This window comes from Hypomesus transpacificus, chromosome 14, assembly GCF_021917145.1.
Source record: "Hypomesus transpacificus isolate Combined female chromosome 14, fHypTra1, whole genome shotgun sequence".
NCBI lineage: Eukaryota > Metazoa > Chordata > Actinopteri > Osmeriformes > Osmeridae > Hypomesus > Hypomesus transpacificus.
In genome coordinates, this window is record NC_061073.1 from 12,180,154 (window position 1) to 12,281,980 (window position 101,827).

A 101,827-nucleotide genomic window follows, 5' to 3' on the forward strand; every position below is an offset into this window, starting at 1 on the left:
ATGCAGGACCACCAATCACCAGGAGAACCAAAACATTAAAAAATAGGTAGAAAGATTTAGGTTTTGTTGTTGTCTCATCTTAAAGGGGTCATTGATTGCAGAACCGAATTTACCTTGTCACAGTTGAATAACGACAGTTCAGTGGGTAAAATGGACAACAGTCACCTCAAAGTTAATTGACACATCTTTGCTATACAAATCTCACAAAAAATTTTTTTGCTGTAAAACGGTAGGTTTTGAAAAAGCCACCAAACTGACGTCAGTTTGGTGGCTCCACCTTTTTTGGCTCTGGTCTGTTCCTTGGCCACGCCCCCAAATTTCCTGCGCGTTGCTCTGTGTACTTCACAGAATTACAAAGAAGAGCATATGGAAAATGGACTATGGTGGTAAATGCAGTGTTCCAGGCTGTGCAGGGAATGCTGACACTTTTCAGAGTTTTCCTAAGGAATCAAACACTCGACGGGCTGTCATGTGTGTCAATGAGAAGATCCCTGTGCAGTTCGACCCTCAATTACACATTTGCTCAAATCATTTCACCGAGGACAGTTAAGAAAACCTGGGACAATGAAAAGCAGGATTTGCTATGAAGCTGTTGCTGAAAGAGGTGTTGTTCCGACCTTATGTTCATCACAACCACAAGCTGTAGTATGATGTTGTCGTTAACAGTTATTAGCAATGCTAACGTATCCTGCCTGTATCTAGCATCGGTAGAATGTGTGATGATTGAGTTAATTGGCAATGGGGCTAACGTTATTTCATGTTCCTGATGGTGTTTCATTCAAATAAACAACCCGTGTTGTCATGTGAATCCACAATTCAAGATGCATGTTTGTCCAGATCTATTTTTTAGCAAGATAGCTAAAGCTAACTGAAGCTGAGTTGAATCACGATAGTTTTTTTGCTAAGCTGTAGTGCTAACGTTACCCACCTAAATCGATCCTGTTTGCTTCGACAACAGAAGTGGAAACAACTAACGTAATAATTTCAAATGTTATCTAGTCAATCTGTTGAAAACAGTGTTGTATAGGCACAATAGATTTATTAGTACGTTTTTATTTCAAGTCTCCATCTTATTGTTTCAGTGCTGTTGGCCGTGTTGCGTCTTTGCTCCGCAGCTTCACTCGTTGTAAACCAACAAATCAGCGCGCAGTTCATCTATATATTCATGAGCATACCATAAAAGGAGAAAACACAGCCTTTTTTCCCGGGACAAATTCACCGGAAGCATTAGCGGGCATAGAACATCACCCGGGCCATTTTCAGCCCAACCAATGTTACATACCCTATTCAGAGACCTTAAGGAACAGTGTGAAATACCCCAAAAAACCCAGTCAATCACCCCTTTAATGGGTTTAATTGGTCATAAACTCGTATGGAGGAGTCCAAACGTAATAAATAACACTCCAGTTAGCAATATTTCTTTTTAATCAATGTAACAACACCTCAAAAAGAAGCACTGCAACCTTCATGTTTTTTGTACAGTGATGCATTGTGCATCATCTGTTGTTACAATGCATTGCCTTGTTCAGTGTAGCAGAAGTAACAAGAGATCAAGGTTAAGTCCAATGTCAATTTTTGTCGTTGCACGAAAACAAGCAAAAGTGGCCGTTCAGCCTTGCCACCGCACAGCCCCTTCTCCTCCTCCATATTGTCCGTTTCCATTTACATGCATTCTGCTTCTCTTTCTCACCGTGTTGCAACTGCTCGTATTTGAGACATTCTTTTGTGAAGTCAATTCCAACAATGTGCGGATGCCTGTCGGTCTGAACCAAGGTATGTGTGTGTGCCTCTGTGCCTTTGTGTGTGAGACAGAGAGATAGAGGTGGGTTGTGAGGCATGTGGTACGGAGGCCCTTTTAATGGTGTTTATGGGAACAGCGTTCTGAAAAGACGTGGTTGAAAAGGCTGATGAGAGAGGCTCTCAAGGACAGACAGAACTGTGGTACATAAATATTACTTTTTAAGTTCTGCTTTACAGCATGAATGCAGTTACTATTTTTTTCTACACACATTTAACTATCACACACAACACACAACTGTAATCTCGGCCGTACTTCATCTATTGGTCATACTCCTTGTTGTCCCTGTTCTTCATGGGGCGTTCACCTTTGAGTCAGAAGATTATGGCACAACAAAGGAAAGGTGAACAAAGTTCTTCGTTAATGGTTCTAGTCCAAACCATCAGCATGTTTTGCAATCAGGAAAACATTCACTGAAAGGGTTTTCATCGAATGTGCTATTTGCCTATTTGCTCATTTTATGAAGTTTGAAATGAAGTCAGTTGATGATACTATATATCAAAGCTGAAACATGACAGAGGCAGAGACGTCCAAACAGTCATACTGTCAGTGTCAAGAAGATATCGAAATTTTCGCAGTAACGATTCATTTACACCTGAAACTACATAGGCGTAAACATAATACACATGGTTTGTATTGGGCAATTGCTTGAACTTCCTTTGAACTTATTAAAATCGAAATGATGGTCTCAGATTAATCTTCATCACACAACAAACTGTAATAGCTTATTATGGCGTTGACAGTTTTGTATAACATCACCTTGGAAACGTAATTGCTAAATAACGTGCATAGTGAATAAGCATACAAATAGGTCTTGGTCGACACATTTGTGAGGTAGCTTTGATGCTCCCCACATCCCCCGCTGTTTGCGTCTTACCCTTTTGTGCTCTCAAGGTCTTCCTTTTTATCTTCGTCATCGCACATTTGGTGTGATGTCTGTTGATTGCTTTTTTTTATTATGGCTTTGACTTAGACAGGCGATGCTCTTTGCCTTTTCACAATCCTCTTCATTCGATCTCACCGCTCTCGCCCTCCTCTCTCAGTCATTTATCACATCCTCCTCCGGCTTTTCGCATGCTGCATTATGTTATGAGATTATGAAAACATGAAATGATGGTTATGGCTAAGATTCTTTTTTTTGTGCGTGTGTGCCTTTTTCTTTTGTGCCATTCATGGCTTATATATTTTTTTTTTTCTTTACTATTTTCTTTCTTTTATACTCCTCATTTTTCCTCTCCTTAATGCCGTTCTTTTTGTAACCTTTTATCAATCTGTTGTCAGGCGTTCTCGTGGTGGCCGGAGATGATGGCGGAACATGCGGAGACCTTCTTGTCCCTCTACACCGTGGACATGGACGGTGCCCTGCAGGTCCAGCCCGTTGACTCATGGGATAGCTTCCCCCTGTTCCAGCTACTTAACAACTTCCTGCGAACCGACCGTAAGTGCTTCAATTCACAATGTTCATCCCAAAGGTTATTCAGTGTTCAGGTACACTACGTGTGCACAGTTTCAGAGGAAGTAAAAATGACGGTAGCACAATAGAGTACACCTGATAGCAGCGATGAAAGCACTTTACTCTGAATTCCTTTCCTAATCCTGGCCATCTACCGAATCAGTGTAACTTCCATGTGTCTTACACGCAATCTATTCTCAGTCCAAGCAAACCTCTAGGCCTGTATATACTGTAGAGCAGAGGGGTCTCCAACCCTGTTCTTGGAGACCTACCTTCCTGTAGGCTTTCCCTCCAACAATAATGTAGCACACCTGATACTAATATTGAGCTGGTTGATCAGGTAGCTCATGTTGAATCAGGCCAAATAAATGTGGTTGGAGCTGATACCAACAGGCAGATAGCTCTCCAGGAACTGTTGGAGACCCTTGCTCTAATCTTACAAGGTTTGGACTCAGTTGGCTACTGCAATACTGAGATTCAGACTTTCTGGAACTAGAGGAAGATGCCACTGAATGGATATAATATGAAACTCAAAATGTTAAAATTGACATTTGATCTATGGTGTCAACAATCATAAAAACATGCTTTCACGCCATGCTTTTCCGGTGTCTTGAATCCGATAAAACTACTACATCATCGCCCCCTAGTCATATGTCTATGTATGGGTCGTCAGCTTCCTCTAAAACTCAGTTAAGGAAAGTAAGTGTGATGTGACCAAACCTTGGTGTTTTACCCAGATCTACCTCCCACTGCCTGCTTTGTTAAATCCCCCATTTGTCCATCCTTGACCCTCCGGTTTGCCCGTCCCTATTTAAAGCACAGGCCACACCACCTCCCAGCCCCAATCTGTCCGCAGAAAAACACCTCTCACATTTCCCAGCGAATGTTCACGCCATTTAGAGCACTAATTAACACCAACGATGTCATAGAAACGAGAGGAGGTTAATGATGGCTCGTTTAGGCGACAGCCACACCTTAACTAACATGTGCCAGGAGAGGGAAGCCAGGGGGCTGGTGACCGCGGCATGTTTACCTGTCAGAGGGACCATTGCAAGGCACCTTCATCCAGCTAACTCGTCCACCTGTCATCATGGCTAATGTGAGAAGCCATCTCATCCAGATGGGAGGACATAAGCATGGTTTAAGATGCCTGTCTCAATGAGTTTTCTCTTATTTTGTTCAAACCGTAATTAATTTCGCACAACCGTCTTTCTTTTTCATTTTTCTTTCTCATTAATTTAATTTTTTACCTAAAATATTGTTTTGAGATGGGAAATGTGAAGTCAGTAAGCCCGCTTACAAAAAAAACAGGAAATGTGGCTATAATCCAGAACTGTAATGACCAAAAGATATTCAGTGTAAACCACAACTGAATATCTTGCTTAATTTAGCATGCAACAGGCTCTAATGGTCACATTTACAACGGTTTGTCTTTTTAAGGGTCATCAAACTAAACTCATTTTTTTTTATCTCTCTACCCTAAATTGTATTTATTCTAACCTCTTAATTGTGGGGCTTTGTCCTCTAACAGCTGTGAGGGGGCTAAATCAGAAGTTTCCACCACATTGTGCAAATGAGTCCTCCATCGCCCCTACAAACAGATCTCAAGACACACAGTCAATAATGTATAATTGTCAAACACAAAAAATATTAAGTGATTATGTGTGTGATTACCATTGGGAAATATATTTTTCTGTACTCAGTGTTTTTTCATAATTATGTAATTATTCCAACTGTCAAATCAGTGTAAGGAGGTGTCAGACACAAATTATCCTTTTTATAAATAGTTCAAATAAGGTCTCTTCTTCTGATAAAAAGACACTTTAGACAAAAAAAAATTATCACTGAAACCCCAATGATGTAATTAAGTTGTACAAAATATTTTCATCATAGTTAAACTTAAATTGATGAGTAACTCATATTATACTCAGGAAACAACACTACTGAAGTAAACACAATTCAAGCATATCAATACAAAATAAAACAAAATTACAAAATATGGTATTGAAGTTTCTGTTTAAATTCTCAATCATTAAGCCTGGATTTCTTTTTTTGTAATGCCATGTTTGTTTTCTAACGTATTTTATTTAAATCACACCAGGTTTTATTAGCCTGGTGTAGTCAGGATTATTTAAATGCTCACTTCAACGCCTGCATACGTTGTGTGAACGGAGTTGGTTTTGAGGGAAGGTCTCTTGAGAGGATGAAAAGGCTAGTGTTAATCATGAAGGAGCGAAGGAGAATTGCAGCTAATGAAGCCCTGAGAGACTCACCAGGGCATTGTCTTTCTTTCTCTTTCTTCTGTCTCCCTCGCTCTCCTACTTCCTCAGTATGTCTACATCACTGCTGTACGGTATCTGCAAATGTCATTCCATCCATCATTTGCCCATCGGGTGTGTGTTTTCTCCCTGTTCTCTCCGCCTCCCTCTCTGTCCTCCGTTCCTAGATGTCTTCAACCAAACTGAAATGCCCTCACATCAGCTTCCTTTTCAGGAATCAATAGGGTCCACACAGACAAGAGAATCACAACGGTAGCTCATTCTCAAAAGAGCCTTTTTTTTTGTCTTCCACACCCCATCTGGTGAATCCCTCTGATGCTCTGATCCCTCCACCTGCTCACCTGTTCAACACGACTCCCTCACACCTGTGGCCGTCCATCCCCCTTTTTTTCCTTCTTTAAACACAGCGGGTTGGGCATCGATCTCATTGATTTGTAGAGTATGAATACGGTACATGCAGTAGGGAAAGCGCATATGTTACTGCTGCGGATGAAAAGTGACTTGGGGAGACACTTGTCATTTTGATGACAGCTTAAGTCTTTTCTGTTCTTGGCAGAAGGTTTGCGGCTAGATAAATGTAACATATGGTATGTGGTGACAATACCTTTGATGCACCTTATCTATCTAGGTTCTGTTTCAGCTAACTAAAGTAGATCGGAAAAACAACTGGAACCAAATATGACAGAGTTTCTCCCGTTTCATAAACATTTAGCAGTTTGTGACGTGTCCTTTTCAATGGTGTATTTCTCTGAGTGCCTTGACACCAACTAAAACGTATACAGTACGACTTACTGAACGACCATGTCGAGGAAGCGTGCAAACCTCAAATGTTTAATCCTTGAACACCAATGTCTTGGTGCCTCCCTCCATCGCTGTCCCTAGCTTACCTGTGCGACGGGGCGTTCCACAAGCACCTGCAGGAACTGTTCACGCCCCTGGTGGTGCGCTACATTGACCTGATGGAGTCCTCCATCGCCCAGTCCATCCACCGAGGCTTTGAGCAGGAAACCTGGCAGTCTGTCAAGTAAGGCTGCCCTCTCTTTTGTCTCTTTCACGCTCTTATTTTTCTTTCTCTTTCTTCTTTCTTTCTCTCTCTTTCTCACTCTTTCTCTCTTTTTTTTTTCTCTCACTTCAAGTGTGAAAACTAAAGACTGACATTGTATGATTGTTTGAAAAAATACCAACATCATGACCAGTCGTGGATATGCATAGTCTCTGGTATGCATACTGGAGGTTCTGTCGAGTAGATGCATTTAATTATTGTTCACTTTCACTGAAAGTCATGAAATGTGACAAATCCAAAAGTGAGAATAGGACAACGGAATCGTTTTTCTCACCCCCCCCCCCCCCAACACATGGACATTTTGGTCTAAACTTCTCCCTGACAGGACGATTACCAACAACCTACCAAGCGTGCCTCTGCCCAAAGTCCCCAACCTTCCCCTCAACCTGCCGCCAATGCCCAGCTTCTCTGCGCCAGCCTGGATGGGTCCGCTGTGCGACAGCACGTGTGTATGGGTGGGCGCACGCTCGGGGTCTGACTGTGGCATGAAACGTCTCGTAGTTGTTGTGTGTGTGTGTGGTGTTTGCATGTGTGGTTCCTCCTCGCCTAACGCTGCCAGTGTGGCACACACTGCTCTGTACGGAGAGTTTTAGGTATTAGGGGTGCAAAGACCTTAGACCGCTGACTAGTTTCTATTCAATGTCCCTCAAGCACAATATCATTTCAAGGAAGCGTTGAGGTTTTTCCTGAAGTGGATCTCAAACGTCAAATTTGGTTTCCTGCCACTGTCGTCTAAATGGTCACTCTGTCCTTCAGAGTTTCCAGATCATTGTGTGAAATCATTATCACATTATATTAGTATTTTACATGTACAAAATACATGTATCGATGTATACATGTCTAGTCACTGTGAATGCTTTCAACCATTTTTTGAACATTTTAAGTTTTCAAAACCTGTCCTGTAAAAAGATTCTTCTTTTTCTTTGATATCTCCTCAGTTAGACTGCTCAGGGAAGACAGACATGGATGTATAGGTGTGTGTGTGTTGGAGAAGTGAGGGCAGGCTTTTAATACGTGCTTGTGGTCATGTTTTAACTGTACATTTCTCCTACTGCTTCCTGTTCGTGACTGTTTGTCTTAAGCAGGAGCTACATGCTGGTAACAACATCCACTTGCATGGATAGCTAAGTCACATGCTTTTACTTAACATGCTATGCTATGTGTTTTCACACCTGACAGCTCCTGAATCAAAGCCAATTTAGGAAAGATCCTGGCTGTACGATGCACAGACAATGCACCTAAGTTGTTTCAGAGCCAAGTGTGGTTTATTGGACTTTAAATAAGCAACATGACAAATTACAGTTTGCTTTACCAGCTTTTTGTGCTACAGTTAAGCATGTGAGGTCTGTGTGTTGTTTACTTGGCATGGTTGTGAATGTTGTAATCAAACTGTGGAGTATCTTTTGTTGTATAATCTGCACATCAATATACATTTATCAAGTTATAGAGATGCTACACACAATATGAGATACATTCCAGTTATACCACGTGATAGATTGAATGCATGACATGTTTAATTTATTTATCTATTGATGAGATTGGATTTAGAACTAAATATTAGAATTGTACAGTATCTTTCTTTATTTGATTTCAGCTTGCAAGGAATTAATTTACCCAATTTTTTGTGAGTAGGCAAAAGTGTTTTACTATTGCTTGTAAACAGACTCAGTAGTGTTTTTGTCTTTATTAATCTACTGAAGTTGCTTTCAACAATCAGTTACTCTCTTCAACTCAAACAAATTGAGCAACACGTTCACCCGCCTGCTAACATAACAATTGGTTGTCAAGTCAAGTTCCTTTATTTTTGTTTGTAGATATGTGTTGTCAAGATGTAAATGTTGATCGAGAACTAAACCGTCACACGATCGTTGCACATTTTGAAAGCACAACCAATTTATTAGTCATCCCCCAACTAATACTTTTGGGAAATAGGACTTGAAAATGTCACCATGTGTGCCTCTGAGGTGAGGTCACGGGCGAAACTGTAGCAGTCGTGGAGACCGTTCTCAGGGGCATGTTGGGAAGGGGTGGCAAGGGGGAGAGAGGGGGGCGTTGGTGTGGGTGGCTGATTCTGTTCTGAGAAAGCCTCTCACCGCTCCACACCCACACCCCTCCCCTCCTTCCCCCCTCCCTTAGGATGCATATTCCTTAGGTTGTCTCGCTCGCTCACTTGCTTGTGAAGAAAAAAAGAGAAAGAAATTGGCACATTGTTAACGAGCACAGACGGGCGTGTGGGATCGTCCCATTCCCCCGGGGGAGGCAGGCTCATAGAGGAGCGCTCCTAATTAGACATGAGGGGGAGGGGGGGAGGGAGGTGGGGGGAGAGGAGGGGGGTTCTCTGCCAGGCGCTTAATTGCACCACAGACTCTGCCCAAATGATTTACTCACGTGCTCCACTTGTGAAGGTAACAGTCTTTTAAAGGCGAAGTGAGGGAGCGAGTGTGCTTTTTTTACCTCCACCTCCCACCTCCTCTCTTCTCACTCTGGTTGCTGTACACTTGATGCTAGTGATAGCGCTGGTTGCCATGTGTTGCTATGTAACCTGGGTGAGACGTCGGGGAGACGGCGACCATGAAGTTCCATCTGTCTGGACTGGATGCTCTGAGTCTGCTGCGACTGCTGGGAAAGGAACTGGACTGTATTCTCTCTGCCCAGACTGATGGGGTGTACTGTCTGGAACTGTAGAACGTGACACTGTCTGGCACTGAGCAGTGTGTCGCTGCAGCTGTCCCGCTCATGTCTCGGTAATGCCACACTGAGACCCCACTATACCACAAGTGTTACGGGTTCGCTTTACATCCGTGTAAAGTGTGCAACATCAGTCTATTTCAGGAAGCTGTGAATTAGTTTGAGCAGAGGAAAGTGTGTGTGTGTGTGTGTGTGTGGGGGGGGGGGGGGGTAGATGAAGAACCTCAATATCAGAAGCGGTATACTGTACACGGGGTGACCATGACAGACGTCAAGAAAAACAATAAGAAATGCCATTCTGAAGAACCCTAGTGATGCATGTCCACAGTGTGCTCAATCCTTTTAATTGAATGCCACACTAGATGTTGGTGTCAGAAAAAATGAAAGCCATGCATCCGAGACATGAACGTGTTTGGCTCAGTATCTGATCAAAGATATTCCTGTTTTCTTCAAATAAAATGAATTGCCTTTTTTATTTTCTCTCTCAGCATATCCTCACAAAAACGCATGACGTGGACATTCACCTGTGTGCTTTTACTCATGGAGTGTTTTCACCTCTTTAGCAATGGCTCGGCCACTTCAGAAGACTTGTTCTGGAAGCTGGACGCCCTTCAGATGTTTGTCGTGGACCTGCACTGGCCCGAGCTCGAGTTTGCCAAACACCTGGAGCAGAGACTGAAGCTCATGGCCAGCGACATGATGGAGGCATGCGTCAAAAGGTGAGTAAGATCGCGACCCAGGGTGCATGTTGCTTCACTCCAGGGCTCTCCACTCAACAGGCTTTGAACCTTGTGTGAGGGTGTTCTTTTTTCGCTACACCTTTGTTTCTAGATTTTCTGACGACTGCGTGTCTTTACACACCACTCCATTAAAGATGGAGTTGTTTGCTGCTCGTCTTTAGAGCGCACTCTTGACCTTGCGTAGGTTTTTGTTGTTTGATGTGTGAGCTGCAGTCTGGAGCGGCTCATAGCAAGTGACATGAAGGTCAAAAATGTGAATGTTGCTTATTTTATTTTTGTATTATCCTTAGAACAAAAGCTGCTTTTGACTCCAGGATGCAGAAGGCCAGTAAATCAACTGACTTCCGGGTCTCCCTCTCTGTGTGCACCATGTTCAATGTGCTCATGGACGCCAAGAAGCAGTGCTCTAAGCTCTGTGTGCTGGACTCAAGTCAAGAGGTAGGACCCGTGGTCAACCACCTCTTCATGTTGTGTGAAGAGAACTCAAAATTTGGGAGATGTTTTGGGGAAATCAAGTCAGTCACCTCAGTGTTAAAAACTCAGTCACTTTTCATCAAACCCAAACAATTGTTTTCCTCAGTAAATGTCGGAATGTCTGGACTGCTGGCAACAAAACATTGTCTCTTCTCCATGCCGTTCTCCTTTATACAAATTATATTTCTATTCTATTTTAAATGCAATTTACCACTTATTGTGCCACAAGCTACCTTACAATCTAAATGAGTTGTTCCATATCTCTCATAAACAAACAGTATTGGTGGAAAAGGAGGCTGCAGTGGCCTGCATGAATAGACGGCCGTGGAATGCCTTTCTCCAGTGTGCCAAAAGCAAGCCCTTCACCACCCAACATCTATTTATACAGAATGTCATACAGAGTGCTAAGCTCACTGTCTTCTTGACCTTCAGCTCAACTCTCCATCCGTCTCCAAGGAGCGGTGACTCATAATTTCACACAAGGAACACACACACAGACCACACACACACATAGTACATGCATAGTCATACAGTCACATACACCCACACATACCTAAATAAATGCTAACATACTTAAACACATGCTGGACATAAACTTTAGGGAGGGGCCCCATCATGTATCATTGTTTCTTGTGACTGGGTTTCACCTCTTCTAAATATTCTTGCTTGAATGCAATATCGTCATCCAACAGATTATGTATTTTAAATCATATTTGAATATAAACACTGATGATAACATTATAAATTATACTCCTTAGCAAATCAACAATAACAAATAAGATATTCTAGTAAGTCTACAAATTTGCAGAAAGAAAGAAAGAAAGAAAATAATGTATCTAAATTGCCACATTGCCATTAATGAGGTCACATTAAGCATGAACATTTTGTCGTTTTTCTTGTATATATTTATTTTAAGCTTATGGAAAACAATGATCATGCTACATTTTTCCCACTTGCAAGATTTTGATTCATTGCAAGTTGAAATCACATCCCCATTTTCCAGTGCATGAGAAATGTTAAGGAATGGTCTACACAGTGTGCATCTTGTGTCAAATAGGTTGAAGTGCTGAGATAAATCTGTAAGTGATGTTGCACATGTTTCAAACGTACCCTTATTGCATGAATGCAATTAAATGTAAGATGTTGATTTTGCCTGTTTTTTTTCACCTAATTCTTTTTGCCTCATTTCCATGTTTACTCCTTCATTGTTTGAATCCAAGAGTGATAAACAATGGGTAAGTGCCTCTATTTCCTCCTCTCCCACAACATTTGTATATCCTTGCTCTTTTATTCATAATGATGTGTTTGTCTTTGCCTGCTAGCACGTTATTATCAAAATTATATACGTTTACAAAGTCAATTATTTTAAATATGAGAAAAGTATTATATATAGTTTACCCTCATTTATAAATCACCAGCTTTCTAACCTTGAAAGTGATATTGTAATGGTTTCACCGAGAAATGTAATTCCCACCTTGAATCTTCTCTATATTAATAGTAAATTAAAATGAAAAAAAAAATGATTATCTGAGACAAAATCAACATATTATATTCACAACTTTTTGGACAACCCCATTCTCACACACTATAGAATGGATGGATGAACTATCTGAGATTCCTTCTGGTTCTGGTTTGGTTCAGTCCTGGGGGTTCAGAAGCTATAGCAATGAGACGTAGGGAGTCGTTCAGTCGTGGCCTGTTCAGTGATTTAGCGGTTAGATTTGCCCTCGAGTCTTCTATGTGTATGCTAATGAAATTCTAAGATAAGTTTTTTAAATGGTAGTTTGTTGTTTTTTGATGTCATCAGTGGCAGTATAAAAGCTGGGGGGAGTGAGGGTGTGGGTTGAATTTCACAACATGAGTGAGGGCCTTTGGCTGGGTGGTGTGTGGGGGGGGGGGGGGGGTACTAAAGTGGATTTTAATGGCTACCAACCAAATGAATATTTTTTAAGAGATGAATTGTTCTTTTGAGTTTTGGCAAAGACCACATAATTTAATCTCCTGTAGGTGTGGATGAAACTTCTCAATTTTTCCTCTTTCCAAAAAAAACTGCAAAAGGTCATTTTAATTGAAGTAAAAAAAGAAAAAAAAGCCCTTAAGATTTAGTTTAAAATTTCAGTTAGTGGAACTGCCATTTTTGCGGAACAGGAGAGAGAGGAAGGAGAAAAAAAAATAGGACTGGCAACGGTGACCTCCCTAGACCCTTAATTTGTCACCGATCTGCAGGCTTTGTTGATTGAAATTTTTAATTTGGCTGTTCTTTAGACACGTCGTGAAAGGGCATTGTCACCCAGAGATGAACTCCCCTGCTGCTGTGCAAGCGTTAAAGACTGCCTTTCAGCACAGCGAATAGAAGCTCCCTCTACCTCTTCCACACTCACTCAGTCTCTCCCTCTCTCTCTCACTCACACTCTCTCTATCTCTCCTTTCATACACCTCTCTCCTTTTCGCCTGTGCTGTGTTTTTTCAAGGAAAAAAGTGCCATGAATATTAGGGGTGAGACATGAAATGGCGGATTAATTGAATCTAGTGTGAGCCTTTGGTGCTCGCAGCTGGGCCGGTGCTTTGCAGAAAGCACAAGGCTGCTCTGATTGTGGGCAAGCACAAAAAGTATCCTTCAAATTCCATCGCCGTCCGACGCAATCGGGAATGCAATTCAGCCACATAATGGACCTATTAGCTGCTTAACTCAGCCTTACATGGGAAGATTTTTTTTAAATCTCCTAAGCGTTTTTGGAAGGGGAGGATAACTCCATTGAGAGTTTGTCTGTGTGTGTTGGGAAGGGTTATTGTCGGGGGGGGGGGGCTTAATGTTCAGACTGGGTGTGTAGATTTGGCCTTGCCTTGGCCTCAAAGAGGAGTGTGTGTGTGAGTGTAATTCATGTTACAGTGAACTCCCTTTCCCCCCTCTTCCCGTAAGTTTCTAAAATGCTTGTCCTCTTCTCCTCATCCCCGTCCTCAGCAACAGTACCACTCCAAAGTAGATGTTCTGATCGATGATGCTTTTAAAGAAATGATTTCCTCTCTCGTATCAAAGGTGAGTCGTACTCAATCTAGTCAAGGCCAGTGAAACATTCAGGTGGAATGTTTCTCACAGGGGCACCTCGAACAGCAAACTGAGATGCCAATTTAGCTGTGTTTCTCTGTTTGTGTGGTTGTTGTTTTATTAGATTTTTATTGTTAGATTGCAACGTTGCTATCATAAAATATTATTTATTTCTGATCGACGAGCCTTCCCAGTCACACCTGTCTTTATTTATTTATTTGTTTATTTTTAGGTTTGCTTTTGCTTTGATGCAGCAAGCATTGGAGCACACAGACAATGGCCCTTTTGAATGTTTTTTGATTGAAACAATAAAATAAAATACTAATATAGAACATGACCAAAACATTGAAAAGGGCTACACAAAGGCTCTCAGACATGAAGCCCATCCTCTTTTACAAATGGAATACTAACTATTCTGACTTTCTGTTCCTTTGGCAGTTTGCCGCGGTTTTGGATGGCGTTCTCGCCAAGCTCTCGAGATACGACGAAGGAACATTCTTTTCTTCAATCCTCTCTTTCACGGTAAGTAGCCTTGTTTTTTTGTTGCTGACAGGAGAAGGCTGAGACAGTCCATTCACAGATGATAAAAGCAATGTGGCATTTTGTTGAAACCAGATCTGCATAGTTGAACTGTTGCTTGCTTCTTCTGTTTTTTTTTCCCCGCACTCGAAGGTGAAAGCGGCTGCCAAATATGTGGATGTCCCTGTGAGTATGAGTGCGTTTTTCCACTTCTGAAAGAAGCATACATATAAAAATACAAATAAATCCTGAGCTTGTTTATATTCAAGTAACCTATTCATTTGCCGTAGAGTTGCTGTCAATCTAGGTCGCTGTTGTCTGGCTCGTTATCGGATGTCAATGTTAAATGTGGGTGAAAGATTGAAGAAATATCCCATTTGGATACAAAGCTACCCCGGTATCAAGTGCAGTGTGTCAAGAACGCAGAGGCCAATTACTTGAACTTGTTTTCAGATTCACAGAGGTGTGGGTAGGCAGTAGGCTGCCGTTCATCAGCTCACAGAGAGCCTAATGAGAGAAATGCACATGACAGTGGCCAGAGACTCTACTTTGACTATTAAAAAAAATCATGAAATCACCGGAAAGAAACACAGTTAATTGCTCAAGATGATCGGCAACATAGTGCTTTTCCATCTCAGTATATAGACCTTATGTAGGTAGTGTTCAGACTCTCTGGCATGACTGAAGTAGTCGTGTATTGATGAGGAGGAGGATCAGAAGCCCAGGGTAACAATCACATACAAGCACCTTTTTTTATCCTTCTGCCTACTGGCCCCAACCTAGGCATGGAGGCCAGATATTGAAATGGCCGGGATTACTTGTTACTTAAGGGAATGGGATAGGTACTTCATTTTAAGATAAGAGTGTTGGACATAGCAGCTACACCCTGAAACCACCCAACCCCTCACACCTCAAACCTTGTTTGTCCTCGTCTCACCTTCCCATCCTTCCAGTCTCTCATTCACCAGACGCTGGCCTGAATATCAGAGTACTGCTCCTCCACCCCTCCCCCAGCCACCTACTCCTCCACCCCCCCCCCCCCCCCCCCTTTCCCGCCCTCCCCTCTTCTTCACCTGAAATTATAATGTAACCTCCACCTTGTGCTTTTGTGCGACGGGAACCGAAATCTTCTAAGCCCCTCTTACAGGTGGGATAAAGACGTGGGGGGAGTGAGCTGGTCTGTGTAGCTGTGGCCTTTAGCAGGAAGCTCTTCAAAGACCTTGTCACGAAAGTTGAGGATCTCTCCCTCCCTTCTTTGTGAGGGCTGCCGTTCAAGAGCCTGGGTGTTGGCAGGGTGCCCCTATGGTTCTCACACACTCGAAGCAACACGACACACACACACATCCCAGACACACACACACACGTGCTAGAAACACGCACACAGAAACCAGAAACACACACACCAGACAAATACACACACGCGCCAGGATCAGACACACTAGAAACATACTCACACAGATCAGAAAGACACCTCTCATAGCACACACACATTCACACGCCCGAGACACACACAGCCAGACATATGCACACTAACTGAGACGGACTGGCAGACTGACTAAAAAAGACTGGAGGCATAGCAGAGTCACGTATGCCTACTGTGAATATCCACGCACAAAAACATGTACAACCTGTACACGTGAACATGTGTATACTGTAAACAATTTACACACGCAGTGTAGAGGAAAAGTGTGCTAGATGCACCAACAACACACATGCACGCGCGCACACACACACACACCTACCAAACTGCACCTGGGGGAAACGGATCCGGGGCAGGAAATGAGGGCCAGCACTGCTGTGTAATTATCAAGCATTTGTCCCTTGGTTTTCCTTTTTCGAGCTTCCCCTCCTCCCAGCACTTATCCCCTTCAGGTTAAGCAGTCATTAACACTGGGCATCCCCCCCTACTGTACGCCTCGCATTCAGCCAGCACCTTGGCCCTCGCCCTCTTAGGTCTCTTCCCACACCCTGTGTCTGTGCCGTGCCCCTACACTCCCACTTGTAAACACAGTTGTAATCTGTCACGCTCACGGCGCTGTTTGCTGTGGACAGACGGTCCGACGTTAGCCCACACAGGGTTCGGGGGGAGGGGGGTCGGGAAATGTAATGGGAGGGAAATTAATCATTTCAACCGTTTGAAAAGAAAGGAGCGTGACTAGACCGTTTACCGTGCGAAGTAGCAATCTGGCACGCTGCGCCGGAGCCCTGCCCACGACGACCATCCCAAGTATGTCGCTGCGCTTGTCTGTCACGCTGCCTTTGTCACCTTGTCCCTGGAGGAGGAGGAGGAGGAGGGTGGTAACAAGGGAGGGATGAGGGAGGAGGTAGAGAGAGAGGTGAGTGAAAGCCCTGTGTCCCGGGGTAAAGGGAGGAATGGACGCCTTGGGACACAATGGGGAGAGTGATATCCCGACATTCACTCACTGTCACGCTCACACACACACACACAGAGCCCCTTTCCCGTCAGATCCACAACTGCCACTCAGCACTGACGCAGGAAGTGTTAGATTTCCCGTCGGCTTCCATTGGAATGGGCCATCCTGACAGTGCTGTCAATGATCAGACCCTATCCCTTCTGACACCACATCTTAACCTCCTTAACCCCCCACGTCACGACTACCTCCTCAGATACAAGCACACATCTACACTAGGCCCCGTACGGACCCATACACTTATATGTACAACCTACACCTAACTCTCCCAAGATACAAACACGCATACAACATTCCCCCCACCACCACCACCACCAGTTTCAACTTGGATTGTGTAGAAAACCATATGCTCTACAAAATGTATTGTAGATCCAGATACAATTCCATTTGCTTTGATTGCAACCTTATTCACTTATTTGAATCTAAACTTGATCTAAAGTCACTGAAGTTAAATTTGAACTTAATTTTTCACACCTTATCAGAAGGGAATCAGAGTGTGCACAGAAATTGCATTGAGATGGGGTTGTGTTTACGCTTCTGTTGAAGTGTAAATACCACCACTATTTATCTGGGACTAAGATATTTATTTTTTTATTATATAAAGCTTTATATGGACTTTTAAGATGTCAGCTATGCTAATAGCTGTTAACTAAATTTAGCATACAAATATGATCAGTACATTACTGAGGTCATTCTTAAGAACAGTACTTAATCAAAAAACGGTTTCCCTTTCATTTCCATTCATTCAGAATGAAATTAAAGAATTCCTTGATTTAAGCAAATGACTTCAACTTTTCAACCTTATTGTTGAAATCTTTGTGTATTTGCAGTTAATCTTGACAATGTAAAAAAATAAAAAAAAGTCCCTTCAAGGTCAACCGTCTTACCTTCACCAAAGTTTCCAGTTGGTAAAATGCAACCGAGCAAGAGATGCATCATTTCTAATTAAGCATGCATCCTTCAAGTGAATTTTCGACCTTTTGACAGACATTGTCCTGTACACACATAGAAGCTGTTAGATTAAGATGCCTCTCACCTCCCTTCTTGATCCCCGGTTCACCTCCCTCACCTACCCCCCAGGACCCAGTCACCCTCCCCACACCTGAGGCAGCTTCACAACGGCACCAACCAGGAAGAAGGAGCGACATGTTTACATGCTCTCACCTGACCATGACCACACCAGGCCCATCAGCCCGGTGGAAGGGGGGGGGGGGGGGTCTGTGGGGGAGGTGGGGTCTGTGGGGGAGGTGGGGTCTGTGGGGGAGGTCAGCTTCCCACCTGCCGCTTGTGGTTGTCACACTGACAATTTAGCAATCGCAGTCATCTCCACCGTGCCTGGATAAACAGGGCTGAGGGTCCCTCGGCACAGGTTCCCCCCCCCCCCCCCCATCCACGCGTGCGTCTCTCCTCCACAGGGAATGTGTGTGGTGGGCTCCGCAGCGCTGTACCGACAACAAGCCCCGGAGGCGATCTGGGCCACAGAGACGCGGGTGTGAAAGATGTCAAAGCAATTACAATAAGCATTACAGTAGTAATCTCCTCCTAACATGGGGGGGTGTGAATGGGAGAGGAGCTAACCCTCTTCTCTGCCCCTGGCCTCTTTCCCCCCCAGAAAAGTGATTGCTTTGACATGCTCTAAACGTTCTGCTGGTAGCAGCTCTATAGCTTGTTATTCCGATGGGGAGAAAAAGGGACAAGATTTATTTTCCTTTTTTTTCTGTTACTAGCTGAAGATTCAAGAGAATGAGCTTGTTAGCATACTGGCTTTGGAATCTGCTGTTTGAATGGACCTCTTATTCAAGTACCTTTGAATTCCTTGGAGCCTGGTGTTTTGAATAGATGGTAGGAGTTGACGGTTTGAATTAGGAGAACCAAAGGAACAGTATAGATTAGTGGCCTTGCACTCGGACAAGAAATAGTCCTTATCCAGACTGCCATTTCACTGGCACTGACTTTGTATACGTTACACAGATGCCTAATCTAAGGCCAGTTTACTACATGAATGTTACACAACGTTTTAAATACATGATTCTGATTGGTTAGTTACGAAATGTCTACGGTCTGTTTTATCTGAATAGCATATCGCTGCTATGAATGATATACTTTAATAATAGCTGTTGCTATGGACGCAGTTCTGTATCTAATGGACAATTATTTTGGCGGAAGCAAACAATATTTTGTATCAAATTATTGTTTTTGTTTTTTTTGTAGCCATGTACCAAGCAGGATTATGCAAAACAAGCCTATCATTATTGTTGCATCTAATCTGAGACAGATTACAGAGTTGTCCTTCAGCATCTCAATGTTCTTCCATCCTGCCCCTGCAGAAGCCAGGGATGGACCTGGCCGATACCTACATCACCTTCGTGCGTCAGAACCAGGACATCCTTCGAGACCGTGTCAACGAGGAGATGTACACAGAGAAAGTGTTTGACGTGAGTTCCCTTTGACCCCCACTCTGTGTGCACGCGTATGCTGAAGGGCCGTACACGGGTGCATGCATAGGCGTCGTGTGTTTTGTGGGTAGACTTCAATGGCGTTCTCGGCGCCAATGTTGTCCATTGTTTGTTTCGATTCGATCAAACCTGAAAGTTTGGGCAGAAATGTTGACGCACTACTAGTAGTTCTCCTCACACCTCTCTCTTTTATCTCACTATCTGCTCCAAGTCTCCCATGGTTTTTTTTCATTTTACCCCCATGTGCATTTTCTGTCTTGTTTTCCTCTCTCGTGCTCTTCTCTCTGGGTATTCGAGTGCTTTTCCCTCTGATCTAATATATTCTCTCTCCTTCTTCCCTCTCTCTCTTTCCTCCCTCCACCCAGCCTCTCTTTCTGTCAAAGATGACCCCCTTCCTCGTTCCATCTCATTTTCCCTTCTTCCATACATGACAAGCTCGCTCCGTCTCAATTCTCTCAATCTGTCTTTCTTCTTCCCCTCCCTGTCCCTTCTTATTTAATCCCACCACGCTGCACCCCGCAAACTGTGATGGGGGACTTGGGTGAACGAGCCAGGGAGTGACAAGCTCTCTCGCGCTGCCAAAGAACCCCTTCTTGAACCCATTGTGATTAGTTTCACCCCCTAGAGTGTCAGTAGACCAGTTTACCAGTTTACCACGCAGACTGGTGCCGTGGCTCTCCATGAGGTCTGCGCTCCTCCGCTCCCTCCCCCAGCGCCCGACCCCTCCATCCTGAGCCCACCTCTCCCCCCTCCCCCCGTACGCAAGCCTGCAAAGGCATTACGGGAGAGATGCAAACTCCCAGCGAGAGACATTTTAAACCAAATAACACCGCCACCTGAGTGAGTCCATACACACACAACACGCACACAATGCACATAAATAGACTCCCATCATCCCAACCAGCCCATTGTTTGTTCCTCGCGGTATCAGGTTGCTAAACAGGAGGTGAAAGAGTAGATTGGAGTGATGCTGTGTTGTCAGCCCTCAGTCCAGGTTGGTGCGGGGGGGGGGGGGGCGTTGGGGTGTGGCAAGGCTTTGTCCTAATGGTCCTCACACACAAACAGTCATGCGCCAAGAGGGAGAGATAGCAGTGAGGTCTCTTCATGTCACCACACACACTAACACACACAGTGGTGTGTGTTATTGACTGAGATCCTCAGTGCATGTGCATTAACTCGTCTGCACTAGCTAAGAGAGGTGGGGGTGTATGTTTGATTATGAACTGAAGTATTGTTATAGCATCTTCATATATTGATCTGTTGATACAGCTTACCACATGATAGTTTAGTGTAGTGTTATGTGTGTGTTTGTATGTGCATGCTTGTCAATTGAAGTCAATACAAATGTACAGTATGCGTCTTTCTCTCTCTGTGGTTATAAACATAAACTTGAAACATAAACATAAGTGTGTTCTAGTTAGCAGATACATGCTCTCATGCACATGTGGAGATGGATGTGCATGTGTGCGCTACGGGGACAACAACCTGGTAGACAAGACACAGTAATCGAGAGGGTTAGCCCAAACTCCTCGGGTCCCACCTTCCTCACATTAGAGGCCAAATTGCCCTAATTAAGGCCAGTGATGGAGCCTTTACGTGGGTGGGGGCCTTGGACCAGGATAACCGAGCTAACCAAGTCAGCCCTATGACACTTAAGGGTGTCATTACCACCACGTCGTCAAAAAAACTGCCTTAAATATGCGGCTCCACTCGGTCGCCACGTAAACAATATTCCTGGATGACTAATGACAACAAACACTTCAACCTTCCGCCCCCACCCGGCGACTCCCCGTCTTCACTTGTCTATTTAACGCCCCCCACTTTCCCGGCGTGCACACACACACACACACACACACACCTACACACACTTTCCCTTTTCCTTCCATCTGTTTTCCCTCCTCGTTCTCTAATTGGCTCAATTAGAGAGCTTCTCCATTTTCAATTTCCACGCTCGCCTCGTTAAGTTTGCCGTTGAGCTTATTATCACAAAAATATGCTCCTGTAGTCCGGTATTAATGTTTATATTTGTGGAACCAGAAGCCAGATATGTACTAAGTGAAATGAGTTGGAATCTCTTGAACAGGGAGCTGAAATTATCCTCCCAGACAGGTTGTCTGATGCAGTACCACTCACTTAGGACTGGTCATGGGTTGTCAGTTGAGTAGAGTGACAGGTGTCCTCACTTGAGAGGAGATTGATGGAAACAGGGACATTGGAGTTCTTCAATATCCGGCCCACTGAGTCCTTCAGTGTTGTCTGAACAGTAAAGGATGTTGTGTAAAGCACAGTACTTAATGTAATTAAACAAATTCACAAGTTAAACATGGATCAGACATGCAAACGCTATTTTTTTTCAATCAATACTTAATGACAGTATGTGCTTTGAGTCCATCCATGTGTTATTTTCAACTTGTGCATTTTCCAATTTTATGAAGAGATATCAAATGGTATTTGGTTTTGATTTAGTATTTAGTGGATTTTTTCAAAACATTCAGTAACACTTCCATGTTCCTTTCAACAATTAAATCATACAAACACATCAAACAGAAGTTTGTACACCACACCTGCCATATATATTCCTATATCACCATACCATTTGATGCTGCATAATTCTCCTCTGTTAAAATAACATCAGTTCATTAAAGGTTAAGACTATATATTCCACTCCATATGTCAGTCATAAAAGCCTTGTTAATTGTGAATAATCATGGTGTATTCATTACAAATTAGCCATCTCTGCCGTCAATCATTTAAAATGTAGTTTTTTTAAGATAATATATATTGAAGACAAACAACAAATCCTTCTGACTTGCTGGTGCTATGACCAATGCAGATTGGAGAAAGCTTTTATAAAGTGGCAAAGATATTTCACACACAATGAATTGAAAGAAAAAAAGCTTTCCAGCTTTCAGTGGATTGTAATTAGCTTATTTTAGTTTCTAATGGCTTTACATGAATCCTGCATGGTTGAAACCACATTTTAACCTTGTGCAGTGTGTTGTGTTTTGAGAGGGTGTTGTAGAACCTAGCAATTGGAAAAGTTCCTTCTTCCTTACACAAAGGTAACTGTCCCTGAAAATTAAAGAAAAGTCATAAAAGTATGCATGAAAGAAACTAATAAAATACACTTTTTATTGAAGCATTTCACCACCAAAGTATCCGATTCTGATAGTCAAGTCTTGGAACAAAACATTTTGAGTGTTATGTCAATTATATTTATATACTTACCATATACTTCAAGTAATTCATTTAAAGTTTCAGGGCATTGAAAATGTTTTCATATCTGACACGTCGCTGATTGAAACGTGTTACATTACATTTACATTTACATTTATTCATTTAGCAGACGCTTTTGTCCAAAGCGACTTCCAAGAGAGAGCTTCACAAAGTGCATAGGTCACTGATAATAACAACAAGATAGCCCCACAGCATTGCGGGTAGTCAAAGACAAGAAGTACATATTGTGAACAACCAAAAAATAGTGCTAAAGGGAAGAGACCATAAGAGCATGTAGTTAAACAAGTTAAAATTACACAACATTGATCTCTAAGTGCAGGTGTACCTGTAGGAAAGCAATAAAAATAGGATTAACTAAAAAAGAAGAATACAACAGTTTTAACAGTTTGTTAATTTGTGTGAGTGTGTGCGCGCGTGTGTGTGTGGGGGGGGGGGGTCATGGCATGGCAGTTTTCATTGAATGTGCCCATTGTCATTCAATATTTTTATTAACATTGTAGGTGTTAAAATGTGGTCACTATCAACCCAACAAATGTGTATGTTTAGATTGTATAAGTCTGTCAACATTAAACCCTTCCTGTATTTGTGAAGTAGCTGTGTGCTCAACCAGGCAATCTGTACTGTGTTGTGTACAAATGCAAACCAGTCCTTTAATTCAATTATAGACACAAATTTGTTATTTTAATTGTAACTCGAGTTTCAGTGTGATGGAAACCTGCTGTTTGACTGGTCATTCTGTCTGTTGTCCATGTGTGTTCACAGCAATGGTACACAAGCTCCATGAAGGCTGTCTGTGTGTGGCTTACAGACAGACTAGACCTGCAGCTCCACATGTACCAGTTGAAAACACTCATCAAGATCGTCAAGGTAACACAGGCTTTGACAGGTGGTTGGAGAAGTGTGAACGTGCAGCCAAGGTGGACCACATGGTCTGGAAATTGAGCTTAGAAGTTAAGTGGTCTTGTCTGAGAATTTATTGTGGACAAGGACTCTGGTCAACAAGCTTGACTGCCTATTTGTAGTGACTGATATGAACATTTTGTTTTTTGGGTCAGCTGCACATAATGTATGATACTTGGCGTGTCAAATACTTTTGATTTAAAAACAAATATTGAATGCTTCTTTCTAAAGATAATTATTACAAATCATAAATTAATTCCAGTGAACAGAGAATACTATCATTCGAAATGGCAGCCATGTCTTTCACAAACTGGCAGTGGCTCTAATGCAGGTCAAAGTCTCTAGTGAAGATAGGTGTTTCATAAAAAAATATTGCAGACTTTGTAAATAATAAGTAGATTCCATGTATTATATAAATGTAGCGTACGTCACAAAAAATTTAGGTCAGAAAAAAATGGTTGTGGACTGTTTTCAGTTTTTAATAAAAACCAGCCCCAAAAAATGCCCAAACCTCAGAAATTCCAAGATCTTCTCAGTCACACCGAGCTGACTAACCGCAGCTCGCACCGCAGTTTTAGCTGCCCAATCACAGCGCAGCTTGATGGCCTTGAGCCTCCGTCCCTTGCCTTTGTGTGGACCATGAAAGGGGACGGCTCTTCTCCCATCACCCCTCCATTCACGCACGGTCCTATTCCCTGTGTGTTAATCCACTGCCTTTGTCTCCTGCTTTGTCCCGACAGAAGACATACCGGGACTTCCGTCTCCAAGGGGTTCTGGACGGCACGCTCAACAACAAGAGCTACGAGAACGTGTACAGCCGCCTGACGGTGGAGGAGGCCACGGTGGTGGTGAAGGCTGGAGACGGCCTCCAGGGCATCACCATGAGGGACAGCGACGAGGAAGAGGGCTGAGGGCTCTTCATCATACCGCACCCACTCTCGCACCTCCAGATAGAAAGGATGGCAGGCCTGGGCTCTTTTTGTGTTCTTTGACTTGGAAGGGATGGGAAATGCTTGTGTGTGTTGGAAGGGATGGAGACCGTGTGTGTGCGTGTGTCCACACGGATACACACACTTGTGTTCACACGCACTAACATTTGTGTTTAAGCTGCATTTGTGTAGATGTTTGTGTGCGTAACAGACGGATAGAAAATGTGGGCAGGAGGAGTAGAGAACATGCACACACACACACACTAACGATGAGGAACATTCACATTATTGTCATCCTTTCCTCTGAGTCATCAGCCACCCCTGTGGGTACACCTTCCCAGCCATGCTGACATAATATCACTTTGTACAGTGTAGCTCAGTGGTCGTCTATAATCGCCTTCTACTGTACCCAAGGGTCATCCACATTGTTTATTAGATTGTATTTTATTTCAATGGTGATGTAGACCAAGAAAATAAATATGACAAATCTTCATATGGGTACATTCATAAATTTGGGAGTCATAACAGAGAAATCAATTTATTACAGGTAAAAATGTAATGGGATTGTCCTTCATAATCTCTGAAAGATTGCTTCAATTCACAAATCCTGGCTTGATGTACTGAGAACAAACAATGATGTCCTTGTGAGGATGCATATAGGCTCAAAGTTCTATATTGTAGTTTAATTGTAGTGTATGTATGCTTGAGTTTGTTACTGTTCACAAGAATTCCCAGTAATTCAAAGTTGTGTTCAATAGGCTACTAAGCCCCTGTGCATCATATTTATAATCTGAGTTGGCGTTTTAAATATGGTATACTTCAATTAATTTGTGTCAGTGAAGTTTAAAGGCAAAAACTAATTGGTTAAAATATAACATATGAGATATATTTATATTGTCTTTCCGTGCACCTGTTTTTGTTCAGGTGTGTCTTAATTGTGAAAATTAAAGTGTTTTTAAAGCATTTTGATTCAAGTTGTTTCTTGTTTAAAAACCCTACATTCCATGGTGTCCTCACAAACATGTATGTCATTATAGCCTAACATTTGATTTTTTTATAGTAGCCTTGTTGCATTTGGTTGGTCAATTATTTTATTTTAAATTATTTATCACAGTGTAGTAATCTTGTAGCGTTTGATACATTAAATAGTCCGTGAAATTGTATATCATTTAAATATGTTTTGCGACTGGAATGGAAATATATTATTGTAGGCCACACATTCCAATGCTGAGGCAGCGTGGCCGTGCCCTGTGCGAGTCGTGAGGTAGGCCAAGCCTTAATGGCGCATTCACATGCATATAAAATAATTAAGGATTTATTGAGACTCAAACTAGAGGACTAAGCAGTGTCTTCTAAAAGAAATACATAAAACACTAAGAATTGAACATCAGGCATCTCTTAGTCCTGTGAATCTGTGTCACGTAGGCTTTTGTTTCCCGTTTAATTATCCACCCAGATTATCTTCAATTGAGCACACCGGAAAATGTCTGACCGTAACAAGAATCATATTTAAAGCCCTAGAACCAAAATTGAGCCTTGTAGTAGGCCTATAGCCTATTTTTTATCAAATGTATTTCATCTTCATTTTATCAATGTATGACAGGGCATTGGGCAGTAGACCAATGCAAGGCTTGTCCTTTAGCGTAAATAAAAAAGCTTCTCAAGCATCGTTTTTAACATGCTGTTATGAGACCTATTTGATTGCCAAGAATATGAATGGTGTGAAATTAGGACATTCAAGACAGGCTATATTTCAATATATATATATATATATATATATATATATATATATATATATATATATATATATATATATATATATATAATAGCCAAATGTATTGGCCCATTATTATTATTATTTGTATTAGGCTATTATTATCAGGGCTACTATTGTAGCTCGTGTGGTTAACAGGAATATAACAATTTAACCTATAGGCTTACTAGCAGAAGGCTATAGCGCTGACGACTATTAGAACATTGTGTGCTCTAATAATTAAACCATTTCATTTCTCATGTCATAAAGCCCATGTGTAAACAAAATGTGTCTCTCTAAGATCAAAGTGACCAAAGCATGCTGTCCTTAACCCATTATATGTTTTATTATAATATTACATTATTCACAAACCTTGCCGCCTGTGAGAGAACCGAGAAATTCTAAAGTCCCAGAAATGAAGATCAGCCGTCTGGTGGAAAGAAAACATAAGGGATTACTGCCGTGCATCCCGATTTGTGCCAGATTTAATCGTCACTCAAATGATTTAGAATTATTTGAAAGATGATTAGGTTTAAGACCGTATGAATGCATTGTTGGCCAAGCAAGCCATATGTACCCTATGATTTTCCTTTAGGTCCACAACATGTTTAACTGAATGAAATTTGAGCAGCGCATTAAGGCACCCCACTGGTTTCCGCTAAAAAAGCTTCAGATAATAGGCTATTTGACACCGATTTGAGGTCTAACGACCAATTTGAGTCAATTTACTGTAACGACCAAGAAACTATAAAATATCAGCAATAATAGTGAACAAAATAATAAAGGTTTATTGAGAATTATTATTATTGTTGTTTCTAAAAATAAATAAAGTGTTATGCTGTCATTATCATAACCGCTGTTTGAAGTTGGCTTATTATTACGACTACATGATAGGCCCTTCTAGCCAATTGATTTTGTAATCCGTATTTATTTTACGAACACCAGTCAGGGACAACTCTGCTACAACATATTTAGGTCTATAGCTTAAGGATTCCAAATCATATTATAGCCTACATCCACTTAAAATTCAAGACGAATCGTCCAAATTGAAGGGATGTTATTTTCGATGCAGAAAGTGCAACCAATTGTTCATTTACGTGTATATTTGGCCTACCGTGGTAATCGTCATGGTTTCCTTCTTGATTGGTCCAGCTGAGAAATTCTGTCGAACGGTCGTTGTCCGGCCTACTTTGAATTGAGGAGCAATGGCAGCGAGGAGCAGTAGTATTTGCTAGAAACGCTGTTGCTTGGATGCAAGTCCTTCGCCTAAGAACGCTTACTGAAATTGACAGCACTTTTGGAGCTCTCCAGCGGTCACTAGTGTGGCTCCAATCCCGTGGGTTTGTTCTTGGTGATGACATCAAAATTCGTTGTAGGCAAGTGTCTTTCGAGTACATGTCGTTCCACACTGCACTTTGGCTCAAATTGTGTATTTCACAGGCCGTTAATCTTATAACGACAACATTGCATTTCAAAGACGTATACGTTTAGATTAAAACATTTCTAAAAGTAATGACATATAGTCAATCATTGTCTAAAATAACAATCAAATATGCCATAGCCTAATATGTTAATCTATTGTAGCCTATTGTAATTCTTGAACCCAACAAGCCATGATTCGGATACATTTGACAGTAATTGCGCAAAAGTGTGTAAAACGGCATTTTATTGCTCACACAGAACAGTTAAAAGATGAGTGGACTGCGTTTCACTAAACCTGTAGGCTACATTGCATAGATTTTAAGGCCATTCGTAAAATGATCGTAAAGATAAATGAAACTCTGACATCCACTGACCCGACGGAGAGTCTGTCATCTTGAGCGAATCAAAATGATGTCACGGAAAGCCACAAGGGGACCTCGGAGTTGCCAAATGCTTTGCAGTTGATCAAGACTCTTGCCACTAAAGAACACCCCGTTCGTAACGCAGACAGGACACACGCACCCATAGCAGTGTTGGACGTTGACAAATGGAGAACTGATGGAGGAGAATTGAGCAATTATCTACTTAGTTTATTCTTGTTGGACAGTAACGATTGGCGAGGTCTTCGCCGAGTTATTGACTCAACACGACTTATTGTGCAGTCCTGCTACACGTAAGTGCTGATTGCCGACCATCAAAGCAAGCGGTAACAGTGAGGGGCTCGCTTCAACCCAGAGTGCGCCGAATGATGTCCTTTCTGGCGGACCAGTGAGAAGGAATCAAAGGTATCTACAAAAGGAGCACCTGTACGCTGGCTCTGAAAAAGGAGCTGCTTTGAAAGTCATGGATAGTACACTCTATCACTCAGCGGGTGTATTCGGCTCCCCCTCAGCTTCTGAAAACTTGACTGCTGGCGGCAACATGATCACCACCACCAAGCCTCTCGCTTTTTCGATCGAACGGATTATGGCCAGGACGCCTGAACCAAAGTCGATACCTATACCTAACTTGTTTCACCATGCTCCCGTGGTTAAAGCGGACCCAAAGCAGACGCCCAACATGAGCCCATCGTCACTACATTGCATGATACCCTTTGTGCCACTGGCATACGAGCCGGGTCACAAACTCAATATAAACGGATTAGACACAAATCATTTTGACGCTTCCACATATAACTCAAATGAGTTGATGGGCATTGGATTGAATTATAAAAATGAACATCAAGACGTGAGCCCGTCAGTTGGACAATACAAACTCTTTCGACCTCGGGTGGTAAACCAGTCCTCCTTTCACACCATGGGGGCTGTCTGCTACCTGAATTGCGGCGAGAGTGCGTGCCCACCACCGGCCAGCATCGTAAACATCCACCCCATGGCCTCATACTTTCTTAACTCTCCGCTTCAGCACGCGCGCCAGAAAGCGTTTCTTGCTGAGAAAAATAAAGTGGGTAACTGCGTGGAGAGATACCCCAGCGGACTTGCTTTCAAAGACCTTTCTCACACTCAGCTCCAACATTACATGAAAGAGAGTGCCCAGATTCTGTCTGACAAACTCTTTAAAGGCTCCTCCAAATTGAGCAGTACATGTCCAAATGGGAAACCTAAAGTATTTACCTGCGAAGTTTGCGGAAAGGTACGCCATTGACATGCCGTGTATGTAATGTATGTATGTAATTACCTATGTATCATGATGATCGACAGGCTATTCATTTTAGAATTGGTTCCCTATCAATCGTTTAATAACTTATTCATGTTCTCTTCACAGGTTTTCAATGCCCACTACAATTTAACGCGCCATATGCCTGTGCACACAGGCGCGAGACCATTCATCTGCAAAGTGTGTGGTAAAGGATTTCGCCAGGCCAGCACCCTTTGTCGTCATAAAATCATTCATACTCAGGTAAATACAATAAATACAACATAATAGGCTAAATTGTCGATATATAGCTAGGCCTGTCTGCAAAATAACTGTAGGCAAAATTGTATTCATATTACCATAGCCTAACATATTTTATTAACCTAGTTTTTATTTTACATTATCTAACAGATGTTAATATGATAAACTATTATTAGAACATGTATTCAAATGTTTATGTATGTATTTCACATTCAAAGGAAAAACCTCACAAGTGTAATCAGTGTGGAAAAGCGTTTAATAGAAGTTCGACTCTCAATACGCACACGAGAATTCATGCCGGTTACAAACCCTTCGTGTGCGAGTTCTGTGGCAAAGGATTTCATCAAAAGGGTGAGTTTTAAAAGTATGTTGGCAAGGAGACATTCCCATTGTATTTTGTTGTTTTTCACCAAAAAGTGTATGTTAATTATTGTATCATATTTGACAGTTTGGGGATTCGCGTTATTGTGCTAGCGTGGCCCTATATAATTGGTCTTAAGTAAAGAGCTACTTATCGGAAAAAGTATATAGGCCTATGAAAATGATGGTACACCTGACATAGGTTATTGCTTTTTAAGTAATGGAATTGAATTGCTAAAATCGGCCTGTTTTGTCCCCTAAAGAGGGCGAGTGCATTAATGTGTATTCATCCTCTTTTTTTCTATTGTCAAGGTAACTACAAGAACCACAAACTGACACACAGCGGCGAGAAACAGTTTAAGTGCAACATATGCAACAAGGCCTTCCACCAAGTATACAACCTGACGTTCCACATGCACACGCACAATGACAAGAAGCCCTTCACGTGCCCAACTTGCGGCAAAGGATTCTGCCGGAACTTTGACTTGAAGAAGCACATCCGAAAACTGCATGATCCTTCGGGATCACAGTCCCCAGTGAGTCTTGGCTCAAGAGAATCTCACTAGAGTTCTGGCGCAAAGATAACGACAAATAACCTACATGTTACCCATTGATGACGAACAAAGCGTATAGGCCTACAGCAAGTCATTGTGGATCAGTAGCCTACGCATTTTCATCGAACTTGACATGTCACTTTTTGCTGTTTTGTTTCCTTTAATTATCTCAGGATTACTGTAAATGTTTTATGATATTTATTTGAAAATTGCAACACTGTCTGGAAAAATTAATTATACTATATAAAAATGTAATTGTGATGATGCCTGTGGTAAACCCGTCCCAATTTTAAATGATGCCAATCCTTGATGACACAACTTAATTTGCCAATTATTGTGAATATGCAAAGATTTGCAGACTTGCTATCTTGTCTAGACACGTGCTTTATGGAAAATAATATCAATAGGGTATCAGAAAATAAACAATGGAATGTAAATCTGTGTTTTATTATGGTTTCTGTTGATGTTATTGGGCATATCATATTTTGTCATTAGTAGCCTATTGGCCTAGGCTACACTAGCATAACCCTAACCCTGCAATTATTCTCTTATCGTAATTAGCCTAGCCTACTTTTAGTCTACTATTGCGCTGCTTCTGTCTTTTTAGGACGTTTAGTTTCGTCAATTAACCAAACTGATCAGATGGCCTTGATTCATTACAAAAATGCCCCTGACCACTAAGTGTTTAATAGTTCACTGATTCGTGTTAGCTGGTCATTAGCATACATAGTATTTTAAACACCGCAAAAATGTCCATTAAAAGCTAATTGTACACTCTTTGAAAGTGTATAAACTTGTCACCTTTTTATCCTATTTAAAAAAAATAATGTTTAAAATTGCCCCCTCTTGTGGAGTTACTAACAAAAAAGACAAACCTAACGAAACGTAGGTGTAGCCTAAGCAAATAGACGGGACATGTTTGCTACAGAGATGAATATGGCATTTCACTTTTTACTGTGCCTTCTCCGTAGGCTTATGTCCGAACAATAAATTAACGTGGCTAAATGCATGTTTTGAAGCTACGTGGCCAGCCTTCGGTTAAATGTCGAGAAATTGTCAATGTTGTCCATGTATGGTGGAGCTATATTGTCTATTCTGAGCGACTATGCGTTTCCTGACCTTTTCAAAGATAAATTAATTGATCAAGTCATTTCTGGGCTCCTACGATAAACGTGCATGCAGACTCGGCTCCAGAACGAATTAAATGGGGGGGGGGGGGCATTTTTTCACAAGGGGGGCATGCATTTTCAAAGCATGTATGAGTCCAAATAAGAGCATATTCCTGCATATTCTGCAGGAAAGTGTAACCATCTTGATATTTAATTTATTGCCAATGCCAGTATTTCTTATACTTTCACAAAATTATTTGTTGAAGTGACACAGCATCCCCCCCCCCCCCCCCCCCCCCTGCGTGCATGTAGGATATCAAAATGAATGTGTAGGCAAACCTTCCAAAACACTCCTGAATGAGTATTGAGTCATTTGAAAGTATTTACACCTAGTCCTGCAATTCATGACGTGTTTTGTTTTGGTTGGGAAGTTTGTTAAATTTGGGAGCAGACTCCTTGGCCGATCCGCGTTTGTGTGTACTGTCTGTCTCGTTTGTAGTCATAACACTGCGACGGCAACGTCAAGGACAAGGAAAGAAGGCCGATCCTTCGCTCTGAAATGGGATTGGTTGAAGCAGTCTGCTGGACTCAAATTACCCCTTGCTAAATGTAAATCCTTTCGCGACTCATAGGACTGAGCAAATTCACTAACTGGTAAGCTAAATAACTCACTAAGTGGCTACAAAGGCCATTATAAGTGATGCGTTATATGTTTTAAGATCCTAAACACAGTTTACTGCGTTCTCCCACGTATTCAAATTAGGCTAATTCTCCCTGAACGCCAATCCACCTTGGTGCTTAACGTTAGCTTACCTTTAGAAGGAACGACGCCACACTGTGCTTTGGAATTCGTTCTGAATTTGTCTTTTTGGTAGCCTACATAAGGTGGGTGAAGATGTCACTTGAAATGTACCATGTTCGCAAGAGTTTGATGCTCGAGCCAGGCAATGCTAAAGTTATCGCTTCATTCCTACAAGTTGCTTTTTCTTAAGTTTAGCTTGGCACTGTTTAAAGCTACCAGTATGCAACCTGCGTTACGTTCGCTATCCAGGCACATTTCACATAAAATGTGCCGACGTGTGTGTGTGTGTGTTTGATATACAATTGTGGTGGACTGGGCTGTAGAAGTGATTTAATGCTTGGTTTTCTGTTTAGAGGACGGCTATTCACTCATCCATGAGTAGACTACTTGGGGAAACTTGAAATTATAGCTTAAAAGCTAACCATACCTAACCATAAATGGCTAGGGAACCATACTCAGGCGAATGTGTTCATGGTTTGCCCTGCAATTTGAAATGTGTATTGTTCATGACGCTGGATTAAATTAAGAATTTATTTGTATTTATGATTAGGGGGTTAGGGTCCATGTCTATGTAAATGGCCCCATACCAACCTAATGAACTCTCAATATTGCGTTATGGGTAAGATAGGTATTATTTAAAGTTAATTTGCGGTTGCAGAAGTCAAATCTGTGTGCACCACAGACTGAGGTGTTCATGTCAAATCTGTTTTTGCACTTAATTACGTTAAAATCATTCTTATGGTGTCTTATCGATGACACATCAATTGTGATTGACATTAACTTTTGAGGTAGGCCTTGCATGGTGTGGGTCCCATATTGTTGCACAATTCTCCCCAGGCAAACTAAACCTGCTGCCAAAACCAGCCTCTCAGGATTTCCTGTTATTTATTGATCAATGTGTTTCAAAACGAGTTTCACATTTGTAAGAGAGAATATTGGCACAGACTCACAATAACGAACATCTTTCAGTTATCCACAAAACAGAAGTTCTGTAGTCGTTCGTCACTCACACTTTTGTCCAAAAGCAGGGAGGGGGAAGCCATGTTCCGACTCCTCAGACACCTGCAGGGTAGGGGCACGCCGAGCTGCCTGTGTGGCCAGAGACGCTATGAGCACCACAAGAGTGTCATGGCTATCAGGCGGGAGGACATTAACGTTTGGGAGAGACGGGCACCCCTCGCGCCGCGACACATCAGAGAGATTACTGCCGCTGGACACAAGGTCCTGGTCCAGCCATCCAACAGAAGAGCTATACACGAGAAGGTGAGCTAGGAGCATTATTTGATATGGAATATCACTTCATATTAACATTATAACTGTTTTTGAAATGCAGAATGGACAAAGTGTCCTGGACATGTCATGTTTATCATTTCAGTATTATGAGAAAGTAGGTGCCATCATTGAGGAGGATATTTCTGAGGCCTCGCTCGTCATTGGTGTCAAGAGGCCTCCTGAATCCAAGATCTTTCCCAGGAAAACCTATGCTTTCTTCTCTCACACTATAAAAGCACAAGAGGCTAATATGGGGCTGCTTGATGACATGCTCAAAAAGGTATGCAGCTTGCAAAAGATCTTTGTTGTTACCACTGTCAACTAAAGCAAACTGATATTTTGGTTCTCTATGGTCCGACACATATTGCAATTTCAAACTCCAACCAGCATTATTTATCACTTCATCAGCTATTATGAGAGAAAATACGGAATTATCAGACTTTCTTGCTGTAGAGGATTTCCTGGATTGTACCCTTGCAATGAGTAAACCAGGCTTGTTTTAGTAAGTTTACAGGTACTTACTGTACTTTTATCATGGTCATTATACTTTTTTCTAGGAAGCGCGGCTTATCGACTACGAGAAGATGGTGGATGCAAATGGGTTTCGCATAGTGGCGTTTGGCCAGTGGGCTGGTGTGGCAGGTAAACTAGAACCTAGAGAACCACAATAAAAGTAGTTGGAGTACATATGTTTTTAGGTGTTATGCTTTAAATATTCAGATCTATTAAAATTTAAAACCACATTTGTATTGTTTCACTCTGCAGGAATGATTAATATTTTGCATGGCTTGGGGCTACGTTATCTGGCACTTGGTCACCACACCCCGTTCATGGTGAGAGTTTCAAATGCACATTAAAACTGTTTACAAACAAGCCCTTCTTTTTTTTATTTTTTTTATTTTTTAACATCATTTCCTGTTTTGGGATATCCACAGCACATCGGCATGGCCCACAACTATAGGAATGTGAGCCAGGCCATCCAAGCAGTGAGGGATTGTGGGTATGAGATCTCTATGGGCCTCATGCCCAAGTCGATTGGCCCGGTGACATTTGTGTTCACCGGCACAGGCAACGTCTCTAAGGTAAATTGGCCCGCGCTGTGCCAAATGATGTGCAACCAATCATCAGAATTGATTAAAATTACCTCTTTTGAATTTGATGTTTTTCTTTGTTGCAGGGAGCACAGGATATCATTAATGAGCTACCCTGTGAATTTGTGGAGCCCCACGAGCTACAAGAAGTCTCTCAAAATGGAGGTACTCAGTTCGCTTCTACAAAGTTTGCCTGTCAACGTATCTCGTGTTGAGTTTGCGCCACTGGTCCTTTTGATGAGTGTGTGATTTAGCTAACCGCGTCTCCGCGTGTCGCTGCAGACATGAGCCGAGTGTACGCCACGGTCCTGAGTCGACACCACCACCTGATGAGGAAAAGCGATGGGGTCTACGACCCTCTGGAGTACGAGGCCCACCCGGAACTCTATACCTCTCATTTCAGGACCAGCGTGAGTGTGTGCCCACGGCCCTTCTTGCCCCATCCATACCAGCACACAGGTCACCTGTTCCTGCTGCTCAGGTCTAAACTTGTGTCTGAGGCCTGTGCCGAGCAACCCCCCCCCCCCCCCCCTTCCCTTCTCGGCAGGGGTGGGGGTCTGATGAGGCCACACTGTTCTCCTGTTTCAAAAACAGTTTCTGACTGTTCCTAATTGTGCGAACATCGGATGCTTGTGTGGCTTCAGTCTTTCTTATGTGATACGGAGACATACACGCACAGCGGTGGAAGCCGATGTCCAATGATTGCATTTGAATGGGTATTGGGGATATGTTTATTTGCTGCATGCTTGTTTGTGGCAGCCAACACTCATGGAAGAATATCGGCAAAAACAACAGTGGTAAAAATTATTGTGTCGGGAATGGAAAGGGCTCAGTAGTGAAGGAGGAGAGATAATGGTTTAAAGAGTTAGACATTGATAAAACGACCTTGGACATTCAAATGTTGGAGCTAGTTCTGGCAAGGCAATCGGGCAGCGCATCAATTCTTCTGCTGATGTCACTCACGCAATCAACTACAGGTGTGCTAATTGAAGGTCCAGCCCTCCCCCTTCAGAGGACTTGAACACTGCATGCATTCACAGAGCCGGACCCACATGCTCATACATCATATGTTTGCCAAGGTACCTGCATATTGTGCCACTGCTGCTACCCACCGCAATACCCAGCTTCTCCATACTATGTTTTGTGTTGTCAATACAATATGTTGGTAATGCTGTGTAAAGCTTTTTGACTTGTTAAAAAGTTTACTTACGTTTGAAAGGATTCCTGTCTACCGGGGAATCTTATATCCTATGCTCCCTGCCTGTTATTGTGCTATGCTCCAAGGAAGGGAGTTCCCCCTTAGATATAACCACACCACCAAAGAAAGCCCATTTCAATTAATGGTAAAATCAATACCTGAGTGTGTTGACAGAACTTATGAGCAATTATACTTGAATTTTTCCTTTTGATGGTTGTGGTTGTATTGAGGTGACATTATCTTCTACAGAAAACATGATCTGCTGAGTTCAAAAATAGGTGACCTGGAATGCAACCTTGGGTGCCACAATGCCGGCCGTCATAGAGGCCTTTGTTTCCACACTTTCTAGTGGACAACAATTTAAGAGTTCTTGCCAACAGTGTTTCTGTACCTGAAAATGTGAAACATTTGTCCCGTAGTGCTCTTCCCGAGAGTAAAACCAGCCGTTTAGCCAAATGCTCTACAGGCTTTCAGTCCACAGAATTGACAAGCGTGCAGTGTGAGTTGGTAGGCTGTCAGCTTGTCTTTTACTTTGAGAGCTCATATAGTCTGTGTGTCCTCCTGACCCCAGGTGGCTCCCTACACCACATGCCTCATCAACGGGATCTACTGGGACCCTCAAACTCCCAGACTCCTGCGGAGGTTGGACGCCCAGAAGCTGCTGAGGCCCATTAAACCCTCAGCTGCTGCTACTGAAGGATGGCCTGAGCTTCCCCACAAGTGAGTCTCACACACCTGCACCTGCACGCACACGCACACGCAGGCCAACGGTCCAAATGTGTCATTTCCGGTCAAAAACACAGAACACGTTATTCAGAAAGTCTTATAATAGTCTTTAATAATTAGCAGATTTTTTTTGTCTTTCCTTTACCCGAGTGTTTGGAGTTTTTTTATATTTTCTTGTTCAAAATCTGCTTTTTCAGAAGCTGTTTGCAGTGCTATACATGATATTGAACATAACTTACTGCGAGATTGTGGTTCAGACGTTTCCTTGCTCCAACACACCTGATTCAAATGAATGGGTCGTTATCCAGCTCTGCAGAAGCCTGTTAACGACCATTCATTTGAATCAGGTGTGTTGGAGCAGGGAATCATGCAGGACAGGGGGTCCCGAGGACCAGGGTTGGGAAGCACTGAGTTAGAAGTAGGCAACAAGGATTGCGGTTCAGTTATCAGTAAAGTGAGGTCAAGTGTCAAAGCTTATCTTGAACAATGTTTACGTTACACGGTAGCTGCTCAGAGTTGTGATAACCGATCCTGACCTTAAACAGGAAAACTGTTATTGCCTCTAAGTCCCTTTTTTCAATATCCACCCCCCCACCCCATCTCTTATTCTTATTAATTGTTTTTGGTGACCTTTTTTGAGTTTTTGTTGTGTTCTCCTCAGACTCCTGGCTATCTGTGACATATCTGCCGACGCAGGGGGCTCTATACAGTTCATGACTGAGTGCACCTCCATCGATAAGCCTTTCTGTATGTATGATGCCGACCAGCACATTGATCATGACAGGTACGAACGCACAACTGCCTCTTGTAAAGACCTCCGCTCCTGACTAACCACTCTGTTCAGAAAAGTACCGTTGTTGTGCATCTTCATTGTGATGTGTGTGCCCATGGGTTCCTGTCATCTGTTTCCTGTTACCTTTTCAATTGTGTTATTGTTGGCTCCTCGTCCTGAGTCTTGTTCTATGTCATTTCAAAATGTGACATTTTGAAAATGTTATTGTCCTGATGCATTCCTGTCTGAAAGTCTCTGTGTGTGTGTCTGGCCTTGTGTTTCTTTCTCGTTTCTCCTTGCAGTTTTAAATTTGAGTTGGAAACGTATTTATTATTATTACTATTATTTAACTTATTGTGTTTCCTCCTAGTGTGGAGGGCAATGGGATCCTCATGTGTTCCATTGATAATCTGCCTGCCCAGCTCCCTATTGAGGCTACAGAGTATTTCGGAGACCGCCTCTTCCCTTACATTTGGGAGATGGTAAGGTTTGGCGTGCAGGGGTAAGGTGCACAGAATGACCCCTGTTCACCATCTCCTGGTCCTTTGTGCTCGTAGAGGTTCACAGGGTTCTTGGTTTAGTTTGCTTTTGGGGGAGTGTGGGATGTGGGAACCCCACCATTGCAAGCACATAGACGTTCCTCAGGGCTCTGTTTGGCCACTCAGACTTGCCCTAGATGGAGGCGACTTAAAGAAGGGGTCTTCAGTTTCCATAGTCAATTCTTTATTTATTTTTGACTTCAGCTCCCGTCAGACGCTACCAGGCCACTAGAGGAGGAGGACTTCTCTCCTCAAGTCAGAGACGTAGGTGTCACACTCAACTTCACGCTTTCTTTTTGCTAAGTGTTTTGTTATGGATAGATCATGGTGATGATGATGATGATAGGAGTTGAGCATCTGGTAGATTAAGATTATTTTCTAGATATCCATGTATATTTTTCTCAATAATGATTAATGATCAAAATATACAAAATACAACATTTTTGTTCATTAACGCCACATTAGAATATTGTTATGGTTTGAATAATAAATGAATATGATAATGATTCTTTGGCAGTTTGGTTAATGGGATTGCTTGACAACAATAAACACTAATAAGATGTTCTTTTTTATGAAGGCTGTCATTATTTCGAATGGGAAACTTACCCCAAAGTTTGAATACATTGAAAAACTTCGGGAAAGAAGGTAAGATGTAATGGCTCTACTTCACGCAATATGAGAATGGCTTTCTTGTTATAAGTACCAATACTGCTTTGAAGGTGTCATGTATGCTTTATTAATGCAAATATAACAGTTGTCATTATTTTACAATGTGTTGTATTTAACATTGTTGTGTTACATGTTGGGGTGGGGGCTGTTTAAGGCCATACTGTAGGTAGTTTAGATTATTCCCAGTCTTGTTAATGAAAAAATAAATGTCCTGTAATTCCCTTGGATAAAATGTTTGTCGCATCATTGAGGAGATGCATCCATTCTAAGGAAGATTCTTTTAAAGATCACGTGAAAGGTAAAACTCTGCATTCATCTAGAACACTTGTGTATTTGGGCTACTCGCAAACCTGCAATACTATATGGGGTGAATAGCTTGTGAATGCCACAAACGGCAGTTAGTATCTAGAATGCATTGTAGAGTGCTCTCCGACATCTAGTGTGCATAGCTTTAGCAAAATGTGCTGTAATGTAATTATTTCATTACCTACTTGGGACTCACCTTTATATACAGTCAAGTGTAGGCAGTTTTTTAGGCTTTTCAACTAAACTATGTTTAGTTTCATCCAACCAGCAGGGGAGCACTCTTTGGCTATACACTAAGAGGCAGTTCACAACAGTTCATTGGGTGCCTGCTGGGGAGAGCGCTGACTAACCCTGGTGTTGTTCCGTCCCCTGGACAGTGCATTGGCGGTGTGCTGGTGTGTGCCACTCTACCCCTGCCTTAACACCTTGCATGGCTAGCGTGTCACCGCTGCTGTCACCACTACTGAGACTCCGGAGGTTCCCCTCGCGGTGGGGGGCTCCGTCGTGGGTAGAAGTCTTTCCTCACTCTTAAAAACATGGCAACCGTTTCCATCTTTCCCTGTCTGTTCCCTTTGCCCATTTGTTCTATCGAATAGGGATGTCGTCGCCGTTCTCTTTTACCTCATTAAGAAATGCATCTCAAACATCTTTTAAATTTCAAATCCATACTTTTGTAATATTTTTCTCTTCATTATTCATTTCTTTCTTATTTGTTTTTTGAATGAGACACCACTCTTCTATTTGTTTAATAACCCAAAAAATCGCTGAGAATGTTGAGATTTCTTCTTTAAAGTATTTTTGGGGAGTTGTGTTGTAGCAGTGATAGTATTGCTGTGGTCAGTTAGACATGTTAGTTTGTGTCAATTGACAATGGGATATATTCCGCCCCATCAACTTAATCTGTACGGAACGGTTTCTGCCCCAATGATACATAGCCTGTTGAAGCCCTTTAAAAAAATGGGATCAGTCATAAAGTGTGGAGCTGTAGATGGTTTAGAATCAGTCATTGTTACTCAGACCAAGCACCTGTAACCCTGCTTGGGCGTGCTTTGTGTCCGACTTTGTTTTCTAATCAACCACCAGATCTAGTTAACCACCAGATCCTGCTCTCCACACTTTCTGAGATGGGCATCACTGGCACTGCACTCCAGTGGATCTCATCCTACCTGTCGGGAAGATCCTACCAGGTCTCCTGGGGAGGCAAACTGTCAGGCCCACGCCAGCTCTCCACTGGTGTCCCACAGGGCTCCGTCCTTGGTCCCCTCCTCTTCTCTCTGTACACCACCTCACTTGGACCAATCATCACCTCCCATGGCTTCTCCTACCACTGCTACGCTGACGACACGCAGCTGTACCTGTCATTCCCTCCGACCGATCCGGGGATCTCAGCTAGGATTGAGGCCTGCCTCGCAGACATCTCCGCCTGGATGACTGAGCACCATCTCCAGCTGAACCTTGCCAAAACAGAACTTCTCATCATCCCGGCCAAACCCTCCATCTCCCATGACTTCTCAATCACCCTGGGATCTGCGACGGTGACCCCCTCATCCTCTGCCAGGAACCTTGGGGTGACCATGGACGACGAGCTCTCCCTCACGGCCCACATTGCTGCGGTCTCCCGGTCGTGTAGATTCACCCTCTACAACATCCGGAAGATCAGGAGATACCTGTCTGAGCACTCCACCCAGCTGCTTGTCCAAGCACTTGTCCTCTCCAAGTTGGACTACTGCAACTCGCTGCTCGCCGGTCTCCCATCATGCGCAACCCGCCCTCTTCAGAGAATTCAGAACGCAGCGGCCCGTCTGGTCTACAATCTACCCAGACGCTCCCACGTTACCCCGCTCCTCATCTCCCTCCACTGGCTACCCATAACGGCCCGCATCAGATTCAAGACCCTGGTACTGACCTTCCGAGCAGTGAATGGAACTGCGCCCGACTACATCAAGTCTCTCCTGCAGCCTTACACCCCCACCCGCCACCTACGGTCTTCTTCAGACAACCGCCTGGTGGTCCCACCTCTCAAGACTGCCCGGTCCCAGCACAAGCTCTTCTCCTGCCTGGCACCCCAGTGGTGGAATCAACTCCCCACCTCCATCAGAGACACGGACTGTCTCTCCACCTTCAAGAGAAGGCTCAAGACGCACTTGTTCCGGGAGTACAATGGTACTTAGGAATGGTTTGCTGAATCCAACGCTAGTTTCCTCAAGGTTCACAATGACTCTTGCTTAGACTGTTGCTCTTGTTGGTTAGTGGTAGCTGATTTAAACTGTTGTATTCTTCTTTTTTAGTTAATCCTATTTTTATTGCTTTCCTACAGGTACACCTGCACTTAGAGATCAATGTTGTGTAATTTTAACTTGTTTAACTACATGCTCTTATGGTCTCTTCCCTTTAGCACTATTTTTTGGTTGTTCACAATATGTACTTCTTGTCTTTGACTACCCGCAATGCTGTGGGGCTATCTTGTTGTTATTATCAGTGACCTATGCACTTTGTGAAGCTCTCTCTTGGAAGTCGCTTTGGACAAAAGCGTCTGCTAAATGAATAAATGTAAATGTAAATGTAATCAAGCTTCCAGCTTCACCTCTCGAGACAAGCTTGTGTCTGTGTCGTCAAATCCCCGTGATTGGGTGTGTGAGCTGTTTATTTAGGATCTGTAAACTTGGGGGGGTAAGTGTCTTTTCTGAGGGGAGTATTACTTCCCCTCGTCATTGTTTTTCAATTAAGTGGACAGCCCTTTTCTTTTGTGAGTGGACTGCCGGCTGGAAGTCACGCAGGTCCGAGTACGCTTGTGCTCGTGTACAATGTCATAACCAATCATGCTCTGGCTAGAACGATTGGGTGCCTCTAACTCTCAGGGGATTTGGAGGGGGGATCAGGATATTGCTGAGCACATTGGGGGATAGGGGAAGAGAACATGAATACATAAAGTAGCAGACTAAAAGGGGGGGGGGGAAATGGGGGATTTTTAACGATTTGTATATTGTGTTAATATTGCAAACGGCATGACAGCAACTGTCATAAAATAAGTCATAAAAACAGCTTTTACCAGCTACCTTGAGAGAGGCCTATCACATTAACGGTTATAATTTAGAGACAGTTTAACCTAAAATATCTCATAATGTGACTAGGGGTGGGATTCTTTTGATACCTCACGATTAGATTCAAATCGATTATTGGTCACGATTCAATTAAAAATCGATTCACGATTCATAAATATTTGATTCAATATATGCTTACATTATATAAAAAATGTAGAATCGCTAAAAGAATTAATCGAGCAACTTATTGAAGGGTGATGGGGATACCACCCCCCCCCCCCAATAACGCTGTTACACTGCGATGAGTTGCCATGGTTTCCTTGCCATGGGGATGGTAGAAAGATCTCGGATGGCTGTGGGGTGGGCTGTTTTCACGCACGCTGCTGGTCGTCCTGAATCCTCAGTAGGTCCAGGCCAAAACATAGTCTTAACCACTGACACAACGCTTACAAAACGAATCACTACAACCCTGTTATACCATCTCTGGTTGGGTGTGGTCAGGTTTGTCACCCAAAACGCACACATACCTTCTTACAGCAACATTTTTGCTCTTCGACTTATAAATAAAACTCGACTTATAAATAAACCTGATAAAAGGTCAATTTATTTTTAGACTCTTGGTTGAGCTTTTCCTGGTGGGACAGTTGGGTACCTTGAAAGACAGTTGGGAGAGGGGATCTGGACAGTTTGGGAGTGCGCTGCGGTTACAGGGATCTGGGCCCACGGATGTGTGTGGCACTAAGCTTTCATATGTGAATCGATTTTTTTCCCCCACCCCTACTGTCTACTTGCTCATGTTTATGGCAGGGGCCTAACACTGGCACAATTTGGTGGTGTTGTAAATGCCTTAAACTGATATCACACTGACCTTTAATCAGGCTTTCATTTAGGCATACCTCTGTCTAACCCTGTTTCCATCAGCCGTTTTGTCCAATATTCTGACTAATACTGCATAAATGCTGCAATTAAATGTAGACACATTATTTGATTGTTTGTGCACATTACTATTTGTTGCTTTACAGTATTATTGGCCTTTAGAACTTAAAACACAAAGCAGCAAAGACTAACTAAAGACCTGGCACACTAGTCTCACACTGCCCAGTGTTAGATCACCTTCATTCTGAAGTCTCATCCTGGGATTCAGGTTTATATCCCAACACTTTGGAAGCTAAACGCTTGGCCAAATCATTGACAGATGTTGACCAATTGTTGTATGTCACTGTGGCTTGCACTGTTTTAATGGAGCAATTTCTGTTTGCAATTATTGGACTCTGGGTTGAAGGGTACACAACTAAAAAATCTGGAATGTGAATATCATTAGCCGTCTAAACATAATACCTATTTTTATTTGATGTGCCTTCCAATCATGAAATATTCAATGTTTTTCTTCAAGTGTATTGCTTGAAAAGACGGTGCTTTTCTTTGAGATTTTTTAATAAAATTACAAAGATCATTAAAATCAGAATGATTTGCAGGGTCATGTGGAAATCAAGAATCCAGGGTTTTGGCTGTGTTGTACATTTGTGGTGTACACTGGTTAATGTGGAAAAAAAAGCTGTACATTGTCTAATTTCAAGTTGAATAATTTTCACCATCAAATCACACTCTGCTTCACTGATTTTGTTTGGTTGCAGCTTTCTAACTGTACTTTATGGCTGTATATTACATGTTGGAAAATGTTTATTTACTGTTGTCATTATAATGATTTGTGTGTTGTTGTGTCATCAGGGAACAAGCCCAGATCATGAAGAAGACTGGAATGAAGCGTGTGCTGCTGCTTGGCTCAGGCTATGTGTCAGGCCCGGTCATTGAGTACCTGACCCGTGACCCCGGAACACAAGTGACTGTTGGTATGGAAATATGGACAACAAACTGTTAAAGCTTTCAAGTCTTGTAGGGATATATTTGTCAGGACATTCTTTTGTTATTTTTATGAAACTTTTAAACTGGGCACTGAGGATTTATTTCCCCTCAGCCTTCAGATGAGATGGTACCATTTTAGTTGTAACTGTCCCTTATGGTGACCTAACCTTAGCAATACAATGTATTTCTCTCCTTTACATTTGTTTTAGCATCTGTGTTGCTGCATCAAGCGGAAGAGCTGGCAGGCAAATATCCTAACACCATTCCCGTCATGCTGGATGTTACCAGTCAAGAGGGACATCTGGCGTCTCTTATCAAGGAGCATGACTTGGTCATCAGGTACTGCACAACGTTGTCTCCACATCCTTTCTCACATTGCCTGGTTCATATTTTTGTCCTGTTTAATTATTATCATTGTTGTGCCTCAGCTTGCTACCTTATGGGTACCACCCAGTGGTAGCCAAGCAGTGCATCAAGACCAAAGTCAACATGGTGACAGCCAGCTACCTCAGTCCTGCCATGAAGGACCTTCAGCAGAGGTAAGAAGGGCAGATAGGAGGACAAAAACCAGCATACAATGATTCAAACAAGATGTGCGTTGGCATCTGAAGAATCGTAAAATATGAGGAAGACATTGTTGAATATGGAACAAGGACACATTCTTTTTGTCATTTTTATGTGGATATACAAGATCCTTTTCCCCTGCACGAGCTTACGGATCATCGGGTCACATATGAGTGTGTTTGGTTGCCTCAGTGTGTGGATCTCTTTCCAGTGCGGAGGAAGCGGGCATCACCATTGTGAATGAGATGGGTCTGGACCCTGGCATTGACCACATGTTGGCCATGGAGTGTATCGACCAAGCCAAGGCTGACGGCTGCACTGTGAGTGAGCTGTGTGTGTGTGTGTTTGCGTGAGATCAATAGCGTGTGTGTGTTTGCGTTCGTAATGATTGTTTGAACGTATGTCAGCAGGATGAGTGGTGGTCTGTCTGTTTCCTTGGCAGCAGGAAAGATTGAGGGCCCAACAGATTGACACACCATGTGTGTCCAATTTGTCCTTTTCTTCCCATCCGTTCGGAGAAAACGGATGACATCAGTAGCATGCCGCAGAATTAACACGCAATCTAAAAACACCCTTCAAGCTTTGCATTGGTGTGTGTTCATTAGTCATTTCAAATTCTCACATAAGCGTGTCTGTTCAGGTGGAATCCTACAGTTCTTTCTGTGGTGGGTTGCCAGCCCCAGAGTGCTCAGACAACCCCCTGCGCTACAAGTTCAGCTGGAGCCCTTATGGAGTCCTCCTCAACACCATCAGCCCAGCCATCTTTCTGAAGGACAACGAGGTACCGTCCCCTGCATTGCCCACCCGTCGTGTGTGATTTACAGCTTAGTTTATCTTTGTTAGCCATTTCTGACTCTGAATCATACTGCTGTTAGATAGAATCGATTAGTGTAATGCCCATAGAATGGAGGACCTTGATGCTTACATTCTTCTGTGATTTCTTTTGCCGTTCTTTGTGAATTGAAGAATCCTTGGCTATGTGCCTTTGGTAAAGCTATTTAGACGAAGGTCCAGTATCCAGTTGTGAAAGTAATTGTGTGTAAAGGACTATTTCTTCATCCCCCCCCCCCCATCTCACACACTGCCAAGGTCATGAGTATCCCTGCGGGAGGAACTCTGATGGACTCCACCTCTCCCATGGAGTTTCTGCCTGGCTTCAACCTGGAGGGCTTTCCCAACCGAGACAGCACCAAGTACGCTGAACCCTACGGCATCGAGTCAGCACACACTCTCATCAGAGGAACACTCCGCTTTAAGGTGGGCCAAATGCCTGAGTTTGTTTTTAGCAGACAAGTCGAAAGTCAACGTGTCCAGATTTTTTTTAATACGTGTTTGGTTCTAGTCTTGAGTTAGAGATTGGTTTTGGGATGAGCTGTGTTGTCAACAACCTGAAATATAGCACTTTTAGGCATGTGTGTTTTTGTGGATTGTGGGATTCAAAATGTAATTTCTTGTCACAAAGGGTTTTTCCAAGGCAATGAGTGGCTTTGTTAGGCTGGGCTTGATCAATACTGAGCCGTGCTCAATGCTGCACCACACTTCACCTCCAGTCTCCTGGGTAAGGACATAAACGACGGTAACCCATCATGCAGGCTACGTCATCATTACCTCAACATTAAAACAGAATCATAAATTAATAAAACGTTCAAACAAAACTTCATAACCTATGGAACAAGACTGAGTATAAGCACAGAAGCTTACATAAACAGTCACTAAGTGCCGTCGTCTTCACACTCGGCTCTCTGTGACACAGAAAGAGCTCCTTTGCAAGCTGATTGGTCTGTCTCCTGCCATCTCCAACGAGGCCTTTGAGGAAGCCATCTACGAGCACATTGGCAAGGACGATTTCAGGATGGAGACCCTCAAATGGTAATTGTTGCTAGATTGAACCATATAGGCCTTTACCATTGAGCATGGCTGTCTTAAAATGTTCCTACAGACTTGTCAACATTTGTGCTATAACTTGCTATCGGTAAGAAGTATACAATATCATGAACAACTATGGAAAGGGCAGCGAATAGCCCTAATACAGTGCAGATTGCCTATCTTCCATTCTTTATAAAATATCTAGTTAAAGAAAAATGTAGAGCTTTTAAGATGAGTCTGAATATGCATTGATCCTGATGTGTATAGACATGCCATTATTTCCATAGCTGAGCTAAAATTACCTTTGCCATGCGTACTCTATTGCGGCATGCACTCCCACAATAAAGCTTGAGAGAGGGGTATGTAGTAGAGTGTTGGGTTAACATTCTTAACAAAGGCAGAGCCACATGCTTTGGATATCCATTAAAGCTTCTGCAGGGCTTCAGTAGTTATTGTCGGGTTCAAGGTTGTTAGCAGCACACTTTGCCTTCCGCTTTGTTCTAATCAACTGAAAAGTTGTGAGAAATGCCTCAGTGCTGAAGATAAATGGCTGGAAACATTTGTGCCACTGTGAAAGAGAAAAACTGACGACCCACTCGCACTTGAAGTTCACTTATGCCATTTCGGTGTCAATTCTCCCAGACTGCAGGGCCACTGTCAACCAACTTTGAGTCTTGTTGGGTTGTTTGTATTGACAGGTTTGGGATGCTATCCGAAGACATCGTTCCCCAGGCGGAGACCGTGCTGGCTGCCCTGGCAAAACACCTAGAGGCCCGTCTCTCCTTCAGTAAGACCCACGTTTAACTGCCATGCTACTACTGCATATCCAAAGCATACTGTAGTGCATATGTTCCGATATTAACACAGGTGAACCCACTTCCTCGTCCCATCCTGTGCTCGCGTGCTCTGCTTTTTAGAGAAAGATGAGCGGGACATGATCATCATGAGGAACGACGTCGGTTTGCGCCACCCCACCGGCGAGCTGGAGACGAAGCACATCAGCCTGGTGGTGTATGGAGATCCCAATGGCTATTCCGCCATGGCCAAGACTGTGGGCTACCCGGCTGCCATTGCCGCACGCATGGTGCTGGATGGTTAGTAATGCCTGTGGCCGTGCCGCAGTATGTACAGTAGATGTAAATTGTGAGGTGAAATGTTTAAGATAGCTTTTAGACTATAAAAAAAAGTGTCAGATTGGGATGTTATTAATCGTTTCACTAACATTTCAGCCGAATAGTGAAGATTTAGTCTAAAGGAAATGTCTTCTCCACAGGTGAAATTAGTAAGAAAGGATTGGTGGTGCCAATGACCAAGGACATCTACGGGCCGGCGCTGAAGAGGCTTCAGGATGAAGGCTTGCTGTTCAGCTCCAAGAGCACAATCCAGGAGTAGTAGTAGGTTCAGGTGACTTCATGTTTCTGTGATCGTCTAAGCACACAAAAATGCTCCTTTCATCGGCTCAGAATGTAAAGTACTCGACAGGCGTTTTAGTTGTTTATCTGCCCTGCGGTTAGAGAAGGGTTTTTTGCACGGGTCATCGGACCCGGGGCAAATACTGTAAGACATTTGAGTGTACTTGATTACCCGTACGCTCAAATGTTAATGCAAATCAAACTTCTCCAATTACTTTCAAGGAACTGATCCATGTGATTGAGCCAAGCCTTATGGCCACACACCAACCATACATGGAGAGACAGGACAGACATGGGGTCATTTACTTACAGTAATTGAAAAACAATAACTAGTATTTGGATGCATAGTCCCTGCTAGTTTGTGGTTCATCACATAAGAACTCAACAATTCAAATACAATGCCTCTTCACAAGAGTGAAAAAGTAACTTTTACTGCTGGAGACAATGTTTTGAAAACATTCAACCATACTATACCCCTGACCCACAGTATAGATATGTTGCAATAAGTCAGATGTTGATATTATATATACATCCACAGTCCAGTGTAAAATGTGATGAATACTTATTTGACCATGCCCCATCCCCGTACTATTTAGACGTGTTAAACCCTTTGCTAACCATTTTTGGAATCTAAAAGATGGGGAACAAGCCATTAGATCACAACTTGGAACAAATGGTGCCTATACAAGTGACATACCACTTAATTTACTGTAGAGTTAACAGAATCTGGAGGAACTCTTTAAGCTGTGGAAATCTAGAGCCCCTGTACAGTGTTTATGGTATGACCTATGTTTTTCTTTTTTTATACACTGACTCAACTTAACACACTAGATTTCTGTCCCACAAATCTTATCAGTGAAGAGAGTCCACCAAACTACTGTATTTTGTGTACAACTCTTACAAAAATAGCATCCAGATGTATTTAAGAGCAAAAGCTGCTATTTATATAGACTCTTAGACTACAAACTAAATGGCTCAAAATATTTTGAAAAATGTTATTGTATTTATTTTCTAGGTTAGAAAATTGTCATAAATTGAAACCCCACAAGTTAATTTCCCTTCATTAGTAAATTGTGATCTGGGTGCTTACAGTATATGTAAAAATAGTGGAAGACTACTTTGAAAATACATATAATTTGTTTTAACAGACCAAATTGTAGTATGGCTTTTTTTTCTTTTAAGGACTGAGCTTTTGTTGAGCTTTTTTGTATTTCTTATAAACTGAAATCAAAAATTGTCCTACAAACTTTCATGATCCCTGTTGTTTCTTTCTCGCAGAGAAATAAATTCAGATACATAAAAATGCATCTTCCAAACCATTTGGTAGTTTTGAATTGGTTTAATATTACAGTACATAACCAATTAGGTTTCTACTTATAGGGGTGGTGTTCAAATACACTATGAAGATTCTACTAAAATAAAATACACAATACAAACAAATGTTTCGTTAAAGTACACTTTTTTCCCCTCTGTCACTCAGAAACAAACTGTCAGCTTTCTGCTTCCACTCAATTAGGGCCCATTCATGCAAACTAGGCCACCAAGCAGGGGATAATTGGGCATGTAATTAAAAGTCAAAAATGCAAATGTAAGTATGGATACAGTGGCTGGTCAAGGTGGTGTCTGGACACTTGACCTATTTTCCCCGGAGAAGACGCATTTCTTGGGGAGTCTTAGACCAGATTAGAATCAATTGGAATAACCAATTCTCTTTAGGGATTATAACATAATGCCATGAGTCGCATAGCTGTTTCTGGGACTACATGATTATCTTTTCCTGATGCCTTGCTTATTTTTCTCTTTCTTTGTACCTATGATCATAACACTTATTGGGATACTTCCCTCGGAAATCTTTAATCCTCCATCGAGTGATGGGGGAGGGAGACGGGCTGTCAGAGGTGCCTCTTGGCAGTTATAGATTTTTCTTTTTACTTACACTTTAGGCATTTGGCAACTGGTAGTTTGCAGAACATTCAAATGGAAAGTCTTGTGCAGTCTTTGAAATACCAACAGGTGAATACAAAACTCAACATTTTTACTTATTTCTGCAAAGTACATTGTAAACAACCAGATTTACACAATTCTTTGGTCATTGTTTAAAATCCTGTTTGGTGTATACATTCTTTAAGATCACTAGTATCCTTAAATAATCAAGTTTCGATTTTTTGAAACATGACAATACAAAACATTCAAGAATACATGAATTTGCTCAGTAGAATAAACCCCCTCAGTACAATCTGATCACAATGATCATATTAGACTTTCCCCCAAAAATTGATAGACCAGTCTGTTTGTTTAATCCTTTTATCTAATTATCCAGCAATGTTTATGAACCGCTAAGTATCAGTACCCCATGCATCTTAATGTTACAAAATACAGAACACTAATGTGAAAACATAAAAAATGTACTTTAACTATATTAGAACAGTCATTCATTGACTAGAAAACTGTAGCAAAATATAAATCTAGAAGTATAAATAGAAATTTGGTCCATTTACTTGGTTATACTATTTACATTCAATTTCTATTACATGCCCTTTATGATTTTCAAATTGAAAGCACACCACTGCTACAAAAGGAAATAGTACTTACAATGTACAACTGGAAGATGAGTGGCTTGGCCCCTCACAAAATGTATTTTAACACAAGTAGAATTTTCCCTCTTAAGCTACCTGCCAATAAATATGCAAAAGATTTCGTCAAGAAAACATCAGGTGGTTAGCCTGGCCAGATCAATTTGCAAATGCATATTAGTCTGAAACCTTAATTTTTTATTTCCAAGGGGCGTTATCAACAAACGCAGACCTAAATGCCTTGATGTATCTAGATACAACCAATGAGAGCAACAAAACAATCTTGGTTGTTTACAAAAATGCCTCAGCGGTGCTCCTCTGTACAGTCATCATATCAAACCTACCCCATATTAAGTTAATGGTTGCAAATGTCCCGGGACTATTAAGGCTGGGTGGACAGGTCGATCTGCCAGAGCAAATTAACATATGCTTCCCAGGCTATCAGAAGGGGGCAGTTTAAGACAAAAAAACTGGAAGGTTAGTTTACAATTTGTATCAAAATCGTTAAAAAGTACAAGATTAATATACAAAGGCACGCATTACAGGATCGTACGGGAGAAAGGGGTTGGGGGGCAAACACAGTTCTGTTTGAAACTGAAACCGGAGACAGTCCATTTATGAACGGCATTAGGAGTTCTTACTGTGGTTAAACCAGCGATTCCAGGCTCTCTGCAGCACTAGTAGGACTGGCCAGGCTGGTACCGTTATCAGATGACTGAAGCATTCTCGTGTCTTCCTGCGTACTCACCAAACTCAGAATAGCTTTGTACAAAAACTGGTACTGGTCCTGCATGGGGCAACGGGAGATGAGGTTTGAACGTTTCACAAACAAAATGGTCATGCCTCAGGTACACTGGAAAATGGCTAAATATAATCTGATAAAATAGCCCAGTCCAGTATATACTCACAATGTCACTGAAGATTCCAGGTCTCATTAAGTTGGTCATTTTAGCCACTTGGAACACATCCACAGAGCTCTCTGCCTCCAGTTGATGGGACAGAGTCAACAGGGCACAGAAGGTTCCTGCTGGAACGCCCCCAACACTGCAGAACAACACGATTAAAAAAGGTACCAATGTCATCTCTTACTGGTAATACAAGACAGTAACGCAACATGGGACAATCTTGCTGTTTATGATCATTGACCTATGCACTTTTTGTGAAGCTTTCTCTTGGAAGAGTCTGCTAAATGAATAAATGTAAACGTAAATGGAACGGATCAAACATGTATGAAGAGCTTAATATCTGGATAATTAAAAGAATGAAGGATGAACAAACAGATCCTAAGAGGTCTTACTCGTCGTGGACCACCATGGGGCCCTCCATGGAGACGGTCTCCTTCCGGATCAGGGTGAGGAGCTCAAAGGTGCTGCTGATGGGACTGTCTGGGTTGGGCCAGCGTGGCACTCGGTAGTGCCTCACCTCCAGAACATAGTCATCCTGTCAACCAGGAAGACAATGATGTGAGTATAGTTTACTGTTACAACCTAGGTCAAGGTCAATGCATAAGGCTTTCATAGGCCCAGTGTCAAATCGTAACCTATGCTGTTGCAACATAACCCTAAGTTGGTTAAACGTTAATGGTTGCCAACTGTCACTCTTTAAAACAAACTAAAAATGCAAACGACTGTAAAACCAAGTTATCACAGTTATATATTTTGGTATACCCATTTTATTAAATCCAGTGAAATTCTCCATCATGGCAACCAACTATGTAGGTTGCCATATGGAAAACATGTTGGTTTCAATAAGCACCTTCTCATTCACAAATTGATTCTAGGTTACTGAGTAATAAGTTAATGTGTTGATGTCTATTATATGCAGTTAATTTGTTGTTCCAAGATTTTACATTTCCTAGAAAATAATTTGCAAGTGAACAGCAAAAATGTATTTATTGACGCGTGTGTGTGTGTACATAAATGTGTCTGTCGGAGAGTGATGTCAGGGGTGCAGATGGCAGTGTCTAAACTGTGTAAAATAACAGCTGTGCTTCACTGAGGCATGGGCATTGTTTATTGTATTCCGTTTCCACTCCATTCACAAGGCATTCGATTTAACCATGGCCAAGCCACCAAGAGGATATTGCTCTCCCCCAAAACGGTCAATTTCCTATTGGAAATGTTTTTCGCTTTACTATCAGTTGGTAAAAAGTCCTTCTGTGAATCAAGCTCATTGGGTGTTGTACAGTACCTGCATAGCCTCAAGGACATAGTCCTGAACCACCAGCATCTCCTCATTGGCCAGGCACAGGTGGTTTTCACTCCTGAGGCTCACGGAGAACGTGCCACAGCTGACTGGCTGGTCCTTGAGGGGCCAGTAGGCAGTAGGCTCCTCGATGTCGGTCTAGAAAAACAGGAATCACAGGTTTTTACCCCACAAACATACACTCTTTTAGGCATGCCAGAACCCAACAACCCTTGTGTGCTAACCGGGTCTTAATGAATCAGCAATGGGTTAACCCACTTCAGTTGGAAATGGGTAAACCTCTGGTTCTCGATGTGAAAGGGTTTGTTAGATTTAACATCCACTGGGAGTTTGAGCTTATTGTTAAGCAAGCAGGGACACTCACTGGGCTGGGGGGTCCTGGTGTGGCCTGTGTTCCTGGCAGAGACACGATGACCTGAGCGTTGTGTTCCCAGACCATCCTCCAGAAGTCCTTGGTAGTGCTAGGCAGTGGATTCTGGGTCACAATGAATTCAGTTTTGTGCCGATACCCCTGTGGAAACAAACGTTTTCCAGCCGTCACCGGTAGTGTGTAGTACTACGTTTATCTGTAACCAGTGACTTGAATGAGTCTACCAAGCCTGTGACTTCAAGTTTGTTGTTCCTTTACTACTATTCAGCACCTGCCACTTAATGCAGTCTTTTCTTCATGTAGTTATGAGTGTGAGCTCTTACGGTAATGTATGAGGCATTGATGTAGTCTGACGTTTCGCCAGCCACAGTAGACAAGCACACTCGCGACCTTTCAACTGAAAACAGAAATTGAATGATTAGACTTCAGATATAGTAAAAATCCTACACATCCAGGGTACATAAACATGCCATTTAGACTTCTTCTTTGGCAGGACAAAAAAAAAACGAATGAATTTGGTTCCGTTGTTTGTTGTACGGGCAATGTTTCAAGGTGACCAGGACCGGCAGGCTTTTGTTGCACCTTTTCACAATAAAGATGAATGTCTGGAACTCACCAGGTACCAAAGAGCAGTCTCTGTTCTTGTCTCTGTTGCACTCTTTCAGGGCCGCAGAGTTGTCACATTGCTTGGCATTGGTCTGCGATATCAACTGGAATGACATTGGCACCAGAACTTATGTTAGTATGTGCACCTTTCATTTTTCAAGTAGAGGATTCCTGTTAATTTTAAAACAGTTTTTTGTACCCCTGCTGTCTTGTACTTTAATGCATTCATATAAGGAATGCAGAGTGCAGACAATATGTAAGACATGACTTCACAGATATCCGTCTGAAGTGTTGAAAGGTTTTATTGATGATTCAAAAACATGCACTCATCAGAAGGTTAACTATTCCTTTCTGGCTTAGGAAGTTTGCTATGGTGCATTTCTTAGCTTCTGTGAAAACTTACAGCACAAGAGTCTGACGAGCATCTGACCTTAAACTGCTTCTCCAGGTGGGTCCTGCCAGAGGGCCCAGGGATCAGGAGGTCGTTGACGTAGCTGTGGATGTGGCTGGATGCTACCTCTGTCTCCTTGCCCAAAATGGCTTCCACTAGGGCATCGTGAATGAAGATGTATTGTTCCTGAATGATTCGAGTAAATAGAACAGAAATGACTCCTGATTCTTTCTTTTTGTTATTATTGGTGTGCCTGTTTAGGTACTGTTATGGAAGGGTGTTCGTAGTTGTGGCTGGAATAGGTTATGAAACCACAACCAAAATCAAACAGCAGTGGAATCTTGCTGCAGCCTAAGCACACCTATGACATTTCATGGAAATACAGTTGTTTGTTTCTTGGTCAGGGTTTAGGTCTACAGTGGTAATGTTTATCCTCCGTTTATGTTTAAATGACCTCACCTCTGTCTGGACCAGGTAGTTTCTTTGAGTGCGGATGTGTTTGAGGAAGCCCATGATGTTCACACTGTTTTCTTCTTTGATCTGCTTCAGCATGCTGTCCAACACAATGTAAGTGCCCGTTCTGCCAACACCGGCACTGCAATCACATGCAACAGAACAGGCAATTCGTCCAACAGTAAAATACAAGGATACAGTTTCCCCATCAAGTTCTTTCGAGGGAATATTCTGTATCGTACGAGTACACCAGTGGACTACAATCCTGGTGACTTTCCTAATTCAGTTACAGAACTAATGCCTCATCTCTGATATGATTACAAGAATAAGCATGTCAATGTTTTTTGAACAATGTCCAATCCAAACACCCTTAAGGCTAGTAGTGCGTAAGAAGGGACACTGGAACTTAACATCCTATTAAGAGCATGTGTGAAAGCTGGCCATCCGGTTCCCTTTGTAACAACCCACCTGCAGTGCACGACAACAGGCCCCATGTCGGCCGTCTGGGTCTCAGAGGACTTGTGGACGAACGTGAGAACAGGGAGGGCGTACCCTGGCACCCCCATGTCCGGCCACTGGGTGTAGTGATACTGGGTCACTGTTCGTTCATTGGTCCGCCCCTTCTGAGATCCCTGCCAGTCGGAAGACAAAGAACGGGAAGTTAATCGACTGGGATAAGATGTTTTATTCCACTAACACTAAGTATTTGGCACTCGTGTCCATGTGGAGAGGTTTGAAGGAAGATGCCATAAAACCGTATCGATTAGTGCAAACATAAGTCATACGTTGTTTTTTTTAAGGGGGGCGGGGGGAGTGAGACTGTAGAACTACTTGCTCCCCAACAAAAATTACTTTGAGAAGTGTGATTACAAGGCCGTCTGCTTGGAAAGAGTGAGGGAAGAAGGGGACGAGAAATTCCCTCGAACCTTTTTGACACAGGTGTTCCTGAGGGTGAAGGTCCTCTGGGTGTAGTAGGCCAGGACCTTGGTGCTCCGCAGAGTAACCAGGAAACTGCCGTACTCCTCCTGGCTCTCCAGCGGCCAGTACTGGTCACACTTCCTCTGAGGGAGGGGAGGGGGCAATATTTAACCATCATACAACAGCAAAAACAACAACACAAATAGGCATGCAAGTAGACGGTCTATTTCTGTCCTCATTAGCCATCCAGATGGCTGTTTCTTGATGTCGCCCTGCTGATGAGGTGTAGCTAATGGACAGCATGGAGGAGTGTCAGTCTCTCACCCTGCCCTTCTCCACCAGGTTGGTGATCATGACGATGACCCCAACGTTCTGCTCCCACACCATCCTCCAGAAGTCCTCAGTGCTGGACTTCAGAGGCCCCTGGGCTGCGATATAGGCCCTGGACTTGTTAAAGCCCTGGAGAGAAGAGGCCGTGAGGGGCAGCAGCAAGCAATGAGTTATTCCAAATTAGTTTGTTTTGGGATTATGTTTATACCAGATGCTAATATTACATATTTTTTATACACGTGCAATAAGGATGCCCCTACAATAAGTCATCTTTCATCTGTTGTTTCAAAAGGCTCATCTGAAAGTGGAATTAAGATTTCTTACATTCACATAGTTGGCATTAATATAATCTCCAGTCTTCCCGTCTTTGTCAGTCTGGGGTGAAAGTCGTACACGGCTGTGGTCATCTACAGACGGAGACAGATCCAAGAACTCAGAACAAAGACCAATAGGAACTCGATAAAGAGTGAGGTGAAATATGAATGTGTTGGTTCTACGCGTCAGATACTTGCATGCCAGGATGTTGATGTATCGATTCTTGTTCTTGTTGTCTGGATGGTTGGAGCTGTCTGTGGTGATGCTCAGGTCTACCATACATGCCTGCACCTCCTAAAAAACACAGCAGTTCTTTGTCACATCACTCCTGCAATCATCTACACACAAAAACCTGATAGCTACATGCTACGTGGCTAAAAACTAAAGGGGACATGTGACTTACCTCGTAACACTCTTTCAATATCTAATGGTGGGAGTGTGAATGCAGAAAGCACAGCGATGATGTTCCGTGACACACAGTGAATAAAAGTGCAAAAATATAACATATTACAAGACACACAAGACACTACACCGGTATATTTTATATCGACATACACTGTACATGCTTCAGACGGACTATAGGAAGCTGAGCCAAGGAATAAGGCTTGCCATCGGACTGACCCTATGGCCATGTTGTCCGTAGGACATGTCAAGCTGTCATTGACAACCAACAAACGACTTTTCAGTTGACAATTGATCTATTTAAACAGCTAAAATGTTATGGTAAAATATGATGTGTCTATACAGATTGTTAAAAGAAACACCTTACATTAACCACAATGGAACTGCACAATAATTGGGATGGTAAAAACATAACAGGTAGGTACATAGGAATGGCTTTGAAGTTACATGGTAGACAATGTAACCTCAAACCTTGTATAAAGTGTTGCAGAAGAATCTAGAATTTGCTTTGGTGTGTAGACAAAGCGCTTCTTTCAACAAACAACAAACTCTTCAGCCTACACAAATACTCTGCCCTGGCCCCTCCTTCCTAGACCACACGACGTCTATTCCTAAGTGAGTGTGTTTTTATAGGAAAACATTTGGACCGTCGTGTAAGGACATAAGCCCTGTCATGCTGGGCCCGTCAATGTACGCTGCGCAGTAATATGACAATGACACAGAGAGAGAGAGTCAATTTTTTACACAGCATGCATCACATTAACCTTTCACATGCCGACAAGGAAATACAACACAGCCATCAACATTCCAAATGACGATTGGATTGTTTAACAAAATGGAGGCAGAAATAAACATAGAACAAACCACTAGAATTTGTACTTTGTTTTCATAGGGGGGTATTTTGAAGGGGGAAAGGCACAATATGCCATATTTCCACAGCAGATTATAAAACAATAAAAGGAAAATAGTCGTAGCATAGTCTGTTTGTTGTCGTCGTGGTACAGGTTTTTATTTTCAGTCTCTCACCCCAAACACATGACATCTGTTCTATCACAGCACCGAGTAAAGCAATTATTGCCAAACTCAAACTCATCTGATTCTTTTCAGTTTTTCAGTAAAGGAAATGTGTGTGTGAGGGAGAGGGGGGGGTCAAGGGTTCAAGGAATTCAACAGTGCAATATTTTGTGAGGGAGCAACGAACAGTGAGTAGTGACTGTGTGACTGTGCACCTCAAACTCTCGGGAGAATGCATTGGTGTCATGAAGTTCGGCGACGTGCTTGACAAACTGCTTCACTGGGAGCGCGTCATGCTCATCTAAAACACAAGCAATCAGACAGGAAAGAAGGAATTGATACTGAGCAAACACAGTCCCCAAATATAATATGTCCATTTATACTGTATGAGATTTTGTTTTGGAACAAATATACTTGTTATTTAAGAGTGTCAAAATGGAAAACTCCAGATATTGATAGACATTTCACTAACAGGATATTGATCTGAAGCAAACAATCCTACATCGACAATATTTTGGTGAACCGCATCTCGTGTGTAATATGTGTGTCTGATAGTTGTATTAACAGCATGGATTGGGGGGTATAATGGTCAAATAATTATTCTAAAAGATGAGCATTGAGCTTTGAAAGCTGTTCTTGGGAACCGCTAGTCATCCTGATGTTTGGTAATATTGTGTTAGAAAAAGGAAAGCTAGTCCATGTGCCTGCTTTGTGAAATGTATGGTTTTGATTTTATGCCAAATATACTGAAATAATAAGAGGTGTGTGTGTGTGTTACCTGCTGGTGTAAGCATGGGAGGCACAGGTATCACTTTAGGTGATGTGTTATCTTCAATGTAGAAATGGGCTGTCTGGAAGCATTTCCTGTACAAAAGAAACGTTATTGTCGCAGTATATTTGCTATGTTAATTGTGAAGTTAATTTCAGAAAACACAAACAAAACGATTACATATTGCGACGTGTTTTAAATTGTTCTTGCTGGGGATGATACAATATGTTTACTGTTCACTATTTAATACCATGATACAAAACTGTGTCAGTGTTGTTGTCTGCTTGTGTGAGACTTAATGAAAAATAGGAATCCTAAATTTAAAAAAAATGTGGGTCCTTGAAGCTTCGTTGAAGACAGCATAATGAAAGGCTTGACATTGTCTTTGTAGTTCTGTTTTGGAAGATGAAAATGGCACACCACAGATGTTGGACCTTAAATGGTAATCTTTCCATAACACAGGAAAAAAGATGTTCCCTCTAATCCTTGACAGGTTTTTAACAGGATGAACCCTGTCTGTCTTTCTGGTAAACTTGGGCTATGTTGGCCAAAAATGGACATCACAGCACGGATTAGCCTGCACAGAAATACCCCTGTAAGATTAAATGGGTTGGTTTCAAAGATGTTCTTCTCAAGGCCACAGTTGGAGATAGTATTTTGATGAAGACACCAACTCTACGTTTAAAAAATAAAGAGTAGGCCTACGTCAAAAATCATACACGTTGTCGTTTTCCTGTATAATGTGTTTGTGTTTTTATTAAATGGAATATCAATTCACCTCAAGGGTTCAAGTCGAAATACTGTAGCCTACACGACTAATCCAATACCTCGCGCAGACTGCTTGCTTGACCCCAAATGGACAGCTGTGAGGTGGCCAAATGTGCACCATGTCACCGTGGGACGAACCGAGACGCAATACGCATAGGATTAGTACCACTGGGCTTGCAGCCACTCGTTTTACAAGACGCTAAACACAATTCCCTCATGTCGGACATAATCAAGACGAGGCCCTTTTTTCCCCACCCCCCGACGCTCGCGCCAACCACTGGCGCGCGCTCGACTCGATGTTCACTGAGGTAGGCGCACATTTTTATCTGAGAATTAATCACACAACGCAAAGATTACTAGAGGCTTACCACTCCTCAATCGCATAGTACAATAACAAGCACAGGAGAAAACATGAACAATATGTTGTTTCTGCGCCAAGAGAGATGAAGATTGTACAATCATAAAATCAAAAAAAGGTCAAAATATTTTTTATCTTCACTACAACGTGTCAATGATTGGATTTCTGGAATTGATTATTTCTCAGTTCCAGTAGTCAATTCCCCATCACAGTCAAGAGGCATCATCAGAAAAGCCCCAAATCAGAACTTTATACTCAAAGCCTCATTTAAAAATATAAATCGCAATTTAACAAAAATAAATAAGTTATTAACACTAATTAAGTGTGAGACCGGTGTTAAGAGCCAACTTAGACCCTAGCTTTCAGTACAGTGAATGAAGGTGCATGCATTTTCTCCGGGAAGATTGGGCCATGTCTGGGGAGATTAGATCTCCCGGACAGTTATGGCTTAACAAAACAGACCTTTGACACATCCCCCCCCACTGCCCCCATCCCGCCCCACCCCCATGACCCCCCAAAGCCTTCTCCAGAACGCTTGTGGCAGATTAACCCCAACAACATGTCAGGTATCAGCCTCACTAGGTCTGGTGGAGTCAGTCCCTAAGGGAACACCAGAACCATATCAATGCCGAAAAGAAGACGTTCTTAAAAGCTTAAGCCTTTAGTAAGATTATACGCAGTCGCATCCAGGAGATGGCTGGGGCCACGGAAGTCGGGGAAGGAGCACAGGACTCCTGTGTTCTGGCATATTGTCTGTTATGGCATATTGTCAGCATTTATTTGTTGACCCTTTTGACGCCGCCACTCGGAGATATGAAATCTGCCATCTCCAATGTTATTCAGATCCCTATGTTTTTAATCAGAAGTTGATGGGTTTTGACCAAAATTATTTTATAGTTACCTAAACATTTTGACATTCAACTGCTTCTTCCATTTCCGCTATAACCCACTGAACTCTTGAGCTACAACTGCACCATGAGCAATGCGATCACCAGACCTGAGTTCCCCGTCTTGGTCCTACCTCCAGTAGATCAGGATCCCCACCAGGATGACCAGGCCCAGGAAGGTGAAGGTGGACACCACAGCCAGGGGCACCACGGCCTTCTGCTCCTTCTCCTGGGCCGAGCCCACCCTGGACTCGTGGCTGCTGTTACTGGCCTCTGTGTAGAGGTGGAGGCAGGGGGCAAGGGTCAGGAGTCACTCCAAAAGTTAAAATAGTATGTGGTCGACATGCAGACGCAGGCAGTCTCTCACACATCTAACGCACACTTACAGCGCACGTACACAAGGCACTCTTACACGATGAGAAAAATGAACAAAATACTCAGTCATCCACCACTACTTGCATGCAAAAGCAAGGGTCTACCATGCAGCATGCATACGTAATGCATCCTGAATGCAGGCCATAATGCGTGCATGCAGAATCTGTGCCAGATGGTATTCCTCGGTGTCCTGACTATCATTTGCAAACCAGTGAGGAATCTACTCTTACCATGGGCATAAACACATCAAACCTACCTTTGTGTTTGAGCGCGAGATAAATGTTGAATATATAAACTTGGGGATAAACTTTGCATTCCTAACATACAGTGCATCACAGCTCTGGTGTCCTCACACATTCGCACACATTGCTGGTGATGGATGACAAAGAATAGAAGCAGATCCCTCTAAAGGATTTTGGTGTCTACTGTACATAGAGATGTGCTAAAAGGTTATTCAAGGCTGGAGCACAATCTTTGAGTACATGTAATTATGTAATTCAGGGAGCCATGGAACCTGGCACTATATGTAACTTTCCAAAAGATAGTTGAGGTGTAAGACCTTTAAGCGTGTACAAATGGCACAATTCCGTTTCTTTCATAAGGTATTTCAAATTTAACACCTCAAGGTCAGAAAAGATTTAGTTTTGAATTGCTAAATTGTATTAAATCAAGGAATTCGTGCTGAAATGCTAGTTGCCTTGACATTGGTAGGTAGTCTGCAGGGAGACAAAGATCATTGCTGCCAGCTGCTGGTTATGAAGCGCTACTGCTGGCTGAAGTTCAAATATACAATTGATTGGAAATGTTGGGACCTTTTCACCGTTGTTTCTGTATTGTGTCTACTGGTTGAGTATTTTAAGAATTGGTTTGAAAATGTTGTTTTGGGGTATAATATTGGCGTGATATCAGATGTTTGTGCAGAAACGGTAAGGCACTGAAGCACACAAGACAAAGGACATATGATATGAAGTTGAACGTGGGCTGGTGAGAAAGCAGTAGGTTATTAGATGTACTTCATGGTACTACAAGGCAATGACGTGTGGTTAAGATGTGTTATGGTGAGGTTCCTTCAAGGCCCCCCCTCAAAACGTACCATTGACTGTGTGAAAATGCACACTCTCAGACACACACACACTTAAATGATGACATTTTAGTTTTTTGCAGACAGGTGGGTAGGTTAGTCAACTCCTTTGGTGAATCCTCAAGCCTCTTCCTGTTTCCTTTGCATCATGGGAGGAGTCGCTTTCCCGTCAGCAACACACTGCCCCTGCGGGTTGTGCAGAGAAAATGCCGCCCTTCGATGGGATTGACCCTTTACCTTCGACAGGATCCTCCTCAGAGTCTCTCTCTGTGCGCTCGGGAATACTGAAGTCGGAAGACGTCTCGTTGTCGTACGGGCTCTCGCCCTGTCCCGAGCCGCTCTCCTCCTCCCCACCCAGCGACCATGGCGTGGCCGAGGTTACCATGGAAACGTTCACCCCGGTGCCGCCCCTATCTGTGGCGACGGCGCTGCCGCTTTCGGCGTCGAAATAGAACGCGGAGGAGCGCTCGTCGCCGTCGTCGGGGGTGACCGGGGACTTCTCCGTGGTGAGCGAGGGGGAGGTGACGGAGGCCGCGACCCCGGTCGAGTACGGGAGCGCGCCGTCGCCAGACGCTGAACTTTGAACTCTGTCCCACTCCTGATCTAGTAGGCTCTCCTGAGACTCGCCGAACAAGGCCGAGCCAGAGGCGCTAGCGCCATCTGTACTCGGGCCGTCGAGGGTGAGGTTGGGAGTGAGGGTGGAGGTAGGGGGGGAGGCCGTGGGCCTGGAGGGGGTGAGGGTTCGGGGGCCCTGGGACGTGTCAGACGTGGAGAATCTGACGTCCTCGGACCCAGATGCCGTGGCTGCAACAGAAACGGGCACGTAACTACGGGAACCGTAGAGAGGGGGGTGGGAGAGGGAGGAGGAAGGGGGAGGAGAGACACCGCTACGAGAGGAGAAGAGAGGCAGGCCGTCGGAGGAAGAGCCGGCCACAGGCGGAGAGAGGAGGTCATCTAAGTAGCTACTGGGGCCCGAGGGAAGCCCACTGCTAGAGTAGATCTCTAGGCTAGCCGTGCCCTGGGCGGACAAGGGCAACGGGAGGCGAGGAGAGGCATGCAACCACGATGACGACGTCGAAGGTTCCAGAGAGCAGGTGCACATGGCCTCCACGTCGCCACTAGCTAACAGATACCCGTCACCGCTGGCCCCAGAGAGAAACGAGTCGACCGCGCCCCCGGTCGCGTAAGGGTAGTCCTCGAGCCCGCCGGAGAGAGTGTCTCCGAGGCCAGGGGTGGCTCCGGAGAGGGACAGGTCACTAGACAGAAGAGCCGAAGGCCAGAGGGTGGGGTCGAGGACGGACAGAGAGGCTGCTGCAGAGACAGATCTAGAGAGATCGGAAGGGTCCCAAACGGATTCAGACGATATGGCGGCGGACGAGGCGGGGTCGGGCAGGGTTCGGAGGGGAGGGGTATCGGTAAACATTGGGGGGGGGTCACCCGATGAGGCCACTGACGAGGAACCAGACAACACATCACCACCATCCCCGCTATCACCATCATCATCAAATCCAACACCACCAGAGAGGACCTTGGGGGTCTCCCAACCAGACAGGGGGTGCAGGGGGTGAGGGAGGGCAGAAGGGATGGGAGTGTGGGAGGGGAACTCGGGGGTGGGAGCGGCCAGGGAGTGGTCCCCACTAGACAACAGTGCGGTAGCGGCATGCGGGGGGTCCCGAGCAGGGGAGGGCACAGACGACACAGGTCTAGACGAGGGGGGAGGGGCATGCAGGCAGGCAGCGGGGGCGTTGCCGGGGTCACTGGGGTCCATGGTGCCACACACGAGGAAAGAGGATGGGACAACAGAGAGACGCTCACCGTTGAACACCGGCTGAGTGGTCTGCGAGAGAATGCCGCCAAAGGGCGAGGCGGTGGTGGTGGGTGAAACAAAGGGCATGCTGGGACTTGTAGGCCTCAGCGAGACTCCCTGAGAGAAAGAGGAGGTGGAGGTGGCTGCCGGCAGGCTTTCCACGAGAGGTGTTGGATCTGTGACCTCGCTGCTCGCGTCTCCAGCGGTGGTAACGGGTCGGGCCGCAGCTCTGACCTTCTCCACCCCAGAAGGGGACGTCAGGGTGAAAACGACGCGAGACGGCTCTGTCGTAGTGGTTGTTCTGTGCGCGGGAGTAGTGCTGCTGAAGCCCCCTCTGCTGGAGGGAGGACGGGTGCTGACCCGGCCTCTACTGCCGGGGCCAGACGGGGTGGTGCCCCTGCTTGGCTCTGTGGAGGTCGTCCGTTGCTTTACACTTGGTTCCGTGGAGGTCCGGGCTTGATCGGGCTGTAGGGGCTTGAAGGCAGATTCTGTGGTTTTCTTGAGGGAAGATTCTGTGGTGGTGGTGAAACCAGGGAAGATGCGGTTTGGTGGACGTGTAGTCGGACGCGTCGTCGTGGGGGTGGTGGAGGTTGAGTCCATGTCATTGTCTTGGGTACTTCCTGGTTCGGCCAAAGAAGGGTTTGACCAACTGTCGTCCTGTTAAGGAGTTAAGGAATAAAGGAAACACTTTTAAATCATAAGCGAAAACTTGCAGGACACATAAAACTAATGTATTTATGGATGAATCAGAAGCCATCAGGCTTCTGAATGGACAGTGGTACACTCACCACTTTCTCACTAGCCACTTTACACACTGTCACTTTCAGCTACTAGTTTCACATGAGCAATAGTGCACTAATTGTTTCCTCACTTGTCTTTAGGTTAGTATAGGTTAATAAGGTTATGTGTATTAGAGGTTTACTATACCGTATTGTATATTATTTTGTATTTTTAGGTGTTTTTTTATATATGTTTTCATATCAGAGGTGTAATCTATGTTCTGAGTACGTATGTTATGTTATGCCAGGTTGCTTTGCGTTGTCTTGTTCTAAGAATTTCAGTGCCCAGTCTGACTTGCGTTGTTCTGTGCATCTGACAATAAAAGACTTGAACTGACCATGATCCTTACCTCCTCTGAAAATTCTGTTGATTCTAGGTTTGGGTAAGCCTCTGAAAATAAGCAAGAGTTTGAAAATTTGAGTGCAATAATACATTAAACCAGAATTTTACCAAACTGATATTAATACAGCATTCCATCACATTATCTGGTGCTAGCATAGGTGAAAATGATCATAAACGGTGTTGCAAAAAGAACAAAACATATTTTATAGATGTTACTTGTTGAAGTTCCCAATTATCTCAACGATAATAGGTTAACAGAAAATGCATAGGAAAACCAGAAGGAAATGTGCCTGAAAATCTGTAAAATGAAACATGAAAACCATTCTGTGTGTACGACATCTTCATTGCAATGTTTTGAGCAATTAAGTGCATACTATTTAAAACACAGACTAGTCTTCAGGAAAGGCCTTTTGATAAGTCCACCTGGAGCTTGATATCCACAAAGGTTCTCTCAGTTGATCCACAGTATCTGCATACAATATGCAGAATATTCTGACCAAAGACAACCTCAGATCCAGAATATATGTGAATATTATTGCCATTGCTGGTTTAACACGGTGAAAGAACAGGTGAGTGAGAGAAAAAAAAAGAGTAGTAGTAGTAGTATTTCAATCTGTTTGTTTGGGTCAAAAACACAAAAGGAAGTTCTTGTGAAAAGTGTAAACACACTGACATGCGCACGCACACACACACACTGTAGTATCGCTTTTGGGATGTTAGCAGTCCCCCCATGCACCTGGTAGATTCTCAACACACAAACACATCCACAGATACAAGGGTTGTGGGGACAATGGGGCCTCTTACCTGCATGGGGCTAAGTTACACATCATGGAGGCCAGATCAGACTGGTTTGTGAAGCATGAGGTGAGTTTTTAAAAAGTTAAATGGAGAGGGAACGAGTGAATGAACATATAAACCAGGGTCCACAAATGATCTGATGGTAGTTGTATGGTCGCTACACCGACTTTGCCACAGTACAAGTTTGTTGTTATCACAACTTGTTCAGTCACACAACTGCCAAATCATTTCAATGCAAAAGCGCATTCATGCATACTGAAATATGATGAGAGCATTTTTAGCAAGTCACATTAGTTTATTATCAACTTAAGTCAGCAAATACAGAGATACCAACATTACCGTTCCAGTGCACGTCATAAATGCTGCACACATGCAAACATTCTCTTACTGTGACAGCTGGAGAGGGTGCAAAAACAAAGATGTCGGCTTTGTCTTTTTTGTGTGAAATGGGGACACAGGAAATGACCCTTGACCTCAAACCAAACATGTTCTTTCCACATCTCAGGAATATAGAAAAAAATCACATTTAAGAGGAGGATACAGAGGAAAGCACATGGAAACAGTTTTGCTGTAGACGAGAGCAGAACACATAGTATGTTAAACATGTGTATTTAACACTGAAAAGGAGGACAACATGATAGGAGAAGAAATGGACGGAGATTCGGGTCCTAAAATGGCAAATTCCTGTCAGTCATTGGAAGGATGTTGGAGTAAAACCTACAGCAATCGTGATTCAGTCTGTATGACATCCAAGATGGTTCCATTGGCATGCCGACAGTTTATAACGTCGGAGAGAGGACAATTATGTTTTTACGGTTTGTTTTCTGATTTGGAGAGTGAGCGATTTCAAATAAATATTTAAGTGAGTATATTTGAGAGACTATATCGGAGAGATCTGTGGGGACTTTTGAGTTAGTACACAGTAACAAGATGACAACCTAGCCAACGAGCTAATGTTGTAGCAAACTCTGAGTTTGAAGTTATCTGAACTCCTGATTGTATTTTTGAAAGACGCAAACAGACACAGGTAACTGGTTTGCAAAAGATCAGCCTACTGAGCTACATATTAGGCATGGTGTCTCTGCGGGGGGGGGGGGGGGGGGGGGTACAACTCTAGACACGGCCTGGGCTGACACGGGAGGGACGGGCACGGTCGCTCTTACCGGGGTCGTCGATGGGCATGTCGACCGTCAGCTGGTCACTCACACGGCCGTACAGACCGTTGGTGCATACCGCCACCACCTGGACCACATAGCTGGTGTTGGCCAGCAGGTCCTGGAGGATCGCCCCCTAGTGGACAGAGGAAGGATAACAAGACGTTCAGGAGAGAAAAGAGTGGAGGAGAAGCTCTGTGGTCGTCCTATTGATTTGTTGTGTGTATCCTGCTACCTGGCCACTTACCACCACAACTAGAGTATTATGGTGCTATGGGTGATGGTTTTATCAAAAATCCTGAACATGAAACAAAGTAACAATGTGTGTAACCTCAGAGGGGGATAAGAGTTAGTTCAATGTTCATTCAAATTCAACTTGACGTCTGACACATCACCCAACCCACAGTACCTAGTCCATTCTCCCTTCATACCACCAACCAACCACCACCAGCTCGCCCTCACCACATCCTGGTCCCCATCCGTCAGGTACTGGAAGGCGGGTGTGTCCTCCCCAGGTGCCAGCCGGTAGGTGACCGAGTACTTCTCGATCCCGGCGTCGTACACAGCCCGTGGCCGCTCCCACATCACCAGCAGGCTGGTGTAGTTGTGTGGAACCGCCTCCACGTTCTCCGGCTCGGAGCTGCAGACTGAGAGAAAGAAGGGAGGGAGGTCAAAGCGGGAAAGAAAGAGAGGTGAGGGGGTGGATTGATGGAAAGGCCAGCATCTGAGAGACCAGATGGACGCGGTAAGCCCATTAGGTGAGCTGCGAGAGACTCTTGATTCAAAATCCAAACAGAAGGACGGAATGTTGAGTCCCACGCTGTTGGCAGGGTACAACCTCAGGTTCAGGTACATTACTCTGGAATACTGCCCACTTCTAAACAGAGACACCGAAAACAATTAAACGTCCGTCAAAACAATGTTTACCACGCTTGTTCCTCGTGACCTATCCTTTTGAGTGTTCAAAGTTCACCATTCCAGATTAGTGCTCCAGAGATAATGCCGATCCGATACAGAGACACTGTGGGCCTTCGGGGATTAACTCAGATTAAGGGGGACACTGAGCCCTGGATCAATAGAAGTTAGACGTGAATCAATTGTCAGGGAATGGTGTCTAAGCCACTGACACACATCCTTCCTGGGCTGAGTCGCACACTCTCAAATCCCTGACCGATTTATCCTCTTAGAGTCGGACACAAAGTCAAGGGTTCAGAGGGCTTGATGTCGGGTGGAGGGCAAGTTTATGCTTTGCCAAATAATCAACAATCATTTAATCTGGTTTATGACGTCCTCTGCATTGAAAGGCTTCATGCTAAGGAAGATGGAGAAGTCGAGAGTAGCTTAAACAAGTAAAGTACTACTACCACTTTTCCAACACAAGAGGGCAGAGACGGACTGCAAGATCATTCTAGAAGGAGAATCCTCCAACTCTCAGGTTCAACAAGTTCTACATGCCCTACATGTGAGGAGCGCTGATTATACGAAACAAAAAAACAAAACAACTTATAAATAATCGAAAAAATCTATGATCTAATCCGAGTATGATCGAAAGTTCTATGCAATAGCAGTTCTCCATGGTCCAATTCCCATCACATCAAATGTTTACAACAGAAAATGATACAGCACAGTATGGTAGTGCATGTATGATGAAAGCCAATTGACCCCCCAAAAAATAAACCCACACAGTATTTTACATCAAATAAAATATGCATTAAAATCTCATCCTACAGCAAGGTGGCCAGACTCCCAAAAAGGTTCCCCATCAACAGCCAAGAACACAGACTAAAACATTTGCCCAATGCCTAAAATTGAGAAAAACATATCACACATGCAAATATGCTAACAATCACAGTTAGTCATATCAATAAAAGCGTGTGCAGATACATATTAACATACAATCGAGAACATGCACATAGGAGTTCTAAAATAGACACATTGTGCTTGTTTGCTGTTAAATTCACTGAACTGTAACAACTACAGTATGCTGACTACCAAAAGTTACATGGCCAGTCATAAGGCATGGTTAATAAGTATTATAATTTAGGAATGTCGTCCAGCAACTGGCAGCACAGCTGTTGAAGTCCTGATGAAGAATGATGTCTATCCAGTTAACCTGACATTATGTAGTCACAAATAATGAGTTGCACAGCCATATGTGTGAAGTGACTGTGCCTGTTAGTATGTAGAACTACTGTTTGTGTACAGTAGAACCACTGTTTGTGTGGTGTGTGTGTGTGTGTGCGTGTGTCATGCACAATTATTGGCCCAGCTGACCTTTGTGTGATGCCTGCAATGAGAAGCGTCAAAGCTGCCCCCAGCGAAAGGGTTCCTAAAATAGAGCAACATCGTTGCCGTGATAGTAGGCTACTTCACAGATGGGTTACCAGTGCAGTTCTATCCCCTTGTGTTTCTACAGCTCGCCCATTGGAAACTTTTATAGGTCAGCGAAGTGTCACAAAGATATTTTGGTATGCTTACGATCCAAGATCTATTTCCCTTTACTTGAAACTGAATGTTTACGCATGTCTACTGTTTCTTAACATTAGTTGCTTAGATGTGATAGATTAACAGAATAGGCTACATCTTCAAGGTTTATGCTGTCAATCCTATTTAGGATTAGCATGGTGTTGATTATAAAACCAAATATTCTGCCAATTTTAAATCTGATTAATAACAACCGACTTATGATCACTACATACCTAGTATTGCAGTGCACACAACAGATTTAATTAGGCTAATCATTATCAACTTATTCCTTGAATATTTAGGTCAGTTTAGTTCTACAATTGAAGCCTTTTATTGTGTTTGAAAACAGGTAACATTTATGTCAAAGAGTGGACTATGCTGGGCAGCAATTGAAAAGTTAATCACAAACGACACTAATGTGTTAGCCACCAACCACACTGGGCTCCTGTAGCTAATAGTCACAAACGACACTGGGCTAGCTAATAGGTTAGCCATGAAATAGGCCGGGCTACCGTAACTAACGTGCGTTCTCCTGGTGGGCAGGAAGGTAGCAGAGTGCGTACGTACTGGGTGTGAGGACCTCCTCTGTGCCGGTGTAGGAGGAGAACACCTGCCCCATGAAGTCCTGCTGCTGCTCCCGGTAGTTGTTCTGCAGGTAGTCCATCAGCATCACGTAGCCCGCCTGCTGCATGGTCATCACCTCACAGAACATCTCCAGCTGGAGGAACAAGAGGAGACACCGTTAGAACCTGCAGGAGGTCCTGTCCAGCATATTACAACATCCAGCACTGGAGATCAAGATACTTTCTTTAACATGTTTTCATTTAAAAACATTTACATGTGATTTTGCAACAAAGTCAGTTTACCAGCTTAGAGGAAAGACGACACCTTATTTTGGGGCCACCTTAACTTGATTCATTTCATGGATGTGTTACTGTAGGGCCGACGGTTTTGCTGCAGGAAACCTCACCAACTTGATAAATAAAGGAGGTTGTATATGAACCTATATCGGCTAATAGTGCAATGCTTTCACTGACCCCTTCATCAGTGAGGAGACAGTCATCACACTAGGAAAACCCTCCCTCTCGCAGACACACAGTCCCACGCATACTCACAAGACCCACACTGGCAGTAAACAACATCAGCTGATGCTAACACAAATACACCTGGACCTTTTAAATTGACTGTTCCTTTACTTCACTTGATTGCGCAACACTATAGTCCACAGCTTATCCTCTGACTCACAGCTCGTAGACATCAACCACCTCCCCACAATAACCATTAAAAGTGTGACTTGAGAGAAATACACCTGAGGCCAGTATATAACGCTCATTTGTGCATGTTGTGACCGGACTAGCTTGCTCAATCCTTATTGTTGCACGACAGGGATGCAAATGTGTATACTGATCTAGTTCCCTTTAGGACTTGCTAGTGCTTAACTTGTTCATCTTCTCTTGATGTGCTTCTGATCAGTCGGAATAAATGTAAGATAAATCCCATTCTATAATCATGAGTTAAATAATAAGTAAGCACACATTTAGCAATATTATGATTTTCCATTCAGACTGTAAGTCGTACTATGGTCTTCCAAAAGACACCAATTCTACACAAAAGCCGAACTCATTAATAAATACACTAGTCTTTATTAGTCTTGTGAAACTTGAAAGGTTTTTATTTTACCCACCCCCAAAGAAAGAAAGGACGCTCGAGGTAAACACGATGCTTTTCGAAATGGAAACAGGTTTGTGAGGCTTCAGTGACAGACGAGTTTTCAGTCGTCCAAATACCTTGTGTTCACCCCAGAGGGTACGTTTGATTGACAGGTATCTACAAGCTGTCGCTGAATCAAACAAATATCAGCCCTTGAAAGCCTTTACTCCGACTAACCTGAACCACTTGGTATGTGTGCAAGCCATCACTCCTCAGTTTTTCATTATCCCCATCTTTATCTCTCTTTCTCACACACACATCAAAAGAGAAGAAAAAAGTTGTGTATACTCATTCTTTGTCTCACACGCACACAGACTGATATGCACATAATAGCATAGACTTGCTCAGACGTGTACAAACCAACCCTATGCAATGGCGCTGTACCCTATGTGAGCTGGGCCATGAATTAAAACGCCCAAACCCCTCCCAGCCACTCTGAAAGACAAGCTGTCAGCCCCTGCTGGATGAATGGGAAGACAGGGAGGGCCCCTGTGCACACACTTCCTAATTGCCTTCACACACACACACACACACACACACACACACACACACACACACACACACACACACACACCTACCAATCATTCCCAAACTGTCTGTACCGTACACAATACCAAACAGCAACGACACACACCTGTGCGTCAGAGATGGCCACAGTGTTCTTGAAGACGATCCACTCCACAGTCTCAGTGCACGGCGGGGTGGTGAGAGAGCCATTGTAGGTGAAGTACTTGGCCGTGGAGTTTGGCAGCAGGCCCTGGAGGACGAAGGGGTCCACTGGGCCACTCTTACCTGGAAGAGAGCAGGAGAGAGGAGGAGGAGTGCAAAGGGGGAGGAAAGAACAATGGTTGAGGGCAAAAATAGAAAGTGATAAATTGGGGAGGTAGATATTTGGTAGGGAGGAGAGTGAATGTGATGGGTGTTTGGAGGTAGCGTTTGAAGGTGCAGGAGATGTCAAGTATATTAGTCTAATTTATGCAATTATTTTGGTTATATTTGGTATAGCCAGATTTATGGCAACGCTTTCGAAAAATGAAGCTTGTTTGAATCGTGGCTCCAATATGGTAAAAAAAGTAGTTTTACCGTATCGGCTAACAGTGTTGACTCCATCTATGATGGCCATGTAGTTCTCATTGTCCTCTATGCTGGTCTGTGAGAAGGGAAAGAAGGCATGTTAAAATAGTGTAGGATTTATTATAGGAAAAACAAGATTTTACAAATGCTTTACTGGGGGTGTATTGTAGCAAGAGTTGTTTATGACTTATATTGTTTATGATTTCAGAAATAAAATCAGTTTTAGAATTTGTATATAAGAGAGAGGGAGAGGAGAGAGCGAGCGAGCGAGCAACAGAGTGTGTGTAAACGAAAGGAGACCAAAAGCGAAAATGAAGGAAGACTATGCACCATGTTATGATGGGTGGGCTTACTATGTCAATGTTCCAGGTTTTCATTTAGTTTCGGTGACAGCCAACACAGACATAGGCCTACACTAACTTGAGAGGTGGGTGGCATCTCTGACAAACAAACAAACCAAGCCATTATGGATTTTTTTTAAGCAGCTACGTGATATAGCTGGTGGTCACACTGAGCATAATGTCTTGACTGGGTGAATACAAGTATTTAGAGACATGCAGTCTCCATTAATAGCAGGTCCATTTGATTGGGTTGTCAAAACAAGTCACCGGAGCTTTATGCAAGCCTGACAGGACGATGACTGAAAAACATGTCAACATTCCCTATCATCAGTTCTGCTAGACAGTTGGTAAATTCCCAGTGGCATAGTCACACAACAAATGGCTTTGGTAAGGTCAGCTAATGTGTTATATGATGTGTTGAACCTAGTTATTCATAATAATTTGATGCCAATTCATATTGATTGGCATGGTGTCTATTTTCTTGTTAATATTTTTTAGTTTGACAACTGTCTGACTGTCCATAACGTAGGCCTACTGCATTATGAGGCCATCTTCAGCCTGTCTTACATAAAAACACTGCCTCTTATGAAGATCGTTGTGACCCAGAGCTCTGTGGATCATGTCTAACTCCTCTGTAATCTCTCCTGAAATGGGGGCTGGAGGTAATCTGGTTTTCCATCCTGTCCCCCCTGATTTGGGGGCTTGGGTGGAGGAGGGTTGCCCGACGGCATGTGGGATAATCTCTTCTCCTCAGTGACACACATTGCTGTGCCCACAGGCATAGGCTCGCATGCACGCACACACTTCCTATGCAATGGCAAAACTCACATGCACAAACCTCCATTTGTATGAAGCAACGGGAGGCTTTCTTGGGTTTAAACAATGTAGAATTTGTTCAGATGGGCTGTTGTCCACCACAATAGATAGGGTCAAACTCGTCTCACCCTGTCTCGCTTCTCCCCCTCCCATCCTTCTTCCTTTCTCACAGCTTACATGTCTGTGTCTGCCTGTCTCTGTGTCTGCCTGTCTCTGTGTCTGCCTGTCTCTGTGTCTGCCTGTCTCTGTGTCTGCCTGTCTCTGTGTCTGCCTGTCTCTGTGTCTGCCTGTCTCTGTGTCTGCCTGTCTCTGTGTCTGCCTGTCTCTGTGTCAGTCTGTCTCTGTGTCAGTCTGTCTCTGTGTCAGTCTGTCTCTGTGTCTGCCTGTCTCTGTGTCTGCCTGTCTCTGTGTCTGTCTGTCTGTCTCTGTGTCTGTCTGTCTCTGTGTCTGTGTCTGTCTCTCTCTGTCTGTGTCTGTCTGTGTCTGTCTGTGTCTGTCTGTGTCTGTCTGTGTCTGTCTGTGTCTGTCTGTCTCTGTCTGTCTCTGTCTGTCTCTGTCTGTCTCTCTCTGTGTCTCTCTGTGTCTCTCTCTCTGTGTCTCTCTCTCTGTGTCTCTCTCTCTGTGTCTCTCTCTCTGTGTCTCTCTCTCTGTGTCTCTCTCTCTGTCTCTCTCTCTGTCTCTCTCTCTGTCTGTCTCTCTGTCTGTCTCTCTGTCTGTCTCTCTGTCTGTCTCTCTGTCTGTCTCTCTGTCTGTCTCTCTGTCTGTCTCTCTGTCTGTCTCTCTGTCTGTCTCTCTGTCTGTCTCTCTGCCTGTCTCTCTGTCTGTCTGTCTCTCTGTCTGTCTCTCTGTCTGTCTCTCTGTCTGTCTCTCTGTCTGTCTCTTTGTCTGTCTGTCTGTTTCTCTGTCCGTCTCTCACACGTTAAAATTGCACCTCACTTATCCCAGTTCCTGACATACCTGTCTGGCAGACTCATTTATGACGCCGACTCCACCCAACTCTACCTTGCTCCTCAACCCCACCCTGCAGCAACATACCACGTTCACACTGCCCTAGGCTGTCACAACAGCCTAATACCGAGGTTTACACTAAAACAACCCGTCAGTCAGGTGTACGCACAGCTGCAGCCCACCCTGCCAACACGCCTACAAGAGTTTGCATAAAACACACAATGACACACTCACAAGCACCTCGCAACTGCATCTAGAGCGGGCCGGTTCTTGGCCGTACTCCTGGGAAAAGCGACGCACACTCTCTCCTCAGATCATGAAGAGAAAGGGAAGTGTACCTCAAACAGCACGGCGAGAGCAGTGAGCTTCCCGCCCTCCTTGATGGCCTGGTCGATGGACTCAAAGCGAAGCGCTTCGTAACAGTAGATCTGCATCTGGAAAACACAGAGAAGTAAGGCTGTTACGAGTCGACCCTGTCGTCTATATGGTTCCCATAAGAGTACACAGAACACAGGCTGGAGGACGCAGGACATGGCAGTTGGTCTGGAAACGGAACAGGCCGCTATATTCTCATCTACGTGTCCTTGTGAATTTTTTGTCTCGGAAAGTAAATCTGGCTTGAAAGGATCTCAGCTGGGGAAAGAACATCTTTTCATCTTTCCAATCTCCTTTCAGTTCAGAGATCACATTGGGGTGGAGAAGGAGGATGAGTGCATTCACTTGATCAGGGGGCTCTTAAAACTTTCACCTTATTTTCCCCCCCAAAAAAACTGATTAGGCCCAATGCCAGACTAAACAGAACTTTGGATGCAGGTCCCCCCTTACAAAGACTTGAGTCTAGAAAAGAGGATTAAACTCATGGCTATGATCATTGAATATGACAGTATGTCATAACTTGACAGTATGACATGCATTTGTACTGTAAGGAGACTGGAAAGAGGTTCAAATCCATCCATCATAGGGAGTTCTTTTAAATCTGTACTGAAACAGTTTGAATGGTTGAGCTGGAGGTTCTGAAGGTGATGATCCCAGCGTCTTACCTCCAGGGGGTACCTGACTCCTCCGAGGCCGTGTTCGGAGCCCTCGGACGAGGCGTTGCAGCGGCCCCAGTGGAAGGTGATCCGGCCCACCTTGAACCTAGACCGCAGCCCCCCTCCGCTAATGTAAAACTCCCCGTCTACATTGACCGCCACTGCGGGGAGAGACACCCAACAGGGGGGGAGAGTCAAGTGAACCCATAATCCCACCCAAGGAAGGCATATTCATTTCACATGCATCCACTAAAAAACATCTATGACCCTTTCAGACACGCACACGCAAGAATTGGGAACAGACAAGATCAAACAGTATGACTCAGTCAGCACTTTGGAGGCACACTGACAATAAGGCTAAGATTACACTGAACAATTACCACGACTGTATAACGAACAGAGGGGTGTTACATTTCATAGCACTTAAGGAAAGAGAAGATAAGAGACTTTGTACCTCCTCCAACCAGAAACTGGTAATTGTATCCCGACCCTCAAATGATAATGTGTACAATTAGGGAAATGTGTGAGTCAGTGCCTCATCTGGTGTCTAATATTCCACCAAATTGAACGTAACCGAAGAACAAAGAAAAGGGAGGGAGGGGAGGAAGGATGGATAGATGAGTACAAGGAAGGACTTTTCTGTATGGCTGGCAGAGAGTGATGACACAGCATGGACGGCAGGTCGCTGTTGGACAGTGTCCGTATTTGGTAACATCTACACCAGTGTTCCTCACCGGTCTTCCCGTCATTCTGGATGATGGTCTTGTCGGTGGTCTCCCGCTCCCAGCCTTCAAAGCTCAGCTTCTGGAACTGCAGCTTGACCTGCGCCAGATCCTCCTCGATGTTGATGGGAGACTGCTTGGCGTTGTTGCATGATGGGTACTTCTTGGCCCAGTTGTTTTGGTTGAGAGTTCCTGGCATAGTGAGAGAGAGAAAAGGAGAGAGACCGAGAGAAAAGGGAGAGAAAGAAAAGGGAGAGAGAAAGGGAATGTTACACTTAAATGAGCAAATATTTGCGCTCATGGATAGGCCTATAGCCAATATATGTTGAACTATTAAGATCTATTGCAAGGAGTAATTTTGTATGTTTTTTTTTATGTCAAGCCAATTTATATACACACAACAGACTGACTCCAGACACCAGATTCTTCATCAACCCCACCTAAAGCCTACTCTGCAAAACATGCTTAAAAATGTGTAAACTCTTGTCTAGGTGCAGCGCTAGTTTGGCCATTTGGACAGCAAACTGCTCCCATCCTCCTCTCACTCCCTAATTAGGTGCTGACCAGTTGCAGGTGTGCGGCTCCGGTATGGTCTAGGCCAACGAGCTAACCACCTCCAGGTGTGACTGCAGGCCCTAATAGTGCAGTAAAACCTTTCCAAATGAAAATATTGAAGGGTCAATATGTTATCCATTGAAATAGCTTGGAAAGTCCTTATTTCACCAGGCCTCATTTCCCAAGATTTATTTTGTAAATGTCAGAAGTCAGTTAGCTTAATGTTCATTTCCAGGTCAATATGGTGACATTTTGTTGCAGGGTCATAACATAATGACCTCAAACTTTTCAATCACCCAATGTGTCACTGAAAGCTGGAGAGTCAAGGAAAGTTTAATATACATTTACTTATACAACATCAAGACAAAAAACGAAGGACTAACTGCAAGCTTTGCTTTCAAAATTTACTTTTGGATGAAATGCTGGCTAACACCTACTACCCATAATGCTTAGCCTACTTATATTTCATGTTATGACTTCAAGACTATGTGGGCATAGGGATCTAGTATCTACAGTTCAACATCTGCTCATGGTTATTCTTTACTTTGAATGTTGAAACTCTGTTGGTGTTCACAACCAGAGTACAAGTTGCATGAAAGACTTGAGAGCCTTGTTTGCAGGGGTCCTTGCCATTTTATCAAAAAGGCATGTTCTACAGGCTACAATGTTACAAGGCAATAGTTTTTCTATAAAATAATATGCTGACTTTTGCTGTTTTAATGGTCTTTTATTGATTCTCGTTGTATTTTAGCAAAGTATGAAATTATACAATGTTATGAAAACTCATGCAGATAGAGCACTGTTTGGAGCTATATACAGTTGAATTGAATGTGTTTAGGTTGTGTGCATAACAAACAGTACAGTTTAATGTAGCTTATTGCTACTACAGTGACTAAAGTAGGAGCTCAGCTTTGCTTGATGATTTAAAAGGAAAAAGTTTATTTTTGTATTCAATCAATCAGTTTATTTAAACTGTCATTTGAACAAACCATTATCAGCTCAGCTGGACATGGTGATTGTTTGTTCACATATTTCCAGCAATTTTACAATTACTTAATTTGGTGAAAAATGGTCCGATTTACACCATCTGGTTTTGGGATGACCTACAGTACTTACCTGCCATTAGCGTATAAACACACACACAGGTACATACATGATTGTCAGCGTCTGGTCAACATGTGGGAAGCATTGGGAGACAATGGTCGTGAACAAGGTCAGATTTGCAAGTGGGTCAGAGCAATTAGCATATCAATGCTGGCTTCCACTCCCAGTGGATGTGATGCACCACACTAGTCAGCTGGGACCACAACTGAAGCTCAACTACAGGAGAGATGTTATCATACCTAGTAAAACGTAAAGTATAAGTGTGTAGGCTACTTAACCTGATATCCTGGAAGGGGATATGTATATTGTACTTTTACAATACACAGAGATCATAGTTCTCTCACTGTCTCTCACTCTCCTGGATTACTGAATATTCTAACAACCAATTCCAGTAAAACCACTATACTACTTCCCAAATATGTACTACAAATCAAAAACCACCAAGACCAAACTAGAACATTGTCACATCTTTGTTTCATTCTTTACTACATCCCCTCAGACAAGTTTAAACTCACACCTGTTGCTGGCACTGTCATTTATCTTGACTGAGCCCATTACCTACAGGGGATATTTTGCTCTCCAAATCCTTTTCTTTCTTCTGTTTATATTTTACACAAAGAATTATTATTTTTTACAATACTGTAACGCCACAGGGGAGTATGGCTTATGGTGCAGAGAGAATGATCAGTCTAAGCTACTGATCTTCAGGGTAAAAGGAAAGAAGGAGTCTATTCATGTTGCCTGTCATGATGAGGTGTTTACAGTGTTCGTGGTTGGTTTTGCTGTCCCAGTGTAGCTTCAGAAGGAGGAAAAAGACGGAGGGAGGGAGGGAGCAGAGGAGACAGAAAAAGGGGGAGTCTATTGTGTCTCACATGGCCTATTGTGGTTTGAGAATGAGAGGAAGCAGAAGATAAAGGGAAGCATCACTGACAGCAGACAGCCTAGGGAACACTCAGCATACTCCCACTCATGAAACTGTATAATTGTGTGTAGGCCCACATGAACACACACACACACATGCAGCCAAGCCTTATCATACTCCCACACATATTCAAGGCTACAGTATGACAAGTGAAGGCCTGTATACACATATTGTATACAACCACACACACAAAGGAAATACTGAACGGGCTGTTAGCCCTGCCAAATATTGTGTGAAGGCAGATTCAGACAGGTGCTTTTTTTTTGTAATTACGTTAGTATGTGTGCGTCTTTGAATTGTGCACTTTGATGTGTTCTTTCACAAATATCCACTTTCTCAAAGACCACGGCATGACACGCTCACAGACACACTCACAGACACAGACGCCCCCAGCACGTCTGTGTTGAAGACGTTGAGACTGAGGGGAGCCACACTGCAGGGGGCTGGTTGGGCTTTCATTGGGGCTCTGTTTCGCGCCTTAACAAAAAATTTAAAAAATGTAGTTTGGACCTGGTCCAAGTACGCATCCCAGACAGTCACAAAACAGACAGGAACACAACAACATGACTGGCTACTAGTTGAACGAACTCAACTAAAACTATTATGACTGAAAAAGTACTTATGAACCACAAAATGAAATCAATAGGTGGGTACAATTTGCTCATGGTCGGTCGAATGTGTCGCAGAGGGTTCGGATCAACACTTGCATATCCGTGGGGCACGACAAACTGCGTTTGTTATCCAATAAGGACGCAAGTGGTTTGGGGGTTACAGGCGTTGGGGGAGGGGGGGGGGGTATAGGGCACAGGGGTATCATTCGGGTGGTATTGGGAGAGGGTAATCGGGCCAGTGGAAAACAATTTCCCGTCTGCCCGCCTGTGTCCGCTCGTCCCCTGTAGAATGGCCCCATTGTTGTCCCAGCCTGCTACCGTGTCACCCACTTTCAGTTAGTTATGACGCCAACCAGGGATGAGAGGGAGGAAGAGAGTGGGGTAGAGGGGTAACAGAGATAAAGAGTGGGGTGTTCAGAAAGGAGTGGGGGGGTGAGAGAGAGAGAGAGAGAGAGAGAGAGAGAGAGAGAGAGAGAGAGAGAGAGAGGGGGGGGTTAGAGAGAGAAAGCATGTCTGTGGGGGGGAGATTAAGAGAAAAAGTGAGGGCAGCGACGAGAGAGAGAGAGAGAGAGAGAGAAAAGAGAGAGAGAGAGAGAGAGAGAGAGAGAGAGAGAGAGAGAGAGAGGTACTTGGGAGCAACAGGAGGAGGAAAAGAGAAAAGGGGTGATGGATTCAGGCGGGTGTGAGGCAGAGTAGAGAGTGTGAGCGTGGGTGCCAAGGAAAGACGAGGTGCATCGAATGCAGAAAACCACAGAAGAACCAGGGAGTCTGGATTCGGGTTTTCCTCATGTGCCAGGCAGAGACTGAGGGATGGATTTGGATCAAACATCACTGCCTGTGGCTGTATGTAAATATTCAAAGGGAACGTCCATGCCAAAATATGTATCTCTTTGGTTGGTTAATTTTGTGGCACCGTAGACTGTTTTGGCAACATTGTTGCTGAAAAATTCACTACGCCAATAAACTATTTCAAGCTGAAATTGAAGAACATTGTTTTTTGCTACGCACATTATTCCACCAATGCCAAAACAAGCACTGAATTACAAATTTGGCCTACTTAAAAATAAAATAACACACACCAAAAACATTAGCCTGACGTTGTCATACTCATAATTCTAGTCAGAATATGAGTCTGATAACTCTCTGTTGGGCTTTGACTACAGGGCGTGTTTCAAACGAGCCTGGAAAACAAATGCCTCTTCGCTCAATTGGATAGATCTACAACCAATCAGAGCAACAGAGTATGTGACGTATGTTAAGCACCGCATAGTTGTCAACAGAACTAAACTACAAGCAGACTTGAAGTATGCTTGAAGAATGAATACAAACGATTTTTGCCGGTGTTGTAAAATTAATTTAAGGGTAGGGAGAGTACTTGTTCACACGGTCAACCTTTTTGAGCGAAACAATAAAGGGAAATGCATATACGAACAAGTTCTCCGTTTAGGATTACAACTCCATCGGGGCCAGCTGATAAATTAAACTTTTAACGAATCCCGTAGGAAGGACGACAAAAACATATTTTCCATCGACAAATGCCTTGATTGCGTCTCTCTGTTCCTCTTTCAAAATTAATGCGCTGTCGATGTCTTCTAAAACAGACTCCATGGCAGAATCATAACATCCCAGATCTCCAGCGGTAGCCATGTTTGTTCAAAACGAATTCAACTTAAGCGCTCTTTTGTGACGTGGGTGATTACGTTACTGTTGATCATCTGTCCATCATCGTATAAAGCCCGCCCTGGCAATTTAATTGGTTCGCCCAGATTCTGGTTTTCTGTAGTTGGTCCCCAATACGAGACCCTCCAGACCCAACTTCCCGACCAAATTTGTTTTGGGGCGGGGAGAAGTTGGGCTGGCAGCCAGGCTACAAAAACATGTCCCCAATGCAAAATTCTGTTTTTTTTCTTAAAAAGAGTGTCTTTGGCCTGCATGAGATAAAATAGGGAGATGGAGAGAAATGTTGAATTGGCACACCTTTATGGTCATTATTAAGGAAAGAAAAATAGTTACCAGCTTGTTTACATGTCATATTTTACCGCCAAAGTATGCTCCTGTGTCTAAAACAAAAACATAAATGCTTGGTAACATAAGTCTATACCATACATTTATAGTTACGTTTTTAAGAGGATAGGACGCTAGTATTATTACAAGGCCACTTTTAAGTGAGCCACCAACCACTAACCATAAACCTTACTAGATTCCGAAGAACAAAGGATTCTCGGAGGGAGAACATTTTGAAATGCAAATCCTGAAAATCGGCAGAGGCAGAATTTGGAGAGGGATCCAATAATCATCTCCTCTGAGAGAGGGGGTGACACGTGAATGTTTGCAACATAATATGTTCAAATAGGCTCTTTTTTGTATTAATATCATATGTTTTCTGGCCTCTGTCTTCTAACTACATTCATGAGACTGAACTTGTCTTAATGACCCGGAATTGTATAAAGTACTGTAGACAAAAAAGAAATGTTTGTATATATTTTAATTCCAAGATAAAAAACAGTAACACTGCTTTTACGCACCCAATACACACACATGCACACACAAATCCTCTCTACAAAAGACAGAGTGATATTAGGGATGTTCCCTCAGAAGGAAATACTAGTCTCTTTTCCCTCTCTTTTGAAAAGCAGAGGTAGAGCTTTTCTGACTGGGGGCTCTTTTTCAACACACAAGACACATTTAACCACCTCCGTTACAAGGCAAGACCAGTCACGTCTAATAGGCTTGGTGAAGGCCAAAGCGTGTCTGTGTGCCATGCTGATAGAGGGAGAGCTAATCCGTTCTGATATTTCCCACAGGCACAGACACGACTTCCTAAAGTATCTGTTGACAGTGGTCCCACACACACACATATAGGGCAAGCAAGCAGGACTACAGTTGATTGAGGGTGTGATAACCTACCACTGCACCAAACAGTACAAATAATGCATCTCCATTCTGAGCAGGGAAAACCAACATGTCCAATATCTAGCAGCTTCAGAGACAGGTGAGTTTCTGGTATAGTGGGTCAAATAAGACTGGAAAGTTGTAACTTTGAACAGCCTACATCAAGCACTTGTTCTATCTTTGTCACACATGCACACACACACACAGAGGATTATTTTATTTTGCTTTGAGGTCACCAAGTGACTGTCCACAACACATCAAAGTGGCACCTCCATTAAAGTTCCACTTCAGGCCACCTGTGGGGTTTTTGAAACAGAAGGGCAATCCAATATACAGAGGAAGAACATCAATAAGCCAAAGCTTGAATCCTTTGAAGATGACTTGAATCTGAATCTTTACACGTGATGGACCACACTAACATATCTCCTTTTCCAAACTAGACCAGGTGTTATCATTACTCACCTGCGTAGGACCAGTCAATGTCTTCAGAGAACTTGCGCTGGTTCCTGTAGCCGTAGCCTTTAACCACTTCCGCTGCAACAGAGACAGAGAGGCAAGATATCAAAACAAGTTCTGTTGTCTTCTAAAGATTCCTTTTAGGATTAACAATATCAACAATTGGTGCATATTGTCAGGCTTTCAAAACATTAATATCCATGTTGAGATTAGGGGGTTTTGAATTTGATGTGATCTTGTAATGCTTTTAGATTTGACCACTGATCTTCCAGGGATTAAAAAGGGAAACTCCAAAAAACATCACGCAAAGGCTAATTCTGAATGTTCGAAGATAAAAACATAAAATGTCATCTTTATTGTATGTAGTACTCTTCAGACAAACACCGAAAACAACTGTGTCTGGCTCAAGAACAGCTGGTCTTAACCAATGAACACCAGTGAATTCTTAACCAGATTTGGTTTTCAGACTTCTTCTTTGAACCCACACATCATAACGGTGTGGATCTAGTATCATTAAAATGAGACGCGCTTTGCTGCAGTCCGGGAGACGCAATTGGGGCTGGAGCCCTCAAGGAATCAGGTCATTAAGGAATAGTCACCGTCAGGACCAAAATTGACTCATTAGTGTAGCTGGTACAGTATATGCGCAAAACCCCTGTTGCTGTAGCTAAAGTGTGTTACACCAAACTCTGCAGCAAACATTAGGCCTACACGGAATGAGCAGTGAGAACTTCACCCCTTTGTAGGAACCAACAGCATCGTGCTAACCAGTACCCAACCAGTTTAACATTTTCCCATGAGGTTCACATGGACTAGCAATATGGCTGTGCAGCTTTACAACCACCAAGATGCAAGTGAACATTCCGCACCACACGTTGGATTTCATGTGAAAACAAATGACTTAAGATGTCATGAACCAATTCATGACTGGATTTGACTGCTAAAGGACATGCAGTTTTTGTACAAAAGGGTTGGCACTCAATGTAAAATGAATCTTGTTAAGATCCAAGCTGGGCTTGCACATTGACAACACTGATAATACATCTGGCTGGCTACAGTACACCATGAATCAATTCACCTTGGGGACCCCGCTCCCCCCCCACCAAGACCTTTGACACTATTTGATCATTGGTGTAGCCTATGATTAGTCTGGTAAAGAAGTTCAAGGTCTCCAGATGACTTCAATTTCTTCTCTCAGTCTTTCACTCTGCGCTTCACACACACACACTCGCTGCTTTTCACATTTCCGTATCAACTCATTCCTCTCAATCAACTGTTCTTTCTTCATTTAGAGATGAGAATTTGAGTGTCAATCTTTCACCTCCCTTTGTCTCTCCCTCTCCTTCCCTCTCCCTGATCCAGGCATGAGCTCTCACAGTACAGTGCGCTGTGATTGATGGTGTGTGTTCTGGTTAAGAGAGAAAGGAGACTGCTGAACTAACCTTAATCTTTTTAGATGGAAATGGAAACTATAGAGTTTCAACAATGGCTTTGACATGAAACACCTGTCTTGCCTCCCAGCTGGGCTGTTCAGTGAATAAGATTCTATTACACACACCAGGATCTATTTACTTCTGCTTTGTCTCCTTATTGTCTCAAATGAATCACCTTACCTTTCCTCTTTCAGGATCAGTTGGCACTTGTGACTAAAAGGGGCAAGGTAAGCTCAACAATTGAAAAGACCTGGTATGTCAAATCCTACGGAGACATATGCGTCAGAAACCCTTTTCTTTGTGGTGGAATTTTCCCCCAAATAAAACCATCAAAAGAATAGAATGTGTTTCTGTCTCTTTCCCGGTCCGGCCACTTTGTATGACCTTCATCTGCGGATGCTTCAATCATGAACATTCTTGACAATCCTTTCACATTCTTAGATCCTCCTTAGATATTTTAAGGAACACTTAAATGAAAAATGAAGTCCACTTTGTTGACAAACAGCCAAATGAGCCTACACTTGTGCTCATATGTACACCCACCATATTATATCATCCACAGGGCCAAGATTTGTTTTTGGCTCTGTGCAACAAGCATGGGCCACACAGCAGCAGATGTCGGTGGTACATTTAACACATGTTATTTTCACAAGTGTTTCAGATTTCAACAATTAAACAGTTGTGGATGAAAGCTGATCCTTTTTCCCCTTCTCCATTTACAAAACCAACCCAGATTCAGACTGAGTTGCTCGTCTTACAGTTCGAAACATCTGTATCTCAACACCACACTCCCACTAAGTTTAAAACAAGACAAAAGTTTGAAATGTTGGAGTACCTTCTTGTAAGAAAGTCTGTGTGTCTTGCAGACTGACACCTAAAGTAACTGAGAGCAAGTTACTCTCCAGGAGAATGTCCTAACTGCTAGACAGTTCCTCATGGCGACGTCTTACGTACAACGTCCCCTTGATTGCCTGTCTGGGCTACGGCCTCTTAAGTTTCACTTCAATCAGCAAAGGCTTTTTTGCGCCGCTTCCAGCTTATCCCAGGACCGCGGTTAGGGTTTCCTGTCTGTGGCGTAGACTTTTAGTTTTTTGTCGAGGTAGACAAACAAAGCACAACGCACATGCATGTAGAGATGAAAGGGTCTCTAGGCTTCGGTTACAGGCAACCTTGGTCATCACAGAGAAGACATTGGAAGAGACTGGGTCGGCTATTGTGGCAATGACAACAAGGACCACACCTGCTCAGATGAGTGGGCCCATGCTTCCAATGTAATATTAATGCACGTTAGAAACTTTGTCTACAGAAAATGGGTCAACCATCATGACCACTTCATCACCTGTTTCATCTAACAGCTTCATTCTGCTACCTTTATTAATACCAAAAGACATTCAATATACATATAAAATAAATATCTGATATCTTGACATTGTTAAGACAGGCAGTACAGCTCCACATAATTCAAGGTTGGCCACTGGCTTTGTGTTGGTGAAACGTGAATAGATGCTGACAGTCTCATTGTACAGTGGTCATGAATAACCAAAAGGTTTGTTCTGAACAAGTAGACAGACCAGTTGAGCGATGAGAAGAAAGGAAAGAACTGCGGTATCACTGTACTGTCTGACACTACACCTAAAACAAGCCTTTTAACCATAATGTAACTGCAATCACTTAATTAAATTGCAACCCCCTTCTACTGGAAACAGATCTCTAGACCATGTTTAATTGATGGCCGCACAACCACAGCATCGACAAACCCTCTGAAGCATTCAGAAACACTGAAGGATTAGGTTCACATGTCGACGAAAGGTAGTGAATTCATACAAGAGGCGTTTAAAGAGCACTTGCTAAGCATGTGGAAACCCTCCACACAGTATTTAGACCAAACGTACACTAACAGACTAAGGAGTCTAACCCCACAGTCTGTTTTCATGCAATCAGCAGCATGTTAGACAGAGCGAAGCCTCTACCACTACCACACCAGTGTTTATCGTTCGGCGACCGGGCAGACCTGTCTGTGTATACGTATTTAAGAGGGGTTCTGGGCCTGCGAGACATCCAGTTATCCAGTCACCCAGTCGTCTGGTGAGTAAGAGGATTAACTGAGCTCTGGGAGAGACTGGGCAGGCCCGTGGAGAGGGGAGGGGGGGGGGATCATGAGGGATGGTGACCGCAGCCAAAGCCAAAATGTGTAGCACCCACCCTCAATCCCTGACGCCAGGAACAGGGGGTGTCTGAGGGGTACGGGTGGGGGCAGTGCCCACTTCTCAGAGGGGGAGCAAACTCTGTCCTGGCTCCTGAGGGCTCAGACTGCATGGTTGGACCCCGACAAAAGTCTGGGTTCTTTCAAGGTTTCATCTTTGTTCCTTTACTTCCCTTCACCTCAGATTAAGTTTGGTCCCTAAAAGGCATTAGCTTATCCAAGTGAAATTATCTCAGCGTTAGTTGTTGGTAAGAACCGATGGCTATCTCCCCTGACATTGTCAAAGAGGTATAATGATGGGAAAGGCCAGAGAACATCCTGTACTGCATAACAGACTTTTTTGTCAGGAAGTTGAGTCAAAATGGTTGCCATCACCTGTCACCCCACCCCCTCACACAACCCAATTGGCCACCATCACCAACCCATCCCCATTCCGAATCTGGAAATGAAGGAAAGAGGTTGAAAATCCCCTATGGAGCGGTGCCACCCAAACCAACAATGGCCGGCAATAACCCAAAAGGGATTACCAAAGACTGAGAAACAATGTGGCATTTTGCTTTATTGAAAAAAAGCATGAATGATGGTCCTCCCAAGGAAGTTTGTGCGTGTGTGTCCAGCTGCTGATCCGAGATCTCTAATGTGCCACAGTTATTAGCCGTGTGAATGGCTTTGTCCACAGCCTAAGCTGTTAATGTGGAGGAACAGCTGGACACTGACCACAAGGCTACATCTCCAAAGGGGAATGGAAGATCTTCCACATTAAAATGTTCCATAGCCTAACCACTAGGGACCTATACTCCAGGCCCAAATAATTTAAAAGGGTTTTAAGGAGAAAAAAAAGAAGCAAGCTAAACAATATGTATTTATGGCCTTACAATGATGCTAGATTGTCACAATGTGCTGTTCATACAAGACTAATGCTAATTATTCTTCAATCCAATATGTCATCATTTACATTGAAAGCACGGAAGTTGTACACAAAGTATACATGTTGCTATGTAATTTAATCCACAATGCTTGTACATATATATATATATACATATACATATATATATATATATATATATATATATATATATATATATACATATACATATATATATATATATATATATACATATACATATACATATACATATACATATACATATACATATACATATATATATATATACATATACATATACATATACATATATATATATATACATATACATATACATATACATATACATATACATATACATATACATATACATATACATATACATATACATATATATATATATATATATATATATATATCTCTAGCACACACATTTACATTAATCATTCAACAACAATTTGACTCAACCACAAATGAAATCATAAAACTGTTGTGACAACAACATTACAACAATTGAATCCATATATTACTTGACAATGAGCCAGCATACATCAATCATCTACTATTAAAAAAATTACTACTACCAAATAAAAATGTAAAACATAAACCTCTCCCTGATATACTGTGGCTGTTTAACACGGGTGCAGACAGAGTATGAAGGTAAGGACTTAAGGGACCATGTCCCCAGAGATGCTTCCCAGGACCACAGAAATGAGATAAATGAAAACCCCACTTCACACAGAGATATCAGACAACTGCCGGGCCAGAAAACAGAGAGGATGTAGTCTGGGATTAAACACTGCAGATTCTGATTTGAATGTTATTTTTCTCTAAATCACCTGTGTTCAACAGACTGACTTCTTAAAAAAAAAAAAAAAAAAAAACCTTCATAAGTATTATCTGAGGCCCCACTGCCAAATATACCAAGGCTTTTAGTATACGCAATGGTAGCACTCATAGCTGCATCAATGAGACTGCTTTTCATTGAGGTTGTGGATGAAGACGATTGGAAATATCACAGTCTCCCGTCACCCAGGAGTTGGGTCAGTTGCTTTTGTGCGTCTTTGTGGGCGCATGTTGTGAGACTGGCAGACTGGCGCCCCATCGAGGTTGGCACTCCCTCTGATAGTGCCCAGTTAGAGTGGTCCCGGAGAGTGTCCGGGTGGCATGGGGACACCACACCGCGTGTGTGCCAAAGACGAGGGAGGGAGAGGGGACGTGTGAAATGAGAGCGGCTGGGGGGGGGGGGGGCTACGAGCTACGTTGCGAGTTCTCACTTTTAATTGCCATTTTTGCTTCCAGTCTTTTTGTCCTCCACCAGGTCCTATCTATCAGGGTGATGAGACAGCGAGGCTCAGTGCGTGTGTGCTAATGTGTGTCCATGCGTGAGAGAGGGAGTGTGCGTTCATTTCATGGAAGTGTGGTAGAGAGAAGATAAAGGAGAACAGCACTGCGATTGTGGGTGAGTGCTGGATGTGTACGAAAGTGTGCAGTAGGCAATTCAGCATAATGATACACCCAGGGAGAGAGTCTCCCTGATTGAGGATGAGTAATGCATCTGGCCGTTTAAGGTTTCCATCACCACCCTCCTGGACTCGGACCAAAACACGCAAACAGACGGACAGGCCATGTTTGTTTAGACAGTCCTTCTGATGAGTCATTTCAACGTTTTTGGAAAACGTTTGAAACCGAACTGGATGACAATGAGGAGAGGTAGAGGCCAGAACACAGGCTGGTCATTTCCCACTATGGCTGCTCTCGTGGTTCAAATCAGCATGCAAGAAACGTGGCTTCAAAGTCCCAAGAAAACAAGAGGAACCCCATACGGCCACCAGCCAAAGTGACTTCCCCTGGACACTGACAACATTGCCATGGTCACAGATTGAGTGTGTTTCCTTTTCCAGCCGGTCTAAAAGAGAGAACAGCTATGATCGCCCCATGTACCCGTTTTCTCCTTTTCTTCCCAAAGTGTGCACACATGCTATCTTTCGGTTGTCTCATTTCAAGCAGCTAACACTAAGACCATCTCACGGTAACATCAGTGGGTGCTTGCTGCGAAGGATGGAAAAGTCCGTTTTTTTTTCTTTTTTTGTAATTGCTTCGGTCAGTGCTTCCTCCGCCAAGCATCTCTAAACATTTAGAGTGGGATTTGGGAGGTTTTAAACAAGACGCTTGTACTGACCTAGTTGTTTACAGGAAGAGAAAGATTGAGCGGGATCAAAAGAAGATGGATTTGTTATTACGATTTAGGGAATCTTTTTTTCCCCCAACCACTATACACCCCTAAAGATGACGAAATGGAACATAAACATTGATGTATAGAGTCTGGTTCATGGGCAAAGACATTTAAAAGCACTGTAAAATATCTTTAGTGTGGTGGGCTCTACGATATGAACAACAGTGTTGTTCCCTGGGGATATAAATAAAAAGGAAAACTGAGTTTTTTTTTCTACAAAATGCACAGTAAATCTCATTCAAGTTACACAAAATGTCTTCATAAGGCAAACTACCCCCACTAAGAAAAAACCACACACAGAACACAGCTTCTTCTCAGAAGTCCACACCCACCACACTTGAAACCTAAAACAAAAGAATCTGCCTACCTGCACCTATTTAGTTTTTCTGTCATTTCAATAGAACATATCGAGTAATGATAGAGGGTGGGAGAGAGAGTCATCATTGTGACATCTGGACTGTGCTCACATGAGGCAGAGACTGAACATTGACACGATCTTCCTCAGTGTACACAGGAGTACACAGGCTCATTCATTGACGGTATCTAAATGCTAAGCGGGGGGTTCGAACATGATAGCACTCCGTATTCTAATTGAGAAGATCCGATCTGTCTGTGTGCACGTGCGTGTGCATGTGTGGTTGTGTGTGTGAAGGATCGTCTGTGAGCCATTCGGAACACCATAAGGCACCATCTCAGTCTTTTCTTGAGAATATTTTTGGCGAGCAGTGGACTGCAGACTGAGTCTCACTGTCCTGCTGACATCCATCTGAAAGGTTAAAAGGTAACCAGATTAAAATGATCAAAGTTATCATGTTTAGGTTGAAAAACGTGTCATTGAGTGGGCACATATGATACAAACTTTACTTTCTAACAAATGTTTACATCCATGTATGTGCACACATTTAGTCATTTAGCAGATGCTCTTATCCAGAGCGATTTACAGTAAGTACAGGGACATTCCCCCGAGGCAAGTAGGGTGAAGTGCCTTACCCAAGGACACAATGTCATTTTGGCACAACCGCGAATCGATCCTGCAACCTTCTAATTAATAGCCCAATTCCCTAACCATCTGACTCCCTACTTACATAGGTACACACACAACCTGCAAACCCGCCATGTCATTAAAATCGGAGCATGATAAATAACCACTGACACCAGACATTATGTTTCCTGTTCCATCAAAGCACATGACAGTGGGATGAACCGTTGAATAGGCTGTCTCACTTCAGCAAAGAGTCCGCTTCTCACAACTGTGGCAAATCATTTGAACCAGATTTCCACATGCATAAAGGATTTGTTCTGAACATGGGACACCATTCTGGCCCACATGTAGATGTGGGCATAATCTAATAGACCAAGGATCCGATGTCATCCAAGGATAGAACTAAACAAAACTGAAGAGTGACAAACCACATTAATGCCAGATGTTTAAAGACAAGGTTGAGTAACAAGTAACAAGGTCTGTAACATATAAATGTATACAGTACCTCTAAGTACTTTAAAAGGATTTTTGCCTAATCCATTCCAACGACATTCATCAATGCATAATGATTCCCCAGCGTACACCATTTTAGGACAAAGAGATGACCAATGTTATACTTGTCAAAATTACCAATTCAAATGTGACTTAAACCCACTTTATGAAGCCTAAGATTCCTCCGATCGATCGCTGAAAGGTCTCCCACATACAAATACGAGGCTTTTTCAAATGGGATGAGATTGGATTGAATCCCTTGCCACCCCCTCACATGCTGCAAACACAGAGGGAGGTCTAGCAGGATGCTGCCTGCCTCAGCCAAGCGTGACTGTGTTCCACGTCCCTGCAACACCCTCTCCCAGGGTCCCCCCTTCGCACAGTTGACATGGGCTGACACAGCTGACCAGTAGTGCAAGGAGGACCGTCATGTTCTGCTTGTCCCTCCAAGCTTTGGACCTGCTTGCCCTGGCTGTCTTCCTTCTTTCAATATCATCGTCTCTCAAGGTTGATTTGTTTGTTATTATGGTCCGAGCTACACTGATATGCCGCTAATTGCGTACTTCCTTAACCTTTATATCTAAGCAAACTTGACGGGTCCTCCCTTGTGTAATTACAGACGATCCTTAAGCGATATCTTAAAACACGAGCCAGAAGGTTGTCAGTGGGGGTACTGTTCCACGGGCTTCTGGGTGGAACTTAATGCTAATTGGTTTTTGACCTGCGTTTATCTAATCTGGTTGTCCCTTGTAAATCCATCCAGGTGTGTGTTGGCGCTATTAAAAACTCATTAACAATCAGACGTTTCATTGTAATATTGCCTCAGGGAGTAAGTCTATTTTGAGGGATAACCTAATTGAAAATGAACGGGATCTGGGAATGGGTGGGGGCTTGAAAACTGATGGAAGGGGGTTGGGGGTTCTGGTTCTACAGGAGAGCATTGTTCTTGACTAACCTTGACACACTTCTCGGGGAACAGATATCAAGCTCTCATACTGAATTGATTCTGGAAGTCTTAAGTTGACAAGTCTCAGGGTCTTATTTTTCAGACTGTGAAAAAATCGATGACAAGACGGGAATGTAAGAAAACCTCATGCTGACTGAGCAACTCGTCTTAATACACCCATTCAAAATATACAGGGTCAAAATCATCTTCTAAATGAAATCTTCATATTCTTAGCTATCTATCGTGACTAGATGAGACTAGTTGGATGGTTTAAAGGCCACTCCAGATGTACCCAAGCATGGGGCTGGACCCCTGGGGCTGGGGCTGCATTAGCACTGGACACCCACTGCCTGGTACCCCCCACCAGCTGAGACCAGCTGCCACCATCCACTCTTGTCCTGTGCCAGTCAGCCAATGGGCCAAGAATGGGCACACTGAAAGAGGAAACGTATCATTAGATTCCAGGGTGATTGTCTCATGAGTGCAGTACCAAGCTAAACGCCCATCAATAAGGGAAAACATGAAACAAACAAGGGGCTAATAAGCATTACGTTTATATTTTTAGGAACCTGCCCATTGTTGGTGATGCACAAGGTGTCCAATGTATAGAGGGAAATTATATAAATGTTTTTTACTATTATTTATTTTGGATTACAAATGGATTTCTAGAAAACCGGTTGGTCGGGGGACACATTTTATGGCTAGAATAAGACATTAATTATCAGAGTAGACTGTAAAATCGAGATATTCCACCTCCAACAGACCCTTGAGAATTGTATCACAAGATGAGCGATGAATGGAGTAAAAGAAGTGGGAAGTGTCCTCAAAATCCAATAACAACAAAGCACCCTTACCAATTGCAATCCTCACACAAGCTCACCAGGCCTTTTTCCTTTGTCACTTTGAGATTTCGGATTCAATGTCCTCAGACAAGGGCCATCGATATCGAGCACAGTTAAGAGAGACCACACACTAACAGGCAGCTATAGAGAGAAAAAACGAGAGAGAGAGAGAAAATGAAAGAGAGAACGAGAGAGACAGAGACAGAGACAGAGACAGAGACAGAGACAGAGAGAGAGAGAGAGAGAGAGAGAGAGAGAGAGAGAGAGAGAGAGAGAGAGAGAGAGAGAGAGAGAGGAAGGAATCGTGTAGCTCTCTACCAGCCACTCTAGAGAAGTCTTGTGCTCTTCAATGGGCTCATGGTGTGAGCAACCCTTTATCAAGGGCACGATGGGCCACCCGGATTTGCTCCGTCATCCAGAGTTGGGAAGAGGACCAGGCTGGCAGCATGCCAGGCAGAGAAAACCAGCAGTGCCTGGTTGTCACGCCAGACAAGATGGTTGGCTAACCAAGAGAGACCCCCCCCCCCCCCAAAGAGAGAGACAAATGAGGAGAAGAAGAATAGGTAGGGGGGTAGAGACTGAGGTTGGAGGAAGCAGATGAGCAGAAAGCCTGAAAGGGGAGAATGACGGAGGAGAATGAGAACAATTTAGGGTGAGATTAAGAGTGAGACGCGTGGGGAGGGACAGTGGGCAGTTGAACAGTTGAAAAAAATCAGATGGAACTATAAAAAGAGAGTGCAGGGAGGGAATGTAAAGAGAAATGAAGACTGTGGATGAAAAATGAGGGGGGGAGGGGTAGAAAAACACTGACACAAGACTAATGACAACAGAAGTGCTGCTCAACCTCTCCATAGCTCTTTTAGTGGTTTGCAGTGGGTGGGGTGGATGCAGAGGGGTCAGGGGTGGCCGGGAGCCAGCCCACTGGTGTGTTGCCGTGACAGTTTCATGCCGGTCGTGACTCGTTGCGCTCTCACACTTCCCCTCCAGACACAGCATGAGAGCGTCCTGCCGACCACCAGGCACCGCCTGTGCCATCCCGGCTACAAACCAACTCTACGTCCGATGTCACGCACACAATCACTTAACCCCCCCACCCCCCTTGTTGCTGCGTACTCAAACACATTGTCATACTCCACTGCTACAGACCCCCCCCCCCCCCTCACCACCATCCACCAACACACATCAATCCCACTCTCACACACTCACAAACAAATCTTCCTTCTGACAGCATAATTCGCAGAGGGCGCAGAGTTGGGGTGGAGGACAAGGGAGAGGAGCTGCAGCCCCAGGCGTTAGCTGGAAGCCTCCCCATGTCAGCCCAGCCCTATTCAGCTGCTGCGGCTGTAGAAAGAGGGCCAGCTTGGAGGATTCAGTGTGGCCCCTGTGCATGCTTGAATGAATGCTGTTGAGCCTAATACCGACTAATCTGGTCATCAAATACTCCCGCTGCCACCGATTGGAAATCTGCTATGCTTTTTACCAGCAACCAGGGGGTGGCTAAGAAGGTCTATGCCAAGCCGGTCTGGTTAGGGGGTCATACAGCTCCCTCATAGACAGAGACAGAGAGAGAGGGGGGGGATTTGACAGCAAAAGAGAGGGGCAAAGAGAGACACAGAGAGAAAGAGGGAGAGAGAGAGACCTGGTCAATAAAGAAGAAGAGGACACAGGAGGAAAAAAGACAAGAGTTTAGAGAGAGAGGAAGACAGGAAGCACGATGGGGACAGAAATGATATCATGCCTCAGCAAAACCAAGTGTACTGCTGGTCCCAATGGTGACCATGTTGTGCAGATCAGTCATTCTTAAACTAAAGCTAGTTTGACCCATTTACCGCAATTGTTTCACTAGATTATGCAAATAAACTGATTAAGCAAAATGTGATGTGTGGTCTCAAGTGTATGAAAGCGTCACTGAGCAGGCAAACTACCAGGAGATGCTATAACTCTGAGAAGAAATGTATTTTTAAATGTACAGGTTCCGCTATCTTATGAGTGGTGTTTGTACCAGAATGTAACAATATCCAATCACAGGTGGACATCACAAGAAGCGAGAGGAAGGGGAGGGTCCCGCAGAACCCCCACTGACAAACCCCGCACCCGACTGACTGACAAAGTATGAGGACCATCTGCCACAAACCTCCCTGCTCCACAACAACAGGACTAGGGACTTCCTCTGCACACAGAGACAGAGGAGGGCAAGGTTGGCGATGCCCATTGAAACATGTCCTGTCTTGTAAGAAGGACAGATGGCAATGGAGCTTGTGTGGCATTCACTTCACCCGTGTGTCTTTTTTTCACAACCATCCATTCCTCTGCTGCCCTATCCATCTCCAGCAAACGGGCACATCCTTTGTGCTGCTCGTTTCATCAAAGCCTCATTTAAAGACCCTAGCTGAAAAGGAGGGCAAAAAAGAAGGGATGGGAAGAGAGTAAGGGAAGTAGTGGTGGTGGCGGCGGGGAGGGGGGGTGGCAGGGGTACATGTGGTGAGGCATTGAGCAGGTACCAACCCATTTTATTTCCCAGCTCACAAGCCCAGTTACAAAAGAAGCTTCCCGTCTTTTAAGCAAACTGGCTTTCGCCAGCTTTCTTTGTCTTGCAACTTTCCCAAAAGATTAAACCAAGCATATCCTTGGTCTCCACCTTGGCACTTTCACACAGTGAAAGCCACAGTAAAGCAGACGAGCAGGCCAACTGGAAGAATTAAAAAGAATAAACTTTTTTCACTTAGTACTGACAGAATGTACATCAATTGTTCATTAAAGTATTCAGCTGTATTGTCATCTAACCGTGTGGTACAGCAGCATACTGATAACCTAGTCCAGTTTCTTCATTCTTTAATTTGAATGACAATACAAACAAAACAACTGTGAAAATTGTGTGAAACGTGAGTGTGATATCTCAAGACATTAAGACCTTTAGAACTCCTAAGACTATAGTAGACAATAAAACCTGTTTTAGCTAACAGTAGACATCATGTTTTACAATAAAACCTAAACATTAGCCTCAACTGGTTGTTTCCAAGCATTTTGAGGCGGTCAAACTATTCATAAAAGTAGCACCATTCAACTTAACACTGCAAGGCCCCTTGCCAAAAAAGAGCGCTTGATTTACTAATAACAGTCAAACTACCGTGGCTAAATCATCTTTTCATGCTTGACAGGTTCAGTTGGACGTGACGGACCAAATAGATAGGCGAATCTCGACTGGTGAGAACATATTAATTTCAAGACAAAGATGACGTTTGCTTCACCTGATGCAAGCTTCACAATTGAACTTCGCCTATTGGAATCAATTAGTGTTTTATGTTAATACAATACGTCAGAACTGATAGACTAAAAACATGATATAATTACTGTAAATCCTAAAGTTAGTTCTGCTCGCAGTGCCCTCTAGACCAATAGTGCGTGACGCACCAGTTTTAACCTGAATTTTGCACGAGTTTGACAACTCGTCAATAAGTGAATCACAATAAACATAATGCTTGCCTAACCCGTCCCAACAAAACAAAAAAAATACGAAATGGTAGCCTTTTTCATAAACAAGAATATTCAAGCGCACTGTAGCACAGCTCGAGAGCTGTAGCTGTTGATAAGTATCAGAGCTAACAGCACAGCTCTGATAATTGAGCTATAGCATATAATGAAACGGTACACGAAAACACATAAAAGCACATTTTGTCATTAATGGAATGAAAAAGTAAGTGTCTTTACCTAATTGACAGACCAGAAGAAGTGCCAGTAAAGTGATGCGTCTTGAAGTAAATATTTCCATGTTTTTTGTTTTGTTTTTTTACTTCGTAAATAGTAGATGTGAAGATACCTAAAGAACGTGTACGGTTGTTGGGAAAGGTACTCCCGATTAGTCTTAGGGTTTCACATTTGATTCATTCTGGTTTAATTGCTATCACCCTTGTATTCGTTTCTCCCAACGCATCTATTTCAAGGTATCTCCGGTGCGGCTGGTGCTTTTCAGAGAGTGACGGGCGGTCGGTGAGTGAGAGGGGCAATGTTTGAGGAGATCGCGCGCCTCCCATAGACCATAAAATCGCACGAGATGAGGGGAAAAAAGGTTCACTTTAGCAATGAGTGAAAGTCTACCTCAAATTCAGTCGCTGTGTCACATGTTTACTCAACAAATGTAAACAAAATAAAAATAAAGTAATATACAAAAAAGTGATAGACTTTATGCTTGCAATTTTCAGAGAACTGTAAAACACAAATTAAATCAGTTATCAGAGCTTGTGGAATTACTTGAATACGTGAAAACATAGAAAATCACTTGCACTTGATTCGTAGGTACAGCCTACAACATTTTGTGAAGGGAAAGAAGAAGGGAGCTATATGGTGCCATTACAGAGCATAATTGAGAAAGATTTTTGGGGGAGGATTACTTTTTGTAAAATGGGGGGTTTAAGCTAATGACCTTTTGACTTCGAGGAGTGGGTTAAACTCTGGTGAAATGGAGACAAGCACATCACCAGTGACCCTGAAAGCACAATTCAGTTAGGGAATGTGGGACAAGTGCATGATGTGTGTGTGTGAGCGTGTATGCGTGTGTGTGTGTGCGTGTATGGTAGTTGTGATGTGGGAACATCAGTTAAAGTGGAGGGGGGTATAATATAAGACTTGTGTGTCTCAACAAAATGGCAAGCAATCTCTTTTGAGGATGGGGAGGGGTGGGGTGTTGACTGTGTCATTCACAACTGACACTGAACTCTGAGGCCACTTATACTTAAGCATTATCACGTGAAGCTAAGACTCTACTCAATTGTTGGTCGACTCTCATAGACGATATACAAGACATAAGAGCTGCAAGGCCACATCAAATAAGGCAAAAGCAAAACCCTTTATGGAACTTCTTTACTTCATCTTCTCCCCTCCGATAAAAAGGCTAAACATCCACAAAAAAAGAACATGTTCAAAGCAAGTGTGCACTTGATTTCAGTTTTCACCCACTTGCGGTATTTTCAAGTTCAATAAGGTACAACCGTAACCCCCCCACACCCCCCCACCCCCCAACACACACACAAACCCCCATACCCCTGAGAATGTATTTGCATAATTTGTTCAGGATTATCTTTAATTCATGCAGAAGCTGCTTCACACTTGTTCTTCACATGTTTCCAGAGGCCCTAATAAAATAACTTTTATACCCATAGAGCTGCCATTGTGTGTGTGTGTGTGATGTGTTTCTCTCAAGAAGCTCCTATAAAACTTAGGGAAACTCTGAGTACTACACAACTTTAATTCTTGAACTGAAACTTCATGTCTGTGACCCTTCTGAAAAATAAAATACACAATATTTTCTTTCTCTCTCCTCAAAATAATCTCAAGCAATGCTCCAGGAGCTAGGGCTGCAAGCCAACAGTATAGACATCTGAAAAAGTTACTTTTCACAGGGAAAATTCCACCCAGGAAAGGAAACATTCCTTTTCAAACTATACACATACAATTTTAATGTATTTCTTTGAGTGGAAAATTGCCCTTGATTGTCATTAAGTTTTAGGGCGAGTGGTTACAGAGACATTGACTATCGGGTGGCCATCAGTAAATCAATACAAGAAAGGAACTTGATATGATATAAACTAATCAGAGTGAGAATATGTGCTTTGTTGTATGTATTCTCACTCTCACAGTGCTGGTAAACTAGTATAATCGAGAAATAACTAAAATAAAGGAACATTTGTAGTTCCGTTAACAGGTCTTAATGCAACAAGTAAACTTTCTATTCTGAAGTTCCTCCCATGGATTTTACATGGGAAACTGTAAACTTCAAACAAATCAAGAAAAACACTTGCCGAAGGATTTTACTGTTCAGTTTTCCAGGGCATCATTTAAACTAGATAATATGTACTATATGGAAAATTTGATTGTCTAATAAATCTGTGCTGTCAATTATTTAAACTCTTTAGTGATGGAGAGGCCATCAATGATTAAGTAAGCACACAAAAATTAGCTCAAATGTACTCCATGCCAAATAAATTGTATGTAAACATAACAGTTCAAATTTATTTGTAATGATTTAAAAAAGTGAATGTGAATGGGAGAAGTTGAGAACGGCTGTAAACTAAAGGGACACAGGGCAGAGATGAAAGGAAGATATTGGGTGGGTGGTGGGGGCCATTTTAGGGACAGACCTGGCCAGATCCAGCATCCTCATGCCCCAAATTTAGCTGTCCGACGATCTAATAGGAAATTGGATGTGCTGCGTTGCTGCCAAAGTTGCTGTGTATGGTCCAATCAGTTCACAGGATGTGCTACAGCAGCCAATCAACTGCCCCTGGGTGAAAATGAGGGAAGGTTTGGAGTTTTTTATGAATAATCACCACACTCACAACTATTATTATTAGTCTGCCCCTCAGTTATTACCAATCATTATCAACTACTAAAGAACCACCAACGGAATTTTAGTCAGAATAATGGTTTGTCTTTAACCGCTGAAATACTACTGGTATATATATTCGGATCTTTCTGATATTTCAGATTTATTCTAGGGTTATTCACTGTTTATTTAAATGTCAACATGTTGTAACTACTCAACATATGTGTTGGTGAATGCTACTACAATAGTGATTCCTCTGCCTTTTGCTCTGTACATGACAGTTACACAGGTCGTTTCTGTTATTATGTGTTATCGCCTGCTTTCTAATGTAGTCTCTGTGGGGATTAAGGTAACGAGGTCACATCGCAAATGACAGAGAGGGTTTAACATCTACTCCCCCTGCCCCCCTGTTTTACAAGCACACACAGATATGCCCCCCCCCCCAACACACACACACACACACACTCACACATACGTGCCCATACATCTACACATAATTTGACCCACACAGACACTACCCTGTAATGTTTTCCATCACAACAGAAGGAAAGAGCATGACACTAGTATCATTATTGACAAAAAGCCCAAGTGCCAATAACCCACTAGGCCAACCAGTAACACCATAGATCGATGACTTGTCATTGTTGATGGCAGTTAGCCTTGATTGTGACTGAGGACTGTGTTTGGCTGCTGGTGACCATTGGATAGGCCATCTTTGACATACAGCAGGCTAATGCATCTCAATTGCTCAGAGTCTTCCAAACCATAAGTGAGTCGGTAGGGGCAAGCATGTGGAAGTAGAATTGTTCACTTTCTACATGGAAACCACATCTGTTGCCGATACAAAAAAAGGGATTTTAAGTCTTAAATAGGTTATCACAATGTATCATGAAAACTATAATTATGTACAGATCATTCTGTTTACCAGCAACACACACCAATCATTTGGATTTGGTGGTCATGGTAGTGGACTTGAGTGGTAGTGGTATTAACTTGATGGACCAAAAATGTAGAAGATTGTTTTGGGATTTTAAAATTGATTTCTCGTAATTGTCTTCCCCTTTTCACCCTAGGCTGGAAATGTAGGCCAACATTAAGCAATTAAGGCCTCATTAGTGGGCCCTGAGTAATAACCCATGTTTCCTCATAAGTCATAAATAATTCACGGCAATTTGCTTCTAGGTGCTTTATAGCAATAACAAAATTATTTGCATATTCCCTTTTTAACTGACCTTTAAATAAAAATGTGTTGACATAGAAAACATAAAGTCCATATTCTTCAGACTGCTATGTTTTTTTCTGCATGATAGGCCCAAATGAGTTGTAAGCCATGGTAACCGTTGAGTCTTTATGAAGATTAATTGTTTTTATGGAGGTCTTTGTGTGATTTGTGAGTCCCTCCGTTCTGCTCACCAGGTTCAAGGCCTGGGAGTGGAGGCCAGGGTGGTGGAGAGCTTTCTGCATACCACGCCAGAACAAAATGCTCCTTCAGCCACTCCAATGGAGGGGTTTAAATCAAAAGGGACTCAGAATGACATCAGGTTCTTTGGGTCCACTCTCTGCCTCACGTACGCACAAACACACACACACACACACACGCACACACACTAGGGTACTCACATACCCCCTGCTGTTGCACAGACACACACACAGATACACAGATTTACCAGTCCAGAAAATGCACACAGTCACTCAAAAACACACACGCCCAGGTTCCCCCAAGTCCATAGAGAAGAGGAGAGAGGGCCAGTAAGCAGTCTCTCAACTGGACCTCATTGACATGGCCGTCCTTCTCTTGTCTGTGCCACTCTAGGCGCCTGTTCAGGGACAGACAATGTGCAAAAAGCACATTTGAACACACACACACACCCGCACACACAGAAAATGAACAAATAGAAGTGTTTTTAGGACACGCAAGGCCCTGTCATAGATCACCTTCATGGAATTTGTTGAGTCCCAACAATTGAACTGGCATTCAGGTTTGGTCCCACACAAAACTGTCTGCTCGTATTGCTCACGCACTCACACACATTTGGTGTCTCTCATTCACACAGTCACTCACGTCTCTAATGAGCTGCCATTCATGCTCACTCTCACTTTTATTTGAAACATATGTGCCTTTACAACACACGGACAACCACTGACACACACATCAGCAGCTCAGCATTCACACGCGAGGGAACATTGTTGGAACACTAACAGTCAAATGTATAGAATAGGCCATGAGCACAATATGTCATCAAGGACTTTCTTTTCTCTGATAGTGGGCTTTCTTCTTTCTGTCTCTCTGTTTGATGCAAAATAGATTTGATATCTGCTTTCAACTTATGAGAAAGGGGAAGATAGTATTTCAACTCATTGCTTTGGCTAAAGCTGATTGCAATGTTGCGTCAACATGATACTGGATTGGAAGATGGGTACTTGTTGACTAAGTTGAGAGCATGAACATAAATAAAGTTCCTGACACTAATGTGTGTCAGAACTCACATTGTTCTTCTTCTGCACTGATGATAAAAAGAGCTTGTAGCCCTAATCATGTTCATCCACCTCAGGCATAATGACTGCTGCTAATTAGGGAATATTGATTGATGCTAGTTTTGCTGTTGGTAACAAATGGGGCCTAGTTAATGACAGTGGTATCTGGGCCATATTCAGAATGCTCCAAACCCTTTTCCACCATTTCCTAATCTAACAGTGATTGGATTGAGACAGGGTAGTGTGTTTTCGACCTAGCTGATGCCCATCCAGGTATGTCAGATTAGAAACCACTCCTGATGAAGGAAAGAGGGAAAGACTTAAGAGGTGGATGCATTCGGACTAAAGTGTCTGCTAAACCCCAAAAATGTGGGATAGGTAGAACAGGGTCTTTAACATACAAAAGAGAGTAGCTGTTTGTTATTTAGTGTCACATTTTTCCTGTGAAGTGGTTGGAAACAGATTGAGCTGGGAGCAGAGAGGTTGTCCTTGTTTCAAAATAATCAGATCGACTTTGTTTGGGTGAAAGTGCTAACCAACAACTCTTAAAACAGTGTCAGAGTAGTCGATTACCGTTTTGTAGCGGGTTTCACCCAGTAAACGGGTTTAAATGCAACTCATTCACTCATAAAGCCAGTTGGAGCATACTTTAAGGAAAGATAGACGTCCTAATTAGATTGATTATCTAACTCAACGACTGTGTAGACTGGATTCTCTTAAACTTTCACACCAGACAGATTCAAAGAAATGTTTGCTTGCTACTTAAAGCACAACAGGGCCACCAGGACACTGCCAGCGACCAAAAAATCCACACTGACTCCAAACTGCTTACACAGTGTTAAGAAAGCTGCTCGGCTTTCATGTACGCTGTCTACAATTGAGCAAAAGGCGAGCCAGGCAAGTCCAGGGAGAAACACTAAGCAGTCACTAAGAGTTTCCTAGCAACCCAGTAAGTGAGAGAGATGGTCCGAGAGGAGAGTGAGGCCCAATAGTTCGGAGTTTGCTAGACTAATGATGAGAGACTAAAGGAGGCGTGTCTTGAAGTGCAAAGTCATTAGCTACTTTTTACAATGCAAATGCAGCCTTGTTATGTATGCTCTGTACATTCGCACTGACAGCACAAACACACATATGCACGTGAGGCCAATCCCCATGGATATGTTTAAGAAAACATGCACACACATATAGGATGGATTTACATAAACTGAAGTTCTGCATATGGCACCTATTCATCCATTCTCTTGTTATACTGTATCTATCCTCTCTCCTTCTGTAACATGTTGAATAGAAACTGAAGAAGAAGAAAAAACATCTCACAATCCTCCCTTTTCTCCCAAACGACCCTCCCAAAGACCAAAACAAAAGCACGAATGCATAATTAATACAGTGAAGCTGTATTTTTAATTGTTGTTCATCTTCAAAGTTGCCTACTTGCATTGT

The 101,827-nt window shown here is 43.2% G+C and overlaps 4 protein-coding genes across 10 annotated transcripts in view; 3 read left to right on the forward strand and 1 right to left on the reverse strand.

The window, feature by feature from the left end:
- cadps2 (Ca++-dependent secretion activator 2) overlaps positions 1-24,948 on the forward strand; it is a 94,754-nt gene extending 69,806 nt beyond the window's left edge. For 2 of the 4 annotated variants that reach the window (XM_047035081.1, XM_047035082.1), the window contains 11 exons: positions 3,080-3,236; positions 6,413-6,554; positions 9,845-10,000; positions 10,312-10,459; positions 11,716-11,730; positions 13,458-13,532; positions 13,980-14,063; positions 14,214-14,246; positions 18,820-18,927; positions 22,948-23,052; positions 23,826-24,946. In XM_047035081.1, the coding sequence (XP_046891037.1) occupies positions 3,080-3,236; positions 6,413-6,554; positions 9,845-10,000; positions 10,312-10,459; positions 11,716-11,730; positions 13,458-13,532; positions 13,980-14,063; positions 14,214-14,246; positions 18,820-18,927; positions 22,948-23,052; positions 23,826-23,996 (1,194 nt within the window). In that variant the 3' untranslated portion in view covers positions 23,997-24,946. Of the gene's footprint in view, positions 1-3,079; positions 3,237-6,412; positions 6,555-6,918; positions 7,039-9,844; positions 10,001-10,311; positions 10,460-11,715; positions 11,731-13,457; positions 13,533-13,979; positions 14,064-14,213; positions 14,247-18,819; positions 18,928-22,947; positions 23,053-23,825 lie in introns of all 4 variants that reach the window. The other 2 variants (XM_047035079.1, XM_047035080.1) reach the window with 2 other exon arrangements.
- A 3,084-nt stretch (positions 24,949-28,032) lies between these two features.
- fezf1 (FEZ family zinc finger 1) lies at positions 28,033-30,133 on the forward strand. The gene is made up of 4 exons (XM_047034612.1): positions 28,033-28,821; positions 28,954-29,088; positions 29,304-29,436; positions 29,758-30,133. The coding sequence occupies exons 1-4, from the start codon at positions 28,033-28,035 to the stop codon at positions 30,009-30,011; spliced, it is 1,311 nt and encodes a 436-aa protein (XP_046890568.1). The 3' UTR covers positions 30,012-30,133.
- A 1,516-nt stretch (positions 30,134-31,649) lies between these two features.
- Positions 31,650-48,475, forward strand: aass (aminoadipate-semialdehyde synthase). 3 transcript variants are annotated; one of them, XM_047034793.1, is made up of 25 exons: positions 31,650-31,762; positions 32,936-33,173; positions 33,286-33,462; positions 33,740-33,824; positions 33,948-34,015; positions 34,118-34,264; positions 34,360-34,438; positions 34,556-34,683; positions 36,043-36,191; positions 36,859-36,981; positions 37,340-37,451; positions 37,713-37,772; positions 38,086-38,153; positions 38,464-38,475; positions 43,253-43,374; positions 43,597-43,726; positions 43,816-43,926; positions 44,163-44,271; positions 44,592-44,732; positions 45,041-45,208; positions 45,414-45,509; positions 45,705-45,820; positions 46,516-46,604; positions 46,735-46,911; positions 47,091-48,475. In XM_047034793.1, exons 2-25 carry the CDS (start codon positions 32,952-32,954, stop codon positions 47,207-47,209), a joined length of 2,808 nt encoding a protein of 935 aa, XP_046890749.1. In that variant the 5' UTR covers positions 31,650-31,762; positions 32,936-32,951; the 3' UTR covers positions 47,210-48,475. The 3 variants fall into 3 exon arrangements, with proteins under 3 accessions (XP_046890749.1, XP_046890750.1, XP_046890751.1); XM_047034794.1 differs by having other exon boundaries at positions 32,939-33,173; XM_047034795.1 differs by lacking the exon at positions 38,464-38,475.
- On the reverse strand, positions 48,298-95,581 carry ptprz1a (protein tyrosine phosphatase receptor type Z1a). Of its 2 annotated transcripts, XM_047034791.1 has the most exons (31): positions 95,302-95,581; positions 81,580-81,651; positions 75,046-75,225; positions 74,321-74,472; positions 73,619-73,714; positions 71,185-71,251; positions 70,736-70,893; positions 68,959-69,109; positions 66,388-66,572; positions 65,935-66,061; positions 63,981-64,021; positions 62,860-63,508; positions 61,282-61,848; positions 59,723-59,861; positions 57,585-57,670; positions 57,022-57,107; positions 55,794-55,814; positions 55,588-55,684; positions 55,400-55,482; positions 55,070-55,204; positions 54,754-54,888; positions 54,296-54,459; positions 53,834-53,969; positions 53,414-53,560; positions 52,994-53,087; positions 52,701-52,774; positions 52,372-52,518; positions 51,993-52,145; positions 51,100-51,242; positions 50,711-50,846; positions 48,298-50,589 (listed from the first exon to the last, which is right to left on the reverse strand). In XM_047034791.1, the coding sequence occupies exons 1-31, from the start codon at positions 95,360-95,362 to the stop codon at positions 50,449-50,451; spliced, it is 4,623 nt and encodes a 1,540-aa protein (XP_046890747.1). In that variant the 5' UTR covers positions 95,363-95,581; the 3' UTR covers positions 48,298-50,448. The 2 variants fall into 2 exon arrangements, with proteins under 2 accessions (XP_046890747.1, XP_046890748.1); XM_047034792.1 differs by lacking the exon at positions 61,282-61,848.
- Between the last annotated feature and the right edge of the window lie 6,246 nt (positions 95,582-101,827).

Excerpts from the sequence above, each read along its gene's own strand:
- aass (XM_047034793.1), top strand. The coding sequence starts at position 32,952 with ATGTTCCGACTCCTCAGACACCTGCAGGGTAGGGGCACGCCGAGCTGC. Across the intron at positions 33,174-33,285 it reads GAAGAGCTATACACGAGAAG|TATTATGAGAAAGTAGGTGC; the intron begins GTGAGCTAGGAG and ends TTATCATTTCAG. Across the intron at positions 33,463-33,739 it reads TTGATGACATGCTCAAAAAG|GAAGCGCGGCTTATCGACTA; the intron begins GTATGCAGCTTG and ends ACTTTTTTCTAG.
- fezf1 (XM_047034612.1), top strand. The coding sequence starts at position 28,033 with ATGGATAGTACACTCTATCACTCAGCGGGTGTATTCGGCTCCCCCTCA. Across the intron at positions 28,822-28,953 it reads CCTGCGAAGTTTGCGGAAAG|GTTTTCAATGCCCACTACAA; the intron begins GTACGCCATTGA and ends TTCTCTTCACAG. Across the intron at positions 29,089-29,303 it reads ATAAAATCATTCATACTCAG|GAAAAACCTCACAAGTGTAA; the intron begins GTAAATACAATA and ends TCACATTCAAAG.
- ptprz1a (XM_047034791.1), bottom strand. The coding sequence starts at position 95,362 with ATGGAAATATTTACTTCAAGACGCATCACTTTACTGGCACTTCTTCTG. Across the intron at positions 66,062-66,387 it reads CGGATGGGGACCAGGATGTG|GGGGCGATCCTCCAGGACCT; the intron begins GTGAGGGCGAGC and ends TCTGTCCACTAG. Across the intron at positions 52,775-52,993 it reads AGACTGCTCTTTGGTACCTG|TTGAAAGGTCGCGAGTGTGC; the intron begins GTGAGTTCCAGA and ends TTCTGTTTTCAG.